The following is a 144,179-nucleotide window of genomic DNA, read 5'->3' on the forward strand; positions in this document are numbered from 1 at the left end:
AACCCTAACCCTCCTGCAGTCTAACCATAACCCTCTCCTATAGCCTAACCCAATCCCTTCCCCTAATTCCTAAGCCTAATCCCCCTGCCCACAGCCTAACTCTAATGTCGACATTCAGAACATGTCAACATTTCACATGTCAACATTCTGAGAAGGTCGACATGTTGCCAACATTTTAATAATGTTGACTTCATAACTGTCAACATAGTGATTTCAACATTATTAATTTAAACATTGTACATGTTGATTACATCCCATTTAAAAAAAATAAATATATATATATATATATATATATATATATTAACTATATATTAGTTTCAACTTTCCTCTAAGTAAACTTTATGCAGTAAATCATCTATCTGATGCAGCTATAGTCTTCTCTGAAATATTTAATATTTAATTGGCCTTGGTGGAATTATCTCCAGATATTCCACTGAGTATTCCCAACCATAAAACATAAGGTATAAATAGATTCTAGAAAATATTACAGTGTATACAAGCTGTATTAGCACGTCTTTGCATTTGAATCTTCGGATGCTATTGGAATATTATGTGCTCTTTTGTACATACATACAGTACAGGGATGCAGATTTTCAACATAAAAATGTCACCATCAAGAAATCTTAGTTGAAGCAATTGATGATGATTCATTTAAGGATTGCATCTGAATTATAACCAGCAGCACCTGCTGCAATTCAAAAAACAATTGTTACACTCAAATATTGTCTGTACAGGCAAATCGTGAGTTCTATGGATAATACTTTTTTTGTATAATTTAATGTACCTAGTGTTATCGAAACAAAATTGTAAACAGTTACTAGATGTTACAATTATCCAAATTATAGTCAGTGTAGTGAGTTGTAATGTTAAGCATGAGCAAGAAGACAACATAAAATTGGGAAGTACAGTACATGTACTAGTACTGTACTGTTACAGCCTTGCATATAAGTGTCCGGATTGAGGAATTATCTACCATCTCTAATACAATTCTTTATTAGCACAGTTTCATAATCGTGGTTCTATATTTTATATGTCTACGGTGAGTGTCCACAAGCTCAAAATAAGATACTGCTGCTGAATGATATTACATTTTAAATATATATGAGGTATTGGGTGGTTACACTCCCATTATTTGCGCTGGAGGTTGGTAGTTCTTGTAATGTGATTTTTATATTAGCAAACTACATAGCTGGCTGCAGCTTTGGCCTATATTGGTGAACATATTGACAATTGCCAGTTGGTTTTAAGAAAATTGACTGACTGCAAATACATGTTTATGATATATATATATATATATATATATATATATATATGTACGTGTGTATATATATATATATATATATATATATATATATGTACACTAATACAAGAACAAAAAAATGCTAATTATGTGGTTTTACCTATTTTTTGACCATTTCTAACGAAATGATGATGGTTTTGCCAAAACTAAAAATAAAAACAGGAAAAGGGTGTTAAAAAAAAAAAGAAAATTTGTAGGTGAGAGAGTGTGAGCACAAATTTCTAATGATTTCTGGAATTTTAAGGGAAAAAGAAAATAAGAAGGAGATAATTACTGTAGTAGATTGAAGTAGATGTTTTCCTCTATTTTTTTAGATATCACTAAACTAAATAAGTGTGGATGAGGTATGTTTTTATTGTCCTATACAGGAAATCATTTGTTTCAAATTTTGTTTTGTGTGTCATGAGTTCCTCATCCTTCTAGTTACTAGAGGTTCAGTTTTCCTGCAAAACAAACACACTTGAACTTCTGAGTTTGGAGTTCCAAGTCAAATCGAGTCCTAGGGGTATGTTTACTAAAATGCAGGATTTTAGAAGTGGAGACATTGCCTATAGCAACCAATCTGATTCTGACTATTACCTTGTAGACGCTGCTAGATAGATGTTAAACAGAATTTGATTGGTTGCTATGGGCAACATCTCCACATTAAAAAACCAAAAGTTTAGTAAATATACCCCCTAGTTTAGAATCCTTTTTGGATTTCCGAGTGGGGCTTTTGATGCTTTAAGTTAAGAACTCCGATTTGAAAAACTAACTTAGTTTAGGATTGCATGTAAACAGGTCCAAATGACATGATTTTAGCTGTTTTTATAAAAAAAATATTGATTCTTATAGTTTTTAAGGAAATAAAAAAACAAAACAAAAACAAATGTAACCCAAAATACTTGAGGTTTGGTTTTTGGATATAGAGTTTTTAAATTATAAAATGTTTTTAAAACATCTAATATGTAATTTTTGCAATCCAAAACCTGAAATTTAGATCTAAAATCTGAATTCTGAACCGCAGGAAGATCAGACCCACAACTCAGCTCTTTCCGGATCTTCTCAGGAGATAAGAACCACAACTCAGATCTGTCCGGATTCACAAAATTCAGTTGGATTTGAAACAAACTGCACATTTCAACAAAACACAATGATGAATTAGATCAAAAACCAGAATATGGGGATCAGCGCACATCTCTACTATTTACATATTTTAGGAAATGGTCACCATCTTTTGTCTTTTCACAGCATCTGAAATAAAGCAATATCTTGGTCTATTGGGATTTACTGATACAAGTTTACTTAATAGTTTTGTAGCCTATCTAATTAAAACTTGTATGAAGAAGGAAATTATTAGTATTATTTTATGAATATTAATAATTTTACATACAGAATAAACGTAAATTTGATGTACATATAAAATATCCAGAGGAACAGTGTTCTGCTGGAAACTTTACATGGAATTACTGGTTGCTATGAGACCCGTTCTGGTGAGAGGCTCCTCAACCAGTTTTAGTTCACCTCAAAGATCTCAGATAAGATTTCTGAATATTTTACAAATGTACAGGCATTTTATATTGCCTGTAAAAATATATGGTTTATTCTAACAATACTATATATATATATATATATATATATATATATTTATTTTTTTTATTATTATTATTGAAACACAGCTTGTCATATATTCTTGTTCACCTGAAGTATATACAGTAAAATCATGAATTATCAAAACTATTCAATGGTTTTGTATCTTTATCTACAGCACATGAAGCATAATTCATCTGTACAATATGAAATGACCTTTAAATGCAATGTTACATAAACTAATACAAGTCTTATTTTAACAGACAATGTGTGGCCCAAATCAGACCATGGTGACAGAATTTATTCTAATGGGGTTTGGACATCTCCAAAGTTTTAAACATGTGATATTCATTTACTTCTTCATCGTTTTTTTTGTTATCTTATCTGGAAACTCACTGATTATAAGTTTAATAACAGCCAACACCAGGCTCCATTCTCCAATGTACTTTTTTCTTCGTAACCTTGCTTCGTGTGAAATCATCCCAACCATCCTTATCATACCCAACATCCTCTATGTTGTCTGGAGAGATGGAGGATTCATATCATTTTATGGCTGTATAACCCAGTTTTACCTTTATGCCTCATCTGGCAGTGCTGAGTGTCTTGTTCTTACTGTAATGGGTTTTGATAGGTATTTGGCAATTTGCAACCCTTTGAGATACTCTTCAGTGATGGACATCAGAACTTGCAATCACTTGGCAGCATGGTGCTGGATGTCTGGATTCGGAGTGATGTTCTTCTTAACCATTCATATTGGCCATTTACAGTTCTGTGACTCAAATGTGATTGACCATATATTTTGTGATTTAGCTCCTATATTAGCTACATCTTCTAGTGATACCCGGATAGTTAACTTGATAGCCCTGGTTACTGCTTTATTATTGACAATCACACCATTTGTATTTATTACTCTAAGCTACGTAGCCATATTTATCACTATCCTAAAAATACCCTCTGACTCTGGGAGACAGAAAACGTTCTCCACTTGCAGCTCCCATCTGACAACCGTCTGTATATACTTTGGGACACTATTTGTCATTTATCTGGTCCCTTCACAAAGGCGCTCCATAAAAGTGGACAAGATTCTCTCTCTATTGTATATTATAGTCACCCCACTATTGAACCCTTTTATATATAGTCTACGGAATCAGGAGATGAGGGAATCTTTCAGCAGCTCTGTTTACTTCCTTATTGTTTTATTAGACAAAAAGATGCCACTTTTTTCTGGAAAAAGAGCTATGGATTAACCTGTGATCTGTTCATAGGTGTGGTGATGATGCCCATTAAAATCATTTATTGTTTATTAACAGTTTCTTACAGTATATAGCGCAGCCTACTCCGTTGCACTTTAAAATTGGAAACAACATGAATAAAACAAAACTGGATAATAACAGACATACATTAAGGTAAGAGGGTCCAGCTCGCAAGCTTGCAATCTATAGGGAAATAGGCATTGATACACACAGATAGGTGCTACATATTGCATATTGGTCCATCAAGATTGCAGAGGTTCTTGGTGGGCTGTATGATCTAGTCACACAGGATTGTTGGCCTAAGATAAGGAGGATGTGAAAGTGAAGAATGAAAATGTGATGTTATGTGTCGACTGTATAGTGGGATGTAATTATATAGGGAAGCTATGAAGGTTATGTGGGTGGTTCTGGAATCTGATAAGCTTGTCTGAAGAGGTGATTTTTCAGGGAAAGCTTGAAGGTTTGGAGATCAGTGGAAAGTCTTACTGTGCATGGGAGGGCATTCCACAGATTGTGAATGGGAGCAAGTAATCCCTGTGGATGAGAGATATAGATCTTGTCTTGTGAGCGGAGAGCTCAAGTTGGGAGACATTTTTAAGATGAGTGAAGAGATGTATGTTGGTGTGGTTTGGTTAATAGCCTTATGTGTAAGTTAAAGTATTTTGTTTTGAATATGGTAGTAAACTGGCAACCAAAGGAGGGACTGACAAAGCGGATCAAAGGATAATGAACATTTGGTGAGAAACAGCAGCCTCGCAGCTGCATTCAATATGGATTGTAGAGGCAATAGTCTTTTTTTGGTGCAATTAATGGTGTCCATTTCTGTGAAGGCATAAAGTTCTGTGATTTTTCTTTAATTTTTTTTGAGGTATGAAAGGACAAGACAAGGGTGAGTCATCTAGAAGAAATTGGAAAAACTGCATCGACTGGTGTACAGGCTGGGCTGTAACGTAACATGGAGACCGACTGTACCCCTATAATGTGCACCAGCAATATACAATACAGTGAGACAGCTTTTGGCACAGAGCTTATTTTCCTTGAGGAATTATACTGAATAGTATTGTGCTCTTCTCAGCCCCATGGCCAGCTGGCACTGAGAAATAGGTAACAGTTAACAAAACATTGGAGCAGTGCATTGGACTACAAAAAATAGTAGCTAGTAGATCTCCAGGTGCCAGAACTTCTGTAGCTGCCAGTAACTGATGGAGCATGTTAGTGTTAGGAGAATTGCATTGCCTGGATGGAAACCAAGGCTGGCTGAAATCAGCAGATAGACACAAAATGATCTAGTGGTAATAAGCACACACATAACATTGTTAAAAGGACTTTTATTTAAACAACCCCTGACCCCCATATATAAACCAAAAGGAAACTAAAAATAACACACAAAACAACATAGAAGATGAAGGAAACCGGAGCACCACTCTATAAGTGAATGGTGTTACCTAAGAGTAATGTTGTTTTATGAAAATGCATTTTTGAGCTGGATGCAACCATATAAAGCATCTGCAATACTATGTGTTAAATAATATCTATTTAAGTACACTGTGATGCTATGCTATGTACAAATGCATTTGGACTGCAGTTTCTAAATTACATTAAACTAAATAGTGACACAGAAAAGCCTCAAGTGCCTACCAGATACCATGATGCACTTTTGCTAAAGGTGCAGCCATACATGAGAATGTGTAGTACAATAAATATCTAAACCAGAGAGTGTAGTGTTTTGTTACTGTATATGTTTATAAAACATATACTGTAATTATATAATATAAATAGGTAAATGTGCCCTTTTTTGCCTGTACCTGGAAACTAAGATATACTTGGCTGCTATGAAAGTGAAAATCTGCAAGTGGGGAAGACAATTCCAGGATTGGGATCAGCGGGATCCCAGGATTTAGTGTAAAAAATAGCAAGATTTAAATCCCAGAATCTTAGTGAATAAATGTGCGGCTTGGCACGGTTTATCTTCAGCCTGGGAGCAGTGCTGAGCACTAGTTCTGTCAGCTCAGATGCTGACCCCAGTCCTTCTACGGCACCACTAGGCCCCCCTCTTGTACAGCTGTTCACACCCACACTGGAGTCTGTATGCTGTAGGCATTGATGAACACTATTCTGAGAATCCCGGGATTTAAAAAATGAGCTGGGATTGGCCTCCTTATCTGATATATATATATTAGGGATGAGCGGGTTCGGATTTCTAAAATCCAAACCCCCCAAGCCACCCCGATCCAAGGCCGATCCGAGTCAGGATCGACTTTCCCGCCTGACTTGGATCTAAAATCGAGGCAAAACATCATCATCCCGCCTTCTGGGTCTTGCGGGTTTTGGATTCTTTATAAGGTACGCGCGTCAGCACCATTTTCTCACTCGGCTGTGGACAGTGAAGAGGGAGGGTGGCAGTTAGGGCTGGCTGGGCTGTGTAGTGTAGTGAAGTGCAGTGTAGTATTGTGCTGTGCTGCGCTGTGCTGCTGTTGTCCATAGGGGCTATGTCCACTCCTCCAAAGTCCATAGGGTCTGGCTGTGTTGTGCTGTGCTGCTGTTGTCCATAGGGACTTTGTCCACTCATCCAAGTCCATAGGGGTTGGCTGTGTTGTGCTGTGCTGCTGTTGTCCATAGGGGCTGTGTCCACTCCTCCAAAGTCCATAGGGGCTGGCTGGGCTGTGTTGTGCAATCAGTTGTCCATAGGGGCTGTGTCCACTCCAAAGTCCTGTGCAGTGTCCCAGTCCTAAAGGGGTGCTGTAGTGTTGTCCAGGGGGTGCTCTGTCCATCAGGGGTGCTCCCCCCAAGTGCAAAAAAAAAAATTTCTGAGTTTGAGAATTGTGTGCGCAGTAGCCACATGTGCATCAACAAAGTAGCGCCAAGCATGCGCATGTGTCATAAATAAAGGGCCGGCTGGCTCGTCCGTTAAAGGGTGCTGTAACCCCCAAAGTGCACTCCATATAATATATTTTTTTCTGTGTTTGTGAATTGTGTGCGCAGTAGCCGCACGTGCATCAACAAAGTAGCGCCAAGTGTGCGCCTGTGTCATAAGTAAAGGGCCGATTGGCTCATCCGTTAAAGGGTGCTGTAACCCTCAAAGTGCACTCCAAAAAATATAATTTTTTTTCTGTGTTTGTATTTGAATTGTGTGCACTGTACGTGCATCTTCAAAGCAGCAGCGCTAAGCGTGTGTCTGTCTGTTAAAGGGTGGTGTAACCCCCAAAGTGCGCTCCAACAAAAATAAAATAATCTTTTTTTCTGTGTTTGTGTGTGAAATGTATGCGCAGTAGCCGCACCTGCATCTTCAAAGCAGCAGAAACAAGCTGTCTGTTAAAGAGTGGTGTAATCCCCAAAGTGCGCTCCACAAAAAATAAAAATTCTTCTTTTTATTCTGTTTTTGTGAATTGTGTGGGCTGTAGCTGCACCTGCATCCTCAAAGCAGCAGCAGCAAGCTTGCATCTGTCTATTAAAGGGTGGTGTAACCCCCAAAGTGCACTCCAACAAAAATAAAATAATCTTCATTTTTTCTGTGTTTGTGTGTGAAATGTATGCACAGTAGCCGCACCTGCATCCTCAAAGCAGCAGCGCCAAGCATGCGTCTGTCTGTTAAAGGGTGGTGTAACCCCCAAAGTACACTCCAAAAAATATAATTTTTTTTCTGTGTTTGTATTTGAATTGTGTGCACTGTATGTGCATCCTCAAAGCAGCAGCGCTAAGTGTGTGTCTGTCTGTTAAAGCGCAGTAGCCACACCTGCATCTTCAAAGCAGCAGAAACAAGCTGTCTGTTAAAGAGTGGTGTAATCCCCAAAGTGCGCTCCACAAAAAATAAAAATTCTTCTTTTTATTCTGTCTTTGTGATTTGTGTGGGCTGTAGCCGCACCTGCATCCTCAAAGCAGCAGCAGCAAGCTTGCATCTGTCTTTTAAAGGGTGGTGTAACCCCCAAAGTGCACTCCAACAAAAATAAAATAATCTTCATTTTTTCTGTGTTTGTGTGTGAAATGTATGCACAGTAGCTGCACCTGCATCCTTAAAGCAGCAGCAACAAGCGTGCGTCTGTCTGTTAAAGGGTGGTGTAACCCTCAAAGTGTTCTCCACAAACAATAAAAAAAATTTTCTTTTTTTTTCTGTCTTTGTGAACTGTGTGGGCTGTAGCCGCACCTGCATCCTCAAAGCAGCAGCGCCAAGCGTGCGTCTGTCTGTTAAAGGGTGGTGTAACCCCAAAAGTGCGCTCCATAAAAATTAAAAAATTCTTCTTTTTTTTCTGTCTTTGTGAACTGTGTGGGCTGTAGCTGCACCTGCATCCTCAAAGCAGCAGCGCTAAGAATGTGTCTGTCTGTTAAAGGGTGGTGTAACCCTCAAAGTGCGCTCCACAAAAATATATATATATTTTTTTCTGTCTTTGTGAATTGTGTGCACTGTAGCTGCAAATGCATCGACAAAGGAGCAGCGCCAAGCATGCGCCTGTGTCCCATAAGTTTGTTAAAGGGTGGTGTAACCCCCAAATTGCTCCAAAAAATAAAAAAATATATTCTTTCTGTGTTTGTGACTTGTATGCGATGTAGTCGCACGTGCATCAACACATTAGCAGCGCCATGCGTGCGCCTGTGTCATAAGTCAAGTGCCGGTTTGGTCCGGACTGAAGAATGTGCCAACAATTTCTGACATGTCTACTGTCACTGCATATGATACTGTCCTCAAAGCAGCAGCGACAAGCGTGCATCTGTCAGTTAAAGGTGGTGTAACCCCCAAAGTGTGCTCCACTAAAAATTATTATTTTTTTTTTTCTGTATTTGTGAATTGTGTGGGCTGAAGCCGCACCTGCATCCTCAAAGCAGCAGCAACAAGCGTGTGTCTGTCTGTTAAAGGGTGGTGTAACCCCCAAAGTGCGCTCCACAAAAATAAAATAATCTTATTTTCTGTGTTTGTGTGTGAAATGTATGCACAGGAGCTGCACCTGCATCCTCAAAGCAGCAGCGACAAGCGTGCATCTGTCTGTTAAAGGGTGGTGTAACCCCCAAAGTGCGCTCCACAAAAAATTAAAAAATTCTTCTTTTTTCTCTTAGTGAATTGTGTCGGCTGTAGCCACACCTGCATCCTCAAAGCTGCAGCACCAAGCGTGCATCTGTCTGTTAATTGTGGTGTAACCCCCAAAGTGCGCTCCACAAAAAATTATTATTTTTTTTTTCAGTCTTTGTGAATTGTGTGGGCTGTAGCGCACCTGCATCCTCAAAGCAGCTGCAACAAGCGTGCGTCTGTCTGTTAAAGGGTGGTGTAACCCCCAAAGTGCGCTCCACAAAAAATAAAAAAATCTTCTTTTTTTCTGTCTTTGTGAATTGTGTTCACTGTAGCTGCACGTGCATCAACAAAGGAGCAGCGCCAAGTGTGCGCCTGTGTCCCATAAGTAAAGAGGTGGTGTAACCCACAAAGTGCACTAGTCTCCAACGATAATAAAAAAAAAAATTCTGTGTTTGTGTGTGCCTTAGCTGCACGTATATATCAATATAACATAAATGGAGGACCAAACTTTCTCAGATAAAAATAAAATAGGGAAAGATCAAGAACCACTTCCTCCTAGTGCTGAAGCTGCTGCCACTAGTCATGACATAGATGATAACATGCCATCAACGTCGCATGCCAAGGCCAATGCCCAATGTCATAGTAGAGGGCATATACAATCCGAAATGACAAAGTTCAGGAAAATGACCTTAAAATAACATTTAAATCATCTGAGGAGAAATGTAAACTTGCCAATATGCCATTTACGACATGGAGTGGCAAAGAATGGCTAAGGTCTTTCCCTATGTTCATGACTAGTGGTTCAGCTTCACATGACGATGGAAGCCCTCATCCCGCTAAAAAAAATCAATCGAGTTAAGCTGGCAAAAGCACAGCGAAGAACTGTGCATTCTAAGAAGATATCACAAATCTCCAAGGAGAGTCCAAGTGTGGTGGCAATGCCTGACCTTCCCAGCACTGGACGGGAAGAGGTGGCTCTTTCCACCATTTGCACGCCCTTTGCAAGTGCTGAAAGGAGCACCCACAGTCCACTTGTTGATATGCAAATTGAAGATGTCACTGTTGAAGTACAACAGGATGAGGATATTGGTGTAGCTGGCGCTGAGGAGGAAGTTGGCGAGGAGGATTCTGATGGTGATGTGGTTTGTTTAAATCAGGCTCCGGGGGAGACAGTTGTTGTCCATGGGATGAAAAAGCCCATCACGGTCATGCCTAGGCAGAAGACCAAACATTCCACCTCTTTGGTCTGGCAATATTTCTATCCAAATCCGGACAACAACTGTCTTGCCATATGTACCATATGTAAAGGTGAAATAAGTAGGGGTAGGGACATTAACCACCTAGGAACATTATCCCTTAAATGTCACCTGCAGTGCATTCATAAAAAGTTACTGTCAAGTTCAGAAACTTTGGCTCAGACCGTAGGCAGTCCAGGGACACCTAAATCCCTTCGTCCTGTTGTATCCAAGCACCTGCAAACCACACCGTCAACTCCCTCCTCGTCAATTTCCTCCTTAGTCAGGATCAGAAGTAGTCCTGCAGGCCATGACACTGGCATGACTGACTCTCCTATCCGGATTCCTCCGGAGGATCCTGCATTGCTACGCCTACTGCTGCCACTGCTGCTGTTGCTGCTGGGAGTTGTTCATCATCCCAGAGAGGAAGAAGGAACACCACTATTTTTACTAAACAATTGACCCTCCAACAGTCCTTAGCGAGGAGGATGAAGTACGACAGCAGTCATCCTGAAGCAAATATGTTGGTGTTAGACGTGCATCCGGTATCCACCATTAGTGCTGTGGGATTTAGACAATTGGCAGGCGAAACTGAGACTGTACAGAAACATCAGAAAAAGTGTCCTCAGTGTCCTGAAAAATGCAGTTGTACCCAATGTCCACTTAACCACGGACATGTGGACAAGAGGAACAGGGCAGACTAAGGACTATATGACTGTGACAGCCCACTGGGTAGATGTATCACCTTATGCAGCAACAACAGCAGCATCACCAGTAGCAGCATCTCAGAAACGCCAGCTCGTTCCAAGGCTGGCTGCACTGTGTATCACCGGTTTCAGTAAGAGGCACACCGCCGACAACCTCTTAGAGAAACTGAGGGAAATCATCGCCCAGTGGCTTACCCCACTTAGACTCTCCTGGGGATTTGTGATATCTGACAACACCACCAATATTGTGCGGGCATTACATCTCGGCAAATTCCAGCACGTCCATTGTTTTGCTCACACAATAAACTTGGTGGTGCAGAATTTTCTGAAAAGTGACAGGGGAGTGCAGGAGACACTTTGGGTGGCCCAAAAAATTTCTGGCCACTATCGCCATTCAGCGACTGCGTGCCGAAGACTGGAGCACCAGCAAACACTCTTGAACCTGCCCCGCCATCATCTGAAGCAAGAGGTTGTGACGTGGTGGAACTTAACCCTCTACATTCTTCAGAGGATTGAGGAGCAGCAAAAGGCCATTCAAGCCTATACATCAACCTATGACATAGGCAAAGGAGGGGGTATGCACCTGACTCAAGCAGAGTGGAGAATGATTTTCGTGTTGTGCAAGGTTCTCCAGCCCTTCGAACTTACCACACATGAAGTCAGTTCAGACACTGCCAGCTTGAGTCAGGTCATTCCCCTCATCAGGTTTTTGCAGAAGCTGCTGGAGAAAGTGAAGGAGGAGCTAAGATGGAGCGTTTCCGCTCGGCATGTGGGACTTGTGGATGAAGCCCTTCATACGCTTTGCCAGGATTCCAGGGTGGTCAATCTGTTGAAATCAGACCACTACATTTTGGCCACCGTGCTCGATCCCAGGTTTAAAGCCTATGTGGTGTCGCTCTGTTTCCGGCCGCCACAAGCCTGCAGAGGTGCAAAGACCTGCTGGTGAAACACTGTCAGCTAAAGTGGAACGTGAGATGTCAACAGCTCCTTCTTCATTTTCTCTGCCAGGAAAAAACTTAGGTATCCTAAGCAACCCGCTGGCAGTGAGGAAGGGCAGGCAGGACTAAGCTTGGACATCTGGTCCAGAGTGAAGGACCTGGCAACAATTTCTGACATGTCTACTGTCACTGCATTTGATACTGTCACCATTGACAGAATGGTGGAGGATTACATCGGTGACAGCATCAAAGTGGGCATGTTAGACAGTCCGTACCTGTACTGGCAGGAAAAAGAGGCAATTTGGAGGCCCCTGTACAAACTGGCTCTATTTTACCTGAGTTGCCCCCCCTCCAGTGTGTACTCCGAAAGAGTGTTTAGTGCTGCCGGGAACCTTGTCAGCGAAAGGCGTAGGAGGTTGCTTAAACAAAATGTGGAGAAGATGATGTTCATAAAAATGAATTATCATCTCTTCCAGGGAGACCAGCCTCCAGAACGTACAGAGGGACCTGTGGTGCTGGATTCCAGCATGGATGAATTAATACTCTGTGAGGATGAGGATGTAATCAACACTGAAGAGGGTGAGGAATCAGTGGATGAGGACGACATCTTGCCTCCGTAGAGCCAGTTTGTGCAGGGAAAGATTAATTGCCTGCTTGTTTTGTGGGGGCCCAAACGAACCAATCATTTCAGCCTCAGTCGTGTGGCAGACCCTGGCGCTGAAATGATTGGTTTGTTAAAGTGTGCATGTCCTGTTTATACAACATAAGAGTGGGTGGGAGGGCCCAAGGACAATTTCATCTTGCACCTCTTTTTTTTCTTTCCATTATGTACTGTTTGGGGCCTAGTTTTTCAAACTGCCATCCTGTCTGCCACTGCAGTGTCACTCCTAGATGGGCCACGTGTTTGTGTCGCCCACTCGTGTCGCTTAGAATAGTCATCCAGTTACCTCGGTGCAACCTTTTGGACATAAAAACACTATTGTGAGGTGTGAGGTGTACAGAATAGACTGGAAATGAGTGGAAATTAAGGTTATTGAGGTTAATAATAGCATAGGAGCAGAAAAACCCACAAATTCTGTGATTTTAGCTGTTTTTATGCTTTTTTAAAAAAAAATACAGATCCAAAACACAAAACCCAGAACCCAAAACACGGAAGGGTGTTTTTGGCAAAACCAATCCAGATCCAAAACACGAAGAAAGATCCAGATCCAAAACCAAAACACAAAACACGAAAAGGGGCCGGTGAATACCCCTAATATATATATATATATATATATATATATATATATATGTATATATATACAAAAAAATTAGGTGCACTCACCAGACTTGTATTAGCAAGTCTGGTGAGTGCACCTCATTCTTTTGTTTATGCACTTGGAGCCGCTTTGCTCACTAAGGTTATCACCCTATTTAAAGTGGATTCATTAAGACGTGAGTGTGGATCAGTTAAATGTATATATATATATAAATATATATATATACATATATATATATATATATATATATATATATATATGAAGAATAAAGGTGAATATTAGTGCACAAATTTCAAATTCCTTGTGTAAACAAGGTCATAAAAAATGATTATACGTCATGAAGAACACTTCTGGTGGCTGCAGTTTTTCAAATATTCCATATGGCAATCGGAGGACAAAGTACTGAAAATTAATAATGAAACGTGCGCCTAATAGTGTAGTATTTTAAAATACAATGAACTTGTCCTCAAATAAGTAATGTGCGTACCAAAACTTAAATAATAAAGAGCTTATCTGGTGTCCAGGTAGTACTTCAATTGACAGATATCATGAAACGACAACACTTTCAGGATTTTCCAAGGGGTGCTATTTCTGTATTAACCTTAAAATTTGGGCTTAGAATTTTTTTGCCCATGGAAAAATAATATAGTGTAGTAATTTTTATGCAAAGTAGTAACAACAATGGACATACATATATCTGCATACCAGATAATGCATACATTTATGCATATAAAGGCGTCACTCCTCTGTGCTCCAGGTCATAAACAATAACTGTCCGGCTTTATACACCACCAAGTGGTAAACCTCAGACCAGAAATGGAGAAAGTCTCCGTAAATAATTGTTTTATTTAGACCATACACGAAACACAAATACACAGAGTAAAACAAAAAAAAAAACCTTTTTAAAAAAAAAATAATATATATATATATATATATATATATATAGTAATGCTTATCTTAATAGTGGTATAGCAGATAAAAGTCCACTTTGGGAGGTTAGGGAGAACCAGACCCAATGCGTTTCGTCCCTCTGGACCCCTGATGAAGTTTAAATAAAACAATTATTTACAGAGACTTTCTCCATTTCTGGTCTGAGGTTTACCACTTTGTGGTATATAAAGCCGGACGTTTTTTGTTTATGACCCAGAGCACAGAGGAGTGATACCTTTATATGCATAAATTTATGCATTACCTGGTAAGCAGATATATGTCTGTCCATAGTTGTTACTACTTTGCATAAAAATTACTAGACTATATTATTTTACTATGGGCAAAAAATTCTAAGCCCCAATTTTAAGGTTACTACAGAAAGAGTATTCCTTGGAAAACTCTGAAAATGTTGCCGTTTCGTGATATCTGACCATTGAAGTACTATTTGGACACCAGATAAGTCCTTTATTATTTAATTTTCGGTACGCACATTACGTATTTGAGCACAAGTTCAATTAATTTTAAATACTACACTATTAGGTGCACGTTTCATTATTATTTTTCATATATATATATAGGTTAGCCAGGGAATAATGATAGGAGGAAGCCAAATACCAATTCCGGTGTTTGAAACGCTCTTCCGGGAAACTTCCTGGTTATTAAAACGCAAGCTATGGAGCCTTTTGGCGGTACACACGCCTACCAATTGGGCTAATTGTTTAGGGTATTTATAGACTACTGGCACTATGACTAGTTATCCTCCTGATGAAGTCCAGATAATTTTGAACGGACGAAATGCATTGTGGTTGTGCACGCTCTGACAAATGATATCCTCTACCAGTGGGAGATATGATGACACATATCTACAGATAAGCTTTTATGTTTTTTAATGATGTACAGGCATTTTACATTGTTCTAAGTGTTTAAATAAATTTGTGTGTATAGTATTGCACTATAGTTCTCTCTTTTTCCTTCTCATGCATTTATACCATGCTTGGTGACATAGGATGTAAGATACCTAGTTGAATCCAGAAAGTGGAAACTGAAGACCTGTTTGGTTGTTCAAGATGATATATAAGTGGTGTATTTCACTTTATAAGGTACACCTCCATCACACAGAGGGTGATTACAGCTGGTGAAGGCTAATTATTCTAATGATACTGCACTAGGAGGCACTCTCTCTCCACTTTATGTTTATTTAGGATTTATATACACTGTCAGAAAAACAGCTGATGGGAGATGGAGCTGCCACCCTTAAAGCCTGGGGAGTGCTTTATTTGATGAGAATTATCATTAGAAGACTTGATTGAAGGACTTAGCACCATATACCACGTTTTTAACAATATATATATATATATATATATATATATATATATTGTTTGGTTGCTTGTTTGCTTGTTGGTAAATATCTTCCACAGCTCTCCAGGTAAAGCTGCCATATCATACATAGTTAGTTAGTATAAAAAAAGTCAGCTATTAGAAAACATAGCGACATCGCAACAATATGACAGAGCAACAAATCTTATATATAAAATGAGTTGCTCTGTTTGTTTCTCTGCCTTTGCATTTGGGCACCACTGCACCGATTGGGATGAAACCAATGTGAGGTGGTCCAGTTGGATAATGGCAGAACTTTGACCCAGGCAGTCTGCTCTGCACTTTCCACTGGATAGATTTGGATGACATCACATAATAAAACTGATTAACTTGAAGATTTAAGCATGGGCAACACCGGGTATTTCAGCTAGTATTCTAATAAAATAGATTTTTTTGCTGAATAGTACAGTGGATGGATTAGATCCTGCAAACATACTAGAGGAAATAATGCAGTCGTCAGGTATGCAATCTAGTGTGGGTGAGATGAGAGGGGTGACAGAACAGGCAGTACCAGAACTGGTCACACCTGAATTTAACTGCCAAAATGGTTTACAGTACATTACAGTATGTCAGTCCTGTACAGGGGAGACCATAAATGGTTATTACTACAGATTCACTCATATGGCAGCTCACCACAGTGGAGTGAAGAATGTGTTTAGAAAGAGGGATTTCAGATCACTGTTAATAATTTTATTTTTAAAAAGACTAAAAACACAGATCGAGACCAGGTCATAATTCTCATTCCATCATGGAAGCTGAAAACATTTGACAAGGTCTTATAGATAGCTAACATTGGGACAGTGCTACAGTGGGGGAAAGTGCAAATGAGAAAAGACTGAATCACAAAACAAATAAATATAACTCCTGTAATAAATGTGATCTGCTCACAGATAGACAAGGGCGCCGAGAGGGGGGGGCGGGTACAAATTACCCGGGCCCGGGCTTCTTGAGGGGCCCAGGGTCCGACACCGCCCCCCCTCCCTCACAGCAGCCCAGCACATAGCGTGTGCTGAGCTGCAGTGGGACTGCTTGTGGCTACTGAGCAGCTGCCACAGCAGTCTCCTATGCCTGTGGGGGGAGTGATCACACTGATCGCGCCCCCCTGGCTTTGCGCCGGGCTGAGGGAGCTTCTTGGTGCTGCAAAACTTTTTTTTAAGGGGGCGTGGCCGTGGTTCCCATGACTAGGCCATGCCCCCTGTTACCCGGGCTCACCACGGCTCTTGGCGGGCCTGCAGATAGAACAGACAGAAGTTGGGCATGTTTCAACTGTGATGAAACCAGTCTATACTCTCTAGACTGCAATAAGCCTAGGCATCTCAGACAGAAACTCTCTGAACACAAATATTAACAGGAAACTAAGAGGGAAGAGGCTGCTGCCTCCACCCTTCAAGAGAGGCACAGAGTACTCCTATGCTCCCAATTAAATCATGTGACTGAACAGACCCCACTATTCAGCTTGATATGGAAGGAACTCAGAATCTTTTCCTAATTGACACTATTGAAACATAAACCTCCTATTGTACTAAATTGTACTGTTTTTATATATTACTGATGGTGCATTTCTCACACATATGTAAGTATGTCACACACGTCATCATCATGGGTCTTTCCCATGTTTTTCTAAGTTCCATCTCATACTGACAGTTAATGAATGTTTGCTTTAACAAGTACAGTTGCAGAGGTCAGTTTCAGAAAGAATTAAACTGAAGCATCAAAAGCTCCTCTGATTAATGTGTTCAGTAGGTGTCATAAAAATTTTTGAGATAATTTAAATTAGCATTACGCTAATAGTAAAAGTTTTAACTTACACAAGAAAGAATAGGACTCAAGGGTAACTGTAACTCAATGAAACTAGATAATGAAAATAAACTCTGTCTGAAGCAACAGCCGCTTTTTGGTAGAGTCCGAGAAGTTTATTAGGATCTATTCAAAAATAAAAGTTAGTCAGTTCTAACTGCCCTATTGTGAAAGGTAGTTTAAATTAAGATAAAAGATTGGCACACAATGGGATTATGTCTGTGTCTGACTGTTAAAGCCCATACTGTGCATTATACTTTGGCAATGTACAGTACTGTAGTAGATGCCCTTTTTTCTTCCAAGGTACAGTATGTTGTTAGTGATTTGCATACATTTAATGACTTTGTTGCACTTTTAAAAATGGAATGAGCAACTGGTTTTGAAAGAACTGAGAATTTAGTGAAACACAGGGATACAAATGGTAAATGAATTATAGAAAAGAGAGGGATAGGTTTTTGGGGGTCGGGTACGGTATCCTTGCGGTGACCATCCCGATGGTGAAAATCCAGGCAGCGGAACCTCGACGATCAAAATCAGATTTAATTTGGTGAGTATTCTAACCCTTACCATAGCCCTTACATTAACCATAACTCACACCTCCTGCAGCCAATTCTAATGATCTCCTTTAGCAGCCTAACCCTAACTGCCCCCTTCGGCAGCCTAACCCTAACTGCCCCCTTCAGCAGCCTATTCCAACCAATCCCCTACTGCAGTCTAACCCTAACCCTCCCCCTAGTGCCTAACTCTAACCCTAATACTAATTGTTGGGATCTGTTGGTGCTGTATTTTGAACATCGGAACCCTGCTGCCTGTATTGTGACCATCTGGATGGTCAAAGCCAGGATCCAATTTTATCAAACAGTTTGTGATAACATAGGTATGTTTTCTTAGCATACAGGTTGTAATTCCCATTAAAGGTTCTGTATTGAACAGAAAAGAAACACAGTTGGAGTTTGCCATTAAATTATTAGTCTTCAAATTATCATAAGTTACATACTGAATAAGAGGTTTTCTAAAGGTCAATTTTGTAGTTGATTTAAACATCAATTTAAATCCACTGTAAATGACTGAATCAGATTTTTATGTTAAGCAGGTTTGACAGGTGGAAATGCATTCAGGGCCTGATTCAGACCCGCTCGCAAGCGCTATGCGCTCGCAAGCAGGTCAATGGTGGCCCAGTGCGCATGCGCACGATGGAGCTGGCTCCGTCGTGCGCATGCGCGAGACCCGGATAGCCACGGGCAAACCGTCGCTCTGGGTCTCGCTACAAAGGGGGCATGCTGTTGATGTTGAGTGACAGCACGCCCCCTTTGGTGGATGGGCCAGGGGAGTGGCTGCCCAAATGGAGGCATTCCCATGTGAACGCCTCCATTTGGGGGTGGCCCCACTGACATCACAAGTGATGTCAGTGGGAGAGATATCGGCTCTGTTAGAGCTGAAATCTCTCTGGGGCTTGCGGCCACGAGACCCTACCACAAGGGTCTCATCACAACCCGATGGTTGCGATGGTCTTGACCATTGCGACCATCTTCCTGGCCACACGCTATAGCTGTGGGTGGTTACCCACAGCTATGCGAGCGGCCAGGGGGCCGCTCTAAAAACAAGAAGGCCGGCCCTTATTCAGAACGAGAGTTCTGTCAGAGCGTCCGGCTCTGAATCAGGCCCTCAGTTCAAAACCAAATACAAATAGAACCTAAAACACGAATACCTAAAAATAAAGCACTGCACAGATCACTAAGATCTGTGCAGACTTTTAAGGTTTAAAAGCAATTTAATATTTGCAAAGTCATAATCAGCCCGGGACATCTGGGCCCATTCTGATACAGGAAAATTGGGGTGGAAAACTGGTTTGGGGTTTCCCCCATTTTCCTATAACCAGCACCAGGCTGAACAAGCCAGGGTCATAATGCCACAGCAGGAATGCACACAATGGTAGGTTCCCCTGCAAAGGCATTCATCAGCCCCAAATTAGTCAGCAGAGGGCTGGCAATCTTTGGAAAGTGTGAACCCCAAAAATAAAATGGGGTCCCCACTCCCAAGGATCAATCAGCCCCCCACATCCCTGGTGGCTGTGGGTGCAGTTGTAATGATTTAAAGAAAAATATAATATTGTTATTTACAGTGGGACTACAGATCCCAGAAAGCCTGACCTGCTGTACTTGTATCAGGCCACTAGCACTTGTACCTGTGAAGAAAATATAAAAAAAGGCAAGACACACACCGTATGACTTATGCTTCTATTAAAGATGTGTGTGTGTGTATGTGTGTGTGTGTGTGTTTGCTTGTGTGTTTGTGTAGCAGAGCATTTAAACTGTACACTCCAATGGTGCAAGGAATACTGTAAAAGTTTAAGCATTCTATGGAAAGCTGTGCACAGTAATACTCTGTGTAAACAAAGGATATAATAATGATATCCAATATTTAGTGGTGTAACTAAGAGGGGTCGAGCAGGGCGTGTGCCCTGGGTGCTGTAGGACCGGTGGCGTGGGGGGGGGCGACGCTGGCCACGGTACCGACCCGCCCTAGATAGGCAGCGCTGGTCCTTTGCTGCACAGCCGAGACCTTCCCTCCCCCTGAGCGCTTACCCAATAGTGCCAGGAGGCGGGTTGAGGCTGGTGTTCTCAGGCTTTGCAGTAACACACACATCGCTGCCAGTGCGGCAGCATTGTGTGTGTTAACCAGCAGCCAATGAGAGTCAGACACACTCTCATTGACTGCTGAGCTCCCACTACAAGAGCCGGCTCCCTTCCAGCTCCTGCAGTGGGTAATGGGAGAGACGTCATGATGTCATGACGTCTCTCCCATAATGCAGAGCACACCAGCCTGGGTGGACTGACGTGCGGCGCCGGGAGCAGTGGCTGGAGCCGGAGCGTGGATTCAGGTAAGTGTATTTTTTTTATTTTTTTTTTACTTGTGTTGTGTGTCTCCACATTGGGGGGGGCACCATTACAGGGGGGGAGCACTACTGGGGGCACCATTACTGGGGGGCACCATTACTGGGGGGACCACTACTGGGGGCAACCACTGCTGGGGGTGGGGCACTACTAGGGACTACCACTGGAGGGACTACTATTGGGGGCACGGCATCAGGAGGGGGGGGACTACTACTGGGGGCACTATATAAGGGGCTTACTACTAGGGAACTACTCCTGGGGGCACTAAATATGGTGGAAAACTACAGGGAGCACTGTATAAGGGGCACTGGATAGGGGGGATCACTGCTGGGGGTCTGTATAAGGGGGACCACTATTGGGGGCACTAAATATGGAGGAAAACTACAGGGAGCACTGTATAAGGGGCACTGGATAGGGGGGATCACTGCTGGGGGTCTGCATAAGGGGGACCACTACTGGGGGCACTGCATAAAGGGGGGGACTACTGCTGGGTGCACTATATAAGGGGCTTACTACTAGGGGCACTGCATTGGGGGTACCACTAGGGGCACTAAATAGGGAGGAAAACTACAGGGGGCACTGTATAAGGGGCACTGGATAGGGGGATCACTGCTGGGGTTCTGCAGAAGGGGGACCACTACTGGGGGCACTGCCTAAGGGGGGGTGACAACTGCTGGGTGCACTACATAAAGGAGCACTGCATAAGAGGGACCACTACTGGGGGCACTTCATAGGGGGGCAATGCATTAGGGAGACCACTACTGGGGTACTGAGTAGGGGGAACTAATGAGTGGCTGCATAAGGGGACCACTACTGGGGGGTACTGTATAAGGGGCACTACTATGGCCCTGCATAAGAGGGACCACAACTGGGGACATTGCATACTGGGGGTACTGTATAAGGGACACTACTGGGGTTAAGGTGCATATGGAAAGGAATGTTCAGAGTGACAAAAAAGGGGTGTCATGTTGACACGCCCCATTTTTAAGTAGCCACGCCCATTTTTTTGCAGCACGTGCCTAAGGCGCACGCACATGCGGTGAGTGTTGAGCAACATGTTTACATTTGCCCTGGGCTCCAAATACCCTAGTTACACTGCCAATATAAAATAAATGGTACCTTTGTCTATTAGACAAAATATAGAATTGAGAACACTGCAAATAAAATATGCTCAATAGCCAAGTTATTTCTACATCCACAAATATCTGCTTTACTTGAGAGCAGCACCTTTTATAGTGAGAACGATTATTCAGCAATAAATCATAGGCCTGTGGTTCAGTTCCAGTATGGCCTAGCGGTTCCAGTGTGAGCTACCAGTACCAGAATGAACTGCTAGTGCCGGTATAAGCTGCCAGTGCCAGTAGGAACTGTGAGTGTTGGTATGAGCTGCTAGTACCAGTATGAACTGCTAGTACCAGTATGAGCTGCTAGTGACAGTATGAGCCGCTAGTGACAGTATGAGCTGCTAGTACCAGTATGAGCTGCTAGTACCAGTAGGAGCTGCTAGTGACAGAATGAACTGCTAGTACCAGTATGAGCTGCTAGTGACAGTATGAGCTGCTAGTGACAGTATGAGCTGCTAGTGACAGTATGAGCTGCTAGTACCAGTATGAGCTGCTAGTGACAGCATGAGTCGCTAGTGACAGTATGAGCTGCTAGTGACAGTATGAGCTGCTAGTACCAGTATGAGCTGCTAGTACCAGTATGAGCTGCTAGTGACAGTAGGAGCTGCTAGTACCAGTATGAGCTGCTAGTACCAGTATGAGCTGCTAGTGACAGTATGAGCTGTTTGTACCAGTATGAGCTGCTAGTGACAGTATGAGCTTCCAGTACCAGTATGAGCTTCAAGTGACAGTATGAGCTTCCAGTACCAGTATGAGCTTCTAGTGACAGTATTAGCTGCCCATGTTAGTATGAGCTGCTAGTGACAGTATGAGCTGCTAGTACCAGTATGAGCTGCTAGTGACAGTATGAGCTACTAGTACCAGTATGAGCAGCTAGTACCAGTGTGAGCTGCTAGTATCAGTATGAGCTTCTAGTTACAGTATGAGCTGCTAGTATCAGTATGAGCTGCTAGTGACAGTATGAGCTGCTAGTGACAGTATGAGCTGCTAGTACCAGTGTGAGCTGCTAGTGACTGTATGAGCTGCTAGTGACAGTATGAGCTTCCAGTACCAGTATGAGCTGCTAGTGACAGTATGAGCTTCCAGTACCAGTATGAGCTGCTATTGACAGTATGAGCTGCTAGTACCAGTATGAGCTGCTAGCGACAGTATGAGCTGCTAGTGACAGTATGAGCTGCTAGTACCAGTATGAGCTGCTAGTGACAGTATGAGCTGCTAGTAACAGTATGAGCTGCTAGTACCAGTATGAGCTGCTAGTGACAGTATGAGCTGCTAGTACCAGTATGAGCTGCTAGTGACAGTATGAGCTGCTAGTACCAGTATGAGCTGCTAGTGACAGTATGAGCTGCTAGTACCAGTGTGAGCTGCATTTACCAGTATGAGCTGCTAGTACTAGTATGAGCTGCTAGTGACAGTATGAGCTGCTAGTGACAGAATGAGCTGCTTGTACCAGTATGAGCTGCTAGTGACAGTATGAGCTGCTAGTACCAGTATGAGCTGCTAGTACCAGTATGAGCTGCTAGTGACAGTATGAGCTGCTAGTACCAGTATGAGCTTCTAGGATCAGTATGAGCTGCTAGTTCCTGTACGAGCTTCTAGTGACAGTATGAGCTTCTAGTGACAGTATGAGCTTCTAGTGACAGTATGAGCTGCCCATGTTAGTATGAGCTGCTAGTGACAGTATGAGCTGCTGGTGACAGTATGAGCTGCTAGTTACAGTATGAGCTGCTAGTATCTGTATGAGCTGCTAGTATCAGTATGAGCTGCTAGTGACAGTATGAGCTGCTAGTGACAGTATGAGCTGCTAGTACCAGTGTTAGCTGCTAGTGACAGTATGAGCTGCTAGTACCAGTATAAACTTCCAGTACTAGTATGAGCTGCTAGTGACAGTATGAGCTGCTAGTACCAGTATGAGCTGGGTGTGACAGTATGAGCTGCTAGTGACAGTATGAGCTGCTAGTACCAGTATGAGCTGCTAATACCAGTATGAGCTGCTAGTACCAGTATGAGCTGCTAGTACCAGTATGAGCTGCTAGTGACAGTATGAGCTGCTAGTGACAGTATGAGCTGCTAGTGACAGTATGAGCTGCTTGTACCAGTATGAGCTGCTAGTACATGTATGAGCCACTAGTGACAGTATGAGCTGCAAGTACCGATATGAGCTGCAAGTACCAGTGTGAGCTGCAAGTACCAGTATGAGCTGCTAGTGACAGTAAGAGCTGCTAGTGACAGTATGATCTGCTAATGACAGTATGATCTGCTAGTGACAGTATGAGCTGCTAGTACCAGTGTGAGCTGCATTTACCAGTATGAGCTGCTAGTACTAGTATGAGCTGCTAGTGAAAGTATGTGCTGCTAGTGACAGAATGAGCTGCTTGTACCAGTATGAGCTGCTAGTGACAGTATGAGCTGCTAGTACCAGTATGAGCTGCTAGTGACAGTATGAGCTGCTAGTGATAGTATGAGCTTCTAGGATCAGTATGAGCTGCTAGTTCCTGTATGAGCTTCTAGTGACAGTATGAGCTGCCCATGTTAGTATGAGCTGCTAGTGACAGTATGAGCTGCTGGTGACAGTATGAGCTGCTAGTACCAGTATGAGCTGCTAGTGACAGAATGAGCTTCTAGTTACAGTATGAGCTGCTAGTATCTGTATGAGCTGCTAGTATCAGTATGAGCTGCTAGTACCAGTGTGAGCTGCTAGTGACAGTATGAGCTGCTAGTACCAGTATAAACTTCCAGAACTAGTATGAGCTGCTAGTGACAGTATGAGCTGCTAGTACCAGTATGAGCTGGGTGTGACAGTATGAGCTGCTAGTACCAGTATGAGCTGCTAATACCAGTATGAGCTGCTAGTACCAGTATGAGCTGCTAGTGACAGTATGAGCAGCTAGTGACAGTATGAGCTGCTAGTACCAGTATGAGCTGCTAGTAACAGTATGAGCTGCTAGTGACAGTATGAGCTGCTAGTGACAGTATGTGCTGCTAATGACAGTATGAGCTGCTAGTACCAGTATGAGCTGCTAGTACCAGTATGAGCTGCTAGTGACAGTATGAGCTGCTAGTACCAGTATGAGCTTCTAGGATCAGTATGAGCTGCTAGTTCCTGTACGAGCTTCTAGTGACAGTATGAGCTTCTAGTGACAGTATGAGCTTCTAGTGACAGTATGAGCTGCCCATGTTAGTATGAGCTGCTAGTGACAGTATGAGCTGCTAGTACCAGTATGAGCTGCTGGTGACAGTATGAGCTGCTAGTTACAGTATGAGCTGCTAGTATCTGTATGAGCTGCTAGTATCAGTATGAGCTGCTAGTGACAGTATGAGCTGCTAGTGACAGTATGAGCTGCTAGTACCAGTGTTAGCTGCTAGTGACAGTATGAGCTGCTAGTACCAGTATAAACTTCCAGTACTAGTATGAGCTGCTAGTGACAGTATGAGCTGCTAGTACCAGTATGAGCTGGGTGTGACAGTATGAGCTGCTAGTGACAGTATGAGCTGCTAGTACCAGTATGAGCTGCTAATACCAGTATGAGCTGCTAGTACCAGTATGAGCTGCTAGTACCAGTATGAGCTGCTAGTGACAGTATGAGCTGCTAGTGACAGTATGAGCTGCTTGTACCAGTATGAGCTGCTAGTACATGTATGAGCCACTAGTGACAGTATGAGCTGCAAGTACCGATATGAGCTGCAAGTACCAGTGTGAGCTGCAAGTACCAGTATGAGCTGCTAGTGACAGTAAGAGCTGCTAGTGACAGTATGATCTGCTAATGACAGTATGATCTGCTAGTAACAGTATGAGCTGCTAGTACCAGTGTGAGCTGCATTTACCAGTATGAGCTGCTAGTACTAGTATGAGCTGCTAGTGAAAGTATGTGCTGCTAGTGACAGAATGAGCTGCTTGTACCAGTATGAGCTGCTAGTGACAGTATGAGCTGCTAGTACCAGTATGAGCTGCTAGTGACAGTATGAGCTGCTAGTGATAGTATGAGCTTCTAGGATCAGTATGAGCTGCTAGTTCCTGTATGAGCTTCTAGTGACAGTATGAGCTGCCCATGTTAGTATGAGCTGCTAGTGACAGTATGAGCTGCTGGTGACAGTATGAGCTGCTAGTACCAGTATGAGCTGCTAGTGACAGAATGAGCTTCTAGTTACAGTATGAGCTGCTAGTATCTGTATGAGCTGCTAGTATCAGTATGAGCTGCTAGTACCAGTGTGAGCTGCTAGTGACAGTATGAGCTGCTAGTACCAGTATAAACTTCCAGAACTAGTATGAGCTGCTAGTGACAGTATGAGCTGCTAGTACCAGTATGAGCTGGGTGTGACAGTATGAGCTGCTAGTACCAGTATGAGCTGCTAATACCAGTATGAGCTGCTAGTACCAGTATGAGCTGCTAGTGACAGTATGAGCAGCTAGTGACAGTATGAGCTGCTAGTACCAGTATGAGCTGCTAGTAACAGTATGAGCTGCTAGTGACAGTATGAGCTGCTAGTGACAGTATGTGCTGCTAATGACAGTATGAGCTGCTAGTACCAGTATGAGCTGCTAGTGACAGTATGAGCTGCTAGTACCAGTGTGAGCTGCAAGTACCAATATGAGCTGCAAGTACCAGTGTGAGCTGCAAGTACCAGTGTGAGCTGCTAGTGACAGTATGAGCTGCTAGTGACAGTATGATCTGCTAATGACAGTATGAGCTGCTAGTGACAGTATGATCTGCTAGTGACAGTATGAGCTGCTAGTGACAGTATGATCTACTAGTGACAGTATGAGCTTCTAGTACCAGTGTGAGCTGCTAGTGACAGTATGAGCTGCTAGTAACAGTATGAGCTGCTAGTGACAGTATGAGCTGCTAGTGACAGTATGAGCTGCTAGTAACAGTGTGAGCTGCAAGTACTAGTATGAGCTGCTAGTGACAGTATGAGCTGCTAGAGACAGTATGAGCTGGTTGTACCAGTATGAGCTGCTAGTATCAGTATGAGCTGCTAGTGACAGTATGAGCTGCTAGTGACAGTATGAGCAGCTAGTACCAGTATGAGCTGCTAGTGACAGAATGAGCTGCTAGTGACAGTATGAGCTGCTATTACCAGTATGAGCTGCTAGTGACAGTATGAGCTGCTAGTGACAGTATGAGCTGCTAGTACCAGTATGAGCTGCTAGTGACAGTATGAGCTGCTAGTGACAGTATGAGCTGCTAGTACCAGTGTGAGCTGCATTTACCAGTATGAGCTGCTAGTACCAGTATGAGCTGCTAGTGACAGTATGTGCTGCTAGTGACAGTATGAGCTGCTTGTACCAGTATGAGCTGCTAGTGGCAGTATGAGCTGCTAGTACCAGTATGAGCTGCTAGTGACAGTATGAGCTGCTAGTGACAGTATGAGCTTCTAGGATCAGTATGAGCTGCTAGTGGCAGTATGAGCTGCTAGTACCAGTATGAGCTTCCAGTACCAGTATGAGCTTCTAGTGACAGTATGAGCTGCTAGTACCAGTATGAGCTGCTGGTGACAGTATGAGCTGCTAGTACCAGTATGAGCAGCTAGTGACAGTATGAGCTTCTAGTGACAGTGTGAGCTGCTAGTATCTGTATGAGCTGCTAGTACCAGTATGAGCTGCTAGTGACAGTATGAGCTGCTAGTGACAGTATGAGCTGTTAGTGACTGTATGAGCTGCTAGTCACAGTATGAGCTGCTAGTACCAGTGTGAGCTGCTAGTGACAGTATGAGCTGCTAGTACCAGTATAAGCTTCCAGTACCAGTATGAGCTGCTAGTGACAGTATGAGCTGCTAGTACCAGTATGAGCAGGGTGTGACAGTATGAGCTGCTAGTACCAGTATGAGCTGCTAGTCACAGTATGAGCTGCTAGTACCAGTATGAGCTGCTAGTGACAGTATGAGCTGCTAGTACCAGTATGAGCTGCTAGTGACAGTATGAGCTGCTAGTACCAGTGTGAGCTGCAAGTACCAGTATGAGCTGCTAGTACCAGTGTGAGCTGCAAGTACCAGTATGAGCTGCTAGTGACAGTATGAGCTGCTAGTGACAGTATGATCTGCTAGTGACAGTATGAGCTGCTAGTGACAGTATGATCTGCTAATGACAGTATGAGCTGCTAGTGACAGTATGATCTACTAGTGACAGTATGAGCTGCTAGTACCAGTGTGAGCTGCTAGTGACAGTATGAGCTGCTAGTAACAGTATGAGCTGCTAGTGACAGTATGAGCTGCTAGTAACAGTGTGAGCTGCAAGTACTAGTATGAGCTGCTAGTGACAGTATGAGCTGCTAGAGACAGTATGAGCTGGTTGTACCAGTATGAGCTGCTAGTATCAGTATGAGCTGCTAGTGACAGTATGAGCTGCTTGTGACAGTATGAGCTGCTAGTACCAGTGTGAGCTCCAATTACCAGTGTGAGCTGCTAGTGACAGAATGAGCTGCTAGTGACAGTATGAGCTGCTATTACCAGTATGAGCTGCTAGTGACAGTATGAGCTGCTTGCACCAGGAAGAGCTGCTAGTACCAGTATGAGCTGCTAGTGACAGTATGAGCTGCTAGTATCTGTATGAGCTGCTAGTATCAGTATAAGCTGCTAGTGACAGTATGAGCTGCTAGTGACAGTATGAGCTATTAGTGACTGTATGAGCTGCTAGTGACAGTATGAGCTGCTAGTACCAGTGTGAGCTGCTAGTGACAGTATGAGCTGCTCGTACCAGTATAAGCTTCCAGTACCAGTATGAGCTGCTAGTGACAGTATGAGCTTCCAGTACCAGTATGAGCTGCTAGTGACAGTATGAGCTGCTAGTACCAGTATGAGCTGGGTGTGACAGTATGATCTGCTAGTACCAGTATGAGCTGCTAGTACCAGTTTTGAGCTGCTAGTCACAGTATGAGCTGCTAGTACCAGTATGAGCTGCTAGTGACAGTATGAGCTGCTAGTACCAGTATGATCTGCTAGTGACAGTATGAGCTGCTAGTGACAGTATGATCTGCTAGTGACAGTATGACCTGCTAGTGACAGTATGATCTACTAGTGACAGTATGAGCTGCTAGTACCAGTATGAGCTGCTAGTGACAGTATGAGCTTCTAGTATCAGTATGAGCTGCTAGTACCAGTGTGAGCTGCTAGTACCAGTATGAGCTTCTAGTTACAGTATGAGCTGCTAGTATCAGTATGAGCTTCTAGTTACAGTATGAGCTGCCCATGTTAGTATGAGCTGCTAGTGACAGTATGAGCTGCTAGTACCAGTATGAGCTGCTAGTGTCAGTATGAGCTACTAGTACCAGTATGAGCTGCTAGTACCAGAGTGAGCTGCTAGTACCAGTATGAGCTTCTAGTTACAGTATGAGCTGCTAGTATCAGTATGAGCTTCAAGTTACAGTATGAGCTTCTAGTATCAGTATGAGCTGCTAGTGACAGTATGAGCTGCTAGTGACAGTATGAGCTGCTAGTACCAGTGTGAGCTGCTAGTGACTGTATGAGCTGCTAGTGACAGTATGAGCTGCTAGTGACAGTATGAGCTGCTAGTGACAGTATGAACTGCTAGTACCAGTATGAGCTTCCAGTACCAGTATGAGCTGCTAGTGACAGTATGAGCTGCTAGTACCAGTATGAGCTGCTGGTAACAGTATGAGCTGCTAGTGACAGTATGAGCTGCTAGTACCAGTATGAGCTGCTAGTGACAGTATGAGCTGCCAGTACCAGTATGAGCTGCTAGTGACAGTATGAGCTGCTAGTACCAGTATGAGCTGCTAGTGACAGTATGAGCTGCTAGTGACAGTATGAGCTGCTAGTACCAGTATGAGCTGCTAGTGACAGTATGAGCTGCTAGTGACAGTATGAGCTGCTAGTACCAGTGTGAGCTGCATTTACCAGTATGAGCTGCTAGTACCAGTATGAGCTGCTAGTGACAGTATGTGCTGCTAGTGACAGTATGAGCTGCTTGTACCAGTATGAGCTGCTAGTGACAGTATGAGCTGCTAGTACCAGTATGAGCTGCTAGTACCAGTATGAGCTGCTAGTGACAGTATGAGCTGCTAGTGACAGTATGAGCTGCTAGTGACAGTATGAGCTTCTAGGATCAGTATGAGCTGTTGTACCAGTAAGAGCTGCTAGTATCTGTATGAGCTGCTAGTACCAGTATGAGCTGCTAGTGACAGAATGAGCTGCTAGTACCAGTATGAGCTGCTAGTACCAGTATGAGCTGCTAGTGACAGTATGTGCTGCTAGAGACAGTATGTGCTGCTAGTACCAGTATGTGCTGCCAGTACCAGTATGAGCTGCTAGTGACAGTATGAGCTGCTAGTACCAGTATGAGCTGCTAGTGACAGTATGAGCTGCTAGTGACAGTATGAGCTGCTAGTACCAGTATGAGCTGCTAGTGACAGTATGAGCTGCTAGTGACAGTAGGAGCTGCTAGTACCAGTGTGAGCTGCATTTACCAGTATGAGCTGCTAGTACCAGTATGAGCTGCTAGTGACAGTATGTGCTGCTAGTGACAGTATGAGCTGCTTGTACCAGTATGAGCTGCTAGTGACAGTATGAGCTGCTAGTACCAGTATGAGCTGCTAGTACCAGTATGAGCTGCTAGTGACAGTATGTGCTGCTAGTGACAGTATGAGCTGCTAGTGACAGTATGAGCTGGGTGTATGAGCTCCTTGTACCAGTATGAGCTGCTAGTGACAGTATGAGCTGCTAGTACCAGTATGAGCTGCTAGTACCAGTATGAGCTGCTAGTGACAGTATGTGCTGCTAGTACCAGTATCAGCTGCTAGTGACAGTATGAGCTGCTAGTGACAGTATGAGCTGCTAGTACCAGTATGAGCTGCTAGTGACAGTATGAGCTGCTAGTGACAGTATGAGCTGCTAGTACCAGTGTGAGCTGCATTTACCAGTATGAGCTGCTAGTACCAGTATGAGCTGCTAGTGACAGTATGTGCTGCTAGTGACAGTATGAGCTGCTTGTACCAGTATGAGCTGCTAGTGACAGTATGAGCTGCTAGTACCAGTATGAGCTGCTAGTACCAGTATGAGCTGCTAGTGACAGTATGTGCTGCTAGTGACAGTATGAGCTGCTTGTACCAGTATGAGCTGGGTGTGACAGTATGAGTTGCTAGTACCAGTATGAGCTGCTAGTGACAGTATGAGCTGCTAGTACCAGTATGAGCTGCTAGTGACAGTATGTGCTGCTAGTGACAGTATGAGCTGCTTGTACCAGTATGAGCTGGGTGTGACAGTATGAGTTGCTAGTACCAGTATGAGCTGCTAGTGACAGTATGAGCTGCTAGTACCAGTATGAGCTGCTAGTGACAGTATGAGCTGCTAGTACCAGTATGAGCTGCTAGTGACAGTATGAGCTGCTAGTGACAGTATGAGCTGCTAGTACCAGTGTGAGCTGCATTTACCAGTATGAGCTGCTAGTACCAGTATGAGCTGCTAGTGACAGTATGTGCTGCTAGTGACAGAATGAGCTGCTTGTACCAGTATGAGCTGCTAGTGACAGTATGAGCTGCTAGTACCAGTAGGAGCTGCTAGTGACAGTATGTGCTGCTAGTGACAGTATGAGCTGCTAGTGACAGTATGAGCTTCTAGGATCAGTATGAGCTGCTAGTTCCTGTATGAGCTTCTAGTGACAGCATGAGCTTCCTGTACCAGTATGAGCTTCTAGTGACAGTATGAGCTGCCCATGTTAGTATGAGCTGCTAGTGACAGTATGAGCTGCTAGTACCAGTATGAGCTGCTGGTGACAGTATGAGCTGCTAGTACCAGTATGAGCTGCTAGTGACATAATGAGCTTCTAGTTACAGTATAAGCTGCTAGTATCTGTATGAGCTGCTAGTATCAGTATGAGCTGCTAGTATCAGTGTGAGCTGCTAGTACCAGTATGAGCTTCTAGTTACAGTATGAGCTGCTAGTATCTGTATGAGCTGCTAGTATCAGTATGAGCTGCTAGTGACAGTATGAGCTGCTAGTGACAGTATGAGCTGTTAGTGACTGTATGAGCTGCTAGTGACAGTATGAGCTGCTAGTACCAGTGTGAGCTGCTAGTGACAGTATGAGCTGCTAGTACCAGTATAAACTTCCAGTACTAGTATGAGCTGCTAGTGACAGTATGAGCTGCTAGTGACAGTATGAGCTTCTAGGATCAGTATGAGCTGCTTGTACCAGTAAGAGCTGCTAGTATCTGTATGAGCTGCTAGTACCAGTATGAGCTGCTAGTGACAGTATGAGCTGCTAGTACCAGTATGAGCTGCTAGTACCAGTATGAGCTGCTAGTGACAGTATGTGCTGCTAGTGACAGTATGAGCTGGGTGTGACAGTATGAGCTGGGTGTGACAGTATGAGTTGCTAGTACCAGTATGAGCTGCTAGTGACAGTATGAGCTGCTAGTACCAGTATGAGCTGCTAGTGACAGTATGAGCTGCTAGTAAAAGTATGAGCTGCTAGTGACAGTATGAGCTGCTAGTGACAGTATGAGCTGCTAGTACCAGTGTGAGCTGCATTTACCAGTATGAGCTGCTAGTACCAGTATGAGCTGCTAGTGACAGTATGTGCTGCTAGTGACAGAATGAGCTGCTTGTACCAGTATTATCTGCTAGTGACAGTATGAGCTGCTAGTACCAGTATGAGCTGCTACTACCAGTAGGAGCTGCTAGTGACAGTATGTGCTGCTAGTGACAGTATGACCTGCTAGTGACAGTATGATCTACTAGTGACAGTATGAGCTGCTAGTACCAGTATGAGCTGCTAGTGACAGTATGAGCTTCTTGTATCAGTATGAGCTGCTAGTACCAGTGTGAGCTGCTAGTACCAGTATGAGCTTCTAGTTACAGTATGAGCTGCTAGTATCAGTATGAGCTTCTAGTTTCAGTATGAGCTGCCCATGTTAGTATGAGCTGCTAGTGACAGTATGAGCTGCTAGTACCAGTATGAGCTGCTAGTGTCAGTATGAGCTACTAGTACCAGTATGAGCTGCTAGTACCAGAGTGAGCTGCTAGTACCAGTATGAGCTTCTAGTTACAGTATGAGCTGCTAGTATCAGTATGAGCTTCAAGTTACAGTATGAGCTTCTAGTATCAGTATGAGCTGCTAGTGACAGTATGAGCTGCTAGTGACAGTATGAGCTGCTAGTACCAGTGTGAGCTGCTAGTGACTGTATGAGCTGCTAGTGACAGTATGAGCTGCTAGTGACAGTATGAGCTGCTAGTGACAGTATGAACTGCTAGTACCAGTATGAGCTTCCAGTACCAGTATGAGCTGCTAGTGACAGTATGAGCTTCCAGTACCAGTATGAACTGCTAGTGACAGTATGAGCTGCTAGTACCAGTATGAGCTGCTGGTGACAGTATGAGCTGCTAGTTACAGTATGAGCTGCTAGTACCAGTATGAGCTGCTAGTGACAGTATGAGCTGCTAGTGACAGTATGAGCTGCCAGTACCAGTATGAGCTGCTAGTGACAGTATGAGCTGCTAGTACCAGTATGAGCTGCTAGTGACAGTATGAGCTGCTAGTGACAGTATGAGCTGCTAGTACCAGTATGAGCTGCTAGTGACAGTATGAGCTGCTAGTGACAGTATGAGCTGCTAGTACCAGTGTGAGCTGCATTTACCAGTATGAGCTGCTAGTACCAGTATGAGCTGCTAGTGACAGTATGATCTGCTAGTGACAGTATGAGCTGCTAGAGACAGTATGATCTACTAGTGACAGTATGAGCTGCTAGTACCAGTGTGAGCTGCTAGTGACAGTATGAGCTGCTAGTAACAGTATGAGCTGCTAGTGACAGTATGAGTTGCTAGTAACAGTGTGAGCTGCAAGTACTAGTATGAGCTGCTAGTGACAGTATGAGCTGCTAGAGACAGTATGAGCTGGTTGTACCAGTATGAGCTGCTAGTATCAGTATGAGCTGCTAGTGACAGTATGAGCTGCTTGTGACAGTATGAGCTGCTAGTACCAGAGTGAGCTGCAATTACCAGTGTGAGCTGCTAGTGACAGAATGAGCTGCTAGTGACAGTATGAGCTGATATTACCAGTATGAGCTGCTAGTGACAGTATGAGCTGCTTGCACCAGGAAGAGCTGCTAGTATCTGTATGAGCTGCTAGTACCAGTATGAGCTGCTAGTGACAGTATGAGCTGCTAGTATCTGTATGAGCTGCTAGTATCAGTATAAGCTGCTAGTGACAGTATGAGCTGCTAGTGACAGTATGAGCTGTTAGTGACTGTATGAGCTGCTAGTGACAGTATGAGCTGCTAGTACCAGTGTGAGCTGCTAGTGACAGTATGAGCTGCTCGTACCAGTATAAGCTTCCTGTACCAGTATGAGCTGCTAGTGACAGTATGAGCTTCCAGTACCAGTATGAGCTGCTAGTGACAGTATGAGCTGCTAGTACCAGTATGAGCTGGGTGTGACAGTATGATCTGCTAGTCACAGTATGAGCTGCTAGTACCAGTATGAGCTGCTAGTGACAGTATGAGCTGCTAGTACCAGTATGAGCTGCTAGTGACAGTATGAGCTTCTAGTATCAGTATGAGCTGCTAGTACCAGTGTGAGCTGCTAGTACCAGTATGAGCTTCTAGTTACAGTATGAGCTGCTAGTATCAGTATGAGCTTCTAGTTACAGTATGAGCTGCCCATGTTAGTATGAGCTGCTAGTGACAGTATGAGCTGCTAGTACCAGTATGAGCTGCTAGTGACAGTATGAGCTACTAGTACCAGTATGAGCTGCTAGTACCAGAGTGAGCTGCTAGTACCAGTATGAGCTTCTAGTTACAGTATGAGCTGCTAGTATCAGTATGAGCTTCAAGTTACAGTATGAGCTTCTAGTATCAGTATGAGCTGCTAGTGACAGTATGAGCTGCTAGTGACAGTATGAGCTGCTAGTACCAGTGTGAGCTGCTAGTGACTGTATGAGCTGCTAGTGACAGTATGAGCTGCTAGTGACAGTATGAGCTGCTAGTGACAGTATGAGCTGCTAGTACCAGTGTGAGCTGCTAGTGACAGTATGAACTTCTAGTACCAGTATGAGCTTCCAGTACCAGTATGAGCTGCTAGTGACAGTATGAGCTTCCTGTACCAGTATGAACTGCTAGTGACAGTATGAGCTGCTAGTACCAGTATGAGCTGCTGGTGACAGTATGAGCTGCTAGTACCAGTATGAGCAGCTAGTGACAATATGAGCTGCTAGTGACAGTATGAGCTGCTAGTGACAATATGAGCTGCCAGTACCAGTATGAGCTGCTAGTGACAGTATGAGCTGCTAGTACCAGTATGAGCAGCTAGTGACAGTATGAGCTGCTAGTACCAGTATGAGCTGCTAGTGACAGTATGAGCTGCTATTGACAGTATGAGCTGCTAGTACCAGTGTGAGCTGCATTTACCAGTATGAGCTGCTAGTACCAGTATGAGCTGCTAGTGACAGTATGTGCTGCTAGTGACAGTATGAGCTGCTTGTACCAGTATGAGCTGCTAGTGACAGTATGAGCTGCTAGTACCAGTATGAGCTGCTAGTACCAGTATGAGCTGCTAGTGACAGTATGTGCTGCTAGTGACAGTATGAGCTGCTAGTGACAGTATGAGCTTCTAGGATCAGTATGAGCTGCTTGTACCAGTAAGAGCTGCTAGTAACTGTATGAGCTGCTAGTACCAGTATGAGCTGCTAGTGATAGTATGAGCTGCTAGTACCAGTATGAGCTGCTAGTACCAGTATGAGCTGCTAGTGACAGTATGTGCTGCTAGTGACAGTATGAGCTGCTTGTACCAGTATGAGCTGGGTGTGACAGTATGAGCTGCTAGTACCATTATGAGCTGCTAGTGACAGTATGAGCTGCTAGTGACAGTATGAGCTGCTAGTACCAGTATGAGATGCTAGTGACAGTATGAGCTGCTAGTGACAGTATGAGCTGCTAGTACCAGTATGAGCTGCTAGTACCAGTATGAGCTGCTAGTGACAGTATGAGCTGCTAGTACCAGTATGAGCGCTAGTGACAGTATGAGCTGCTAGTGACAGTATGAGCTGCTAGTACCAGTGTTTGCTGCATTTACCAGTATGAGCTGCTAGATACCAGTATGAGCTGCTAGTGACAGAATGAGCTGCTTGTACCAGTATGAGCTGGTAGTGACAGTATGAGCTGCTAGTACCAGTATGAGCTGCTAGTACCAGTATGAGCTGCTAGTGACAGTATGTGCTGCTAGTGACAGTATGAGCTGCTAGTGACAGTATGAGCTTCTAGGATCAGTATGAGCTGCTAGTTCCTGTATGAGCTTCTAGTGACAGTATGAGCTTCCAGTACCAGTATGAGCTTCTAGTGACAGTATGAGCTGCCCATGTTAGTATGAGCTGCTAATGACAGTATGAGCTGCTAGTACCAGTATGAGCTGCTGGTGACAGTATGAGCTGCTAGTACCAGTATGAGCTGCTAGAGACAGAATGAGCTTCTAGTTACAGTATGAGCTGCTAGTATCTGTATGAGCTGCTAGTATCAGTATGAGCTGCTAGTATCAGTGTGAGCTGCTAGTACCAAAATGAGCTTCTAGTTACAGTATGAGCTGCTAGTATCAGTATGAGCTGCTAGTGACAGTATGAGCTGCTAGTGACAGTATGAGCTGTTAGTGACAGTATGAGCTGCTAGTGACAGTATGAGCTGCTAGTACCAGTGTGAGCTGCTAGTGACAGTATGAGCTGCTAGTACCAGTATAAACTTCCAGTACTAGTATGAGCTGCTAGTGACAGTATGAGCTGCTAGTACCAGTATGAGCTGGGTGTGACGGTATGAGCTGCTAGTACCAGTATGAGCTACTAATACCAGTATGAGCTGCTAGTACCAGTATGAGCTGCTAGTGACAGTATGAGTTGCTAGTGACAGTATGAGCTGCTAGTGACAGTATGAGCTGCTAGTGACAGTATGTGCTGCTAATGACAGTATGAGCTGCTAGTACCAGTATGAGCTGCTAGTGACAGTATGAGCCGCTAGTACATGTATGAGCCGCTAGTGACAGTTTGAGCTGCTAGTGACAGTATGAGCTGCTAGTACCAGTGTGAGCTGCAAGTACCAGTATGAGCTGCTAGTGACAGTATGATCTACTAGTGACAGTATGAGCTGCTAGTGACAGTATGAGCTGCTAGTAACAGTATGAGCTGCTAGTACCAGTATGAGCTGCTAGTGACAGTATGTGCTGCTAGTGACAGTATGAGCTGCTAGTGACAGTATGAGCTTCTAGGATCAGTATGAGCTGCTAGTTCCTGTATGAGCTTCTAGTGACAGTATGAGCTTCCAGTACCAGTATGAGCTTCTAGTGACAGTATGAGCTGCCCATGTTAGTATGAGCTGCTAATGACAGTATGAGCTGCTAGTACCAGTATGAGCTGCTGGTGACAGTATGAGCTGCTAGTACCAGTATGAGCTGCTAGAGACAGAATGAGCTTCTAGTTACAGTATGAGCTGCTAGTATCTGTATGAGCTGCTAGTATCAGTATGAGCTGCTAGTATCAGTGTGAGCTGCTAGTACCAAAATGAGCTTCTAGTTACAGTATGAGCTGCTAGTATCAGTATGAGCTGCTAGTGACAGTATGAGCTGCTAGTGACAGTATGAGCTGTTAGTGACAGTATGAGCTGCTAGTGACAGTATGAGCTGCTAGTACCAGTGTGAGCTGCTAGTGACAGTATGAGCTGCTAGTACCAGTATAAACTTCCAGTACTAGTATGAGCTGCTAGTGACAGTATGAGCTGCTAGTACCAGTATGAGCTGGGTGTGACGGTATGAGCTGCTAGTACCAGTATGAGCTACTAATACCAGTATGAGCTGCTAGTACCAGTATGAGCTGCTAGTGACAGTATGAGTTGCTAGTGACAGTATGAGCTGCTAGTGACAGTATGAGCTGCTAGTGACAGTATGTGCTGCTAATGACAGTATGAGCTGCTAGTACCAGTATGAGCTGCTAGTGACAGTATGAGCTGCTAGTACATGTATGAGCCGCTAGTGACAGTTTGAGCTGCTAGTAACAGTATGAGCTGCTAGTACCAGTGTGAGCTGCAAGTACCAGTATGAGCTGCTAGTGACAGTATGATCTACTAGTGACAGTATGAGCTGCTAGTGACAGTATGAGCTGCTAGTAACAGTATGAGCTGCTAGTGACAGTATGAGCTGCTAGTGACAGTATGAGCTGCTAGTAACAGTGTGAGCTGCAAGTACTAGTATGAGCTGCTAGTGACATAATGAGCTGCTAGTGACAGTATGAGCTGCTTTTACCAGTATGAGCTGCTAGTGACAGTATGAGCTGCTAGTACCAGTATGAGCTGCTAGTGACAGTATGAGCTGCTAGTGACAGTATGAGCTGCTAGTACCAGTATGAGCTGCTAGTGACAGTATGAGCTGCTAGTGACAGTATGAGCTGCTAGTACCAGTATGAGCTGCTAGTGACAGTATGAGCTGCTAGTACCAGTATGAGCTGCTAGTCACAGTATGAGCTGCTAGTACCAGTATGAGCTGCTAGTGACAGTATGAGCTGCTAGTACCAGTATGAGCTGCTAGTGACCGTATGAGCTGCTAGTGACAGTATGAGCTGCTAGTACCAGTGTGAGCTGCATTTACCAGTATGAGCTGCTAGTACCAGTATGAGCTGCTAGTGACAGTAAGTGCTGCTAGTGACAGTATGAGCTGCTTGTACCAGTATGAGCTGCTAGTACCAGTATGAGCTGCTAGTGACAGTATGAGCTGCTAGTGACAGTATGAGCTGCTAGTACCAGTATGAGCTGCTAGTGACAGTATGAGCTGCTAGTACCAGTATGAGCTGCTAGTGACAGTATGAGCTGCTAGTGACAGTATTAGCTTCTAGGATCAGTATGAGCTGCTAGTTCCTGTATGAGCTTCTAGTGACAGTATGAGCTTCCAGTACCAGTATGAGCTTCTAGTGACAGTATGAGCTGCTAGTACCAATATGAGCTGCTGGTGACAGTATGAGCTGCTAGTACCAGTATGAGCAGCTAGTGACAGTATGAGCTTCTAGTGACAGTATGAGCTGCTAGTATCTGTAAGAGCTGCTAGTACCAGTATGAGCTGCTAGTGACAGTATGAGCTGCTAGTGACAGTATGTGATGCTAGTGACAGTATGAGCTGCTAGTGACAGTATGAGCTGCTAGTGACAGTATGTGATGCTAGTGACAGTATGAACTGCTAGTACCAGTATGAACTGCTAGTGACAGTATGAGCTGCTAGTACCAGTATGAGCTGCTAGTCACAGTATGAGCTGCTAGTACCAGTATGAGCTGCTAGTGACAGTATGAGCTGCTAGTGACAGTATGAGCTGCTAGTACCAGTATGAGCTGCTAGTACCAGTATGAGTTGATAGTCACAGTATGAGCTGCTTGTACCAGTATGAGCTGCTAGTGACAGTATGAGCTGCTAGTACCAGTATGAGCTGCTAGTGACAGTATGTGCTGCTAGTGACAGTATGAGCTGCTAGTACCAGTATGAGCTGCTAGTACCAGTATGAGCCGCTAGTATCAGTATGAGCTGCTAGTGACAGTAAGAGCTGCTAGTGACAGTAGGAGCTGCTAATACCAGTATGAGCTGCTGGTACCAGTATGAGCTGCTAGTATCAGTATGAGCTGCTGGTACCAGTATGAGCATCTAATGACAGTAAGAGCTGCTAGTGACAGTATGAGTTGCTAGTGACAGTATGAGCTGCTAGTACCAGTATGAGCTGCTAGTGACAGTATGAGCTGCTAGTATCAGTATGAGCTGCTAGTGACCGTATGAGCTGCTAGTGACCGTATGAGCTGCTAGTACCAGTATGAGATGCTAGTGACAGTATTAGCTGCTTTTACCAGTATGAGCTGCTAGTGACAGTATGAGCTGCTAGTGACAGTATGAGCTGCTAGTACCAGTATGAGCTGCTAGTATCAGTATGAGCTGCTAGTGACAGTAAGAGCTGCTAGTGACAGTATGATCTGCTGGTGACAGTATGAGCTGCTAGTACCAGTATGAGCTGCTAATGACAGTATGAGCTGCTAGTACCAGTATGAGCAGCTAGTACCAGTATGAGCTGCTAGTGACAGTATGAGCCGCTAGTATCAGTATGAGCTGCTAGTGACAGTAAGAGCTGCTAGTGACAGTAAGAGCTGCTAGTGACAGTATGAGCTGCTAGTGACAGTATGAGCTGCTAGTGACAGTATGAGCTGCTAGTGACAGTATGAGCTGCTAATGACAGTATGAGCTGCTAGTACCAGTATGAGCAGCTAGTACCAGTATGAGCTGCTAGTGACAGTATGAGCCGCTAGTATCAGTATGAGCTACTAGTGACAGTAAGAGCTGCTAGTGACAGTAGGAGCTGCTAGTACCAGTATGAGCTGCTGGTACCAGTATGAGCTGCTAGTATCAGTATGAGCTGCTGGTACCAGTATGAGCTGCTAATGACAGTAAGAGCTGCTAGTGACAGTATGAGCTGCTAATGACAGTAAGAGCTGCTAGTGACAGTATGAGCTGCTAGTGACAGTATGAGCTGCTAGTGACAGTATGAGCTGCTGGTACCAGTATGAGCTGCTAGTATCAGTATGAGCTGCTGGTACCAGTATGAGCTGCTAATGACAGTAAGAGCTGCTAGTGACAGTATGAGCTGCTAGTGACAGTATGAGCTGCTAGTGACAGTATGAGCTGCTAGTATCAGTATGAGCTGCTGGTACCAGTATGAGCTGCTAGTGACAGTATGAGCTGCTAGTGACAGTATGAGCTGCTAGTGACAGTATGAGCTGCTAGTACCAGTATGAGCTGCTAGTGACAGTATGAGCTGCTAGTACCAGTATGAGCTGCTAGTGACAGTATTAGCTGCTTTTACCAGTATGAGCTGCTAGTGACAGTATGAGCTGCTTGTACCAGTATGAGCTGCTAGTGACAGTATGAGCTGCTAGTAACAGTATGAGCTGCTAGTGACAGTATGAGCTGCTAGTGACAGTATGAGCTGCTAGTACCAGTATGAGCTGCTAGTACCAGTATGAGCCGCTAGTGATAGTATGAGCCGCTAGTAACAGTATGAGCTGCTAGTGACAGTATGAGCTGCTAGTGACAGTATGAGCTGCGAGTGACAGTATGAGCTGCTAGTACCAGTATGAGCTGCTAGTGACAGTATGAGCTGCTAGTGACAGTATGAGCTGCTAGTACCAGTATGAGCTGCTAGTACCAGTATGAGCTGCTAGTGACAGTATGAGCTGCTAGTGACAGTATGAGCTGCTAGTACCAGTATGAGCTGCTAGTACCAGTATGAGCTGCTAGTGATAGTATGAGCCGCTAGTAACAGTATGAGCTGCTAGTGACAGTATGAGCTGCTAGTGACAGTATGAGCTGCTTGTACCAGTATGAGCTGCTAGTACCAGTATGAGCTGCTAGTGACAGTATGTGCTGCTAATGACAGTATGAGCTGCTAGTACCAGTATGAGCTGCTAGTACCAGTATGAGCTGCTAGTATCTGAAAGCTGCTAGTGACAGTATTAGCTGCTAGTGACAGTATGAGCTGCTAGTGACAGTAAGAGCTGCTAGTGACAGTATGATCTGCTGGTGACAGTAAGAGCTGCTAGTACCAGTATGAGCTGCTAATGACAGTATGAGCTGCTAGTACCAGTATGAGCAGCTAGTACCAGTATGAGCTGCTAGTGACAGTATGAGCCGCTATTATCAGTATGAGCTGCTAGTGACAGTAAGAGCTGCTAGTGACAGTATGAGCTGCTAATGACAGTATGAGCTGCTAGTACCAGTATGAGCAGCTAGTACCAGTATGAGCTGCTAGTGACAGTATGAGCCGCTAGTATCAGTATGAGCTGCTAGTGACAGTAAGAGCTGCTAGTGACAGTAAGAGCTGCTAGTGACAGTATGAGCTGCTAGTGACAGTATGAGCTGCTAGTACCAGTATGACCTGTAGTGACAGTATGAGCTGCTTGTACCAGTATGAGCTGCTTGTACCAGTATGAGCTGCTAGTGACAGTATGAGCTGCTAGTGACAGTATGAGCTGCTTGTACCAGTATGAGCTGCTAGTATCAGTATGAGCTGCTAGTACCAGTATGAGCTGCTAGTGACAGTATGTGCTGCTAGTGACAGTATGTGATGCTAGTTACAGTATGAGCTGCTAGTGACAGTGTGAGCTGCTAGTGACAGTATGAGCTGCTAGTCACAGTATGAGCTGCTAGTACCAGTATGAGCTGCTAGTGACAGTATGAGCTGCTAGTGACAGTATGAGCTGCTAGTACCAGTATGAGCTGCTAGTACCAGTATGAGTTGATAGTCACAGTATGAGGTGCTTGTACCAGTATGAGCTGCTAGTGACAGTATGAGCTGCTAGTACCAGTATGAGCTGCTAGTGACAGTATGAGCTGCTAGTGACAGTATGAGCTGCTAGTGACAGTATGTGCTGCTAGTGACAGTATGAGCTGCTAGTACCAGTATGAGCTGCTAGTACCAGTATGAGCTGCTAGTGACAGTATGAGCTGCTAGTATCAGTATGAGCTGCTAGTGACAGTAAGAGCTGCTAGTGACAGTAGGAGCTGCTAGTACCAGTATGAGCTGCTGGTACCAGTATGAGCTGCTAGTATCAGTATGAGCTGCTGGTACCAGTATGAGCATCTAATGACAGTAAGAGCTGCTATTGACAGTATGAGCTGCTAGTGACAGTATGAGCTGCTAGTACCAGTATGAGCTGCTAGTGACAGTATGAGCTGCTAGTGACAGTATGAGCTGCTAGTGACAGTATGAGCTGCTAGTACTAGTATGAGCTGCTAGTCACAGTATGAGCTGCTAGTACCAGTATGAGCTGCTAGTGACAGTATGATCTGCTAGTGACAGTATGAGCTGCTAGTGACAGTATGAGCTGCTAGTACTAGTATGAGCTGCTAGTCACAGTATGAGCTGCTAGTACCAGTATGAGCTGCTAGTGACAGTATGATCTGCTAGTGACAGTATGAGCTGCTAGTGACAGTATGAGCTGCTAGTGACAGTATGAGCTGCTAGTATCTGTATGAGCTTCTAGTACCAGTATGAGCTGCTAGTACCAGTGTGATCTGCTAGTGTCAGTATGAGCTGCTATTACCAGTATGATCTGCTAGTGACAGTATGAGCTGCTTGTACCAGTGTGATCTGCTAGTGACAGTATGAGCTGCTAGTACCAGAATGAGCTGCTAGTGACAGTGTGAGCTGCTAGTGACAGTATGAGCTTCTAGTGACAGTATGATCTGCTAGTGACAGTATGAGCTGCTAGTGACAGTATGAGCTGCTTGTACCAGTATGAGCTGCTAGTGATAGTATGAGCTGCTAGTACCAGTATGATCTGCTAGTGACAGTATGAGCTGCTAGTGACAGTATGAGCATCTAGTGACAGTATGAGCTGCTTGTACCAGTATGAGCTGCTAGTGACAGTATGAGCTGCTAGTACCAGTATGAGCTGCTAGTGACAGTATGAGCTGCTTGTACCAGTATGAGCTGCTAGTGACAGTATGAGCTGCTAGTGACAGTATGAGCTGCTAGTACCTGTATGAGCAGCTAGTGACAGTATGAGCTGCTAGTACCAGTATGAGCTGCTAGTGACAGTATGAGCTGCTAGTGACAGTATGAGCTGCTATTGACAGTATGAGCTGCTAGTGACAGTATGAGCTGCTATTGACAGTATGAGCTGCTAGTGACAGTATGAGCTGCTAGTGACAGTATGAGCTGCTAGTGACAGTATGAGCTGCTTGTACCAGTATGAGCTGCTATTGACAGTTTGAGTTGCTAGTGACAGTATGAGCTGCTAGTGACAGTATGAGCTGCTAGTACCAGTAAGAGCTGCTAGTGACAGTATGAGCTGCTAGTGACAGTATGAGCTGCTAGTACCAGTATGAGCAGCTAGTGACAGTATGAGCTGCTATTGACAGTTTGAGCTGCTAGAGACAGTATGAGCTGCTAGTGACAGTATGAGCTGCTAGTGCCAGTATGAGCTGCTAGTGACAGTATGAGCTGCTAATGACAGTATGAGCTACTAGTACCAGTATGAGCTGCTAGTGACAATATGAGCTGCTAGTGATAGTATGAGCCGCTAGTAACAGTATGAGCTGCTAGTGCCAGTATGAGCTGCTAGTGACAGTATGAGCTGCTAGTGACAGTATGAGCTGCTTGTACCAGTATGAGCTGCTAGTGACAGTATGAGCTGCTTGTACCAGTATTTGCTGCTAGTGATAGTATGAGCTGCTAGTGACAGTATGAGTTGCTAGTCACAGTATGAGCTGCTAGTGACAGTATGAGTTGCTATTCACAGTATGAGCTGCTTGTACCAGTATGAGTTGCTAGTCACAGTATGAGCTGCTTGTACCAGTAAGAGCTGCTAGTGACAGTATGAGCTGCTAGTGACAGTATGAGCTGCTAGTGACAGTATGAGCTTCTAGGATCAGTATGAGCTGCTAGTTCCTGTATGAGCTTCTAGTGACAGTATGAGCTTCCAGTACCAGTATGAGCTTCTAGTGACAGTATGAGCTGCCCATGTTAGTATGAGCTGCTAGTGACAGTATGAGCTGCTAGTACCAGTATGAGCTGCTGGTGACAGTATGAGCTGCTAGTACCAGTATGAGCTGCTAGAGACAGAATGAGCTTCTAGTTACAGTATGAGCTGCTAGTATCTGTATGAGCTGCTAGTATCAGTATGAGCTGCTAGTATCAGTGTGAGCTGCTAGTACCAAAATGAGCTTCTAGTTACAGTATGAGCTGCTAATATCAGTATGAGCTGCTAGTGACAGTATGAGCTGCTAGTGACAGTATGAGCTGTTAGTGACAGTATGAGCTGCTAGTGACAGTATGAGCTGCTAGTACCAGTGTGAGCTGCTAGTGACAGTATGAGCTGCTAGTACCAGTATAAACTTCCAGTACTAGTATGAGCTGCTAGTGACAGTATGAGCTGCTAGTACCAGTATGAGCAGGGTGTGACGGTATGAGCTGCTAATACCAGTATGAGCTACTAATACCAGTATGAGCTGCTAGTACCAGTATGAGCTGCTAGTGACAGTATGAGTTGCTAGTGACAGTATGAGCTGCTAGTGACAGTATGAGCTGCTAGTGACAGTATGTGCTGCTAATGACAGTATGAGCTGCTAGTACCAGTATGAGCTGCTAGTGACAGTATGAGCTGCTAGTACATGTATGAGCCGCTAGTGACAGTTTGAGCTGCTAGTGACAGTATGAGCTGCTAGTACCAGTGTGAGCTGCAAGTACCAGTATGAGCTGCTAGTGACAGTATGATCTACTAGTGACAGTATGAGCTGCTAGTAACAGTATGAGCTGCTAGTGACAGTATGAGCTGCTAGTGACAGTATGAGCTGCTAGTAACAGTGTGAGCTGCAAGTACTAGTATGAGCTGCTAGTGACATAATGAGCTGCTAGTGACAGTATGAGCTGCTTTTACCAGTATGAGCTGCTAGTGACAGTATGAGCTGCTAGTACCAGTATGAGCTGCTAGTGACAGTATGAGCTGCTAGTGACAGTATGAGCTGCTAGTACCAGTATGAGCTGCTAGTGACAGTATGAGCTGCTAGTGACAGTATGAGCTGCTAGTGACAGTATGAGCTGCTAGTACCAGTATGAGCTGCTAGTGACAGTATGAGCTGCTAGTACCAGTATGAGCTGCTAGTCACAGTATGAGCTGCTAGTACCAGTATGAGCTGCTAGTGACAGTATGAGCTGCTAGTACCAGTATGAGCTGCTAGTGACCGTATGAGCTGCTAGTGACAGTATGAGCTGCTAGTACCAGTGTGAGCTGCATTTACCAGTATGAGCTGCTAGTACCAGTATGAGCTGCTAGTGACAGTAAGTGCTGCTAGTGACAGTATGAGCTGCTTGTACCAGTATGAGCTGCTAGTACCAGTATGAGCTGCTAGTGACAGTATGAGCTGCTAGTGACAGTATGAGCTGCTAGTACCAGTATGAGCTGCTAGTGACAGTATGAGCTGCTAGTACCAGTATGAGCTGCTAGTGACAGTATGAGCTGCTAGTGACAGTATTAGCTTCTAGGATCAGTATGAGCTGCTAGTTCCTGTATGAGCTTCTAGTGACAGTATGAGCTTCCAGTACCAGTATGAGCTTCTAGTGACAGTATGAGCTGCTAGTACCAATATGAGCTGCTGTTGACAGTATGAGCTGCTAGTACCAGTATGAGCAGCTAGTGACAGTATGAGCTTCTAGTGACAGTATGAGCTGCTAGTATCTGTAAGAGCTGCTAGTACCAGTATGAGCTGCTAGTGACAGTATGAGCTGCTAGTGACAGTATGAGCTGTTAGTGACTGTATGAGCTGCTAGTGACAGTATGAGCTGCTAGTACCAGTGTGAGCTGCTAGTGACAGTATGAGCTGCTAGTACCAGTATAAGCTTCCAGTACCAGTATGAGCTGCTAGTGACAGTATGAGCTTCCAGTACCAGTATGAGCTGCTAGTGACAGTATGAGCTGCTAGTACCAGTATGAGCAGGGTGTGACAGTATGAGCTGCTAGTACCAGTATGAGCTGCTAGTCACAGTATGAGCTGCTAGTACCAGTATGAGCTGCTAGTGACAGTATGAGCTGCTAGTACCAGTATGAGCTGCTAGTGACAGTATGAGCTGCTAGTACCAGTGTGAGCTGCAAGTACCAGTATGAGCTGCTAGTACCAGTGTGAGCTGCAAGTACCAGTATGAGCTGCTAGTGACAGTATGAGCTGCTAATGACAGTATGATCTGCTAGTGACAGTATGAGCTGCTAGTACCAGTGTGAGCTGCTAGTGACAGTATGAGCTGCTAGTGACAGTATGAGCTGCTAGTGACAGTATGAGCTGCTGGTAACAGTGTGAGCTGCAAGTACTAGTATGAGCTGCTAGTGACAGTATGAGCTGCTAGTGACAGTATGAGCTGCTGGTAACAGTGTGAGCTGCAAGTACTAGTATGAGCTGCTAGTGACAGTATGAGCTGCTAGAGACAGTATGAGCTGGTTGTACCAGTATGAGCTGCTAGTATCAGTATGAGCTGCTAGTGACAGTATGAGCTGCTTGTGACAGTATGAGCTGCTAGTACCAGTGTGAGCTGCAATTACCAGTGTGAGCTGCTAGTGACAGAATGAGCTGCTAGTGACAGTATGAGCTGCTATTACCAGTATGAGCTGCTAGTGACAGTATGAGCTGCTTGCACCAGTAAGAGCTGCTAGTATCTGTATGAGCTGCTAGTACCAGTATGAGTGCTACTGACAGTATGAGCTGCTAGTATCTGTATGAGCTGCTAGTATCAGTATAAGCTGCTAGTGACAGTATGAGCTGCTTGTGACAGTATGAGCTGTTAGTGACTGTATGAGCTGCTAGTGACAGTATGAGCTGCTAGTACCAGTATAAGCTTCCAGTACCAGTATGAGCTGTAGTGACAGTATGAGCTTCCAGTACCAGTATGAGCTGCTAGTGACAGTATGAGCTGCTAGTACCAGTATGAGCTGCTAGTACCAGTTTTGAGCTGCTAGTCACAGTATGAGCTGCTAGTACCAGTATGAGCTGCTAGTGACAGTATGAGCTGCTAGTACCAGTATGAGCTGCTAGTGACAGTATGAGCTGCTAGTATCAGTATGAGCTGCTAGTGACAGTATGATCTGCTAGTGACAGTATGATCTACTAGTGACAGTATGAGCTGCTAGTACCAGTATGAGCTGCTAGTGACAGTATGAGCTTCAAGTATCAGTATGAGCTGCTAGTACCAGTGTGAGCTGCTAGTACCAATATGAGCTTCTAGTTATAGTATGAGCTGCTAGTATCAGTATGAGCTTCTAGTTACAGTATGAGCTGCCCATGTTAGTATGAGCTGCTAGTGACAGTATGAGCTGCTAGTACCAGTATGAGCTGCTAGTGATAGTATGAGCTACTAGTACCAGTATGAGCTGCTAGTACCAGTGTGAGCTGCTAGTACCAGTATGAGCTTCTAGTTACAGTATGAGCTGCTAGTATCAGTATGAGCTTCAAGTTACAGTATGAGCTTCTAGTATCAGTATGAGCTGCTAGTGACAGTATGAGCTGCTAGTGACAGTATGAGCTCCTAGTACCAGTGTGAGCTGCTAGTGACTGTATGAGCTGCTAGTGAAAGTATGAGCTGCTAGTGACAGTATGAGCTGCTAGTACCAGTGTGAGCTGCTAGTGACAGTATGAACTGCTAGTACCAGTATGAGCTTCCAGTACCAGTATGAGCTGCTAGTGACTGTATGAGCTTCCAGTACCAGTATGAACTGCTAGTGACAGTATGAGCTGCTAGTACCAGTATGAGCTGCTGGTGACAGTATGAGCTGCTAGTACCAGTATGAGCAGCTAGTGACAATATGAGCTGCTAGTGACAGTATGAGCTGCCAGTACCAGTATGAGCTGCTAGTGACAGTATGAGCTGCTAGTACCAGTATGAGCAGCTAGTGACAGTATGAGCTGCTAGTACCAGTATGAGCTGCTAGTGACAGTATGAGCTGCTATTGACAGTATGAGCTGCTAGTACCAGTGTGAGCTGCATTTACCAGTATGAGCTGCTAGTACCAGTATGAGCTGCTAGTGACAGTATGTGCTGCTAGTGACAGTATGAGCTGCTTGTACCAGTATGAGCTGCTAGTGACAGTATGAGCTGCTAGTACCAGTATGAGCTGCTAGTACCAGTATGAGCTGCTAGTGACAGTATGAGCTGCTAGTGACAGTATGAGCTTCTAGGATCAGTATGAGCTGCTTGTACCAGTAAGAGATGCTAGTATCAGTATGAGCTGCTAGTACCAGTATGAGCTGCTAGTGATAGTATGAGCTGCTAGTACCAGTATGAGCTGCTAGTACCAGTATGAGCTGCTAGTGACAGTATGTGCTGCTAGTGACAGTATGAGCTGCTTGTACCAGTATGAGCTGGGTGTGACAGTATGAGCTGCTAGTACCATTATGAGCTGCTAGTGACAGTATGAGCTGCTAGTGACAGTATGAGCTGCTAGTACCAGTATGAGATGCTAGTGACAGTATGAGCTGCTAGTGACAGTATGAGCTGCTAGTACCAGTATGAGCTGCTAGTACCAGTATGAGCTGCTAGTGACAGTATGAGCTGCTAGTACCAGTATGAGCTGCTAGTGACAGTATGAGCTTCTAGTGACAGTATGAGCTGCTAGTACCATTGTTTGCTGCATTTACCAGTATGAGCTGCTAGATACCAGTATGAGCTGCTAGTGACAGAATGAGCTGCTTGTACCAGTATGAGCTGGTAGTGACAGTATGAGCTGCTAGTACCAGTATGAGCTGCTAGTACCAGTATGAGCTGCTAGTGACAGTATGTGCTGCTAGTGACAGTATGAGCTGCTAGTGACAGTATGAGCTGCTATTGACTTTATGAGCTGCAAGTACCAGTATGAGCTGCTAGTCACAGTATGAGCTGCTAATACCAGTATGAGCTGCTAGTGACAGTATGAGCTGCAAGTACCTGTATGAGCTGCTAGTACCAGTATGAGCTGTTAGTGACAGTATGTGCTGCTAATGACAGTATGAGCTGCTAGTACTAGTATGAGCTGCTAGTACCAGTATGAGCTGCTAGTGACAGTATGAGCCGCTAGTATCAGTATGAGCTGCTAGTGACAGTAAGAGCTGCTAGAGACAGTAGGAGCTGCTAGTACCAGTATGAGCTGCTAGTATCAGTATGAGCAGCTAGTGACAGTATGAGCTGCTAGTGACAGTATGAGCTGCTAGTGACAGTAAGAGCTGCTAGTGACAGTATGAGCTGCTAGTGACAGTATGAGCTGCTAGTGACAGTATGAGCTGCTAGTACCAGTATGAGCTGCTAGTGACAGTATGAGCTGCTAGTATCAGTATGAGCTGCTAGTGACAGTATGAGCTGCTAGTGACAGTATGAGCTGCTAGTGACAGTATGAGATGCTAGTGACAGTATTAGCTGCTTTTACCAGTATGAGCTGCTAGTGACAGTATGAGCTGCTAGTACCAGTATGAGCTGCTAGTGACAGTATGAGCTGCTAGTGACAGTAAGAGCTGCTAGTGACAGTATGAGCTGCTAGTACCAGTATGAGCTGCTAGTGACAGTATGAGCTGCTAGTACCAGTATGAGCTGCTAGTGACAGTATGAGCTGCTAGTACCAGTATAAGCTGCTAGTGACAGTATGAGCTGCTAGTGACAGTATGAGCTGCTAGTGACAGTATGAGCTGCTAGTACTAGTATGAGCTGCTAGTCACAGTATGAGCTACTAGTACCAGTATGAGCTGCTAGTCCAAGAATGAGCTACTAGTCACAGTATGAGCTGCTAGTACCAGCATGAGCTGCTATTGACAGTATGAGCTGCTAGTACCAGTATCAGCTGCTAGTGACAGTATGAGCTGCTAGTGACAGTATGAGCTTCTAGTACCAGTAAGAGCTGCTAGTGACAGTATGAGCTTCTTATACCAGTATGATCTGCTAGTGACAGTATGAGCTTCTAGAGACAGTATGAGCTGCTTGTACCAGTATGAGCTGCTAGTGACAGTATGAGCTGCTAGTGACAGTATGAGCTGCTAGTACCAGTATGAGCTTCTAGTGACAGTATGAGCTGCTAGTGACAGTATGAGCTGCTAGTACCAGTATGAGCTGCTAGTACCAGTATGAGCTGCTAGTGACAGTATGAGCTGATAGTACCAGTATGAGCTGCTAGTGACAGTATGAGCTGCTAGTACCAGTATGAGCTTCTAGTGACAGTATGAGCTGCTAGTGACAGTATGAGCTGCTAGTGACAGTATGAGCTGCTAGTACCAGTATGAGCTGCTAGTGACAGTATGAGCTTCTAGTGACAGTATGAGCTGCTTGTACCAGTATGAGCTGCTAGTGATAGTATAAGCTGCTAGTACCAGTATGATCTGCTAGTGACAGTATGAACTGCTAGTACCAGTATGATCTGCTAGTGACAGTATGAGCTTCTAGTGACAGTATGAGCTTCTAGTGACAGTATGAGCTGCTTGTACCAGTATGATCTGCTAGTGACAGTATGAGCTGCTAGTGATAGTATAAGCTGCTAGTACCAGTATGATCTGCTAGTACCAGTATGATCTTCTAGTGACAGTATGAGCTGCTAGTGACAGTATGAGCTGCTAGTGATAGTATAAGCTGCTAGTACCAGTATGATCTGCTAGTACCAGTATGATCTTCTAGTGACAGTATGAGCTGCTAGTGACAGTATGAGCTGCTTGTACCAGTATGACCTTCTAGTGACAGTATGAGCTGCTAGTACCAGTATGAGCTGCTAGTGACAGTATGAGCTGCTAGTACCAGTATGAGCTGCAAGTACCAGTATGAGCTGCTAGTGACAGTATGAGCTGCTTGTACCAGTATGACCTTCTAGTGACAGTATGAGCTGCTAGTACCAGTATGAGCTGCTAGTGACAGTATGAGCTGCTAGTACCAGTATGAGCTGCTAGTACCAGTATGAGCTGCTAGTGACAGTATGAGCTGCTAGTGACAGTATGAGCTGCTTGTACCAGTATGAGCTGCTAGTGATAGTATGAGCTGCTAGTGACAGTATGAGCTGCTAGTGACAGTATGAGCTGCTAGTATCAATATGAGCTGCTAGTGACAGTATGAGCTGCTAGTGACAGTATGAGCTGCTTGTACCAGAATGAGCCGCTAGTGATAGTATGAGCCGCTAGTAACAGTATGAGCCGCTAGCAACAGTATGAGCAGCTAGTGACAGTATGAGCTGCTAGTACCAGTATGAGCCGCTAGTAACAGTATGAGCAGTTAGTGACAGTATGAGCTGCTAGTACCAGTATGAGCTGCTAGTACCAGTATGAGCTGCTAGTGACAGTATGAGCTGCTAGTGACAGTATGAGCTGCTAGTGACAGTATGAGCCGCTAGAATCAGTATGAGCTGCTAGTGACAGTATGAGCTGCTAGTAACAGTATGAGCTGCTAGTGACAGTATGAGCTGCTAGTGACAGTATGAGCTGCTAGTACCAGTATGAGCTGCTAGTTACAGTATGAGCTGCTAGTGACAGTATGAGCTGCTAGTATCAGTATGAGCTGCTAGTGACAGTATGAGCTGCTAGTCACAGTATGAGCTGCTAGTATCAGTATGAGCTGCTAGTACCAGTATGAGCTGCTAGTGACAGTATGAGCTGCTAGTGACAGTATGAGCTGCTAGTGACAGTATTAGCTGCTAGTATCAGTATGAGCTGCTAGTGACAGTATGAGCTGCTAGTCACAGTATGAGCTGCTAGTACCAGTATGAGCTGCTAGTGATAGTATGAGCCGCTAGTAACAGTATGAGCTGCTAGTACCAGTATGAGCTGCTAGTGACAGTATGAGCCGCTAGTATCAGTATGAGCTGCTAGTGACAGTAAGAGCTGCTAGTGACAGTAAGAGCTGCTAGTGACAGTATGTGCTGCTAGTGACAGTATGAGCTGCTAGTGACAGTATGAGCTGCTAGTACCAGTATGAGCTGCTTGTACCAGTATGAGCTGCTAGTGACAGTATGAGCAGCTAGTGACAGTAAGAGCTGCTTGTACCAGTATGAGCTGCTAGTGACAGTATGAGCTGCTAGTGACAGTATGAGCTGCTAGTGACAGTATGAGCAGCTAGTACCAGTATGAGCTGCTAGTGACAGTATGAGCTGCTAGTGACAGTATTAGCTGCTAGTATCAGTATGAGCTGCTAGTGACAGTATGAGCTGCTAGTCACAGTATGAGCTGCTAGTACCAGTATGAGCTGCTAGTGATAGTATGAGCCGCTAGTAACAGTATGAGCTGCTAGTACCAGTATGAGCTGCTAGTGACAGTATGAGCCGCTAGTATCAGTATGAGCTGCTAGTGACAGTAAGAGCTGCTAGTGACAGTAAGAGCTGCTAGTGACAGTATGTGCTGCTAGTGACAGTATGAGCTGCTAGTGACAGTATGAGCTGCTAGTACCAGTATGAGCTGCTTGTACCAGTATGAGCTGCTAGTGACAGTATGAGCAGCTAGTGACAGTAAGAGCTGCTTGTACCAGTATGAGCTGCTAGTGACAGTATGAGCTGCTAGTGACAGTATGAGCTGCTAGTGACAGTATGAGCAGCTAGTACCAGTATGAGCTGCTATTACCAGTATGAGCTGCTAGTGACAGTATGAGCTGCTAGTGACAGTATGAGCTGCTTGTACCAATATGAGCTGCTAGTATCAGTATGAGCTGCTAGTACCAGTATGAGCTGCTAGTGACAGTATGAGCTGCTAGTGACAGTATGTGATGCTAGTGACAGTATGAGCAGCTAGTACCAGTATGAGCTGCTATTACCAGTATGAGCTGCTAGTGACAGTATGAGCTGCTAGTGACAGTATGAGCTGCTTGTACCAATATGAGCTGCTAGTATCAGTATGAGCTGCTAGTACCAGTATGAGCTGCTAGTGACAGTATGAGCTGCGAGTGACAGTATGAGCTGCTAGTGACAGTGTGAGCTGCTAGTATCAGTATGAGCTGCTAGTACCAGTATGAGCTGCTAGTGACAGTATGAGCTGCTAGTGACAGTATGTGATGCTAATGACAGTATGAGCTGCTAGTGACAGTGTGAGCTGCTAGTGACAGTGTGAGCTGCTAGTATCAGTATGAGCTGCTAGTACCAGTATGAGCTGCTAGTGACAGTATGAGCTGCTAGTGACAGTATGTGATGCTAGTGACAGTATGAGCTGCTAGTGACAGTATGAGCTGCTAGTGACAGTATGTGATGCTAGTGACAGTATGAACTGCTAGTACCAGTATGAACTGCTAGTGACAGTATGAGCTGCTAGTACCAGTATGAGCTGCTAGTCACAGTATGAGCTGCTAGTACCAGTATGAGCTGCTAGTGACAGTATGAGCTGCTAGTGACAGTATGAGCTGCTAGTACCAGTATGAGCTGCTAGTACCAGTATGAGTTGATAGTCACAGTATGAGCTGCTTGTACCAGTATGAGCTGCTAGTGACAGTATGAGCTGCTAGTACCAGTATGAGCTGCTAGTGACAGTATGTGCTGCTAGTGACAGTATGAGCTGCTAGTACCAGTATGAGCTGCTAGTACCAGTATGAGCCGCTAGTATCAGTATGAGCTGCTAGTGACAGTAAGAGCTGCTAGTGACAGTAGGAGCTGCTAGTACCAGTATGAGCTGCTGGTACCAGTATGAGCTGCTAGTATCAGTATGAGCTGCTGGTACCAGTATGAGCATCTAATGACAGTAAGAGCTGCTAGTGACAGTATGAGTTGCTAGTGACAGTATGAGCTGCTAGTACCAGTATGAGCTGCTAGTGACAGTATGAGCTGCTAGTATCAGTATGAGCTGCTAGTGACCGTATGAGCTGCTAGTGACCGTATGAGCTGCTAGTACCAGTATGAGATGCTAGTGACAGTATTAGCTGCTTTTACCAGTATGAGCTGCTAGTGACAGTATGAGCTGCTAGTGACAGTATGAGCTGCTAGTACCAGTATGAGCTGCTAGTATCAGTATGAGCTGCTAGTGACAGTAAGAGCTGCTAGTGACAGTATGATCTGCTGGTGACAGTATGAGCTGCTAGTACCAGTATGAGCTGCTAATGACAGTATGAGCTGCTAGTACCAGTATGAGCAGCTAGTACCAGTATGAGCTGCTAGTGACAGTATGAGCCGCTAGTATCAGTATGAGCTGCTAGTGACAGTAAGAGCTGCTAGTGACAGTAAGAGCTGCTAGTGACAGTATGAGCTGCTAGTGACAGTATGATCTGCTAGTGACAGTATGAGCTGCTAGTGACAGTATGAGCTGCTAATGACAGTATGAGCTGCTAGTACCAGTATGAGCAGCTAGTACCAGTATGAGCTGCTAGTGACAGTATGAGCCGCTAGTATCAGTATGAGCTACTAGTGACAGTAAGAGCTGCTAGTGACAGTAGGAGCTGCTAGTACCAGTATGAGCTGCTGGTACCAGTATGAGCTGCTAGTATCAGTATGAGCTGCTGGTACCAGTATGAGCTGCTAATGACAGTAAGAGCTGCTAGTGACAGTATGAGCTGCTAATGACAGTAAGAGCTGCTAGTGACAGTATGAGCTGCTAGTGACAGTATGAGCTGCTAGTGACAGTATGAGCTGCTGGTACCAGTATGAGCTGCTAGTATCAGTATGAGCTGCTGGTACCAGTATGAGCTGCTAATGACAGTAAGAGCTGCTAGTGACAGTATGAGCTGCTAGTGACAGTATGAGCTGCTAGTATCAGTATGAGCTGCTGGTACCAGTATGAGCTGCTAGTGACAGTATGAGCTGCTAGTGACAGTATGAGCTGCTAGTGACAGTATGAGCTGCTAGTACCAGTATGAGCTGCTAGTGACAGTATGAGCTGCTAGTACCAGTATGAGCTGCTAGTGACAGTATTAGCTGCTTTTACCAGTATGAGCTGCTAGTGACAGTATGAGCTGCTTGTACCAGTATGAGCTGCTAGTGACAGTATGAGCTGCTAGTAACAGTATGAGCTGCTAGTGACAGTATGAGCTGCTAGTGACAGTATGAGCTGCTAGTACCAGTATGAGCTGCTAGTACCAGTATGAGCTGCTAGTGATAGTATGAGCCGCTAGTAACAGTATGAGCTGCTAGTGACAGTATGAGCTGCTAGTGACAGTATGAGCTGCGAGTGACAGTATGAGCTGCTAGTACCAGTATGAGCTGCTAGTGACAGTATGAGCTGCTAGTGACAGTATGAGCTGCTAGTACCAGTATGAGCTGCTAGTACCAGTATGAGCTGCTAGTGACAGTATGAGCTGCTAGTGACAGTATGAGCTGCTAGTACCAGTATGAGCTGCTAGTACCAGTATGAGCTGCTAGTGATAGTATGAGCCGCTAGTAACAGTATGAGCTGCTAGTGACAGTATGAGCTGCTAGTGACAGTATGAGCTGCTTGTACCAGTATGAGCTGCTAGTACCAGTATGAGCTGCTAGTGACAGTATGTGCTGCTAATGACAGTATGAGCTGCTAGTACCAGTATGAGCTGCTAGTACCAGTATGAGCTGCTAGTATCTGAAAGCTGCTAGTGACAGTATTAGCTGCTAGTGACAGTATGAGCTGCTAGTGACAGTAAGAGCTGCTAGTGATAGTATGAGCTGCTAGTGACAGTATGAGCTGCTTGTACCAGTATGACCTTCTAGTGACAGTATGAGCTGCTAGTACCAGTATGAGCTGCTAGTGACAGTATGAGCTGCTAGTACCAGTATGAGCTGCAAGTACCAGTATGAGCTGCTAGTGACAGTATGAGCTGCTTGTACCAGTATGACCTTCTAGTGACAGTATGAGCTGCTAGTACCAGTATGAGCTGCTAGTGACAGTATGAGCTGCTAGTACCAGTATGAGCTGCTAGTACCAGTATGAGCTGCTAGTGACAGTATGAGCTGCTAGTGACAGTATGAGCTGCTTGTACCAGTATGAGCTGCTAGTGATAGTATGAGCTGCTAGTGACAGTATGAGCTGCTAGTGACAGTATGAGCTGCTAGTATCAATATGAGCTGCTAGTGACAGTATGAGCTGCTAGTGACAGTATGAGCTGCTTGTACCAGAATGAGCCGCTAGTGATAGTATGAGCCGCTAGTAACAGTATGAGCCGCTAGCAACAGTATGAGCAGCTAGTGACAGTATGAGCTGCTAGTACCAGTATGAGCCGCTAGTAACAGTATGAGCAGTTAGTGACAGTATGAGCTGCTAGTACCAGTATGAGCTGCTAGTACCAGTATGAGCTGCTAGTGACAGTATGAGCTGCTAGTGACAGTATGAGCTGCTAGTGACAGTATGAGCCGCTAGAATCAGTATGAGCTGCTAGTGACAGTATGAGCTGCTAGTAACAGTATGAGCTGCTAGTGACAGTATGAGCTGCTAGTGACAGTATGAGCTGCTAGTACCAGTATGAGCTGCTAGTGACAGTATGAGCTGCTAGTGACAGTATGAGCTGCTAGTATCAGTATGAGCTGCTAGTGACAGTATGAGCTGCTAGTCACAGTATGAGCTGCTAGTATCAGTATGAGCTGCCAGTACCAGTATGAGCTGCTAGTGACAGTATGAGCTGCTAGTGACAGTATGAGCTGCTAGTGACAGTATTAGCTGCTAGTATCAGTATGAGCTGCTAGTGACAGTATGAGCTGCTAGTCACAGTATGAGCTGCTAGTACCAGTATGAGCTGCTAGTGATAGTATGAGCCGCTAGTAACAGTATGAGCTGCTAGTACCAGTATGAGCTGCTAGTGACAGTATGAGCCGCTAGTATCAGTATGAGCTGCTAGTGACAGTAAGAGCTGCTAGTGACAGTAAGAGCTGCTAGTGACAGTATGTGCTGCTAGTGACAGTATGAGCTGCTAGTGACAGTATGAGCTGCTAGTACCAGTATGAGCTGCTTGTACCAGTATGAGCTGCTAGTGACAGTATGAGCAGCTAGTGACAGTAAGAGCTGCTTGTACCAGTATGAGCTGCTAGTGACAGTATGAGCTGCTAGTGACAGTATGAGCTGCTAGTGACAGTATGAGCAGCTAGTACCAGTATGAGCTGCTAGTGACAGTATGAGCTGCTAGTGACAGTATTAGCTGCTAGTATCAGTATGAGCTGCTAGTGACAGTATGAGCTGCTAGTCACAGTATGAGCTGCTAGTACCAGTATGAGCTGCTAGTGATAGTATGAGCCGCTAGTAACAGTATGAGCTGCTAGTACCAGTATGAGCTGCTAGTGACAGTATGAGCCGCTAGTATCAGTATGAGCTGCTAGTGACAGTAAGAGCTGCTAGTGACAGTAAGAGCTGCTAGTGACAGTATGTGCTGCTAGTGACAGTATGAGCTGCTAGTGACAGTATGAGCTGCTAGTACCAGTATGAGCTGCTTGTACCAGTATGAGCTGCTAGTGACAGTATGAGCAGCTAGTGACAGTAAGAGCTGCTTGTACCAGTATGAGCTGCTAGTGACAGTATGAGCTGCTAGTGACAGTATGAGCTGCTAGTGACAGTATGAGCAGCTAGTACCAGTATGAGCTGCTATTACCAGTATGAGCTGCTAGTGACAGTATGAGCTGCTAGTGACAGTATGAGCTGCTTGTACCAATATGAGCTGCTAGTATCAGTATGAGCTGCTAGTACCAGTATGAGCTGCTAGTGACAGTATGAGCTGCTAGTGACAGTATGTGATGCTAGTGACAGTATGAGCAGCTAGTACCAGTATGAGCTGCTATTACCAGTATGAGCTGCTAGTGACAGTATGAGCTGCTAGTGACAGTATGAGCTGCTTGTACCAATATGAGCTGCTAGTATCAGTATGAGCTGCTAGTACCAGTATGAGCTGCTAGTGACAGTATGAGCTGCGAGTGACAGTATGAGCTGCTAGTGACAGTGTGAGCTGCTAGTATCAGTATGAGCTGCTAGTACCAGTATGAGCTGCTAGTGACAGTATGAGCTGCTAGTGACAGTATGTGATGCTAATGACAGTATGAGCTGCTAGTGACAGTGTGAGCTGCTAGTGACAGTGTGAGCTGCTAGTATCAGTATGAGCTGCTAGTACCAGTATGAGCTGCTAGTGACAGTATGAGCTGCTAGTGACAGTATGTGATGCTAGTGACAGTATGAGCTGCTAGTGACAGTATGAGCTGCTAGTGACAGTATGTGATGCTAGTGACAGTATGAACTGCTAGTACCAGTATGAACTGCTAGTGACAGTATGAGCTGCTAGTACCAGTATGAGCTGCTAGTCACAGTATGAGCTGCTAGTACCAGTATGAGCTGCTAGTGACAGTATGAGCTGCTAGTGACAGTATGAGCTGCTAGTACCAGTATGAGCTGCTAGTACCAGTATGAGTTGATAGTCACAGTATGAGCTGCTTGTACCAGTATGAGCTGCTAGTGACAGTATGAGCTGCTAGTACCAGTATGAGCTGCTAGTGACAGTATGTGCTGCTAGTGACAGTATGAGCTGCTAGTACCAGTATGAGCTGCTAGTACCAGTATGAGCCGCTAGTATCAGTATGAGCTGCTAGTGACAGTAAGAGCTGCTAGTGACAGTAGGAGCTGCTAGTACCAGTATGAGCTGCTGGTACCAGTATGAGCTGCTAGTATCAGTATGAGCTGCTGGTACCAGTATGAGCATCTAATGACAGTAAGAGCTGCTAGTGACAGTATGAGTTGCTAGTGACAGTATGAGCTGCTAGTACCAGTATGAGCTGCTAGTGACAGTATGAGCTGCTAGTATCAGTATGAGCTGCTAGTGACCGTATGAGCTGCTAGTGACCGTATGAGCTGCTAGTACCAGTATGAGATGCTAGTGACAGTATTAGCTGCTTTTACCAGTATGAGCTGCTAGTGACAGTATGAGCTGCTAGTGACAGTATGAGCTGCTAGTACCAGTATGAGCTGCTAGTACCAGTATGAGCTGCTAGTGATAGTATGAGCCGCTAGTAACAGTATGAGCTGCTAGTGACAGTATGAGCTGCTAGTGACAGTATGAGCTGCTTGTACCAGTATGAGCTGCTAGTACCAGTATGAGCTGCTAGTGACAGTATGTGCTGCTAATGACAGTATGAGCTGCTAGTACCAGTATGAGCTGCTAGTACCAGTATGAGCTGCTAGTATCTGAAAGCTGCTAGTGACAGTATTAGCTGCTAGTGACAGTATGAGCTGCTAGTGACAGTAAGAGCTGCTAGTGATAGTATGAGCTGCTAGTGACAGTATGAGCTGCTTGTACCAGTATGACCTTCTAGTGACAGTATGAGCTGCTAGTACCAGTATGAGCTGCTAGTGACAGTATGAGCTGCTAGTACCAGTATGAGCTGCAAGTACCAGTATGAGCTGCTAGTGACAGTATGAGCTGCTTGTACCAGTATGACCTTCTAGTGACAGTATGAGCTGCTAGTACCAGTATGAGCTGCTAGTGACAGTATGAGCTGCTAGTACCAGTATGAGCTGCTAGTACCAGTATGAGCTGCTAGTGACAGTATGAGCTGCTAGTGACAGTATGAGCTGCTTGTACCAGTATGAGCTGCTAGTGATAGTATGAGCTGCTAGTGACAGTATGAGCTGCTAGTGACAGTATGAGCTGCTAGTATCAATATGAGCTGCTAGTGACAGTATGAGCTGCTAGTGACAGTATGAGCTGCTTGTACCAGAATGAGCCGCTAGTGATAGTATGAGCCGCTAGTAACAGTATGAGCCGCTAGCAACAGTATGAGCAGCTAGTGACAGTATGAGCTGCTAGTACCAGTATGAGCCGCTAGTAACAGTATGAGCAGTTAGTGACAGTATGAGCTGCTAGTACCAGTATGAGCTGCTAGTACCAGTATGAGCTGCTAGTGACAGTATGAGCTGCTAGTGACAGTATGAGCTGCTAGTGACAGTATGAGCCGCTAGAATCAGTATGAGCTGCTAGTGACAGTATGAGCTGCTAGTAACAGTATGAGCTGCTAGTGACAGTATGAGCTGCTAGTGACAGTATGAGCTGCTAGTACCAGTATGAGCTGCTAGTGACAGTATGAGCTGCTAGTGACAGTATGAGCTGCTAGTATCAGTATGAGCTGCTAGTGACAGTATGAGCTGCTAGTCACAGTATGAGCTGCTAGTATCAGTATGAGCTGCCAGTACCAGTATGAGCTGCTAGTGACAGTATGAGCTGCTAGTGACAGTATGAGCTGCTAGTGACAGTATTAGCTGCTAGTATCAGTATGAGCTGCTAGTGACAGTATGAGCTGCTAGTCACAGTATGAGCTGCTAGTACCAGTATGAGCTGCTAGTGATAGTATGAGCCGCTAGTAACAGTATGAGCTGCTAGTACCAGTATGAGCTGCTAGTGACAGTATGAGCCGCTAGTATCAGTATGAGCTGCTAGTGACAGTAAGAGCTGCTAGTGACAGTAAGAGCTGCTAGTGACAGTATGTGCTGCTAGTGACAGTATGAGCTGCTAGTGACAGTATGAGCTGCTAGTACCAGTATGAGCTGCTTGTACCAGTATGAGCTGCTAGTGACAGTATGAGCAGCTAGTGACAGTAAGAGCTGCTTGTACCAGTATGAGCTGCTAGTGACAGTATGAGCTGCTAGTGACAGTATGAGCTGCTAGTGACAGTATGAGCAGCTAGTACCAGTATGAGCTGCTAGTGACAGTATGAGCTGCTAGTGACAGTATTAGCTGCTAGTATCAGTATGAGCTGCTAGTGACAGTATGAGCTGCTAGTCACAGTATGAGCTGCTAGTACCAGTATGAGCTGCTAGTGATAGTATGAGCCGCTAGTAACAGTATGAGCTGCTAGTACCAGTATGAGCTGCTAGTGACAGTATGAGCCGCTAGTATCAGTATGAGCTGCTAGTGACAGTAAGAGCTGCTAGTGACAGTAAGAGCTGCTAGTGACAGTATGTGCTGCTAGTGACAGTATGAGCTGCTAGTGACAGTATGAGCTGCTAGTACCAGTATGAGCTGCTTGTACCAGTATGAGCTGCTAGTGACAGTATGAGCAGCTAGTGACAGTAAGAGCTGCTTGTACCAGTATGAGCTGCTAGTGACAGTATGAGCTGCTAGTGACAGTATGAGCTGCTAGTGACAGTATGAGCAGCTAGTACCAGTATGAGCTGCTAGTGACAGTATGTGCTGCTAGTGACAGAATGAGCTGCTTGTACCAGTATGAGCTGCTAGTGACAGTATGAGCTGCTAGTACCAGTAGGAGCTGCTAGTGACAGTATGTGCTGCTAGTGACAGTATGAGCTGCTAGTGACAGTATGAGCTTCTAGGATCAGTATGAGCTGCTAGTTCCTGTATGAGCTTCTAGTGACAGCATGAGCTTCCTGTACCAGTATGAGCTTCTAGTGACAGTATGAGCTGCCCATGTTAGTATGAGCTGCTAGTGACAGTATGAGCTGCTAGTACCAGTATGAGCTGCTGGTGACAGTATGAGCTGCTAGTACCAGTATGAGCTGCTAGTGACATAATGAGCTTCTAGTTACAGTATAAGCTGCTAGTATCTGTATGAGCTGCTAGTATCAGTATGAGCTGCTAGTATCAGTGTGAGCTGCTAGTACCAGTATGAGCTTCTAGTTACAGTATGAGCTGCTAGTATCTGTATGAGCTGCTAGTATCAGTATGAGCTGCTAGTGACAGTATGAGCTGCTAGTGACAGTATGAGCTGTTAGTGACTGTATGAGCTGCTAGTGACAGTATGAGCTGCTAGTACCAGTGTGAGCTGCTAGTGACAGTATGAGCTGCTAGTACCAGTATAAACTTCCAGTACTAGTATGAGCTGCTAGTGACAGTATGAGCTGCTAGTGACAGTATGAGCTTCTAGGATCAGTATGAGCTGCTTGTACCAGTAAGAGCTGCTAGTATCTGTATGAGCTGCTAGTACCAGTATGAGCTGCTAGTGACAGTATGAGCTGCTAGTACCAGTATGAGCTGCTAGTACCAGTATGAGCTGCTAGTGACAGTATGTGCTGCTAGTGACAGTATGAGCTGGGTGTGACAGTATGAGCTGGGTGTGACAGTATGAGTTGCTAGTACCAGTATGAGCTGCTAGTGACAGTATGAGCTGCTAGTACCAGTATGAGCTGCTAGTGACAGTATGAGCTGCTAGTAAAAGTATGAGCTGCTAGTGACAGTATGAGCTGCTAGTGACAGTATGAGCTGCTAGTACCAGTGTGAGCTGCATTTACCAGTATGAGCTGCTAGTACCAGTATGAGCTGCTAGTGACAGTATGTGCTGCTAGTGACAGAATGAGCTGCTTGTACCAGTATTATCTGCTAGTGACAGTATGAGCTGCTAGTACCAGTATGAGCTGCTACTACCAGTAGGAGCTGCTAGTGACAGTATGTGCTGCTAGTGACAGTATGACCTGCTAGTGACAGTATGATCTACTAGTGACAGTATGAGCTGCTAGTACCAGTATGAGCTGCTAGTGACAGTATGAGCTTCTTGTATCAGTATGAGCTGCTAGTACCAGTGTGAGCTGCTAGTACCAGTATGAGCTTCTAGTTACAGTATGAGCTGCTAGTATCAGTATGAGCTTCTAGTTTCAGTATGAGCTGCCCATGTTAGTATGAGCTGCTAGTGACAGTATGAGCTGCTAGTACCAGTATGAGCTGCTAGTGTCAGTATGAGCTACTAGTACCAGTATGAGCTGCTAGTACCAGAGTGAGCTGCTAGTACCAGTATGAGCTTCTAGTTACAGTATGAGCTGCTAGTATCAGTATGAGCTTCAAGTTACAGTATGAGCTTCTAGTATCAGTATGAGCTGCTAGTGACAGTATGAGCTGCTAGTGACAGTATGAGCTGCTAGTACCAGTGTGAGCTGCTAGTGACTGTATGAGCTGCTAGTGACAGTATGAGCTGCTAGTGACAGTATGAGCTGCTAGTGACAGTATGAACTGCTAGTACCAGTATGAGCTTCCAGTACCAGTATGAGCTGCTAGTGACAGTATGAGCTTCCAGTACCAGTATGAACTGCTAGTGACAGTATGAGCTGCTAGTACCAGTATGAGCTGCTGGTGACAGTATGAGCTGCTAGTTACAGTATGAGCTGCTAGTACCAGTATGAGCTGCTAGTGACAGTATGAGCTGCTAGTGACAGTATGAGCTGCCAGTACCAGTATGAGCTGCTAGTGACAGTATGAGCTGCTAGTACCAGTATGAGCTGCTAGTGACAGTATGAGCTGCTAGTGACAGTATGAGCTGCTAGTACCAGTATGAGCTGCTAGTGACAGTATGAGCTGCTAGTGACAGTATGAGCTGCTAGTACCAGTGTGAGCTGCATTTACCAGTATGAGCTGCTAGTACCAGTATGAGCTGCTAGTGACAGTATGATCTGCTAGTGACAGTATGAGCTGCTAGAGACAGTATGATCTACTAGTGACAGTATGAGCTGCTAGTACCAGTGTGAGCTGCTAGTGACAGTATGAGCTGCTAGTAACAGTATGAGCTGCTAGTGACAGTATGAGTTGCTAGTAACAGTGTGAGCTGCAAGTACTAGTATGAGCTGCTAGTGACAGTATGAGCTGCTAGAGACAGTATGAGCTGGTTGTACCAGTATGAGCTGCTAGTATCAGTATGAGCTGCTAGTGACAGTATGAGCTGCTTGTGACAGTATGAGCTGCTAGTACCAGAGTGAGCTGCAATTACCAGTGTGAGCTGCTAGTGACAGAATGAGCTGCTAGTGACAGTATGAGCTGATATTACCAGTATGAGCTGCTAGTGACAGTATGAGCTGCTTGCACCAGGAAGAGCTGCTAGTATCTGTATGAGCTGCTAGTACCAGTATGAGCTGCTAGTGACAGTATGAGCTGCTAGTATCTGTATGAGCTGCTAGTATCAGTATAAGCTGCTAGTGACAGTATGAGCTGCTAGTGACAGTATGAGCTGTTAGTGACTGTATGAGCTGCTAGTGACAGTATGAGCTGCTAGTACCAGTGTGAGCTGCTAGTGACAGTATGAGCTGCTCGTACCAGTATAAGCTTCCTGTACCAGTATGAGCTGCTAGTGACAGTATGAGCTTCCAGTACCAGTATGAGCTGCTAGTGACAGTATGAGCTGCTAGTACCAGTATGAGCTGGGTGTGACAGTATGATCTGCTAGTCACAGTATGAGCTGCTAGTACCAGTATGAGCTGCTAGTGACAGTATGAGCTGCTAGTACCAGTATGAGCTGCTAGTGACAGTATGAGCTTCTAGTATCAGTATGAGCTGCTAGTACCAGTGTGAGCTGCTAGTACCAGTATGAGCTTCTAGTTACAGTATGAGCTGCTAGTATCAGTATGAGCTTCTAGTTACAGTATGAGCTGCCCATGTTAGTATGAGCTGCTAGTGACAGTATGAGCTGCTAGTACCAGTATGAGCTGCTAGTGACAGTATGAGCTACTAGTACCAGTATGAGCTGCTAGTACCAGAGTGAGCTGCTAGTACCAGTATGAGCTTCTAGTTACAGTATGAGCTGCTAGTATCAGTATGAGCTTCAAGTTACAGTATGAGCTTCTAGTATCAGTATGAGCTGCTAGTGACAGTATGAGCTGCTAGTGACAGTATGAGCTGCTAGTACCAGTGTGAGCTGCTAGTGACTGTATGAGCTGCTAGTGACAGTATGAGCTGCTAGTGACAGTATGAGCTGCTAGTGACAGTATGAGCTGCTAGTACCAGTGTGAGCTGCTAGTGACAGTATGAACTTCTAGTACCAGTATGAGCTTCCAGTACCAGTATGAGCTGCTAGTGACAGTATGAGCTTCCTGTACCAGTATGAACTGCTAGTGACAGTATGAGCTGCTAGTACCAGTATGAGCTGCTGGTGACAGTATGAGCTGCTAGTACCAGTATGAGCAGCTAGTGACAATATGAGCTGCTAGTGACAGTATGAGCTGCTAGTGACAATATGAGCTGCCAGTACCAGTATGAGCTGCTAGTGACAGTATGAGCTGCTAGTACCAGTATGAGCAGCTAGTGACAGTATGAGCTGCTAGTACCAGTATGAGCTGCTAGTGACAGTATGAGCTGCTATTGACAGTATGAGCTGCTAGTACCAGTGTGAGCTGCATTTACCAGTATGAGCTGCTAGTACCAGTATGAGCTGCTAGTGACAGTATGTGCTGCTAGTGACAGTATGAGCTGCTTGTACCAGTATGAGCTGCTAGTGACAGTATGAGCTGCTAGTACCAGTATGAGCTGCTAGTACCAGTATGAGCTGCTAGTGACAGTATGTGCTGCTAGTGACAGTATGAGCTGCTAGTGACAGTATGAGCTTCTAGGATCAGTATGAGCTGCTTGTACCAGTAAGAGCTGCTAGTAACTGTATGAGCTGCTAGTACCAGTATGAGCTGCTAGTGATAGTATGAGCTGCTAGTACCAGTATGAGCTGCTAGTACCAGTATGAGCTGCTAGTGACAGTATGTGCTGCTAGTGACAGTATGAGCTGCTTGTACCAGTATGAGCTGGGTGTGACAGTATGAGCTGCTAGTACCATTATGAGCTGCTAGTGACAGTATGAGCTGCTAGTGACAGTATGAGCTGCTAGTACCAGTATGAGATGCTAGTGACAGTATGAGCTGCTAGTGACAGTATGAGCTGCTAGTACCAGTATGAGCTGCTAGTACCAGTATGAGCTGCTAGTGACAGTATGAGCTGCTAGTACCAGTATGAGCGCTAGTGACAGTATGAGCTGCTAGTGACAGTATGAGCTGCTAGTACCAGTGTTTGCTGCATTTACCAGTATGAGCTGCTAGATACCAGTATGAGCTGCTAGTGACAGAATGAGCTGCTTGTACCAGTATGAGCTGGTAGTGACAGTATGAGCTGCTAGTACCAGTATGAGCTGCTAGTACCAGTATGAGCTGCTAGTGACAGTATGTGCTGCTAGTGACAGTATGAGCTGCTAGTGACAGTATGAGCTTCTAGGATCAGTATGAGCTGCTAGTTCCTGTATGAGCTTCTAGTGACAGTATGAGCTTCCAGTACCAGTATGAGCTTCTAGTGACAGTATGAGCTGCCCATGTTAGTATGAGCTGCTAATGACAGTATGAGCTGCTAGTACCAGTATGAGCTGCTGGTGACAGTATGAGCTGCTAGTACCAGTATGAGCTGCTAGAGACAGAATGAGCTTCTAGTTACAGTATGAGCTGCTAGTATCTGTATGAGCTGCTAGTATCAGTATGAGCTGCTAGTATCAGTGTGAGCTGCTAGTACCAAAATGAGCTTCTAGTTACAGTATGAGCTGCTAGTATCAGTATGAGCTGCTAGTGACAGTATGAGCTGCTAGTGACAGTATGAGCTGTTAGTGACAGTATGAGCTGCTAGTGACAGTATGAGCTGCTAGTACCAGTGTGAGCTGCTAGTGACAGTATGAGCTGCTAGTACCAGTATAAACTTCCAGTACTAGTATGAGCTGCTAGTGACAGTATGAGCTGCTAGTACCAGTATGAGCTGGGTGTGACGGTATGAGCTGCTAGTACCAGTATGAGCTACTAATACCAGTATGAGCTGCTAGTACCAGTATGAGCTGCTAGTGACAGTATGAGTTGCTAGTGACAGTATGAGCTGCTAGTGACAGTATGAGCTGCTAGTGACAGTATGTGCTGCTAATGACAGTATGAGCTGCTAGTACCAGTATGAGCTGCTAGTGACAGTATGAGCCGCTAGTACATGTATGAGCCGCTAGTGACAGTTTGAGCTGCTAGTGACAGTATGAGCTGCTAGTACCAGTGTGAGCTGCAAGTACCAGTATGAGCTGCTAGTGACAGTATGATCTACTAGTGACAGTATGAGCTGCTAGTGACAGTATGAGCTGCTAGTAACAGTATGAGCTGCTAGTACCAGTATGAGCTGCTAGTGACAGTATGTGCTGCTAGTGACAGTATGAGCTGCTAGTGACAGTATGAGCTTCTAGGATCAGTATGAGCTGCTAGTTCCTGTATGAGCTTCTAGTGACAGTATGAGCTTCCAGTACCAGTATGAGCTTCTAGTGACAGTATGAGCTGCCCATGTTAGTATGAGCTGCTAATGACAGTATGAGCTGCTAGTACCAGTATGAGCTGCTGGTGACAGTATGAGCTGCTAGTACCAGTATGAGCTGCTAGAGACAGAATGAGCTTCTAGTTACAGTATGAGCTGCTAGTATCTGTATGAGCTGCTAGTATCAGTATGAGCTGCTAGTATCAGTGTGAGCTGCTAGTACCAAAATGAGCTTCTAGTTACAGTATGAGCTGCTAGTATCAGTATGAGCTGCTAGTGACAGTATGAGCTGCTAGTGACAGTATGAGCTGTTAGTGACAGTATGAGCTGCTAGTGACAGTATGAGCTGCTAGTACCAGTGTGAGCTGCTAGTGACAGTATGAGCTGCTAGTACCAGTATAAACTTCCAGTACTAGTATGAGCTGCTAGTGACAGTATGAGCTGCTAGTACCAGTATGAGCTGGGTGTGACGGTATGAGCTGCTAGTACCAGTATGAGCTACTAATACCAGTATGAGCTGCTAGTACCAGTATGAGCTGCTAGTGACAGTATGAGTTGCTAGTGACAGTATGAGCTGCTAGTGACAGTATGAGCTGCTAGTGACAGTATGTGCTGCTAATGACAGTATGAGCTGCTAGTACCAGTATGAGCTGCTAGTGACAGTATGAGCTGCTAGTACATGTATGAGCCGCTAGTGACAGTTTGAGCTGCTAGTAACAGTATGAGCTGCTAGTACCAGTGTGAGCTGCAAGTACCAGTATGAGCTGCTAGTGACAGTATGATCTACTAGTGACAGTATGAGCTGCTAGTGACAGTATGAGCTGCTAGTAACAGTATGAGCTGCTAGTGACAGTATGAGCTGCTAGTGACAGTATGAGCTGCTAGTAACAGTGTGAGCTGCAAGTACTAGTATGAGCTGCTAGTGACATAATGAGCTGCTAGTGACAGTATGAGCTGCTTTTACCAGTATGAGCTGCTAGTGACAGTATGAGCTGCTAGTACCAGTATGAGCTGCTAGTGACAGTATGAGCTGCTAGTGACAGTATGAGCTGCTAGTACCAGTATGAGCTGCTAGTGACAGTATGAGCTGCTAGTGACAGTATGAGCTGCTAGTACCAGTATGAGCTGCTAGTGACAGTATGAGCTGCTAGTACCAGTATGAGCTGCTAGTCACAGTATGAGCTGCTAGTACCAGTATGAGCTGCTAGTGACAGTATGAGCTGCTAGTACCAGTATGAGCTGCTAGTGACCGTATGAGCTGCTAGTGACAGTATGAGCTGCTAGTACCAGTGTGAGCTGCATTTACCAGTATGAGCTGCTAGTACCAGTATGAGCTGCTAGTGACAGTAAGTGCTGCTAGTGACAGTATGAGCTGCTTGTACCAGTATGAGCTGCTAGTACCAGTATGAGCTGCTAGTGACAGTATGAGCTGCTAGTGACAGTATGAGCTGCTAGTACCAGTATGAGCTGCTAGTGACAGTATGAGCTGCTAGTACCAGTATGAGCTGCTAGTGACAGTATGAGCTGCTAGTGACAGTATTAGCTTCTAGGATCAGTATGAGCTGCTAGTTCCTGTATGAGCTTCTAGTGACAGTATGAGCTTCCAGTACCAGTATGAGCTTCTAGTGACAGTATGAGCTGCTAGTACCAATATGAGCTGCTGGTGACAGTATGAGCTGCTAGTACCAGTATGAGCAGCTAGTGACAGTATGAGCTTCTAGTGACAGTATGAGCTGCTAGTATCTGTAAGAGCTGCTAGTACCAGTATGAGCTGCTAGTGACAGTATGAGCTGCTAGTGACAGTATGTGATGCTAGTGACAGTATGAGCTGCTAGTGACAGTATGAGCTGCTAGTGACAGTATGTGATGCTAGTGACAGTATGAACTGCTAGTACCAGTATGAACTGCTAGTGACAGTATGAGCTGCTAGTACCAGTATGAGCTGCTAGTCACAGTATGAGCTGCTAGTACCAGTATGAGCTGCTAGTGACAGTATGAGCTGCTAGTGACAGTATGAGCTGCTAGTACCAGTATGAGCTGCTAGTACCAGTATGAGTTGATAGTCACAGTATGAGCTGCTTGTACCAGTATGAGCTGCTAGTGACAGTATGAGCTGCTAGTACCAGTATGAGCTGCTAGTGACAGTATGTGCTGCTAGTGACAGTATGAGCTGCTAGTACCAGTATGAGCTGCTAGTACCAGTATGAGCCGCTAGTATCAGTATGAGCTGCTAGTGACAGTAAGAGCTGCTAGTGACAGTAGGAGCTGCTAATACCAGTATGAGCTGCTGGTACCAGTATGAGCTGCTAGTATCAGTATGAGCTGCTGGTACCAGTATGAGCATCTAATGACAGTAAGAGCTGCTAGTGACAGTATGAGTTGCTAGTGACAGTATGAGCTGCTAGTACCAGTATGAGCTGCTAGTGACAGTATGAGCTGCTAGTATCAGTATGAGCTGCTAGTGACCGTATGAGCTGCTAGTGACCGTATGAGCTGCTAGTACCAGTATGAGATGCTAGTGACAGTATTAGCTGCTTTTACCAGTATGAGCTGCTAGTGACAGTATGAGCTGCTAGTGACAGTTTGAGCTGCTAGTACCAGTATGAGCTGCTAGTATCAGTATGAGCTGCTAGTGACAGTAAGAGCTGCTAGTGACAGTATGATCTGCTGGTGACAGTATGAGCTGCTAGTACCAGTATGAGCTGCTAATGACAGTATGAGCTGCTAGTACCAGTATGAGCAGCTAGTACCAGTATGAGCTGCTAGTGACAGTATGAGCCGCTAGTATCAGTATGAGCTGCTAGTGACAGTAAGAGCTGCTAGTGACAGTAAGAGCTGCTAGTGACAGTATGAGCTGCTAGTGACAGTATGAGCTGCTAGTGACAGTATGAGCTGCTAGTGACAGTATGAGCTGCTAATGACAGTATGAGCTGCTAGTACCAGTATGAGCAGCTAGTACCAGTATGAGCTGCTAGTGACAGTATGAGCCGCTAGTATCAGTATGAGCTACTAGTGACAGTAAGAGCTGCTAGTGACAGTAGGAGCTGCTAGTACCAGTATGAGCTGCTGGTACCAGTATGAGCTGCTAGTATCAGTATGAGCTGCTGGTACCAGTATGAGCTGCTAATGACAGTAAGAGCTGCTAGTGACAGTATGAGCTGCTAATGACAGTAAGAGCTGCTAGTGACAGTATGAGCTGCTAGTGACAGTATGAGCTGCTAGTGACAGTATGAGCTGCTGGTACCAGTATGAGCTGCTAGTATCAGTATGAGCTGCTGGTACCAGTATGAGCTGCTAATGACAGTAAGAGCTGCTAGTGACAGTATGAGCTGCTAGTGACAGTATGAGCTGCTAGTGACAGTATGAGCTGCTAGTATCAGTATGAGCTGCTGGTACCAGTATGAGCTGCTAGTGACAGTATGAGCTGCTAGTGACAGTATGAGCTGCTAGTGACAGTATGAGCTGCTAGTACCAGTATGAGCTGCTAGTGACAGTATGAGCTGCTAGTACCAGTATGAGCTGCTAGTGACAGTATTAGCTGCTTTTACCAGTATGAGCTGCTAGTGACAGTATGAGCTGCTTGTACCAGTATGAGCTGCTAGTGACAGTATGAGCTGCTAGTAACAGTATGAGCTGCTAGTGACAGTATGAGCTGCTAGTGACAGTATGAGCTGCTAGTACCAGTATGAGCTGCTAGTACCAGTATGAGCCGCTAGTGATAGTATGAGCCGCTAGTAACAGTATGAGCTGCTAGTGACAGTATGAGCTGCTAGTGACAGTATGAGCTGCGAGTGACAGTATGAGCTGCTAGTACCAGTATGAGCTGCTAGTGACAGTATGAGCTGCTAGTGACAGTATGAGCTGCTAGTACCAGTATGAGCTGCTAGTACCAGTATGAGCTGCTAGTGACAGTATGAGCTGCTAGTGACAGTATGAGCTGCTAGTACCAGTATGAGCTGCTAGTACCAGTATGAGCTGCTAGTGATAGTATGAGCCGCTAGTAACAGTATGAGCTGCTAGTGACAGTATGAGCTGCTAGTGACAGTATGAGCTGCTTGTACCAGTATGAGCTGCTAGTACCAGTATGAGCTGCTAGTGACAGTATGTGCTGCTAATGACAGTATGAGCTGCTAGTACCAGTATGAGCTGCTAGTACCAGTATGAGCTGCTAGTATCTGAAAGCTGCTAGTGACAGTATTAGCTGCTAGTGACAGTATGAGCTGCTAGTGACAGTAAGAGCTGCTAGTGACAGTATGATCTGCTGGTGACAGTAAGAGCTGCTAGTACCAGTATGAGCTGCTAATGACAGTATGAGCTGCTAGTACCAGTATGAGCAGCTAGTACCAGTATGAGCTGCTAGTGACAGTATGAGCCGCTATTATCAGTATGAGCTGCTAGTGACAGTAAGAGCTGCTAGTGACAGTATGAGCTGCTAATGACAGTATGAGCTGCTAGTACCAGTATGAGCAGCTAGTACCAGTATGAGCTGCTAGTGACAGTATGAGCCGCTAGTATCAGTATGAGCTGCTAGTGACAGTAAGAGCTGCTAGTGACAGTAAGAGCTGCTAGTGACAGTATGAGCTGCTAGTGACAGTATGAGCTGCTAGTACCAGTATGACCTGTAGTGACAGTATGAGCTGCTTGTACCAGTATGAGCTGCTTGTACCAGTATGAGCTGCTAGTGACAGTATGAGCTGCTAGTGACAGTATGAGCTGCTTGTACCAGTATGAGCTGCTAGTATCAGTATGAGCTGCTAGTACCAGTATGAGCTGCTAGTGACAGTATGTGCTGCTAGTGACAGTATGTGATGCTAGTTACAGTATGAGCTGCTAGTGACAGTGTGAGCTGCTAGTGACAGTATGAGCTGCTAGTCACAGTATGAGCTGCTAGTACCAGTATGAGCTGCTAGTGACAGTATGAGCTGCTAGTGACAGTATGAGCTGCTAGTACCAGTATGAGCTGCTAGTACCAGTATGAGTTGATAGTCACAGTATGAGGTGCTTGTACCAGTATGAGCTGCTAGTGACAGTATGAGCTGCTAGTACCAGTATGAGCTGCTAGTGACAGTATGAGCTGCTAGTGACAGTATGAGCTGCTAGTGACAGTATGTGCTGCTAGTGACAGTATGAGCTGCTAGTACCAGTATGAGCTGCTAGTACCAGTATGAGCTGCTAGTGACAGTATGAGCTGCTAGTATCAGTATGAGCTGCTAGTGACAGTAAGAGCTGCTAGTGACAGTAGGAGCTGCTAGTACCAGTATGAGCTGCTGGTACCAGTATGAGCTGCTAGTATCAGTATGAGCTGCTGGTACCAGTATGAGCATCTAATGACAGTAAGAGCTGCTATTGACAGTATGAGCTGCTAGTGACAGTATGAGCTGCTAGTACCAGTATGAGCTGCTAGTGACAGTATGAGCTGCTAGTGACAGTATGAGCTGCTAGTGACAGTATGAGCTGCTAGTACTAGTATGAGCTGCTAGTCACAGTATGAGCTGCTAGTACCAGTATGAGCTGCTAGTGACAGTATGATCTGCTAGTGACAGTATGAGCTGCTAGTGACAGTATGAGCTGCTAGTACTAGTATGAGCTGCTAGTCACAGTATGAGCTGCTAGTACCAGTATGAGCTGCTAGTGACAGTATGATCTGCTAGTGACAGTATGAGCTGCTAGTGACAGTATGAGCTGCTAGTGACAGTATGAGCTGCTAGTATCTGTATGAGCTTCTAGTACCAGTATGAGCTGCTAGTACCAGTGTGATCTGCTAGTGTCAGTATGAGCTGCTATTACCAGTATGATCTGCTAGTGACAGTATGAGCTGCTTGTACCAGTGTGATCTGCTAGTGACAGTATGAGCTGCTAGTACCAGAATGAGCTGCTAGTGACAGTGTGAGCTGCTAGTGACAGTATGAGCTTCTAGTGACAGTATGATCTGCTAGTGACAGTATGAGCTGCTAGTGACAGTATGAGCTGCTTGTACCAGTATGAGCTGCTAGTGATAGTATGAGCTGCTAGTACCAGTATGATCTGCTAGTGACAGTATGAGCTGCTAGTGACAGTATGAGCATCTAGTGACAGTATGAGCTGCTTGTACCAGTATGAGCTGCTAGTGACAGTATGAGCTGCTAGTACCAGTATGAGCTGCTAGTGACAGTATGAGCTGCTTGTACCAGTATGAGCTGCTAGTGACAGTATGAGCTGCTAGTGACAGTATGAGCTGCTAGTACCTGTATGAGCAGCTAGTGACAGTATGAGCTGCTAGTACCAGTATGAGCTGCTAGTGACAGTATGAGCTGCTAGTGACAGTATGAGCTGCTATTGACAGTATGAGCTGCTAGTGACAGTATGAGCTGCTATTGACAGTATGAGCTGCTAGTGACAGTATGAGCTGCTAGTGACAGTATGAGCTGCTAGTGACAGTATGAGCTGCTTGTACCAGTATGAGCTGCTATTGACAGTTTGAGTTGCTAGTGACAGTATGAGCTGCTAGTGACAGTATGAGCTGCTAGTACCAGTAAGAGCTGCTAGTGACAGTATGAGCTGCTAGTGACAGTATGAGCTGCTAGTACCAGTATGAGCAGCTAGTGACAGTATGAGCTGCTATTGACAGTTTGAGCTGCTAGAGACAGTATGAGCTGCTAGTGACAGTATGAGCTGCTAGTGCCAGTATGAGCTGCTAGTGACAGTATGAGCTGCTAATGACAGTATGAGCTACTAGTACCAGTATGAGCTGCTAGTGACAATATGAGCTGCTAGTGATAGTATGAGCCGCTAGTAACAGTATGAGCTGCTAGTGCCAGTATGAGCTGCTAGTGACAGTATGAGCTGCTAGTGACAGTATGAGCTGCTTGTACCAGTATGAGCTGCTAGTGACAGTATGAGCTGCTTGTACCAGTATTTGCTGCTAGTGATAGTATGAGCTGCTAGTGACAGTATGAGTTGCTAGTCACAGTATGAGCTGCTAGTGACAGTATGAGTTGCTATTCACAGTATGAGCTGCTTGTACCAGTATGAGTTGCTAGTCACAGTATGAGCTGCTTGTACCAGTAAGAGCTGCTAGTGACAGTATGAGCTGCTAGTGACAGTATGAGCTGCTAGTGACAGTATGAGCTTCTAGGATCAGTATGAGCTGCTAGTTCCTGTATGAGCTTCTAGTGACAGTATGAGCTTCCAGTACCAGTATGAGCTTCTAGTGACAGTATGAGCTGCCCATGTTAGTATGAGCTGCTAGTGACAGTATGAGCTGCTAGTACCAGTATGAGCTGCTGGTGACAGTATGAGCTGCTAGTACCAGTATGAGCTGCTAGAGACAGAATGAGCTTCTAGTTACAGTATGAGCTGCTAGTATCTGTATGAGCTGCTAGTATCAGTATGAGCTGCTAGTATCAGTGTGAGCTGCTAGTACCAAAATGAGCTTCTAGTTACAGTATGAGCTGCTAATATCAGTATGAGCTGCTAGTGACAGTATGAGCTGCTAGTGACAGTATGAGCTGTTAGTGACAGTATGAGCTGCTAGTGACAGTATGAGCTGCTAGTACCAGTGTGAGCTGCTAGTGACAGTATGAGCTGCTAGTACCAGTATAAACTTCCAGTACTAGTATGAGCTGCTAGTGACAGTATGAGCTGCTAGTACCAGTATGAGCAGGGTGTGACGGTATGAGCTGCTAATACCAGTATGAGCTACTAATACCAGTATGAGCTGCTAGTACCAGTATGAGCTGCTAGTGACAGTATGAGTTGCTAGTGACAGTATGAGCTGCTAGTGACAGTATGAGCTGCTAGTGACAGTATGTGCTGCTAATGACAGTATGAGCTGCTAGTACCAGTATGAGCTGCTAGTGACAGTATGAGCTGCTAGTACATGTATGAGCCGCTAGTGACAGTTTGAGCTGCTAGTGACAGTATGAGCTGCTAGTACCAGTGTGAGCTGCAAGTACCAGTATGAGCTGCTAGTGACAGTATGATCTACTAGTGACAGTATGAGCTGCTAGTAACAGTATGAGCTGCTAGTGACAGTATGAGCTGCTAGTGACAGTATGAGCTGCTAGTAACAGTGTGAGCTGCAAGTACTAGTATGAGCTGCTAGTGACATAATGAGCTGCTAGTGACAGTATGAGCTGCTTTTACCAGTATGAGCTGCTAGTGACAGTATGAGCTGCTAGTACCAGTATGAGCTGCTAGTGACAGTATGAGCTGCTAGTGACAGTATGAGCTGCTAGTACCAGTATGAGCTGCTAGTGACAGTATGAGCTGCTAGTGACAGTATGAGCTGCTAGTGACAGTATGAGCTGCTAGTACCAGTATGAGCTGCTAGTGACAGTATGAGCTGCTAGTACCAGTATGAGCTGCTAGTCACAGTATGAGCTGCTAGTACCAGTATGAGCTGCTAGTGACAGTATGAGCTGCTAGTACCAGTATGAGCTGCTAGTGACCGTATGAGCTGCTAGTGACAGTATGAGCTGCTAGTACCAGTGTGAGCTGCATTTACCAGTATGAGCTGCTAGTACCAGTATGAGCTGCTAGTGACAGTAAGTGCTGCTAGTGACAGTATGAGCTGCTTGTACCAGTATGAGCTGCTAGTACCAGTATGAGCTGCTAGTGACAGTATGAGCTGCTAGTGACAGTATGAGCTGCTAGTACCAGTATGAGCTGCTAGTGACAGTATGAGCTGCTAGTACCAGTATGAGCTGCTAGTGACAGTATGAGCTGCTAGTGACAGTATTAGCTTCTAGGATCAGTATGAGCTGCTAGTTCCTGTATGAGCTTCTAGTGACAGTATGAGCTTCCAGTACCAGTATGAGCTTCTAGTGACAGTATGAGCTGCTAGTACCAATATGAGCTGCTGTTGACAGTATGAGCTGCTAGTACCAGTATGAGCAGCTAGTGACAGTATGAGCTTCTAGTGACAGTATGAGCTGCTAGTATCTGTAAGAGCTGCTAGTACCAGTATGAGCTGCTAGTGACAGTATGAGCTGCTAGTGACAGTATGAGCTGTTAGTGACTGTATGAGCTGCTAGTGACAGTATGAGCTGCTAGTACCAGTGTGAGCTGCTAGTGACAGTATGAGCTGCTAGTACCAGTATAAGCTTCCAGTACCAGTATGAGCTGCTAGTGACAGTATGAGCTTCCAGTACCAGTATGAGCTGCTAGTGACAGTATGAGCTGCTAGTACCAGTATGAGCAGGGTGTGACAGTATGAGCTGCTAGTACCAGTATGAGCTGCTAGTCACAGTATGAGCTGCTAGTACCAGTATGAGCTGCTAGTGACAGTATGAGCTGCTAGTACCAGTATGAGCTGCTAGTGACAGTATGAGCTGCTAGTACCAGTGTGAGCTGCAAGTACCAGTATGAGCTGCTAGTACCAGTGTGAGCTGCAAGTACCAGTATGAGCTGCTAGTGACAGTATGAGCTGCTAATGACAGTATGATCTGCTAGTGACAGTATGAGCTGCTAGTACCAGTGTGAGCTGCTAGTGACAGTATGAGCTGCTAGTGACAGTATGAGCTGCTAGTGACAGTATGAGCTGCTGGTAACAGTGTGAGCTGCAAGTACTAGTATGAGCTGCTAGTGACAGTATGAGCTGCTAGTGACAGTATGAGCTGCTGGTAACAGTGTGAGCTGCAAGTACTAGTATGAGCTGCTAGTGACAGTATGAGCTGCTAGAGACAGTATGAGCTGGTTGTACTAGTATGAGCTGCTAGTATCAGTATGAGCTGCTAGTGACAGTATGAGCTGCTTGTGACAGTATGAGCTGCTAGTACCAGTGTGAGCTGCAATTACCAGTGTGAGCTGCTAGTGACAGAATGAGCTGCTAGTGACAGTATGAGCTGCTATTACCAGTATGAGCTGCTAGTGACAGTATGAGCTGCTTGCACCAGTAAGAGCTGCTAGTATCTGTATGAGCTGCTAGTACCAGTATGAGTGCTACTGACAGTATGAGCTGCTAGTATCTGTATGAGCTGCTAGTATCAGTATAAGCTGCTAGTGACAGTATGAGCTGCTTGTGACAGTATGAGCTGTTAGTGACTGTATGAGCTGCTAGTGACAGTATGAGCTGCTAGTACCAGTATAAGCTTCCAGTACCAGTATGAGCTGTAGTGACAGTATGAGCTTCCAGTACCAGTATGAGCTGCTAGTGACAGTATGAGCTGCTAGTACCAGTATGAGCTGCTAGTACCAGTTTTGAGCTGCTAGTCACAGTATGAGCTGCTAGTACCAGTATGAGCTGCTAGTGACAGTATGAGCTGCTAGTACCAGTATGAGCTGCTAGTGACAGTATGAGCTGCTAGTATCAGTATGAGCTGCTAGTGACAGTATGATCTGCTAGTGACAGTATGATCTACTAGTGACAGTATGAGCTGCTAGTACCAGTATGAGCTGCTAGTGACAGTATGAGCTTCAAGTATCAGTATGAGCTGCTAGTACCAGTGTGAGCTGCTAGTACCAATATGAGCTTCTAGTTATAGTATGAGCTGCTAGTATCAGTATGAGCTTCTAGTTACAGTATGAGCTGCCCATGTTAGTATGAGCTGCTAGTGACAGTATGAGCTGCTAGTACCAGTATGAGCTGCTAGTGATAGTATGAGCTACTAGTACCAGTATGAGCTGCTAGTACCAGTGTGAGCTGCTAGTACCAGTATGAGCTTCTAGTTACAGTATGAGCTGCTAGTATCAGTATGAGCTTCAAGTTACAGTATGAGCTTCTAGTATCAGTATGAGCTGCTAGTGACAGTATGAGCTGCTAGTGACAGTATGAGCTCCTAGTACCAGTGTGAGCTGCTAGTGACTGTATGAGCTGCTAGTGAAAGTATGAGCTGCTAGTGACAGTATGAGCTGCTAGTACCAGTGTGAGCTGCTAGTGACAGTATGAACTGCTAGTACCAGTATGAGCTTCCAGTACCAGTATGAGCTGCTAGTGACTGTATGAGCTTCCAGTACCAGTATGAACTGCTAGTGACAGTATGAGCTGCTAGTACCAGTATGAGCTGCTGGTGACAGTATGAGCTGCTAGTACCAGTATGAGCAGCTAGTGACAATATGAGCTGCTAGTGACAGTATGAGCTGCCAGTACCAGTATGAGCTGCTAGTGACAGTATGAGCTGCTAGTACCAGTATGAGCAGCTAGTGACAGTATGAGCTGCTAGTACCAGTATGAGCTGCTAGTGACAGTATGAGCTGCTATTGACAGTATGAGCTGCTAGTACCAGTGTGAGCTGCATTTACCAGTATGAGCTGCTAGTACCAGTATGAGCTGCTAGTGACAGTATGTGCTGCTAGTGACAGTATGAGCTGCTTGTACCAGTATGAGCTGCTAGTGACAGTATGAGCTGCTAGTACCAGTATGAGCTGCTAGTACCAGTATGAGCTGCTAGTGACAGTATGAGCTGCTAGTGACAGTATGAGCTTCTAGGATCAGTATGAGCTGCTTGTACCAGTAAGAGATGCTAGTATCAGTATGAGCTGCTAGTACCAGTATGAGCTGCTAGTGATAGTATGAGCTGCTAGTACCAGTATGAGCTGCTAGTACCAGTATGAGCTGCTAGTGACAGTATGTGCTGCTAGTGACAGTATGAGCTGCTTGTACCAGTATGAGCTGGGTGTGACAGTATGAGCTGCTAGTACCATTATGAGCTGCTAGTGACAGTATGAGCTGCTAGTGACAGTATGAGCTGCTAGTACCAGTATGAGATGCTAGTGACAGTATGAGCTGCTAGTGACAGTATGAGCTGCTAGTACCAGTATGAGCTGCTAGTACCAGTATGAGCTGCTAGTGACAGTATGAGCTGCTAGTACCAGTATGAGCTGCTAGTGACAGTATGAGCTTCTAGTGACAGTATGAGCTGCTAGTACCATTGTTTGCTGCATTTACCAGTATGAGCTGCTAGATACCAGTATGAGCTGCTAGTGACAGAATGAGCTGCTTGTACCAGTATGAGCTGGTAGTGACAGTATGAGCTGCTAGTACCAGTATGAGCTGCTAGTACCAGTATGAGCTGCTAGTGACAGTATGTGCTGCTAGTGACAGTATGAGCTGCTAGTGACAGTATGAGCTGCTATTGACTTTATGAGCTGCAAGTACCAGTATGAGCTGCTAGTCACAGTATGAGCTGCTAATACCAGTATGAGCTGCTAGTGACAGTATGAGCTGCAAGTACCTGTATGAGCTGCTAGTACCAGTATGAGCTGTTAGTGACAGTATGTGCTGCTAATGACAGTATGAGCTGCTAGTACTAGTATGAGCTGCTAGTACCAGTATGAGCTGCTAGTGACAGTATGAGCCGCTAGTATCAGTATGAGCTGCTAGTGACAGTAAGAGCTGCTAGAGACAGTAGGAGCTGCTAGTACCAGTATGAGCTGCTAGTATCAGTATGAGCAGCTAGTGACAGTATGAGCTGCTAGTGACAGTATGAGCTGCTAGTGACAGTAAGAGCTGCTAGTGACAGTATGAGCTGCTAGTGACAGTATGAGCTGCTAGTGACAGTATGAGCTGCTAGTACCAGTATGAGCTGCTAGTGACAGTATGAGCTGCTAGTATCAGTATGAGCTGCTAGTGACAGTATGAGCTGCTAGTGACAGTATGAGCTGCTAGTGACAGTATGAGATGCTAGTGACAGTATTAGCTGCTTTTACCAGTATGAGCTGCTAGTGACAGTATGAGCTGCTAGTACCAGTATGAGCTGCTAGTGACAGTATGAGCTGCTAGTGACAGTAAGAGCTGCTAGTGACAGTATGAGCTGCTAGTACCAGTATGAGCTGCTAGTGACAGTATGAGCTGCTAGTACCAGTATGAGCTGCTAGTGACAGTATGAGCTGCTAGTACCAGTATAAGCTGCTAGTGACAGTATGAGCTGCTAGTGACAGTATGAGCTGCTAGTGACAGTATGAGCTGCTAGTACTAGTATGAGCTGCTAGTCACAGTATGAGCTACTAGTACCAGTATGAGCTGCTAGTCCAAGAATGAGCTACTAGTCACAGTATGAGCTGCTAGTACCAGCATGAGCTGCTATTGACAGTATGAGCTGCTAGTACCAGTATCAGCTGCTAGTGACAGTATGAGCTGCTAGTGACAGTATGAGCTTCTAGTACCAGTAAGAGCTGCTAGTGACAGTATGAGCTTCTTATACCAGTATGATCTGCTAGTGACAGTATGAGCTTCTAGAGACAGTATGAGCTGCTTGTACCAGTATGAGCTGCTAGTGACAGTATGAGCTGCTAGTGACAGTATGAGCTGCTAGTACCAGTATGAGCTTCTAGTGACAGTATGAGCTGCTAGTGACAGTATGAGCTGCTAGTACCAGTATGAGCTGCTAGTACCAGTATGAGCTGCTAGTGACAGTATGAGCTGATAGTACCAGTATGAGCTGCTAGTGACAGTATGAGCTGCTAGTACCAGTATGAGCTTCTAGTGACAGTATGAGCTGCTAGTGACAGTATGAGCTGCTAGTGACAGTATGAGCTGCTAGTACCAGTATGAGCTGCTAGTGACAGTATGAGCTTCTAGTGACAGTATGAGCTGCTTGTACCAGTATGAGCTGCTAGTGATAGTATAAGCTGCTAGTACCAGTATGATCTGCTAGTGACAGTATGAACTGCTAGTACCAGTATGATCTGCTAGTGACAGTATGAGCTTCTAGTGACAGTATGAGCTTCTAGTGACAGTATGAGCTGCTTGTACCAGTATGATCTGCTAGTGACAGTATGAGCTGCTAGTGATAGTATAAGCTGCTAGTACCAGTATGATCTGCTAGTACCAGTATGATCTTCTAGTGACAGTATGAGCTGCTAGTGACAGTATGAGCTGCTAGTGATAGTATAAGCTGCTAGTACCAGTATGATCTGCTAGTACCAGTATGATCTTCTAGTGACAGTATGAGCTGCTAGTGACAGTATGAGCTGCTTGTACCAGTATGACCTTCTAGTGACAGTATGAGCTGCTAGTACCAGTATGAGCTGCTAGTGACAGTATGAGCTGCTAGTACCAGTATGAGCTGCAAGTACCAGTATGAGCTGCTAGTGACAGTATGAGCTGCTTGTACCAGTATGACCTTCTAGTGACAGTATGAGCTGCTAGTACCAGTATGAGCTGCTAGTGACAGTATGAGCTGCTAGTACCAGTATGAGCTGCTAGTACCAGTATGAGCTGCTAGTGACAGTATGAGCTGCTAGTGACAGTATGAGCTGCTTGTACCAGTATGAGCTGCTAGTGATAGTATGAGCTGCTAGTGACAGTATGAGCTGCTAGTGACAGTATGAGCTGCTAGTATCAATATGAGCTGCTAGTGACAGTATGAGCTGCTAGTGACAGTATGAGCTGCTTGTACCAGAATGAGCCGCTAGTGATAGTATGAGCCGCTAGTAACAGTATGAGCCGCTAGCAACAGTATGAGCAGCTAGTGACAGTATGAGCTGCTAGTACCAGTATGAGCCGCTAGTAACAGTATGAGCAGTTAGTGACAGTATGAGCTGCTAGTACCAGTATGAGCTGCTAGTACCAGTATGAGCTGCTAGTGACAGTATGAGCTGCTAGTGACAGTATGAGCTGCTAGTGACAGTATGAGCCGCTAGAATCAGTATGAGCTGCTAGTGACAGTATGAGCTGCTAGTAACAGTATGAGCTGCTAGTGACAGTATGAGCTGCTAGTGACAGTATGAGCTGCTAGTACCAGTATGAGCTGCTAGTTACAGTATGAGCTGCTAGTGACAGTATGAGCTGCTAGTATCAGTATGAGCTGCTAGTGACAGTATGAGCTGCTAGTCACAGTATGAGCTGCTAGTATCAGTATGAGCTGCTAGTACCAGTATGAGCTGCTAGTGACAGTATGAGCTGCTAGTGACAGTATGAGCTGCTAGTGACAGTATTAGCTGCTAGTATCAGTATGAGCTGCTAGTGACAGTATGAGCTGCTAGTCACAGTATGAGCTGCTAGTACCAGTATGAGCTGCTAGTGATAGTATGAGCCGCTAGTAACAGTATGAGCTGCTAGTACCAGTATGAGCTGCTAGTGACAGTATGAGCCGCTAGTATCAGTATGAGCTGCTAGTGACAGTAAGAGCTGCTAGTGACAGTAAGAGCTGCTAGTGACAGTATGTGCTGCTAGTGACAGTATGAGCTGCTAGTGACAGTATGAGCTGCTAGTACCAGTATGAGCTGCTTGTACCAGTATGAGCTGCTAGTGACAGTATGAGCAGCTAGTGACAGTAAGAGCTGCTTGTACCAGTATGAGCTGCTAGTGACAGTATGAGCTGCTAGTGACAGTATGAGCTGCTAGTGACAGTATGAGCAGCTAGTACCAGTATGAGCTGCTAGTGACAGTATGAGCTGCTAGTGACAGTATTAGCTGCTAGTATCAGTATGAGCTGCTAGTGACAGTATGAGCTGCTAGTCACAGTATGAGCTGCTAGTACCAGTATGAGCTGCTAGTGATAGTATGAGCCGCTAGTAACAGTATGAGCTGCTAGTACCAGTATGAGCTGCTAGTGACAGTATGAGCCGCTAGTATCAGTATGAGCTGCTAGTGACAGTAAGAGCTGCTAGTGACAGTAAGAGCTGCTAGTGACAGTATGTGCTGCTAGTGACAGTATGAGCTGCTAGTGACAGTATGAGCTGCTAGTACCAGTATGAGCTGCTTGTACCAGTATGAGCTGCTAGTGACAGTATGAGCAGCTAGTGACAGTAAGAGCTGCTTGTACCAGTATGAGCTGCTAGTGACAGTATGAGCTGCTAGTGACAGTATGAGCTGCTAGTGACAGTATGAGCAGCTAGTACCAGTATGAGCTGCTATTACCAGTATGAGCTGCTAGTGACAGTATGAGCTGCTAGTGACAGTATGAGCTGCTTGTACCAATATGAGCTGCTAGTATCAGTATGAGCTGCTAGTACCAGTATGAGCTGCTAGTGACAGTATGAGCTGCTAGTGACAGTATGTGATGCTAGTGACAGTATGAGCAGCTAGTACCAGTATGAGCTGCTATTACCAGTATGAGCTGCTAGTGACAGTATGAGCTGCTAGTGACAGTATGAGCTGCTTGTACCAATATGAGCTGCTAGTATCAGTATGAGCTGCTAGTACCAGTATGAGCTGCTAGTGACAGTATGAGCTGCGAGTGACAGTATGAGCTGCTAGTGACAGTGTGAGCTGCTAGTATCAGTATGAGCTGCTAGTACCAGTATGAGCTGCTAGTGACAGTATGAGCTGCTAGTGACAGTATGTGATGCTAATGACAGTATGAGCTGCTAGTGACAGTGTGAGCTGCTAGTGACAGTGTGAGCTGCTAGTATCAGTATGAGCTGCTAGTACCAGTATGAGCTGCTAGTGACAGTATGAGCTGCTAGTGACAGTATGTGATGCTAGTGACAGTATGAGCTGCTAGTGACAGTATGAGCTGCTAGTGACAGTATGTGATGCTAGTGACAGTATGAACTGCTAGTACCAGTATGAACTGCTAGTGACAGTATGAGCTGCTAGTACCAGTATGAGCTGCTAGTCACAGTATGAGCTGCTAGTACCAGTATGAGCTGCTAGTGACAGTATGAGCTGCTAGTGACAGTATGAGCTGCTAGTACCAGTATGAGCTGCTAGTACCAGTATGAGTTGATAGTCACAGTATGAGCTGCTTGTACCAGTATGAGCTGCTAGTGACAGTATGAGCTGCTAGTACCAGTATGAGCTGCTAGTGACAGTATGTGCTGCTAGTGACAGTATGAGCTGCTAGTACCAGTATGAGCTGCTAGTACCAGTATGAGCCGCTAGTATCAGTATGAGCTGCTAGTGACAGTAAGAGCTGCTAGTGACAGTAGGAGCTGCTAGTACCAGTATGAGCTGCTGGTACCAGTATGAGCTGCTAGTATCAGTATGAGCTGCTGGTACCAGTATGAGCATCTAATGACAGTAAGAGCTGCTAGTGACAGTATGAGTTGCTAGTGACAGTATGAGCTGCTAGTACCAGTATGAGCTGCTAGTGACAGTATGAGCTGCTAGTATCAGTATGAGCTGCTAGTGACCGTATGAGCTGCTAGTGACCGTATGAGCTGCTAGTACCAGTATGAGATGCTAGTGACAGTATTAGCTGCTTTTACCAGTATGAGCTGCTAGTGACAGTATGAGCTGCTAGTGACAGTATGAGCTGCTAGTACCAGTATGAGCTGCTAGTATCAGTATGAGCTGCTAGTGACAGTAAGAGCTGCTAGTGACAGTATGATCTGCTGGTGACAGTATGAGCTGCTAGTACCAGTATGAGCTGCTAATGACAGTATGAGCTGCTAGTACCAGTATGAGCAGCTAGTACCAGTATGAGCTGCTAGTGACAGTATGAGCCGCTAGTATCAGTATGAGCTGCTAGTGACAGTAAGAGCTGCTAGTGACAGTAAGAGCTGCTAGTGACAGTATGAGCTGCTAGTGACAGTATGATCTGCTAGTGACAGTATGAGCTGCTAGTGACAGTATGAGCTGCTAATGACAGTATGAGCTGCTAGTACCAGTATGAGCAGCTAGTACCAGTATGAGCTGCTAGTGACAGTATGAGCCGCTAGTATCAGTATGAGCTACTAGTGACAGTAAGAGCTGCTAGTGACAGTAGGAGCTGCTAGTACCAGTATGAGCTGCTGGTACCAGTATGAGCTGCTAGTATCAGTATGAGCTGCTGGTACCAGTATGAGCTGCTAATGACAGTAAGAGCTGCTAGTGACAGTATGAGCTGCTAATGACAGTAAGAGCTGCTAGTGACAGTATGAGCTGCTAGTGACAGTATGAGCTGCTAGTGACAGTATGAGCTGCTGGTACCAGTATGAGCTGCTAGTATCAGTATGAGCTGCTGGTACCAGTATGAGCTGCTAATGACAGTAAGAGCTGCTAGTGACAGTATGAGCTGCTAGTGACAGTATGAGCTGCTAGTATCAGTATGAGCTGCTGGTACCAGTATGAGCTGCTAGTGACAGTATGAGCTGCTAGTGACAGTATGAGCTGCTAGTGACAGTATGAGCTGCTAGTACCAGTATGAGCTGCTAGTGACAGTATGAGCTGCTAGTACCAGTATGAGCTGCTAGTGACAGTATTAGCTGCTTTTACCAGTATGAGCTGCTAGTGACAGTATGAGCTGCTTGTACCAGTATGAGCTGCTAGTGACAGTATGAGCTGCTAGTAACAGTATGAGCTGCTAGTGACAGTATGAGCTGCTAGTGACAGTATGAGCTGCTAGTACCAGTATGAGCTGCTAGTACCAGTATGAGCTGCTAGTGATAGTATGAGCCGCTAGTAACAGTATGAGCTGCTAGTGACAGTATGAGCTGCTAGTGACAGTATGAGCTGCGAGTGACAGTATGAGCTGCTAGTACCAGTATGAGCTGCTAGTGACAGTATGAGCTGCTAGTGACAGTATGAGCTGCTAGTACCAGTATGAGCTGCTAGTACCAGTATGAGCTGCTAGTGACAGTATGAGCTGCTAGTGACAGTATGAGCTGCTAGTACCAGTATGAGCTGCTAGTACCAGTATGAGCTGCTAGTGATAGTATGAGCCGCTAGTAACAGTATGAGCTGCTAGTGACAGTATGAGCTGCTAGTGACAGTATGAGCTGCTTGTACCAGTATGAGCTGCTAGTACCAGTATGAGCTGCTAGTGACAGTATGTGCTGCTAATGACAGTATGAGCTGCTAGTACCAGTATGAGCTGCTAGTACCAGTATGAGCTGCTAGTATCTGAAAGCTGCTAGTGACAGTATTAGCTGCTAGTGACAGTATGAGCTGCTAGTGACAGTAAGAGCTGCTAGTGATAGTATGAGCTGCTAGTGACAGTATGAGCTGCTTGTACCAGTATGACCTTCTAGTGACAGTATGAGCTGCTAGTACCAGTATGAGCTGCTAGTGACAGTATGAGCTGCTAGTACCAGTATGAGCTGCAAGTACCAGTATGAGCTGCTAGTGACAGTATGAGCTGCTTGTACCAGTATGACCTTCTAGTGACAGTATGAGCTGCTAGTACCAGTATGAGCTGCTAGTGACAGTATGAGCTGCTAGTACCAGTATGAGCTGCTAGTACCAGTATGAGCTGCTAGTGACAGTATGAGCTGCTAGTGACAGTATGAGCTGCTTGTACCAGTATGAGCTGCTAGTGATAGTATGAGCTGCTAGTGACAGTATGAGCTGCTAGTGACAGTATGAGCTGCTAGTATCAATATGAGCTGCTAGTGACAGTATGAGCTGCTAGTGACAGTATGAGCTGCTTGTACCAGAATGAGCCGCTAGTGATAGTATGAGCCGCTAGTAACAGTATGAGCCGCTAGCAACAGTATGAGCAGCTAGTGACAGTATGAGCTGCTAGTACCAGTATGAGCCGCTAGTAACAGTATGAGCAGTTAGTGACAGTATGAGCTGCTAGTACCAGTATGAGCTGCTAGTACCAGTATGAGCTGCTAGTGACAGTATGAGCTGCTAGTGACAGTATGAGCTGCTAGTGACAGTATGAGCCGCTAGAATCAGTATGAGCTGCTAGTGACAGTATGAGCTGCTAGTAACAGTATGAGCTGCTAGTGACAGTATGAGCTGCTAGTGACAGTATGAGCTGCTAGTACCAGTATGAGCTGCTAGTGACAGTATGAGCTGCTAGTGACAGTATGAGCTGCTAGTATCAGTATGAGCTGCTAGTGACAGTATGAGCTGCTAGTCACAGTATGAGCTGCTAGTATCAGTATGAGCTGCCAGTACCAGTATGAGCTGCTAGTGACAGTATGAGCTGCTAGTGACAGTATGAGCTGCTAGTGACAGTATTAGCTGCTAGTATCAGTATGAGCTGCTAGTGACAGTATGAGCTGCTAGTCACAGTATGAGCTGCTAGTACCAGTATGAGCTGCTAGTGATAGTATGAGCCGCTAGTAACAGTATGAGCTGCTAGTACCAGTATGAGCTGCTAGTGACAGTATGAGCCGCTAGTATCAGTATGAGCTGCTAGTGACAGTAAGAGCTGCTAGTGACAGTAAGAGCTGCTAGTGACAGTATGTGCTGCTAGTGACAGTATGAGCTGCTAGTGACAGTATGAGCTGCTAGTACCAGTATGAGCTGCTTGTACCAGTATGAGCTGCTAGTGACAGTATGAGCAGCTAGTGACAGTAAGAGCTGCTTGTACCAGTATGAGCTGCTAGTGACAGTATGAGCTGCTAGTGACAGTATGAGCTGCTAGTGACAGTATGAGCAGCTAGTACCAGTATGAGCTGCTAGTGACAGTATGAGCTGCTAGTGACAGTATTAGCTGCTAGTATCAGTATGAGCTGCTAGTGACAGTATGAGCTGCTAGTCACAGTATGAGCTGCTAGTACCAGTATGAGCTGCTAGTGATAGTATGAGCCGCTAGTAACAGTATGAGCTGCTAGTACCAGTATGAGCTGCTAGTGACAGTATGAGCCGCTAGTATCAGTATGAGCTGCTAGTGACAGTAAGAGCTGCTAGTGACAGTAAGAGCTGCTAGTGACAGTATGTGCTGCTAGTGACAGTATGAGCTGCTAGTGACAGTATGAGCTGCTAGTACCAGTATGAGCTGCTTGTACCAGTATGAGCTGCTAGTGACAGTATGAGCAGCTAGTGACAGTAAGAGCTGCTTGTACCAGTATGAGCTGCTAGTGACAGTATGAGCTGCTAGTGACAGTATGAGCTGCTAGTGACAGTATGAGCAGCTAGTACCAGTATGAGCTGCTATTACCAGTATGAGCTGCTAGTGACAGTATGAGCTGCTAGTGACAGTATGAGCTGCTTGTACCAATATGAGCTGCTAGTATCAGTATGAGCTGCTAGTACCAGTATGAGCTGCTAGTGACAGTATGAGCTGCTAGTGACAGTATGTGATGCTAGTGACAGTATGAGCAGCTAGTACCAGTATGAGCTGCTATTACCAGTATGAGCTGCTAGTGACAGTATGAGCTGCTAGTGACAGTATGAGCTGCTTGTACCAATATGAGCTGCTAGTATCAGTATGAGCTGCTAGTACCAGTATGAGCTGCTAGTGACAGTATGAGCTGCGAGTGACAGTATGAGCTGCTAGTGACAGTGTGAGCTGCTAGTATCAGTATGAGCTGCTAGTACCAGTATGAGCTGCTAGTGACAGTATGAGCTGCTAGTGACAGTATGTGATGCTAATGACAGTATGAGCTGCTAGTGACAGTGTGAGCTGCTAGTGACAGTGTGAGCTGCTAGTATCAGTATGAGCTGCTAGTACCAGTATGAGCTGCTAGTGACAGTATGAGCTGCTAGTGACAGTATGTGATGCTAGTGACAGTATGAGCTGCTAGTGACAGTATGAGCTGCTAGTGACAGTATGTGATGCTAGTGACAGTATGAACTGCTAGTACCAGTATGAACTGCTAGTGACAGTATGAGCTGCTAGTACCAGTATGAGCTGCTAGTCACAGTATGAGCTGCTAGTACCAGTATGAGCTGCTAGTGACAGTATGAGCTGCTAGTGACAGTATGAGCTGCTAGTACCAGTATGAGCTGCTAGTACCAGTATGAGTTGATAGTCACAGTATGAGCTGCTTGTACCAGTATGAGCTGCTAGTGACAGTATGAGCTGCTAGTACCAGTATGAGCTGCTAGTGACAGTATGTGCTGCTAGTGACAGTATGAGCTGCTAGTACCAGTATGAGCTGCTAGTACCAGTATGAGCCGCTAGTATCAGTATGAGCTGCTAGTGACAGTAAGAGCTGCTAGTGACAGTAGGAGCTGCTAGTACCAGTATGAGCTGCTGGTACCAGTATGAGCTGCTAGTATCAGTATGAGCTGCTGGTACCAGTATGAGCATCTAATGACAGTAAGAGCTGCTAGTGACAGTATGAGTTGCTAGTGACAGTATGAGCTGCTAGTACCAGTATGAGCTGCTAGTGACAGTATGAGCTGCTAGTATCAGTATGAGCTGCTAGTGACCGTATGAGCTGCTAGTGACCGTATGAGCTGCTAGTACCAGTATGAGATGCTAGTGACAGTATTAGCTGCTTTTACCAGTATGAGCTGCTAGTGACAGTATGAGCTGCTAGTGACAGTATGAGCTGCTAGTACCAGTATGAGCTGCTAGTACCAGTATGAGCTGCTAGTGATAGTATGAGCCGCTAGTAACAGTATGAGCTGCTAGTGACAGTATGAGCTGCTAGTGACAGTATGAGCTGCTTGTACCAGTATGAGCTGCTAGTACCAGTATGAGCTGCTAGTGACAGTATGTGCTGCTAATGACAGTATGAGCTGCTAGTACCAGTATGAGCTGCTAGTACCAGTATGAGCTGCTAGTATCTGAAAGCTGCTAGTGACAGTATTAGCTGCTAGTGACAGTATGAGCTGCTAGTGACAGTAAGAGCTGCTAGTGATAGTATGAGCTGCTAGTGACAGTATGAGCTGCTTGTACCAGTATGACCTTCTAGTGACAGTATGAGCTGCTAGTACCAGTATGAGCTGCTAGTGACAGTATGAGCTGCTAGTACCAGTATGAGCTGCAAGTACCAGTATGAGCTGCTAGTGACAGTATGAGCTGCTTGTACCAGTATGACCTTCTAGTGACAGTATGAGCTGCTAGTACCAGTATGAGCTGCTAGTGACAGTATGAGCTGCTAGTACCAGTATGAGCTGCTAGTACCAGTATGAGCTGCTAGTGACAGTATGAGCTGCTAGTGACAGTATGAGCTGCTTGTACCAGTATGAGCTGCTAGTGATAGTATGAGCTGCTAGTGACAGTATGAGCTGCTAGTGACAGTATGAGCTGCTAGTATCAATATGAGCTGCTAGTGACAGTATGAGCTGCTAGTGACAGTATGAGCTGCTTGTACCAGAATGAGCCGCTAGTGATAGTATGAGCCGCTAGTAACAGTATGAGCCGCTAGCAACAGTATGAGCAGCTAGTGACAGTATGAGCTGCTAGTACCAGTATGAGCCGCTAGTAACAGTATGAGCAGTTAGTGACAGTATGAGCTGCTAGTACCAGTATGAGCTGCTAGTACCAGTATGAGCTGCTAGTGACAGTATGAGCTGCTAGTGACAGTATGAGCTGCTAGTGACAGTATGAGCCGCTAGAATCAGTATGAGCTGCTAGTGACAGTATGAGCTGCTAGTAACAGTATGAGCTGCTAGTGACAGTATGAGCTGCTAGTGACAGTATGAGCTGCTAGTACCAGTATGAGCTGCTAGTGACAGTATGAGCTGCTAGTGACAGTATGAGCTGCTAGTATCAGTATGAGCTGCTAGTGACAGTATGAGCTGCTAGTCACAGTATGAGCTGCTAGTATCAGTATGAGCTGCCAGTACCAGTATGAGCTGCTAGTGACAGTATGAGCTGCTAGTGACAGTATGAGCTGCTAGTGACAGTATTAGCTGCTAGTATCAGTATGAGCTGCTAGTGACAGTATGAGCTGCTAGTCACAGTATGAGCTGCTAGTACCAGTATGAGCTGCTAGTGATAGTATGAGCCGCTAGTAACAGTATGAGCTGCTAGTACCAGTATGAGCTGCTAGTGACAGTATGAGCCGCTAGTATCAGTATGAGCTGCTAGTGACAGTAAGAGCTGCTAGTGACAGTAAGAGCTGCTAGTGACAGTATGTGCTGCTAGTGACAGTATGAGCTGCTAGTGACAGTATGAGCTGCTAGTACCAGTATGAGCTGCTTGTACCAGTATGAGCTGCTAGTGACAGTATGAGCAGCTAGTGACAGTAAGAGCTGCTTGTACCAGTATGAGCTGCTAGTGACAGTATGAGCTGCTAGTGACAGTATGAGCTGCTAGTGACAGTATGAGCAGCTAGTACCAGTATGAGCTGCTAGTGACAGTATGAGCTGCTAGTGACAGTATTAGCTGCTAGTATCAGTATGAGCTGCTAGTGACAGTATGAGCTGCTAGTCACAGTATGAGCTGCTAGTACCAGTATGAGCTGCTAGTGATAGTATGAGCCGCTAGTAACAGTATGAGCTGCTAGTACCAGTATGAGCTGCTAGTGACAGTATGAGCCGCTAGTATCAGTATGAGCTGCTAGTGACAGTAAGAGCTGCTAGTGACAGTAAGAGCTGCTAGTGACAGTATGTGCTGCTAGTGACAGTATGAGCTGCTAGTGACAGTATGAGCTGCTAGTACCAGTATGAGCTGCTTGTACCAGTATGAGCTGCTAGTGACAGTATGAGCAGCTAGTGACAGTAAGAGCTGCTTGTACCAGTATGAGCTGCTAGTGACAGTATGAGCTGCTAGTGACAGTATGAGCTGCTAGTGACAGTATGAGCAGCTAGTACCAGTATGAGCTGCTATTACCAGTATGAGCTGCTAGTGACAGTATGAGCTGCTAGTGACAGTATGAGCTGCTTGTACCAATATGAGCTGCTAGTATCAGTATGAGCTGCTAGTACCAGTATGAGCTGCTAGTGACAGTATGAGCTGCTAGTGACAGTATGTGATGCTAGTGACAGTATGAGCAGCTAGTACCAGTATGAGCTGCTATTACCAGTATGAGCTGCTAGTGACAGTATGAGCTGCTAGTGACAGTATGAGCTGCTTGTACCAATATGAGCTGCTAGTATCAGTATGAGCTGCTAGTACCAGTATGAGCTGCTAGTGACAGTATGAGCTGCGAGTGACAGTATGAGCTGCTAGTGACAGTGTGAGCTGCTAGTATCAGTATGAGCTGCTAGTACCAGTATGAGCTGCTAGTGACAGTATGAGCTGCTAGTGACAGTATGTGATGCTAATGACAGTATGAGCTGCTAGTGACAGTGTGAGCTGCTAGTGACAGTGTGAGCTGCTAGTATCAGTATGAGCTGCTAGTACCAGTATGAGCTGCTAGTGACAGTATGAGCTGCTAGTGACAGTATGTGATGCTAGTGACAGTATGAGCTGCTAGTGACAGTATGAGCTGCTAGTGACAGTATGTGATGCTAGTGACAGTATGAACTGCTAGTACCAGTATGAACTGCTAGTGACAGTATGAGCTGCTAGTACCAGTATGAGCTGCTAGTCACAGTATGAGCTGCTAGTACCAGTATGAGCTGCTAGTGACAGTATGAGCTGCTAGTGACAGTATGAGCTGCTAGTACCAGTATGAGCTGCTAGTACCAGTATGAGTTGATAGTCACAGTATGAGCTGCTTGTACCAGTATGAGCTGCTAGTGACAGTATGAGCTGCTAGTACCAGTATGAGCTGCTAGTGACAGTATGTGCTGCTAGTGACAGTATGAGCTGCTAGTACCAGTATGAGCTGCTAGTACCAGTATGAGCCGCTAGTATCAGTATGAGCTGCTAGTGACAGTAAGAGCTGCTAGTGACAGTAGGAGCTGCTAGTACCAGTATGAGCTGCTGGTACCAGTATGAGCTGCTAGTATCAGTATGAGCTGCTGGTACCAGTATGAGCATCTAATGACAGTAAGAGCTGCTAGTGACAGTATGAGTTGCTAGTGACAGTATGAGCTGCTAGTACCAGTATGAGCTGCTAGTGACAGTATGAGCTGCTAGTATCAGTATGAGCTGCTAGTGACCGTATGAGCTGCTAGTGACCGTATGAGCTGCTAGTACCAGTATGAGATGCTAGTGACAGTATTAGCTGCTTTTACCAGTATGAGCTGCTAGTGACAGTATGAGCTGCTAGTGACAGTATGAGCTGCTAGTACCAGTATGAGCTGCTAGTATCAGTATGAGCTGCTAGTGACAGTAAGAGCTGCTAGTGACAGTATGATCTGCTGGTGACAGTATGAGCTGCTAGTACCAGTATGAGCTGCTAATGACAGTATGAGCTGCTAGTACCAGTATGAGCAGCTAGTACCAGTATGAGCTGCTAGTGACAGTATGAGCCGCTAGTATCAGTATGAGCTGCTAGTGACAGTAAGAGCTGCTAGTGACAGTAAGAGCTGCTAGTGACAGTATGAGCTGCTAGTGACAGTATGATCTGCTAGTGACAGTATGAGCTGCTAGTGACAGTATGAGCTGCTAATGACAGTATGAGCTGCTAGTACCAGTATGAGCAGCTAGTACCAGTATGAGCTGCTAGTGACAGTATGAGCCGCTAGTATCAGTATGAGCTACTAGTGACAGTAAGAGCTGCTAGTGACAGTAGGAGCTGCTAGTACCAGTATGAGCTGCTGGTACCAGTATGAGCTGCTAGTATCAGTATGAGCTGCTGGTACCAGTATGAGCTGCTAATGACAGTAAGAGCTGCTAGTGACAGTATGAGCTGCTAATGACAGTAAGAGCTGCTAGTGACAGTATGAGCTGCTAGTGACAGTATGAGCTGCTAGTGACAGTATGAGCTGCTGGTACCAGTATGAGCTGCTAGTATCAGTATGAGCTGCTGGTACCAGTATGAGCTGCTAATGACAGTAAGAGCTGCTAGTGACAGTATGAGCTGCTAGTGACAGTATGAGCTGCTAGTATCAGTATGAGCTGCTGGTACCAGTATGAGCTGCTAGTGACAGTATGAGCTGCTAGTGACAGTATGAGCTGCTAGTGACAGTATGAGCTGCTAGTACCAGTATGAGCTGCTAGTGACAGTATGAGCTGCTAGTACCAGTATGAGCTGCTAGTGACAGTATTAGCTGCTTTTACCAGTATGAGCTGCTAGTGACAGTATGAGCTGCTTGTACCAGTATGAGCTGCTAGTGACAGTATGAGCTGCTAGTAACAGTATGAGCTGCTAGTGACAGTATGAGCTGCTAGTGACAGTATGAGCTGCTAGTACCAGTATGAGCTGCTAGTACCAGTATGAGCTGCTAGTGATAGTATGAGCCGCTAGTAACAGTATGAGCTGCTAGTGACAGTATGAGCTGCTAGTGACAGTATGAGCTGCGAGTGACAGTATGAGCTGCTAGTACCAGTATGAGCTGCTAGTGACAGTATGAGCTGCTAGTGACAGTATGAGCTGCTAGTGACAGTATGAGCTGCTAGTACCAGTATGAGCTGCTAGTACCAGTATGAGCTGCTAGTGACAGTATGAGCTGCTAGTGACAGTATGAGCTGCTAGTACCAGTATGAGCTGCTAGTACCAGTATGAGCTGCTAGTGATAGTATGAGCCGCTAGTAACAGTATGAGCTGCTAGTGACAGTATGAGCTGCTAGTGACAGTATGAGCTGCTTGTACCAGTATGAGCTGCTAGTACCAGTATGAGCTGCTAGTGACAGTATGTGCTGCTAATGACAGTATGAGCTGCTAGTACCAGTATGAGCTGCTAGTACCAGTATGAGCTGCTAGTATCTGAAAGCTGCTAGTGACAGTATTAGCTGCTAGTGACAGTATGAGCTGCTAGTGACAGTAAGAGCTGCTAGTGACAGTATGATCTGCTGGTGACAGTAAGAGCTGCTAGTACCAGTATGAGCTGCTAATGACAGTATGAGCTGCTAGTACCAGTATGAGCAGCTAGTACCAGTATGAGCTGCTAGTGACAGTATGAGCCGCTATTATCAGTATGAGCTGCTAGTGACAGTAAGAGCTGCTAGTGACAGTATGAGCTGCTAATGACAGTATGAGCTGCTAGTACCAGTATGAGCAGCTAGTACCAGTATGAGCTGCTAGTGACAGTATGAGCCGCTAGTATCAGTATGAGCTGCTAGTGACAGTAAGAGCTGCTAGTGACAGTAAGAGCTGCTAGTGACAGTATGAGCTGCTAGTGACAGTATGAGCTGCTAGTACCAGTATGACCTGTAGTGACAGTATGAGCTGCTTGTACCAGTATGAGCTGCTTGTACCTGTATGAGCTGCTAGTGACAGTATGAGCTGCTAGTGACAGTATGAGCTGCTTGTACCAGTATGAGCTGCTAGTATCAGTATGAGCTGCTAGTACCAGTATGAGCTGCTAGTGACAGTATGTGCTGCTAGTGACAGTATGTGATGCTAGTTACAGTATGAGCTGCTAGTGACAGTGTGAGCTGCTAGTGACAGTATGAGCTGCTAGTCACAGTATGAGCTGCTAGTACCAGTATGAGCTGCTAGTGACAGTATGAGTTGATAGTCACAGTATGAGGTGCTTGTACCAGTATGAGCTGCTAGTGACAGTATGAGCTGCTAGTACCAGTATGAGCTGCTAGTGACAGTATGAGCTGCTAGTGACAGTATGAGCTGCTAGTGACAGTATGTGCTGCTAGTGACAGTATGAGCTGCTAGTACCAGTATGAGCTGCTAATACCAGTATGAGCTGCTAGTGACAGTATGAGCTGCTAGTATCAGTATGAGCTGCTAGTGACAGTAAGAGCTGCTAGTGACAGTAGGAGCTGCTAGTACCAGTATGAGCTGCTGGTACCAGTATGAGCTGCTAGTATCAGTATGAGCTGCTGGTACCAGTATGAGCATCTAATGACAGTAAGAGCTGCTATTGACAGTATGAGCTGCTAGTGACAGTATGAGCTGCTAGTACCAGTATGAGCTGCTAGTGACAGTATGAGCTGCTAGTGACAGTATGAGCTGCTAGTGACAGTATGAGCTGCTAGTACTAGTATGAGCTGCTAGTCACAGTATGAGCTGCTAGTACCAGTATGAGCTGCTAGTGACAGTATGATCTGCTAGTGACAGTATGAGCTGCTAGTGACAGTATGAGCTGCTAGTGACAGTATGAGCTGCTAGTATCAGTATGAGCTGCTAGTGACAGTATGAGCTGCTAGTATCTGTATGAGCTTCTAGTACCAGTATGAGCTGCTAGTACCAGTGTGATCTGCTAGTGTCAGTATGAGCTGCTATTACCAGTATGATCTGCTAGTGACAGTATGAGCTGCTTGTACCAGTGTGATCTGCTAGTGACAGTATGAGCTGCTAGTACCAGAATGAGCTGCTAGTGACAGTGTGAGCTGCTAGTGACAGTATGAGCTGCTAGTGACAGTATGATCTGCTAGTGACAGTATGAGCTGCTAGTGACAGTATGAGCTGCTTGTACCAGTATGAGCTGCTAGTGATAGTATGAGCTGCTAGTACCAGTATGATCTGCTAGTGACAGTATGAGCTGCTAGTGACAGTATGAGCATCTAGTGACAGTATGAGCTGCTTGTACCAGTATGAGCTGCTAGTGACAGTATGAGCTGCTAGTACCAGTATGAGCTGCTAGTGACAGTATGAGCTGCTTGTACCAGTATGAGCTGCTAGTGACAGTATGAGCTGCTAGTGACAGTATGAGCTGCTAGTACCTGTATGAGCAGCTAGTGACAGTATGAGCTGCTAGTACCAGTATGAGCTGCTAGTGACAGTATGAGCTGCTAGTGACAGTATGAGCTGCTATTGACAGTATGAGCTGCTAGTGACAGTATGAGCTGCTATTGACAGTATGAGCTGCTAGTGACAGTATGAGCTGCTAGTGACAGTATGAGCTGCTTGTACCAGTATGAGCTGCTATTGACAGTTTGAGTTGCTAGTGACAGTATGAGCTGCTAGTGACAGTATGAGCTGCTAGTACCAGTAAGAGCTGCTAGTGACAGTATGAGCTGCTAGTGACAGTATGAGCTGCTAGTACCAGTATGAGCAGCTAGTGACAGTATGAGCTGCTATTGACAGTTTGAGCTGCTAGAGACAGTATGAGCTGCTAGTGACTGTATGAGCTGCTAGTGCCAGTATGAGCTGCTAGTGACAGTATGAGCTGCTAATGACAGTATGAGCTACTAGTACCAGTATGAGCTGCTAGTGACAATATGAGCTGCTAGTGATAGTATGAGCCGCTAGTAACAGTATGAGCTGCTAGTGCCAGTATGAGCTGCTAGTGACAGTATGAGCTGCTAGTGACAGTATGAGCTGCTTGTACCAGTATGAGCTGCTAGTGACAGTATGAGCTGCTTGTACCAGTATTTGCTGCTAGTGATAGTATGAGCTGCTAGTGACAGTATGAGTTGCTAGTCACAGTATGAGCTGCTAGTGACAGTATGAGTTGCTATTCACAGTATGAGCTGCTTGTACCAGTATGAGTTGCTAGTCACAGTATGAGCTGCTTGTACCAGTAAGAGCTGCTAGTGACAGTATGAGCTGCTAGTGACAGTATGAGCTGCTAGTACCAGTATGAGCAGCTAGTGACAGTATGAGCTGCTATTGACAGTTTGAGCTGCTAGAGACAGTATGAGCTGCTAGTGACAGTATGAGCTGCTAGTGCCAGTATGAGCTTCTAGTGACAGTATGAGCTGCTAATGACAGTATGAGCTACTAGTACCAGTATGAGCTGCTAGTGACAGTATGAGCTGCTAGTGATAGTATGAGCCGCTAGTAACAGTATGAGCTGCTAGTGCCAGTATGAGCTGCTAGTGACAGTATGAGCTGCTAGTGACAGTATGAGCTGCTTGTACCAGTATGAGCTGCTAGTGACAGTATGAGCTGCTTGTACCAGTATGAGCTGCTAGTGATAGTATGAGCTGCTAGTGACAGTATGAGTTGCTAGTCACAGTATGAGCTGCTAGTGACAGTATGAGTTGCTATTCACAGTATGAGCTGCTTGTACCAGTATGAGTTGCTAGTCACAGTATGAGCTGCTTGTACCAGTATGAGCTGCTAGTGACAGTATGAGCCGATAGTATCAGTATGAGCTGCTAGTGACAGTATGAGCTGCTAGTGACAGTAGGAGCTGCTAGTATCAGTATGAGCTGCTAGTGACATTATGAGCTGCTAGTGACAGTATGAGCTGCTAGTGACAGTATGAGCTGCTAGTATCAGTATGAGCTGCTAGTGACAGTATGAGCTGCTAGAGACAGTATGAGCTGCTAGTGACAGTATGAGCTGCTAGTGACAGTATGAGCTGCTAGTGACAGTATGAGCTGCTAGTGACAGTATGAGCTGCTAGTGACAGTATGAGCTGCTTGTACCAGTATGAGCTGCTAGTGACAGTATGAGCTGCTAGTGACAGTATGAGCTGCTTGTACCAGTATGAGCTGCTAGTGACAGTATGAGCTGCTAGTGACAGTATGAGCTGCTAGTGACAGTGAGAGCTGCTAGTGACAGTATGAGCTGCTAGTGACAGTATGAGCTGCTAGTACTAGTACGAGCTGCTAGTCACAGTATGAGCTGCTAGTGACAGTATGAGCTGCTTGTACCAGTATGAGCTGCTAGTGACAGTATGAGCCGATAGTATCAGTATGAGCCGCTAGTGACAGTATGAGCTGCTAGTGACAGTAAGAGCTGCTAGTGACAGTATGAGCCGCTAGTATCAGTATGAGCCGCTAGTGACAGTATGAGCTGCTAGTGACAGTATGAGCTTCTAGTGACAGTATGAGCTGCTAGTGACAGTATGAGCTGCTAGTGACAGTATGAGCGGCTTGTACCAATATGAGCTGCTAGTATCAGTATGAGCTGCTTGTACCAGTATGAGCTGCTAGTGACAGTATGAGCTGCTAGTACTAGTACGAGCTGCTAGTCACAGTATGAGCTGCTAGTACCAGTATGAGCTGCTAGTGACAGTATGAGCTGCTAGTGACAGTATGAGCTGCTAGTGACAGTATGAGCGGCTTGTACCAATATGAGCTGCTAGTATCAGTATGAGCTGCTTGTACCAGTATAAGCTGCTAGTGACAGTATGAGCTGCTTGTACCAGTATGAGCTGCTAGTGACAGTATGAGCTGCTAGTACCAGTATGAACTTCCAGTACCATTATAAGCTGTTAGTATCAATATGAGCTGCTAGTACCATTATAAGCTGTTAGTATCAATATGAGCTGCTAGTACCAGTATGAGCTGCTAGTGACAGTATGAGCTGCTAGTACCAGTATGAGCTGCTAGTACCAGTATGAGCTGCTAGTGACAGTATGAGCTGCTAGTAACAGTATGAGCTGCTAGTACCAGTATGAGCTGCTAGTACCAGTATGAGCTGCTAGTACCAGTATGAGCTGCTAGTGACAGTATGAGCTGCTAGTACCAGTATGAGCTGCTAGTGACAGTATGAGCTGCTAGTACCAGTATGAGCTGCTAGTGACAGTATGAGCTGCTAGTGACAGTATGAGCTGCTAGTGACAGTATGAGCTGCTAGTACCAGTATGAGCTGCTTGTACCAGTATGAGCTGCTAGTGACAGTATGATCTGCAAGTGACAGTGTGAGCTGCTAGTGACAGTATGAGCTGCTAGTACCAGTATGAGCTGCTTGTACCTGTATGATCTGCTAGTACCAGTATGAGCTGCTAGTGACAGTATGAGCTGCTAGTGACAGTATGAGCTGCTAGTACCAGGATGAGCTGCTAGTGACAGTATGAGCCGCTAATGTCAAGATCCTTCTTTAGTTTAATCTTGTATTCATGTCCTTATCACTGTAAATGTGTCTCTCTGCTGAATCTGCTGCTTACATACAGTAAAAGTGGCAAATACAATGGCGTAAACATAGTTAAGCAGGAAAACTAATGGCAGCCACAATTTGTGAGTAGATTGTAATGTTTTGCTGAATAATGAAATGTGAATTTCTGCATTCAAATAACTTTAATAGAAAATCTGATGACAGGAGTCCGTCTAGAAGAGATTTTTCTGTAGTGTTTCTTTTTTACAAGAAAATTATATTTATAACCATATTACTGGTTAAACTACAACTATGCCCTCAAAATGTAAAGAAAATACACATTGTGAGCGAACTTTCTTGTTGGGATGAGTTAATGGTTTGTGCAGATTATACAATGTCATAGGGATACCAACAGCATTGCAGAGTCCCCAGTGAGCATGGGCCTCAATCAGCGATGTACACTTTTCTGAAGTTGAGCATTTATCATCCATTTGAGCAATCACCTTAAGTGCACTGCACATGCGTCAAGGTATTTTACCATGGTCGCTTGCAATGAGTATTATCTGCCATTTGATTGACAGTCAGACAGCAATTGTTGTTGGTATCGGTGAGTGTCGGATAAAAACTCAGACATGTCACGACTGGTTTGTGGGCATTTCATATCCTGCATCTGTCATCCCGTATGCAGTAATGGCTCCAGCGTCTCAGTTCTTGCTGCCATTCTTTGTGACCATTGAGACCAAAGTTCACCAGCACCTGTATAGGGAAACTTAACCTGAGGGCCGTGACCTGTGTGTTGGATGCAGCCAAGTCCATACCTTCTTGCGAGGGTCCCTGGTGAATACCGCCAGCACATTAGACTCTGCGCCTCAGGAATAGGTCTAACCAATTCCCTGCATATGGATTGCATCCTCAATCCATCCGAGAGTTGTGACAGCTCTCTTGCTATTTTAGCATGATGGGCAATTCCTATACAGACAAAAGCTTGGAGCTAGATTTTTTCTGTGACTTATTGCACTAAAATTGTGACTGCTTGGCTCATTTTGTCACACGGACATACAGTACACCTAAACCTTCCTCTACCAATGCTGTATAGAATAGTGATAATTATCCATCAAGTGGTTCAAGAGATCAGCCCAAATAGACAGGCCCCTTAAATCAGGAACATTATATATATATATATATATATATATATATATATATATATACAGTATATATATATACTCTTATTCTTATATTTGTATGCATATTTATATATGATGTGGAGTAGTGTAATTCACCATTCGGTTTATATCCCACATTTAGTATCAACATGTACTGTATCAGCACTTCAAATACAAATAAATGGTCTCCAATATATGTTATACGTTGTCGTATTCTATGGTGTTTTACGTATACCGGTATCAGATTATAGTCTAGTATTTAGATTGAAACACCCTCCTAGACTAGGTTTTAGTATCTAATATCCATATGTAATTGTAATATATAATTTTTTATACATAATACATACAAAATATTTTTTATAATTGTGTATGTTATTCACTAAACAAAGAAGCCTTTAAAGGTCTGGTGACAAGTCCTGGGAGTTTGTCCACTTTTGTTTACCAATATTTAGTACTTACAGTATACAGCGAAGGTGGATCCCTGCTCTCCCTAGCAGTTGCACATAGTCCAGTGATAAGGACAGCCCAATATACCCCTATTTTATTTGATATGCAAGTTTCAGACAGCTACTGTCCAGTGATGTGTGGTAGGTTATGAAACCAAACTTGCTGGAATTCCAGCATGTTTCCAGATCAGATTGGCCAGCTAGGGCTAGTGGATCCATAGAGTGGACACCACTAGTTCCAAGCCAGTTAGCACCAGGTTTGGGGATGGGCAGTATGGATGGTGTAATGGTTAGCATCAGTACCTCACAGCACTAAGGATGTGGGTTTGATTCCCATCATGGCCCTAACTATGTGAAGTTTCTGTATTCTCCCCATTCTTGCATGAGTTTCTTCCAAGTACTACATTTTTCTCCTACAATCCATACTGGTTGGTTAATTGGCCAACAAGAAAAACAAACCCTATTGTGTCTGTGTGCATGTACATGTGATGGAGTATATAGATTGAAAGCTCCACAATCAACCCTATTGTGTATGTGTGTACATGTGTTAGGGTATATAGATTGTCAGCTTCACTGGGGCAGAAACTATTATAAATTTCCAAATATTCTATGTAAAGTGATGCAGAATACGTGAGCTCTATATCAATAACTAGTAATAATAATAAATAAATAATAAAAAACATGTGGGCACCATCCTGGGTACAATCAGCCCTAGTGCCAATAGCAACAAAGCTCTTCTCATTAACCCCTGATCTTTTGGTACAGAGGTTATGGGTAATATTAGACATAATATTGTTTTTTACAGGTGGACTGTTGGAAAATTTAAGGGTGCCAAAGGATGATGGAACTTGGAGAACCACAAATGCCATCATGCCTAGGCATCAAGGGCCTACAAGCAGCTGTATACCAATAATAATAGAAACAGGACACAAACTGAAAAAAAATGTACACACATCCCAATGGCTCATCTATTGTGAGTTATTAAGGAGCGATTTTGGAGAGTTTACAATTCACTTACTACAGTATTATACCTTTAGAGTTGTATGTTTAATGTTAGAAACACCTGGAGGGCAATTTGTGTCATGCTGAAAATGGTTTTTGCATGATTATGGTGAATCGGCATGTAATTGCATTCTCTAAAATACAGTGACTTTTAAGTTGCTTGAAACTTGCCGGAAAGTTACTAGTTTTTCCAATTAGGTGGCTATGACATTGTCCCCATGGACTCTATTTCAATATGACCCTCTCCATATGGGCTCCCCTCTTGCAAAAATACATGGATGCAGCAACCCCTATCATTTTTGAGCTCTCCTCAAAGGGCTGTGGAGTTCCCTCCCCTTGTTACAATGGAGCACTCTCCCTGTCACAATCTGTGTATCCTCTTTACTGTGTCCATGCTGTAACAGCCAGTGATGCTATTGCATGGGCCTGTTACTCCACTGCAGACATGGTTGACTACCCTTCATAGTACAAGGTGATCAATTGCTTGTCTCTGCAGAACCCTTCCTCAGTTATTATGGCATTTTCAGCCGTACATAATCACTCTACAATAATGTTGGTTTGCATTAAATGCCATATCCTTTCTTATGAACCAGGGAGCCCAGGACTGCCCTCCACTCACCCTTGGATAAGTTGGCTGCCTCCTCAAAAAAACAAAGTTTGTATAGATTCAGGTCCTCATGTGATCTTTCATTAGTTGACTTTAGACACATTCTCACCATGCCAGGTACGCTCCACTTTCTATGATGGCCCAGATGAGACATACACCTCTTCATCCTATCTGCCCTCCCATTTCCTCATGGCCTATGTCACTGGGGTGGAGTGTTGGCCATAACACCACAACTTATTATAAACAACCTTTTAAATTCTTAAAACTCATTATTAAATAACTTGTTTTGGTTCAATCAACGTAGATTTGTGAACCAATATTTCCAATATAGAATTATGTATTTCATATTCTACATCAATCTACAATATAATAATAATAATAATAATAATAATAATAATAATAATAATAATAATAATAATAATAATAATAATAATAATAATCACCATCATCATCATAGTAGGAACAGCACTCATAGTAATATTTAGATACTTTATCAAAACCCTATGAAAATGTTCATTCACACTTTGATGATTGCTGAAATTGGTAGGAACTCTAAAAAGTTATTAACATTTTAAGGATCATATTTCAACTTGTTTACCAAAACATTTCATATTCATCATTAGAGTCTAATTTGGAAGCCCACATTTTGATTCATCTCCCTGTGGCTTTTGTCATCTGAGGTTCTGCCCCTTATTCCCTCCAGCTTGATATCTGTCGTGAGACTTCTTACATTATAAAACCAGATGACTTCTAGCTTTGGCCTCACTCAGGATGAAAACAGAAGCAGTAACATATGACTGTATTGCTGTGTGCTGTGTTACTCTGTTACTTTATTGCATACGGAATGTGAAACTCAGGTGTCAGAGGTGGATTCCTCATATGATTAAAAACCTTAATATCATGGTACGTTTTATATATATCCAAATATAAAAATATTTAAATTACATTTTCAGATCTAGAAATATTTCTTACAAAATATGTTTAAGTATATATACACCTTGTACACTAAGCTACTTATTATATTGGGAAGCACAGTGTTACTGTTATGAGCTTTCTCATCAGTGTTTTTCTGTTCTCCCTGCACATGCTTGAGTTTTCAAAATATGTTTGGTAGGTTCAATGAGTTTGTAAAAAAAAATGTACTAAATTGTCAACAGTATATATTAATGACATGGCTGTCATAATTAATACTGTAAAAAACTTGTGCTGTTCTGATAAATATTTAAAAAAATATCTGCATTAAAAAAATATTGTTGTCATAAATAATGTTTGGAAAGGACATCACACCCTACTATTAAACATAATAAGAGTAACTACCATGCTGAGACTTGTAGTGCCATGCAAGAAAAAGAAGATGCAGATGCACACTCTAAAAATTAAGAATACTGATAGTCAAAATTAATAATGTTTGGTAAATTAATTGTGCAGCTTTTCCAGTTTCATAGTTACAGTACCAAGAGAATTGCTTAGTCCCTTGTGTGTATGTGGTTACTGTGGTTACTGATTCTACTTGTAGCAGACTCAGCTCTTGTATTGTGTCACTGTTATAGAACATATAATATTAAACACAGTACGGTGATTTATTTCACACCTCAGCCTGTGATGACTTGTTACAGTACCGATATCTAGTGCCTGACTGGAGATGTCTTTTATTTTTCTGTCTGGAAGGAATATTGCACACGATTCAGAGATGTATGTAAAGTATGTAAAGCACTTGTGGCTGCTTTATGTGTTCTTAAATAACTGCAGATCTCCATCTGTATTCAGAGGTGGCCACATCTATGCGATCACGCTGCTACCATCTATCTGATGGGGATAGTAGCCCTTATCACCAACAACATACATTTCCACCATAAATAATGGAGTAGATTTACTAAGATGGGGTTTATCAAAGCTGCCATTGATCGGCAGCTTTGACTGCTGGATATAAAATGACAACTGTAATAGATAGAAAACAAGCCTGTTCTAGCATTTACAGTATTACAGTCGCTGTTTTAATTGGTCAAAGTTGCATTGAATAAACAATGTCTTGGTAAATTTGACAGGTAAGTCTCACTTTGAACAAGACTGAACCTATCCAGATTTCAGATGACAAGCAAGAATAGGCAGAATTAATAAAAAAAAATTGAAGTTCAATGTAGATATCTATTTCCAAAATAAATATTTCTCATCCTTAAGGAGGTGTGTAAATATCCTATAAATCCTTATCAACCACAACTACAGAATTTGCAAATAGTTTTCCCAGATCTGATTATGAGCTTTTGCCCATTATCATCCTATATCTAGACATGAGCTTTTGCCCATTGCCATCCTAGATCTAATCATGATCTTTTGCCAATTGCCATCCTATACGTAGTCATGAGCTTCCACCCATTGCCATCCTATATCTAGTCATGAGCTTTTTCCCAATGCCATCCTATATCTAGTCATGAGCTTTTGCCTATTGCCATCCTATATCTAGTCTTAAGCCTTTGCCCATTGTCATCCCAGATCTAGTTATGAGCTTTTGTCCATTGTCATCCCAGATCTAGTCATGAGCTTCCACCTATTGTCATCCTAGATCTAATCATAAACCTTTGCCCATTGTCATCCCGGATCTAATAATAAACTTTTGCCCATTATCATCCTATAGCTAGACATGAGTTTTTGCCCATGGTTATCCTAGATCTAGTCATGAGCTATTGCCCATTGCCATCCTATACCTAGTCATGAGATTTTGCCCATTGCCATCTTATATCTAGTAATGAGATTTTGCCTATTGTCATCCTATATCTGGTCATGAGAATTTGCCCATTGTCTTCCTAGATCTAATCATGAACTTTTGCCAATTGCCATCCTATATCTAGTCATGAGCCTTTTCCCATTGCCATCCCAGATCTAGTCATGTTTCACCAAAAAAACTAAAATGTTTGTCACTTAGCCCAGCCAGCCACTTGTAAATATTGACATAGGGTTGATTCTGAGTCAAATGGATTTTCACAAATGCAAATGGGGATTTTAAAATAAAACACATGCAGAAGTGAATTTATGTATTTTTGCACATGTCCATCATATTCTGAGTCGGACATATCTTGGCCTAATCTGTCTTTCCATGAATTTGGTTGTTTTGGGGCAGTAACTTTGGCAAGGCATTTGTACGTAACCACCCTGACATGTGGGATAGTTATGGGAGTGTTATGGGGGTGTGTCTAAAGCGCTCTGCGATTCTGTATCATGTGCAAGGGACAGGGAAGACTGTTTATGATAGATCTCTTGCACCTAGCATAGGGATTGTGCAAGTGCGGATACTAATAAGGACCATTGCAGCTGCTCAGAACTAGTTTCTGCTCACACAAGCATAAAACCGCGCATTATTTGAATCAAGTCTCACATTAGCATAAAGTAGTCTTGCAGGCTTCTGCAGCTGCCCACAACTGCAGCCACTTTGCCTGAGACCCAGAATCATACAGTTGGCTGATAAACTAATTTCACAACTTCAAAATCTATGTAGTTACCAGCATTGCAAGGCCATTCTGAATAACAACACACTACAGTTGTCATTACCAATTACCACAGGTTGATTCTGTAAGGCCATAGCTGGACACATTTACAAATGAGCTCAAGACAGGTACAATTATGGATTTAAAAAAGATTTATGATTGCTTTTATTATTATTATTGCTAAATTTACATTTGCAGTTAATACAGTCTGTCTTGAAAAGTACAACACCTACAGGTGCCAGAAACACAAACATGATAATCTAACAAATTCCCAAAACTGTTTCTTTGTATTAGTGGGCAATGAAGCCTTCGAGCTGTAGCTATCACAGACACCTGCCATGTTTCCACAACAATAATATAAATTGTGTACAGTAACAATATATTTAGATGATCAACAGATGTTTTTTTTCTATTGTTCAACTCAATGTCCAGACCAAATTTGCTATGCAAGAATATAGCTATCAAATTACATTTCCATTAAGCAAAACTCATTCAACGGATTATCAGTGGACATAAAAAAAAATGTTGTTTCTCTAGACTCCATGATTAATTGAATATCACTATAATTTGAATGTGTAAAATATTTAGTTTTAGATTACTCAAGCAAATGTGACCTTAAGATGCTGAAAACCATTGCTGTAGAGCCACTTAACATTGTTAAAATATTAGAATTTCTATTTTAGTTTGAGACAAAGCTACAACAAAAGACAGTTAAAATGAACACAGAGATAACACTCCACTACATTAAATTAGTACAATATTGTGACTTATAGTATAAATCATGTATACTTGGTTACAGTATTACCTGATTCTTTAAGATTTTAAACTCTACTTACCATGCACAGAATTAGCCTACTCTCTGCCAGCCATGTATGTTTTTGTTATGTTGCTGTGTATTTTTATTACTATTTTGTATGATGTACCAAATATTCTGCCCTGCAAAGTTTTGTGGCACCTTATACCTATACAATGATGATGATTACTTTCTCAACTTTTTTTGTTAAAGATCTACAATATGTCAGATCTCCGATATTTTTTTAAGAAAAAATCAAAAACTTTTTTTGTTTGCATACTTCATTAAATATGTATTAAAAATGAAACTTATTTTTTAAAGGTTTAAGAAATGTAAAATTTCAAAAAATTATTACAGTATATTCACATATCACAATTTATTGGTGACGACACATGCTGTGATATTGGTCCAGTTCCCAATATTGGTTGGACAATTAATTCATATGAAAAGATAAATTAAATTAAGATGGGTTATATGTGGAAAGGAGGTAAAATGAGGATGGATTAACAAATGGCTGCATAATGTGGCCAAAATGGAACACCTAACCATACATGAATTCACATCATAATAAAACCAAGTAGGCAGGTTAAGATTACCAAAATATTTTTTTAAATTTTTAGCAGTTTCCTTTGCAGTACATGTCCTCATCTGTGTATGATTTAAAAGCTATTTAAAGTCCAACAACAGGACAAAATAATGATACATTCGCATTTACCAGGCTCCATGTGGACAGAACAAGACAGAAGTGCTGGAGGTAGTTATTATCGGGTTTGGCAATTTGCAAAAAATGAAGAATTTGATTTTTGCTCTAATTCTTATAGCTTATATTTTCACAGCAATTGGAAACATGCTTATTATTAGTTTGATCGCTACTTGTCCAAAGCTCCATTCTCCAATGTACTTTTTCATTTGTAATTTGTCTGCCAGTGAAATGATTTTCAACTCAATTTGTATACCAAACATGCTTTATTTTGTTTGGTCGGATAAAGGAACTATGTCATTGTACTGCTGTTTTATTCAGGTATACTTGGGTGGCTCAACCGGGAATGTTGAGTGCCTTCTCCTCACAGTTATGGCCTTTGACAGATATCTGGCCATCTGCAACCCTTTGAGATATCCCTCAATCATGAACATCAGGACGCGTAACCATCTTGCAGTGTGGGCTTGGCTCTCTTGCTTTATAGTGATGAGCAGCATATTAATTGCAATGAGCAACTTACGTTTCTGTGATTTAAACACTATTGATTATTTGTTTTGTGATATAGTTCCACTGCTACAGTTGTCTTCTTCAGATACCTCCCTGGCAGAAATGGAAACTCTACTGATATCCACTTTTATGGTCCTCTTCCCATTTGTGTTGATCATTCTTAGTTACGTGTCCATATGTTGGACCATCCTTCAAATTTCTGTCAAAACTGTTAGACAGAAAACGTTCTCCACTTGCAGCTCACATCTCGCATCTGTCTGCATGTACTTTGGGACAATATTCATCATTTATTTGGTTCCTTCTCAACAGAACTCATTAAAAATAAACAAAATCCTCTCTCTATTATACACAATTGTGACTCCACTACTTAATCCTATAATCTACAGCCTGAGAAACAAGGAAATGAAGGCCTGCTTTATGTATTATTTTTCATCAGTACAAAGAAAGCAATAGGTACAATCATTAATGTAACAGTACCAATCAGTATTTGAGGATGTGAAAGTACAAAGAACACCTTATGTGCATAGATCAGGGTGCAGTTATTTCACAAAAAGTTTACCACCAACCCAATAAATATATAAACAATATAAAGAGATGTGATGGACTGCTCCCAAATTAGGAAAAAATCTGTAACATTCCATCGAGTCTCTCATATAATATGTTTCATATACCAGTTCAGCAAATCCTAAATAGAGAACTATTCCATATCCAAATATGCTTTAAGACCCAACAATATTCCACAGCAATACTTCAGTCACTTTGATAAACTTGTGTCGATGGACCTCAAAGAAATCATAAATATATACTTCTCATAGTGTTAAAAAAATGTTAAAATATACTTCCATTTCTTAAAGTGATAATAAAAAATAATGATGAAAATGGCTGCGTACTAATTCTGGCCTTAACCAAGGGACTAAGACATCATGTAACAAAAGTCCTGGGACAATTCACATCCATGCTGTGGATGTACCACCTTCATGGGTCCCAAGAAAGGATAGCAGCTCTTGTACTTCACTCTTTATAGTCTTTATAATTTTTTAAAAAAATTTCAAAGAGTGATTGTATCAGTCATCAACTTTTATAGAAGTTATTACATTTTATTGTAACGGTTGCATGTTTTCGTTATAGTGTTTATGTCCAGTGCATAATCTTAATATGTACTGCAATTATCTAATGAATACTGCATAGAAAACCTAATATTGATTCCTCCTTGACACTAGCTTATTAAAGTCAATAATACCATTTAAATTTCTTTTTTAAATGTTTTTGTCTATGTTTAAGGATTGAGTATTTTCAATCTCCAAGAATTTCCTATCAGGATTCCATTGTAACTACTGGTACCTTGTCTCTGTAAATACAGTATTTCAAGGCTGGATTTTGATAGTATTATATATTCTGTAAGATGTCAACGACTCAGGTATATACTGTATTTGTGGTTGTAATGGTGCAGTCTTTATCCTTTTGCAGTGCCATATCAGGGCTTTATGCCCTGTGCTGCCCCTGCCCCCTAAACCTGTGATGTCATGATGTCACCCCTAGGCAGCAGGGCTGTTGGCTTCGCTGCTGGTTCTGGTAAGTACATAAATGTCTGGTGCATTTGGTGGACACTCCTGGAAGCTCCCTAGTCTGTAGGGTGCCTGGCCAAAACATCCTTTGGCCATTCCAGGCACACTGCAAACCACACACAGGTGCCAGTGGGAAGTTACAGTGCCACCAACAGTGCCCTTTGGTCTTTACAGCAGCACCACTCACTCACCCCTAGTTACGGCCCAGTGCTGAATGTTTAGATTCATTTTTAGAGAACATAATATCACCAAATATGCTTTCAGTCTGGTGCATCCATTTAATGCATTCGTTTTTGCATCAAAAAGCTTTTTGTTAAAACTCTAGGAAAGTGTTTGCTCATTAACTTTCCCTGTCACCAGATCTTAGTACTAACTAATATCTACTTCTACACAGCAGGAGAATGTGCTTATATAAATAAGCATGTGCCAGCCATCCTGTGCCACAATATTTACACCTTATTTCCCAAATCACACCTTGAAGAATTCAGATATTATCTTGAAACCCAACACAGAGCTGTTACTGCATAGCATTGCCTATGTGTCCCAATAATGTAATGTCCATCAATTTATACCTTCAGAACCCAATTCATAGATCTTAATTCACTTAAAAAAGCTCTCTCCCAATTCTCTCCCATTTACATCTCTGACCTGATCTCCTTTCACACACCCATCTGCCCACTACTCTCAATAAAAGCATGCCTCCTGTCCAGCCAACTGATTACTTTCCCCCACTCCCACCTCTATGCTGCTATTTACCTTGGGAACTCTCTCCCTCTCGCTATCAGTCTCTCCCCCTTTTTACAAATCTTCAAATGAGCTCTCAAGAACCTCTACTTTATCAGAATCTTCCAGCTCTCATCCAGCCCCACTGCTACATGCTCCTTCATCCCTGTCTACCCCATCTGTGTCATGCCTGTTTGTCTGCCTCCCCTTTAGAATGTAAGCTTTCATGAACAGGGTCCTCTAGCTTCATGTGCTTCTCCACAAGGGCACATAACATTTGGTGGCTTATGCTCTGCTGATTATTTTGAGTGTTATGATTGCTTGACGGCAACGTTTATGAACCATGTCCATGTTCTGCACTGTATTGTACTATAAGTCACTGATTTCTTGTTCACTTATTTATTTCTGTACTTTGTAAGGTGCTGTGGAACACTTGCCGTGCCATATAAATATAGGAAAATAATAATATACCATCTACATTCACACATGTCCTCATCTCTTCTAATCTTGAAAAAAAATAATTTGCACTGACACTCTCTCAACTTAATACCCTATCTCTCATCTCCCCCTTCTTTCCAAGCTCCTGAAGTGGATTGTCTGCAAGTGCCTTTCCACCTACTGTACATTTACTCCAACCTGCTTGACCCACTTCAGTCTGGCTTTCATCCTATATGGATTTCGGCGTTGGAGAACTTTGGGTGATTAACATCTTAAATCTAAATATCTGCACAGTGGATGCTACAGGAATTTTCTAAGAACTCACTCCAGAGACTGGTAACTCATTGCTGCTCAATTTAATCCTTTGGACACAAAGGAGGGAGTCCTAACTCCAGCATAAGTAATTCAGGAGCCAAATTGCATACATATATTTGTATTTGCACTTTCAATCTTATTTGTTTGTTCTTTTATTTAAGATGAACTTTTATGACTCTGGTTTGCACTGTGTGCATTATTTTTAGTATGAACTTTTAGATAATGGAATAAATGCTTGTTATACTTTAAAACTGTCCATCATAGTTATATTTTCTTAGTGCTGGTTTTGTATTATTTTATCTTGTGATTATTGTAAGGATTGACTATGTTTTTTCCAGCTGCTTGATTGACAATCCCCCTGGATTGCCTTTGTTGATCTGTTTCAGGGCACCGCATTATAACACATTTTTCTTTTATAACACATTTTAACCCTTCACTGTATGTTTATTATATATGTACCTCACTTTTTATTTTCATTCTTTATATGCAGCAGCAGCTGCTCCTAACTATCTCTTTCACACTGCACTTTTCTTATTATGGTGGTGCCCTGGGGTGGCTTAGCTGGGCTAGTTTGGGGGTGTCCTGTGCTCTGGATTTGAATCATAGTATGTTAGGGACTTACCCTGAAGAGGTTACCTGGATATGGTGGGTAGGCCCATAACCTTGGCCAAGATTATGCTGAAAACCTCTATTGATTGCAAAATTTTATTGCATTTATATATTATTAATAATTTGGAGTTGTGCACCTGAGATTTGTCTGTTTTTGTGCCTACAATTAGTCTCATCAGGTAGCACCTCCCATTATATGTATTTATATATATATATATATATATATATATATATATTCAAGGTGTGCAGTCCAGAAATCTTTCCCATATACTTCATTTAATGTGCTTTATTGCACACCTGAGGGAAAGGAGATGCCCTCAGACTGGATTAGCACCCTTGCTTATTGGTTTAAAAGCATGGGGTCTAGTAATGAATATGCACACTTGTATTAGGCGCAATTCTAGGTAAGTCCTACAAGTTTTATATACTGTAGTGCAATTTTGGTTTATTTTTGGGGTGTGGGTCCCCTTGGATTGCCTTTGTTGATCTGTTTCAGGGCACCGCATTATAACACATTTTTCTTTTATAACACATTTTAACCCTTCACTGTATGATTATTATATATGTACCTCACTTTTTATTTTCATAATTTATATGCAGCAGTAGCTGCTCCTAACTATCTCTTTCACACTGTACTTTTCTTACTATGGCGGTGCCCTGGGGTGGCTTAGCTGGGCTAGTTTGGGGGTGTCCTGTGCTCTGGATTTGAATCAAAGTATGTTAAGAACCTACCCGAAAGAGGATAGGCCAATAACCTTGGCCAAGATTATGGTAAAAACCTCTATTGATTGCAAAATTTTATTGCATTTATATATTATTAATAATTTTGAGTTGTGCACCTGAGATTTGTCTGTTTTTGTGTTGACAGTGCATTAGTATTATTTAGTTTTTAGTATTTCATCCTGTTCACGCTACTGAAATTGCCCTCACTCAAGTAAGAAATGTCCTTTTTGATGCCAAATTCAAGGGCCACTACTCTCTGATAATTCTCCTTGACTTCTCTACTGCTTTTGACACTGTGGACCACCCTCTCCTCCAATAAATCCTTTACTCCCTTGGTCTTCATGACATTACCTTCTCCTTGTTGTCCTCCTACCTCTCTGAATTTTCTTTCTCAGTGTCTTCTCATGACTCCTCACCATTTTCTACTAGCATGTAGTGTCCCAAAAGTACTATTCTCTTTTTGTAATTCCTTTTTAGATTACTTTTTCAGCATTTTTGGCCTCATCTCTATGCTGGTCATACTCATATATATCTCTCCTAACCTGATCTCTCCCTCTTTCACTTCACTCATGTCTTTCTATGCTATTAACTTCCGATTGTCTCATTACTTTCTTAAACTTAACATGTCTAAAACTGAGATGATTATCTGGACACCCTCCTGAATCTTCTCACCTCCATTTCACTACTCATTGACAACTTCACCATTTCTTCTATCTCACAAGTCCACTGACTTACTTAAAACAGCACATTGAGTATTTTTTCCAGTCTAGCAACTTCCACTTCCAAAATATTTACAAGATCAGTCCCTTTCTCACCTTGAAGCAGCAAATACACTCATCCACCCACTGATCATCTCTAGACTCAATTACTGTAAAATACTCTAATCTGGCCTTCATGACTCCTGGATTACTCCAATCTAATGTGTCCTTATTGCTGCTGCTCAGCTCATCTTTATCCCCAAACTAATTACTTCTGCCTGCCCTCTCCACAGACCCTACACTAGTTTATTTTTCCCTTTAGAAGCTAAACTTCTGAATGTTCCAGTGAGCATTGTTGGGACCATATTATGGAAGTGGAAAGAACATCATTTCACAATAAACCGGCAACAACCAGGTGCTCCTCACAAGATTTCTGACAGAGGAGTGATAAGAATTATCAGAAGAGTTGTCCTAAAAGCCAAGGATCACTTGTGGAGAGCTTCAGAAAGACCTGGAATTAGCACTCAACTGCCATGGCCTTTATGCACGCTCACCACGCAAGACTCCATTGCTGAAAAAATACATGTTGAAGCTTGTTTAAAGATTGCTGTATAGCATTTGGACAAGCCTGTGAAATACTGGGAGAATATAGTCTGGTCAGATTGAACTCTTTAGATGCCATAATACACACCATATTTGGAGAACTGGCACTGCACAACACCCCAAAAGCACCATACCAACAATGAAGTTTGGAGGTGGGAACATCATGGTGTGGGGCTGTTTTTCAGCATATGGTACTGGCATGCTTCATATCATTGAAGGAAGGATGAATGGAAAAAAGTACAGAGACATTCTTGATAAAAATCTGCTGCCATCTACCAGGATGCTGAAACGAGGGTGGACATTTCAGCAAGATATCACAAACACCAGCCAAGGACACTCTCAATTGGTTTCAGAGAAAGAAAATAAAGCTGCTAGCATGGCCCAGCCAATCACCTGACTTAAATCCAGTTGAAAATCTATGGAAATAGCTAAAGATTATAGTTCATAGAAGATTTCAAGACTGTTTGTGTTGAAGAATGGGCCAAAATCACACCGCAATGCATGCGACTAGTTTCTCCATAAGGAGTCATCTTAAAGCTGTCATTACCAACAAAGGCTTTTGTACAAAATATTAAATAAATATCAGTATAATCTATTTAATACTTCTTCCCTGTGTCATTTCACATTATTACACATAACTTATTATGGACATTTATGGTTTGATTTCTTTGCATGTGTGGATTGCATGGGTTGTTGCTGACATTTGTTGAAAATGTCATTACAATAGCCCCATTACAAATATATTTGCTGAGAACAATGTTAATGTGTTCAATACTTATTTTACCCTCTGTATATATATATATATATATATATACAGTCAGAAAACTCAGCACTCACCATGTGTAAATACTCACAATAATGTATAAATAAACAATGGGGTTTTGGTTCATGGATTGATAAATGCATTTATAAGCCTGCAGCCCACATCACAGGACCCCACTTCTCTGCAGGTCCTACACTATCTGTCACACTGATGGAAACCTGGTAGCTGCTATCACATAGTTTAAACTGAAAAAATGTTACCTGGTTTAAAGCTCACCTACCAACTAATGGCTTTTAAAGGCAAGGCAGTCACCAAACATAGCTTCTATCATACTACCAAAAAGTTTTTCCACAGGAAAAAAGGTGTCAGTCTGCTTACACACTGCTTGTTATCAGTTGTCGTCTTACCCAATGTACCTGAATCCAACCAGGAACATATTTCTAAAAAACTTAATTAAGTGGGTGCCACAAATTTATAATAAAAGTATAAATTTTTTATTTTAGCAATCACATTAGGCACTGAAAAATAGCATGCATACCAACAATGCTGGTTAGTCCACCGCAGGTTAACAAGTATAATGGATTTCTCAAGCAAAGCACTCAAAGTAGGAAGCCTTTAGTTTTCCCTTCATAACTCCAATTAGACCTTATGGGCAAAATTTACTAAGCAGAAGGTTCTAAATCCCAGTGGTTTGGCAGCAGTTTTTGGACAGTTTTACTATTTGCCATTTTACAACGCCCAAAATTGCCTCAAAACCACTAAGAAAGCACACATTAGAACATAATTGAATATCAAAATCATTATTTTAGTCTATAGAAAGATTGGAATAGAAAATAAGACTGATTTATCAAGATGGGGGTTTGGAATCCACTGCAAAACTGCCTGCAAAGCTGCTTAAACAATAAATCTGCCTGTGGCAGATGAGTTTGGGGAGGCACTGCACAGATCACTATGATCCATACAGGATTTGTTCTGTTTAAAAGGATAGAAAAAGTTAATAAATTATAAAAAAAGTATGTTGGCCCCCTCTTCAAATTCATAACCAGCCGTGTACCTTTGAGTCTGCTCTGGTATTGGAAAATAGGGGGGTAAATGGCATGGGGTTACCTTTTTTTCCAATAATGAGAACCTGGCTTTACCTACCAGTATATACTGTTATAGCAGGGAGACACACATAGCATGGGGTCCCCCTGCCATAATGTTAAACAACCCCAAACTGGTGAGCCCAGGACAGGAATCCCTTGAAAAGGGGGATCTTTGAAAAATGGTGTCCTCTGAGGTTCAACCACCCCATGGCTCTTGTATGCACCCTCTAGACTTTGGATACTAGGGTAACAGTGATTAAATAGTTAATAATAGTGTTCTTCACAGGTAGACTACAAGTCGCAGTAAGTCTGCCTTTGCACAATGGCATTTGTATTACCACAAGTGCCAGCATACCCAGACATTAAGACCCTGCAGGGGCTTGTAATCCGCCTGTAAAAAAATGGCAAAATAAGCTTGATATTTTTTTTTTTAATTTTTATTGTTTCAAAGTTTTAGACAATAAGTAAATATATTGGTCTCATCTTAGTTATCTTTAGATTTTGGAAGTGTCCAGGCAAGAGAAGCCTACAGATGTGTCCTGTTACATCTTTGCCGATCACGCTACAAACATGTGCACACATCGCACCTGATGTGATTACCTGCAGCAGTGTAGGCTATGGTACTCTATGGCATGTACTGCAATTGCACCATGCAATGCTTTGGAGTCGCGAGTGCGAACACAGTGCGCATATCAGGTCACGAGTGCATGCCTATCGACATGCATGGCATGATTTGCCACATACATAGCAAAGATGCAAGAGTGCATACGCATTGGAATACAGATATGTCATCATTAGCATATCTTCGCAGTGAGACTATGTAATTGCTATTGCGATCGCAATAGTGATCCTTGCTGAATCAGGCCCTTGGTCTGCAGCAATCGTTAGGTACAGTAGGTGGTACAAGCCAAAGTCACATCCACTTGAATGCCAGAACCCAAGGTTTCCCAGCAGAACATTGCCCAGGGCATCACACTTCATCACCAGATTGGCTTCTTCCCATAGTGCATCCTGGTGCCATCTCTTCCCCACGTGAATGATGCATATCTGCCCATCCATCTACATGATGTCAAAGAAAAGGTGATTAATCAGAACAAGTCACCTCCTTCTATTCCTCCAGGATCCAGTACTGATGTTACCACAATATTTTTTTTTTTATTTTTTTTTTATTTATATTTGTATGAATATTTATATGTGATGTGGAGTAGTGTCATTCCCCATTGTGGATATATGCAACATTTAATATCACCATGGATCAGCACTTCAAATAAATGTAAAAGGACTCCAATATTTGTTATATGTTGTCGTCTTCTATGGTGTTTTACATATACCGGTATTAGATTATAGTCTAGTATTTAGATTGTGACACCCTCCTAGACTAGGTTTTAGTTTCTAATATACATATGTAATATATATTTATTATATTATTTACAATTGCAATATATAATTTTGTATACATAATAAATACTAAATTGTTTATACAATTGTGAATGTTATTCAGTAAATAAAGAATCCTTAAAGGTCTGGTGACAAGTGCTGGGAGTTTGTCCACTTTTGTTTACCAATATTTAGTACTTACAGTATAGAACGAAGGTGGATCCCTGCTCTCCCTAGCAGTTATACATAGTCCAGTGATAACTGCAGACCATCATACCCCTATTTTATTTGATATGCAAGTTTGAGTTTGACTCAGCAACTGTCTAGTGATGTGTGGTAAGTTATGAAACCAAACTTGCTGGAATTCCAGAATTTTTCCAGATCAGATTGGCCATCTAGGGCTAGTAGAACCATAGAGTGGACACCACTTGTTACAAGCCAGTTAGCACCAGGGTTGGGGATGGGCAGTATGGATGGTGTAATGGTTAGCATCATTACCTCACAGCACTAAGGATGTGGGTTTGACTCCCACATGGATATAAATATGTGAAGATTGTGTATTCTCCCCATTATTGCATGAGTTTCTTCCAAGTACAACATTTTTCTCCTACACTCCAAAAATTTACTGTTAGGTTAATTGGCCCACAAGAAAAAACTAACCCTATTGTGTCTGTGTGCATGTATATGTGATAGGCTATATAGATTAAAAGCTCCACAATTAACCCTATTGTGTATGTGTGTACATGTGGTAGGGTATATAGATTGTCAGCTCCACTGGGGCAAGGACTAAGGGGAATTGCCAAATATTCTATGTAAAGTGATGCGGAATATGTGAGTTCTATATAAATAACTAGTAATAATAATAAAAATATAATATAAAAAATCATGTGGGCACCATCCTGGGTACAACCAACCCTAGTGCCAATAGCAACAAAGCTCTTCTCATTGCCCCCTGATCTTTGGGTATAGAGGTAATGGGTAATATTATGAATAATATTGTTTTTTTTTACAAGTGGACTATTAGCCAATGTAAGGGTGCCAAAGGATGATGGCATTTGAAGAACCACAAATGCCAGCATGCCTAGGCATGAAGGGCTATAAGCAGCTGTAGGCCAATACAAATAAAGACAGGACACACACTGAAGAAAAAAGTTCATACCTACCTCTGGCTCATCTATTGTGAGTTGTAAAGGAGTGATTGTGGAGAGTTTACAATTCACTTATTACAGTATTACACCTGGAGTGTTGTATGTTTAATGTTAGAAACATCTGGAAGGCATTTTGTGTCATGCTGAAAATGTGTTTTGCGTGATTATGGCGAATCGACATGTATTCACATTCTCTTATATACAGCGACTTTAAAGTTGCTGGAAATTTGATGGAAAATTACTAGTTTTTCCAAATAGGTGGATATGACATTGCCCCCATGGACTTTATTTCAATATGACCCTTTTCATATGGGCTCACCTCTAGCAACAATGCATGGATGCAGCAAACCCCCTTCATTTTTGAGCTCTCCTCAAGGAGCTATGGAGTTCTCTCCCCGTGTTACAATGGAGCACTTTCCCTGTCACAATCTGTGTGTCCTCTTTACTGTGTCCAGTGATGCTCTTACATGGGCCTGTTACTCCACTGCAGACATGGTGGACTTCCCTTCATAGTACAAGGTAATCAATTGCTTGTCTCCGCAGATCCCTTCCTCAGTTATTAGGGCTTCTTCAGGGGAACATAAACACTCATACACAATAATGTTGGCTTGCAGCAATGCCATATCCTTTCTTGTGAACAAGGGAACCCAAGAATGCCCTCCTCCCACCCTGGGTCCTTGGATAAGATGGATACCTCCCCAAAAAAACAAAGTCTGTATAGATTCAGGTCCTCACTTGATCTTTCATTAGTTGACTTTAGACAAAGACAAATTATCACCATGCCAGGTATTCTCCACTTTCTATGATGGCACAAATGTCTGCATCACTGGAACACTGCTCCCATGAGGCATACACCTCTTCATCCTATCTTCCCTTGGATGGCTATAACACTACAACTTATTATAAACAACATTTTAAATTCCTAAAACTCATTTTTAAATAACTTGTTTTGGTTCACAAAACTTAGATATGTGAACCAATATTTCCCATAGAGAATAATTTATTCCATATTCTACTGTACATAATAATAATAATTATTTATATATATATATATAAATATATATATATATATATATATATATATATATATTATAAAAGCAAACATTTGTCCTTCTGTCTTTCTATACAATTCCACAGTTTACAAGACAAGATCCTGAAATTTAACATACAAGTGTATTAAAACAAATATATTAAATAAAATTCATTTTTAATTAAATAAAAACCACAATTTTTGTTGGATGCTCAGTGTGGGGCCTTGCATTCAGTACTGCTGTCTACTGCCTCTATTGGTGATATTTAATAATAATCCTTCTGTCTTTCTATACAAATCCACAGTTTACAAGCCAATATCATGACATTTTACATACAAGTGTATTAAAACATGCCCGAAGCAACTAAAAAAATTTGAAATCAAAATTAACTACCATTATTTTTTAATTAATTAAAAAACACAATTTTTGCTGGATGCTCATTGTGGGGACTTGCACTCAGTACTACTGTCTGTCCAGAGGTGATATTTAAGAACTTTCTTATCCCTACTATTTAAATTTTTTATGTCCTTCTCTCTTTCTATACAAATCCACAGTTTACAAGCCAAGATCAGGAAAATTTACATACGAACGTAATAAAACATGCTCGAAGCAACTAAAAAGTTGTGAAACTGAATTTAATTACTGTTCATTTTTAAGTAATTAAAAAATACAATTTTGGCTGTATGCTCATTGTGGGGCCATACGGCATATCGGTAGGGCCTCGAAGCGAGCGTTTTTTGTTGTCATGTTTTGTCATGATTTTAATGATTATTATCGAAGAGAGCTTTAGCAGGCTTTCCCAGCAGCAACATTGACTTCTTTCCTCAAACTGTATCAAAATGATGACTTTGCAAGGACCCTGCTATACTGTAAGCTACCAAAATATTACACATGGAATGCTTATGGAAAAGTTTTTATGTGCAGAAAACAGGGAGTCGCTGTAGATGGTCATCCTGGTATTAGAGCAACAGAAGCTCGTGGCCGTGTTTGCACTGTACATCCAACACATTTTGAATGCTTCTATCTCCGAAGTTTGCATTACACCGTTACAGGTCCTACTTTCTTTGATGACCTTTGGCCTGTTGATGGGGAAGTTTGTCACTTTTTGTGAGGCTTGCCTAAGGCCAGGTTTGTTGGAGGATGATGTGTAAGCAAACATTCTTAAAATCCCGGGCAATGCCGGATACTTCAGCTATTATACTGTATATATATATATATATATATATATAAATATATATTAAATAATGTTGAATGTCCGGCACTCAATAAATCATAACCAGCAAAAACAACTCCGGTGCCCTTCCCAAAGGAATGTAAATATAGACTACAGTATATAGACTATATAAATGATTAAACTGCTACAAGCTGGTAGTCAACATCTCGGAGTGACATTTATGCAGTCTACCTGAGTGCCTTCCATCATTTATATACTGTAAATATTTATATATATATATATATATATATATATATATATTCATCATCATAATAGTAGGAAAGTATTCAGAGTGGTATTTAGACACTTTATCAAAACCCTATGAAAATGTTAATTCACACTTTGATGATTGCTGGAATTGGTAGGAACTCCTAGAAATTATTAACATTTTAAGGGTCATATTTCAACTTGTTTAACAGAACATTTCATACTCATCATTAGAGTCTAATTTGGAAGCCCACATTTTGATTCATCTCCCTGTGGCTTTTGTCATCTGAGGTTCTGCCCGTTATTCCCTCCAGCTTGATAGCTGTCATGAGACTTCTTACATTATAAAACCTGATGACTTCTACCTTTGGCCTCACTTAGGATGAAAACTGAAGCAGTAACATATGACTGTATTGCTGTGTGCTGTGTTACTCTGTTACTTTATTGCATACAGAATGTGAAACTCAGGTGTCAGAGGTGGATTCCTCATATGAATAAAAACCTTAATATAATGGTAAGTTTTATATATATCCAAATATAAAAATATTTAAGTTACATTCTCAGAGCAAGAAATATTTCTTACATAATATGTTTATGTATATATACACCTTGTACACTAAGCTACTTATTATATTGGGAAGCACATTGTTACTATTTAGAGTTTTCTAATCAGTGTTTGTATGTTCTCCCTGCACATACTTGAGTTTTCAAAACATATTTGGTAGGTTCATTGGGTTTGTAAAAAAAAAATACTACATAACATACAGTATATATTTTTATTATCAATATTTTTATTAAAGTTTTGTTCCAATAACATGGAAGGGGATGGATACAGAAAAAAGAAAACATAGGGAAGGGGAAAAGGAATCACACATACAGTATATATTAATGACATGGCTGTCATAATATATACTGTAAAAATCATGTGCTGTTCTGATAAATATTGAAAAAATTAATATCTGCATTAAAAAAATATTGTTTTCATGAATAATGTTTGGAAAGGAGGGGGGCTGGACATCACACCCTACTATTAAACATAATAAGAGTTGCTACCTTGCTGAGACTTGTAGTGCCATACAAGAAAAAGCAGATGCACACTCTAAAATTGTAGAATACTGATAGTCAAAATTAATAATGTTTGATAATTTAATTGTGCTGCTTTTCCAGTTTCATAGTTACAGTACCAAGAGAATTGCTTAGTCCCTTGTGTGTATGTGGTTACTGTGGTTACTGATTCTACTTGTAGCAGACTCAGCTCTGGTATTGTGTCAGTGTTATAGAACATATAATATTATACACAGTACAGTGATTTATTTTACACCCTGTGATGACTTGTTACAGTACCAATATCTAATTCCTGACTGGAGATGTCTTTAATTTTTCTGTCTGGAAGGAATATTGCACATGATTCAGAGATGTATGTAAAGCACTTGTGGCTGCTTTATGTGTTCAGAAATAACTGCAGATCTCTGTCTGTATTCAGATGCAGCCACATCTATGCGATCACACTGCTACCATCTATCTGATGGGGATAGTAGTCCTTATCACCATCAACATACATTTGTACCATAAACAATGGAGTAGATTTACTAAGATGGGGGTTATCAAAGCTACATTGATCATCGACTTTGACTGATGGATTTAAAATGACAACTGTAATATGTAGAAAACAAGCCTGTTCTAGCATTTACAGTATTACAGTCGCTGTTTTAATTGGTCCAAGTTGCATTTAAAAACAATGTCTTGGTAAATTTACAGGTAAGTCTCACTTTGAACAAGACTGAATCTATCCAGATATCAGATGAGAAGCAAGAATAGGCAGAATTAATAAAAAAAATTGAAGTCAAATGTAGATATCTATTTCCAAAATAAATATTTCTCATCCTTAAGTAGGTGTGTAAATATTTTATAAATCCTTATCAACCACAAACACAGAACTACTGTATCTGTAAATTGTTTTCCCAGATCTGATCATGAGCTTTTGCCCATTGCCATATTATATCTAGTCATGAGCTTCCATCCATTGTCATCCTATATCTAGTCATGAGCTTTTCCCCATTGCCATCCTATATCTAGTCATGAGCTTCCATCCATTACCATCCTATATATAGTCATCAGCTTCCATCCATTGCCATCCCAGATCTAGTCATGAGCTTCCATCCATTACCATCCTATATCTAGTCATGAGCTTCAATCCATTGCCATCCTATATCTAGTCATGAGCTTCCATCCATTGCCATCCTATATCTAGTCAAGAGCTTCCATCCATTGCCATCCCAGATCTAGTCATGAGCTTCCATCCATTGACATCCCATATCTAGTCATGAGCTTCCATCAATTGCCATCCTATATCTAGACAAGACCTTCCATCCATTGCCATCCCAGATCTAGTCATCAGCTTCCATCCATTGCTATCCTATATCTAGTCATAAGCTTCCATCCATTGCCATTCCAGATCTAGTCATCAGCTTCCATCCATTGCCATCCTATATCTAGTCAAGAGCTTCCACCCATTGCCATCCTATATCTAGTCATCAGCTTCCATCAATTGCCATCCTATATCTAGTCTTGAGCTTCCAAGCATTGTCATCCCAGATCTAATCATGAGATTTTGCCCATTGCCATCCTATATCTAGTCATGAGCTTTTGCCCATTGTCATCCTATATCTGGTCATGAGCTTTTGTCCATTGTCATCCCTGATCTAGTCATGAGCTTCCACCAATTGTCATCACATATCTAATCATGAGCTTTTGCCCACTGTCATCCTATATCTAGTCTTGAGCTTTTGCCTATTGTCATCCCAGATCTAGTCATGAGCTTCCACCAATTGTCATCACATATCTAATCATGAGCTTTTGCCCATTGTCATCCTATATCTAGTCTTGAGCTTTTGCCCATTGTCATCCCAGATCTAGTCATGAGATTTTGCCCATTGTCATCCTATATCTAGTCATAAGTTTTTGCCTGTTGTCATCCCAGATCTAGTCATGAGATTCCACCTTTTGTCATCCCAGATCTAGTAATGAGCTTCTGCCCATTGTCATCCCAGATCTAGTAATGAGCTTTTGCCCATTGTCATCCCAGATATAGTAATGAGCTTTGCCCATTGTCATCCTATATCTAGTCATGAATTTTTGCCTATTGTCATCCCAGATCTAGACATGAGATTCCACCCATTGTCATCACAGATCTAGTCATGAGCTTCCATCCATTGTCATCCCAGATCTAGTCATGAGCTTTTGCACATTGTCATCCCAGATCTAGTCATGAGCTTTCGCCCATTGTCATCCCAGATCTAATCATGAGCTTTTTTAATTCTCTAAATTTTGTGGGATGTAATTTGGTGACTGACAAATATGGAACCTCATGTTTCACCAAAAAACTAAAATGTTTGTCACTTAGTCCAGCCAGCCACTTTATAAATATAGACATAGTGTTTATTCTGAGTAAAGTGGCTCTTCACAAATGCAAATGGGGAGTTTAAAAAAAATGCACATGCAGATTTGAAGTTATGTATTTTTGCACATTTCCGTCATATTCTGAGTCGAACACATCTTGGCTGAATCTGTTTTTCTATTAATTTGGTTGTTTTGGGGCAGTAACTTTGGCAAAGCAATTGTATGTAATCACCCTAACTTGTGGGTGAGTTATTGGAGTATTGTGGGAGGATGTCTAAAGCTCTGTGTGATTCAGAATCAGGTGCAAGGGACAGGAGAGTCTGTGATCTGATAGGTCTCTTGCACCTAGCATGGGAATTGTGCAAGTGCAGATACTAATAAGGACCATTGCAGCTGCTCAGCACTAGTTTCTGCTCACACAAGCATAAAACCGCGCATTATTTGAACCAAATCTCACATTAGCATAAAGTAGTCATGCAAACATCTGAAGCTGCCCACAACTTCAGCCACTTTGCCTGAGACCCAGAATAAGCCCCCATACAGTTGGCTGATAAACTGATTTCACAACTTCAAAGTCTATGTAGCTACCAGCATGTCATGATGTCAAGGCCATTCTGAATAACAACACTCTACAGTTATCATTACCAATTACCACAGGTTGATTATAGAAGGCCATAGCTGGATACATTTACAAATTAGCTCAAGACAGATACAATAATGGATTTAAAAAATATTTATGATTGCTTTTATTATTATTTTTGTTAAATTTGCATTTGCACAGTTAATAGAGTCTGTCTTGAAAAGTACAACACCTACAGGTGCCATAAACACAAAAATGATAATCTCTTTCTTTAACAAATTCCCAAAACTGTTTATTTGGATTAGTGGACAATGAAGCCTTCGAACTGTAGCTATCACAGGCACCTGCCATGTTTCCACAACAATAATATAAATTGTGTACAGTAACAAAATATTGAGATAATCAACAGATACTTTTGTTATATTGTATTCTCCACTTCAAATGTATGCACTCATCCTATAGTGCTGCCCTTTCCCTCTCAGCAGTCCTATATAAAAACCTCATCTCCTCCCAGTCCTCAAATCCCCAGTGTCTCTTCACCACCTTCAACTCCCTCCTCTGTCCACCCCCTCCCCGCCTCCCCTCCTCATTCACTGCCCTTGACTTTGCTACCTACTTAACATCTAAAATTGATTCCATACATCAGGACATCATATCCCACCAGTTCCCCTACTCTACACCTCCTCCTTTCCCTGATCACCCATCTCCATCCATTTCACCGACTTTGACATCCTTCTCCCCTGTATCTGGAGAGGAAGTTATGGCTCTCATTCGGTCCTCCTCCCCTTCCACCTCCCCCCTTGACCCTATCCCTTCATGTCTCCTCTGCTACCTCTCTCTTTGTGCCATCTTGCCCACCTCCTCAATCCCGCTCTATCATCTGGCACTGTCCCTTCTTCATTCCAACATGCCCTTGTCTCCCTCATTCTTAAAAAACCTACCCTTGATCCTAACACTCTCTCCAACTACCGACCCATCTCTCTCCTTCCTTTTGCCTCCAAGCACTTTGAGCATATTGTCTACAACCACCGTACCACCTTTCTTTCCTCCCACTCCCTCCTTGATCCATTTTAGTCTGGCTTCCATTCTCTCCACTCCACTGAATCTGCCCCCACAAAATTCAGCAATGACCTTATTGCTGCTAAATCCAAGGGCCACTACTCACTGTCTATTCTCTTTGAGCTCTCTGCTGCCTTTGACACTGTTGACCACCCTATCCTGCTGCAAATCCTTCACTCCCTTGGTCTACATGACAATGTTATCTCCTGGCTGTCCTCCTACCTCTCAGACCGATCCTTCTCTGTCTCTTCTCATGACTCCTCTTCCCCACCACAGCCTCTTACAGTAGGTGTACCCCAAGGTTCTGTTCTTGGACCTCTACTATTTTCCCTCTTTACGTCCTCTCTAAGTGAACTCATCAGCTCTTTTGACCTCATTATCTTCTCTATGTTGATGATACTCAGATCTACCTTACTCCTCTGACCTCTCCCCCTCTCTCCTCACTTGTATCTCCAACTGACTCTCTACTATTTCTTCCTGGATGTCCCAGCAATTTCTTAAACTTAAGATGTCTAAGACTGAGCTGATCATTTTCCCACCCTCCAACATAACCTCACTTCCCACTATTTCTTTAACAATAGATGGCACAACTATCTCTTCTAGCCCCAAAGTGTGCTTTCTTGGAGTTATTCTGGACTCCTCCCTCTCCTACAAACCACATATCCAGAGACTCTCACTGTCCTGTCATTTCCATCTCAAAAATATTTCCAAGATTAGACCCTTTCTCACCCTCATACACTCACTGGTCATATCCAGATTGGACTACTGTAACCTCCTCCTATCTGGCCTCCCCAGCTCCCATCTCTCTTCTTTCCGGTCTGTCCTCAATGCTGTTGCTTGACTCATCTTCCTCTCCAAATGGTCTACATCTGCCTCCCCTCTCTGACAACCCCTCAACCACTCCTTGGCTCCCCTTCCCTTTTAGAACCAAATTCAAGGTTCTCACACTTGCTTACAAAGCCCTTAACCACTCCTCTCCAATTTACATCTCTGACCTCATCTCCCTCCACTCTCCTGTCCACCCCCTTTGCTCAACTAATGCACACTGCCTCTCATGCCAACTGATTACTTCCTTCCACTCCCACCTCCAGGATTTTGCCCGTGCTTCTCCTGACCTTTGGAACTCTATCCCTCTCCCTATCTGACTCTCCACCTCTTTACAATCCTTCAAATGGGATCTCAAGACCCACTGCTTCATCAAAGCCTTCCAGCTCCCATCCTAACTTGCTGCAACATGCTCCTTCCTCCCTTTTTACCCCATCTGTGTCACACCTGTTTGTCTGCCCCTCCCCTTTAGAATGTAATCTCTTATTAGCAGGGCCTTTACCATCTTGTGCTTCTCCTTACTTTACTTTCATCTACTTCTTATCCCCCACCAGGGCACCTAACAATTGGTTGCTTAAGCTCTGTTTCAACTCTAGGTGTTATGGTCACTAATGTAGCAATGTATATTACCATGTCCTTGTCCTGTATTGTACTATAAGTCACTTGTCAAACTATTTGTTTAAGTACTTTGTAAGGTGCTGGGGAACAATTGTGGTGCCATATGAAAAAAAGTATAACAATAATAATAATAATAATAATAATAATAATAATAATTGTTCAACTCAATGTCCAGACAAAATTTGCTGTGCAAGAATATATAGCCATCAAATTACATTTCCATGAAGCAAAACTCATTCAACAGATTATCAGTAGACAGAAAAAAAAATTTTGTTTCTCTAGGCTACATGATTAATGGAATATCACTATAATATGAATGTGTAAAATATTTAGTTTTAGATTACTCTAGCAAATGTGACCTTAAGATGCTGAAAACCATTGCTGTAGAGCCACTTAATATTGTTAAAAAATAAGAATTTCTATTTGAGTTTGAGATAGATTGAGACAAAACTACAACAAAAGACAGTTAAAATGAACACACTCCACTACCTTAAATTATTACAATATTGTTACTTATTATAGTATAAATCATGCATACTTGGTTACAGTATTACCTGATTCTTTGAGATTTTAAACTCTCCTTACCATGCATAGAATTAGCCTACTCTCTGCCAACCGTGTATGTTTTTGTTATGTCGCTAAGTATTATTATTATTATTATTATTATTATTATTATTATTATTATTTTGTATGATGTACCAAATATCTTGACCTGCAAAGTTTTGTGGCACCTTATACCTATACAATGATGATGATTACTATCTCAACTTTTGTTTGTTAAAGATCTAAAATATGTCAGATCTTTGATATTTTTTAAGAAAAATTCAAAAACTTTTTTGTTTGCATATTCCATTAAATATGTATTAAAAATTAAACTTAATTTGTTAAATGTTTAAGAAATTGAATAATGTGAAAAAATTATTAAATTATATACACATATCACAATTTATTGGTGACAACACATGCTGTGATATTGGTTATGATATTGGTCCAGTTCCCAATATTAGTTGGACAATTAATTCATATGAAAAGATAAATTAAATTAAGAAGTGTTATATGTGGAATGGAGGTAAATGAGGATGGATTAACAAATTGGTGCATAATGTGGCAAAAATGGAAAACCCAACCCTACATGAATTCACCTCACAATAAAACCAAGTAGGCAGGTTAAGATTACCAAAATATTTTTTTATTATTTAGTGGTTTCCTTTGCATTACAAGTCCTCATCTGTATATGATTTAAAAGCTATTTAAAGTCCAACTAGAGAACAAAATAATGATACATTCTCATTTACCAGGCTCCATGTGGACAGAACAAGACAGAAGTGCTGGAGGTAGTTCTTCTCGGGTTTGGCAATTTGCAAAAAATGAAGAATTTGATTTTTGCTCTAATTCTTATAGCTTATATTTTCACAGTAATTGGAAACATGCTTATTATTATTTTGATAGCTGCTTGTCCAAAGCTCCATTCTCCAATGTACTTTTTCATTTGTAATTTGTCTGTCAGCGAAATGATGTTCAACTCTATAAGTATACCAAACATGCTCTATGTTGTTTGGTGGGATAAAGGACCTATGACATTGTACAGTTGTTTCACTCAGGTATACTTGGGTGGCTCAACTGGGAATGTCGAGTGCCTTCTCCTCACAGTTATGGCCTTTGACAGATATCTGGCCATCTGTAACCCTTTGAGATATCCCTCAATCATGAACATCAAGATGCGTAACCATCTGGCAGTGTGGGCTTGGCTCTCTTGCTTTATAGTGATGAGCAGCATATTAATTGCAATCTGCAATTTACGGTTCTGTGATTTAAACACTATTGATTACCTGTTCTGTGATATAGTTTCACTGCTACAGTTGTCTTCTTCAGATACCTCCCTGGCAGAAATGGAAACCCTACTGATAACCACTATTCTGATTCTATTCCCATTTGTGTTGATCATTCTTAGTTACGTGTCCATATTTTGGACCATCCTTCAAATTTCTATTAAAACTGTTAGACAGAAAACGTTCTCCACTTGCAGCTCACATCTCACATCTATCTGCTTGTACTTTGGGACAATATTCATTATTTATTTGGTTCCTTCTCAACAGAACTCAAAAATAAACAAGATCCTCTCACTTTTATACACAATTGTGACTCCACTACTTAATCCTATAATCTACAGCCTGAAAAACAAGGAAATGAAGGCCTGCTTTATATATTATGTTTTATCAGTACAAAGAAAAAAATAGGTACAATCATTAATGTAGCAGCATCAATCAGTATTTGAGGATGTGAAAATACAAAGAACACCTTATGTGCATAGATCAGGGTGCACTTATTTAACAAAAAGTTTACCACCAACCCAATAAATATACAAACAATATAAAGATGTGAAGGAGCACTCCAAAATTAGGAAAAATCTGTACCAGTCCAGTGAGTCTCTCATATAATATGTTTCATATACCAGTTAAGCAAATCCTTGATAGATACCAATTCCAGATCCAAATATGCTTTAGGACCCAACAATATTCCACAGCAATACTTCAGTCACTTTGATAAACTTGTGTCGTTGGACCTCACAGAAATCCTAAATATATACTTCTCATAGTGTAAAATACAATATATTCCATGTTATAAATAATTTTAAAATATACTTTCATTTCATATAGTGATAATAATGACAAAAATGGCTGCGTACCAACTTGGGCCTTAACCAAGTCCCAAAGACATCATGTAAGAGTCCAGGGGCAAATCACATCCATGCTGTATATAGTCCACCTACAGAGGTCCCAAGGTTCAGAGGTTTAGCAGCTCTTGTACTGCACTCTTCATAGTGTTTATAGTTTTTTTTCATTTTTTTCAAAGAGTGAAAGCCATTGTATCAGTCATCAACTTTTATAGAAGTTATTACATTTTATTGTAACAGTTGCATGTTTTTGATATAGTGTTAACATCCAGTGCATTATGTAAATATGTGTATTATGTAAATATGTTCTGCAATTATTTAATGAATACTGCATAGAAGAGCTAATATTGATTCCTCCTTGACACTAGCTTGTCAAAGTTAATAATACCATTTCGATTTTCTTTTTGAAATGTTTTTGTCTATGTTTAAGGAATGAGAATTTTCAAGCTCGAAGAACTGCCTGTCAGGATTCCTTTGTAACTACTGGTGCCTTGTATCTGTAAATACAGTACTTCAAGGCTGGATCTTGGCAGTTTCTAAATAGGCACCAGAGGTTAGACAGGCAATAGGTCGGCAGGGACACACTAAAGGTAGACATGTAAGAAGGTTGACACACTGAAGATAGACATGTAAGAAAGTTGACAGGTGCAAATGGTTGACAGGGTCAAAAGGACGACATGCAAATGGTCACCAAGTGATTTTTTTGTTTTTTTTATGGTTAGGGTTAGGTTTAGGGTTAGGCACTTATCGGAGGATTAAGGGATCTATCAATTACCCGACATTGTGAACAATCCGACCAAAACCAGGAGGTTTTGGTCACATTGTTCACAAAGTCAGGTAATGGATAGCCGGAAAGAACCAGCAATTCGCATGCACGCTGGTTCCTTGCCATCCCCGACTGTCTACTGAACATGTCCCTCAACCTGATGATGCTCATCAGGTTTGGCATGTTCAGGTATAGGTTGGGCTCCTTCACTGAACGCTGTTCAGTGAACACCGTTCAGTGCGGTGCCCGCACCTCAGTGACCTGAAGGTGTGAACGCTATACAGAGCCGGCCCTAGGCATAGGCATAATAAGCTTATGCCTAAGGGTGACTTGAATGCCTAGGGGCATTCAAGGCTCTGCCACTGCCGCGATCGGAGCTCCGCTCCGACCTTGCAGTGTACCTGTCAGCCGGTCAGAATGAGCTTCTGCACTGAAGCTCATTCTGACCCGGTCCCCATTATTTAAATAGTTGAAGTCGGAGCGGACCCACTTCGGCCGCTCCGGCTCCACCTACATAACAGCCACCCCCCGCCGCGGCCCGGCCCCTTGTTATGACATGGCGCGTGTGACATCATGCGCGCCGTGTCATAACAAGGGGCCAGGCTGCTGGAAGGAGAGGATCGAGAGGATCCATGGAAAAGAAGCAGCCAAGGTACTGTAAGTGGCGGCTCTGTGGCGGGGAGGCTGAGACACACTGGGGCTGGGAGGGGGAAGGCTGAGACACGCACTGGGGCTGGGGGGAGAAGGCTGAGACACGCACTGGGGCTGGGGGGAGAAGGCTGAGACACACACTGGGGATGGGGGGGAGGCTTAGACATGCACTGGGGCTGGGGGAGGAGGCTGAGACATGCACTGGGGCTGGGGGGGAAGGCTGGGACATGCACTTGGGCTGGGGGGAAGGCTGAAACATGCACTGGGGCTGGGGGGGAGGCTGAGACATGCAGAGGGGCTGGGGGAAGGGAAGGCTGAGACAAGCACTGGAGCTTGGGGGGGAAGGCTGAGACACACACTGGGGATGGGGGGAGGCTGAGACATGCACTGGGGCTGGGGGGGAAGGCTGAGACATGTACTGGGGCTGGGCTGAGACATGCACTGGGGCTGGGGGGAGGCTGAGACATGCACTGGGGCTGGGGGGAGTAGGCTGAGATACACTGGGGCTGGAGGGGGAAGGCAAGGCTGAGACATACTCTGGGGCTTGGGGGGAGAAAGAGGCAGACACACTGGGGGTGGGGGAAAGAGGCTGACACACTGGGGCTGGGAAACATGCTGGAGGGTAGAATGATGCTGACACACCCTGGGGCTGAGGGGAAAATGAGGCTGACACAGTGGGGAAATGGTGCCGAGGGACACACTGAGTCTAAGGGAATGGGGCCGAGACACACACTAGGTCTGGGGGAATGGGGCTGAGAAAATCACTAGGTCTGGGGGAATGGGGCTGGTGGCACTGCAAGGTGGGGTGCCAGCCTTTTATTACATGTGTGTATGTTTGTGTATATATATATATATATATATATATATATATATATATAAATGCTAGGGGGCATCAGCCAAAATTTTGCCTAGGGCACCGAATTGGCTAGGGCCTGCTCTGACGCTATACGTTCAGACTTTCAGGTCACCTAATGAATAGGCACCTTTAGGTATAGGCACTAGAAAGGAAGGTTAGGGTCAGGAACCTACCCCAATGGTTAGGGTTAGGCACCAGGATGAAGGGTTAGTGTTAGGCACCAAGGGGAGTTTTAGGGTTAGGGTTAAGATTAGGGTAAGATAACAAAAAAACATGTGTCGACGATTTTCATGGTGACCATATGCATGTCGACCTTTTGACCCTGTTGACCATTTTTTATCTGCCGACCTTCTTACATGTCTACCTTTAGTGTGTCAACCTATTGTCCCTGTCGACTTTTTGCCTGTCTAACATCTGGTGTCTATCTAAACATTGTCTACCTTTTTGCTGTAAATAAATGCATAACCAATCTTGACAATTCTATACATTCTGTAAGATGTCAACAACTCAGGTATATATTTGTGGTTACAATGGTGCAGTCTTTATCCTTTGGCAGTGCCATATCAGGGCTTTATGCTGCCCTGTGCTGTCCCTGTCCCCTAAACCTGTGATGTCATGATGTCACACCTAGGGAGCAGGGCTGTTGGCTTTGCTGCTGGTTCTGGTAAGTACAACACTGTCTGGAATGTCCTGGCTGGGGACATTCCTGACAGCTCCTTAGGCTGCAGGGTGCCTGGCCAAAGCATCATTTGGCTGTTCCAGGCACACTGCAAACCACATACAGGTGCCAGTGGGCAGGGACAGTGCCACCCACAATGATTTGGTACTGAATATTTAGAGTCATTTTTAGATAACATAATATAGCCAAATATGCTTTCAGTCTGGTGCATCCATTTATGCAATAGATTTTGCATCAAAAAACATTTTGTTAAATCTTTAGGAAAGTGTTTATCTATTGACTTTCCCTGTCAACAGATCTCTATCCTATCTAACATCTACATCTACACAACTGGAGAATTTGCATATATAAATAAATATGTGCCAGACATACTTTACACCTTTTTTCCCAAATCACACCTTGAATAATTCAGATATTATCTTGAAACCCAACACAGAGCTGTTACTGCATAGCATTGCCTGTGTGTCCCAATAATGTAATGTCCATCAATTTATACCTTCAGAACCCAATTCAAGGATCTTAATTCACTTAAAAAAGCCTTTACCCAATCCTCTCCCATTTATATCTCTGACCTGATCTCCTTTCACACTCCGATCTGCCCACTACTTTCAATAAAAGCATGCCACCTCTCCCACCAAGTGATTACTTTCTCCCACTCCCACCTCCATGCTGCTACTTACCTCGGGAACTCTCTCCCTCTCGCTATCAGTCTCTCCCCCGTTTTACAAATCTTCAAATGAGTTCTCAAGAACCTCTACTTTATCAGAATCTTCCAGCTCTCATCCTAGCCCACTGGTACATGCTCCTTCATCCCTGTCTACTCTCTGTGTCACGCCTGTTTGTCTGCCTCTCCTTTAGAATATAAGCTTTCATGAACAAGGTTCTTGGTTCTCATCCTACCTATCTAATCATTCTTTCACTGTTCGCTTTTCTGATTCTGCCTCCTCTTCGCATCTTCTATCAATTGGAGTACATCAAGGCTCAGTCTTAGGTGCTCCGCTTTTCTCAATCTATATCACCTCACTTGACGAACTAATCAGCTCTTTTGGTTTTCAGTATCATCTGTATATGGACGATACTCAAATCTGTGCTGGTCCATGTCACTGAATGTCTATCTGCCATTTCATCTTGGCTGGCATCGTACTACCTCAAACTTAATATATCCAAGACAGAATTAATTATATTTCCACCGGCCAATAATAGTTACTAACCTGATATCTATATCACTGTTGAAAACTCGACAATCAACCCCACCCCACATGCTCGCTGCCTAGGTGTCATCCTAGATTCTGAACTGTCATTTCTTCCCCACATTCAATCTGACTCAAAATCATGGTACAAAGTTTTAAAAAACATAGCCAAAAGTTGACCTTATCTTACACAAGACACAGCAAAAACTGTAATCCATGCACTCATTATTTCCAGCATTAACTATTGCAATAGTCTCCTTACTGGTCTTCCCAAAAACAGACTCTTGAGACTGCAATCCATTTTGAATGCAGCTGTGAGGCTGGTCTTCCTCATCAAATGTTCATAGTCTGCTAATCCACTCAGTCAGTCCCTCCCTTGGTTACCAGTTTTCTACTGTATTCAATATAAAATACGTACACTCACACATAAAGCTATTAACAAAACCACACCATCATACATCTCTTCACTTATCTCAAAATATCTTCCAACCCAACATTTCTACTCTGCACAAAATCTGCGTCCACCCACTGGTCATCTCCAGACATAGTTTACTGTAAAGTCCTCTAATCTGGCATTCCTGACTCATGGTTCACATATAATACTATTTATGGCTGGAATCATACTCAGACTTAGGCCAGAAAATACAGGTACATACAGAAAATAAGTAAATAAACATAAAAGGTCCAAACATTCCTCGTGCTTAGCAATCAATCTGCTGCAGTGGCCTGCAGCGACAATCGGCCATGCTCTCTCAGCATAACCCTTGGTCCCTGGCACTATAGTCACTTTCCCTACTAACTGGCCTCTAGAAGACATCAGTGCCTGGAAAACTAGGTGAATGAGAATTTTAAACTCTACCTCAACTGCTGATTTCCTGCTGTCTCTGGGTGACCTGGAAAATCCCGAATTCCATACTTCCACTTTGAGCTGTGCAGCCCACAAAACCTGGAGCTACAAACTTCTACTACAGCTGCAGATTGTGCCCGTCTTGTTTTCCTCTCCCTTAGGGGGAGCTGATCCCAACAGATTGTGGGCAATTCAGGTGAGACTCTCTCTCTCTCTCTCTCTCTCTCTCTCTCTCTCTCTGAGTATGTGTGTTTTAAAATGACCAGATGTGTCAAAATTAAGTTCATTGTTCATCTACCTCTATAACAAAAAATCCTTTTTATTTGTGTGTTATTCACATTATAAATGTATAAAATAAAGTTGTTGGACTTTCATTTTAGTCTGTTCCATTATATCATCTAAATACATACAGCTAAAAATGCAGCTTTTATGGGACTGTCCAGCCATCCTAATAGTGAATACTTTTGTCCCAGCTGCTGGGAGCTATGCCATTCTCCACTGAGTGGGTACTACTCACATGTTAGACACCCTCCCCAAATAGATGTAGTCATGCCCAACATACTGTGGCCACACCCCCTTCAGGGGGGAGCCTTGGGAAGTTGCTGTACCAGGTTCCAGGATTTCTTTAGGCAGCTTTGGATGTGAAAGGTAGAGATAGGAGGGAGTGGGGCTGAGTGATGAGGTAGCAATGTCATGGAGGGAGGTGGTTGACAGTGGAGAAACAGAAAAGGTGGGGGAGAAGCACAGGGTTGGAAGGGAGACTGAGGAGAGAAAAAATGGGGAAAATCAAGTGGAGGAAAGGATAGGATAGGGGTGGAAAATGTAGGTAAAGTAAAGGATTATGGAGACACTGAATAAGGGGAGTAGTTGAAGTAAAGCTGTTTAAGGTGTGGATGAGCGAATAAGTGGAATGAAAACAGGAGTGGTGGCTGTGTGTTATATAGACAGTGTACTGTAGTTAAATGTTCAAAAATACAGGTAAAAGAACAGTGCTTCTAAATATACTGTAGCAATGCTACAATAGTGTAATATTAAGAGAAGTGTTTGAGAAATAGTGGGTGCAGGAATTAGTTACTAAAATAAATAATGTTTAAGTGGATAGATGTGAATCAATGGAAAAAGGCAATACAAACAGGATTTTCAGCATTATGAAGGCAAAATTACATTGTACAGAACTGAGTTAGTCAGAGTTGTTTTGAATAACAAAAGCAATCAATATGCCAATGGTTCCAAAACTGTATGCCACCTGGGGTGCTGCAGTGCTGTCACAGGGTTGCCACAGCAGCATGTGGCCTAAAGAGGTCGGCCAGTGTTTTTTTTTTGTGAAAAATATTATTTTTGGGGGTGGGAGAGGGGTTGGTGGGGCTGAGGAGAGCTGTCTCTGTAAAGCAACAGGCAGTGAATCCTGAGGCTACCTGTTGCTGAATGGATCCTACAATGCAGTGTGTTCTGGGAGAGGAAGTATCTGATCTGAAGAGCGATGTTCAGAAAAAAAAAAGATTCCCTTCAGCACACTGCAGCAATACTTAAATCCTACATGATAATAGAGATTCAGAGGTATTAGTTACATACATTTGCAAATATATGAATAAGCGCCATGCCATCGTCAAGGCTCCTCTATACTGGCGTCCCTAACATTAAGGGGTTCACGTCCGAGAAGCAAGGTACCCCAAAAAAATTCCAGCCAGGGACCATCCCCAGGGCATCACACGAAAAGGGGAAAAAAGGTGATAGTGAAGTGTAAAGAACTAATTTGCAATGCACTGCAGTGTGGGACAACAAAGCAGGACATACTGTACAAGGTAGACAAATTAAATCCAAACATAAAAACATTAGATAGAAAGCACCTTGCTAATGGGAGTGCTTACACACAGTACTAATTGGAAGATGACAAAGCTGAAACAAGACAATATTGAAGACATACTAGTCTGGGTAATATAACTTTTTAATATAATTATAGTAGGCTCTAATAAAGAGATGGGTTTTCAGAGAATATTTACAGATGTGAAGGTTGCAGATGAGGTCCTTGCAGGAGCTACTCATTCAAAGTAGGAAGCCTTTAGGTTTCCCTTCACAACTACAGGTAGATCCTATGGATAAAATTTACTAATCAGTGGGTTCTAAATCCCAGTGGTTTGGCAGCAGTTTTGGGACAGTTTTGCTATTTGCCACTTTACAAAGGCCAAAACTGCATCAAAAACACCAAGATAGCATACTTTAGAACATACAGTAGTTGAATATCAAAATCATTCTTTTAGACTATAGAAAGATTAGAACAGAAAATAAACTCTGCATTTATCAAGATGGGGGTTTGTACTCCACTGCAAAACTGCCTGCAAACCTGCTTAAACAATTAACCTGCCTGTGACAGATGAGGTTGGGTGAAGAACTGCACTGATCACTATGATCTGTACAGGATTTGTCCTGTTTAAAGGGATAGAAATACTTAAAAATATATAGAAAGCATGTATGGTGGTCCCCCCTTCAAATTCATAACCAGCCCCTGTACCTATAAGTCTGGCCTGGTATTGAAAAATAGGGGGGAAATGGCATGGTGTTACCCCTATTTTCCAATAACAAGCACCTGGCTGAACCTACCAGGACATACTGCTATAGCAAGGAGACACATAGCATGGGGTCCCCCTGCTATAATGTTAAAGAACCCTAAACTGGTGAACCCAGGACAGGAATCCCATGAAAAGTGGGAGGTTCAACCAGTCAAGGGTTCTTGCATGCACCCCCTAGGCTTTTGATACTTGGGTAATAGTGATTAAATAGTTAATAATACTATTTGTCACAGAAGGACGACAAGTCCCAGAAAGTCTGCCTCAGCATTATGGCATTTAAAGAACCACAAGTACCAGCATGTCCAGACATTAATTACTAAATTACCTATGTTGTAAAATTATATATAATTATTATTATTATTATTATTATTATTATTATTATTATTATTATTATTATTATTATCTGGTCTTTAGATCTATATCTATTGTTTACTAATGGTATTGGATACTAAGAGATTGAAGAATTTGGGGAGATAGAGAAATATATAAACATATGCTTTTATGTATATTTTTATGTATATTATTATTTTTAATTTCACTTTATCTTCTTATTTATGAATTTATTGTATATATTTTGTATAAGCAGTTATTATTATTATTATTATTATTATTATTATTATTATTTTAATTTATTTAATCAGTTCTTATTTTTAATTTGGACTTGTTTGCTGCATTACATTTCCGATATATGTGTTTGAAATATAGATTGTTGCTGAATAGGCCTATTCATGTGATTGTACACTGATTTAGCATTCACATATTTTTTTATACAAGCCTCTTGTGTGCCTTAATAGGAAGCAGAGTACAATTGATGTCTTATCATTCCAATATATATATATATATATATATATATATATATATATATATATATATATATATATATATATATATATATATATATGAATCCAGCGCAGTAATCTTTGGTTTACATGTGTTTTTTTTTTTTGTTCTATGACAATAACAACAGGCAGTGAATATTGATAATACTGTCTGATGACTGAAATAGGCACAGACAGTAAAAAGGTTATCAGTCACTTATAAATAGTGTCACATATTTTATTGGCATTTAAGAGGTTAAGACACCATCTTGGATTTTTGCTTATAAAAACTTATGGTGCTTATCTGATATAATTGATGTTATATGTGAAACCATTTATGCTACAAGATTTATGGATTAATTGTTGAATGTTTTAAGGTTGTATTTATTGAGTGTATTAAGGTTATAATTGGTTAGTTCCTTTTTGAAGTGGAAACTTATTCTGACCAGTGGGTCAGCAATTTACTAGGAAATACTACTGCAAGGATGTTACATTTTGTGTTAAATCAACCTGTCATATGATATATGCATCAGAAATATGATACTACTGAGAATATAATATTTTATGACTATATGGCAAATTAATCTTTCTTCATTGTTACTGCATAGAATGGCATACACACTCCTAAAAATTAGTTTAGAGGTTTTTTTTCTCATCCAGAAATTTTGCATATATTTGTTTCATAATTTTCATGTTAGGATTTTGTTAATACCAGGTGAATAACAACTATCATTTACCAGCAGAAACTGTATAACTAAATATAATCAATAAATAGACAACACATTTTTTTGGAATAATTACATATTAGTCAAAAATTAAATATAGACCAATTTGGCTATTAAAAACCCTCAGATGAGATAATTATACATCTGATTGCTTGATTTTATGTCTGTTATTTACTTATTAACTGTATTTAATAAAAGTTATGTTTTAATATATACACAAATTTTCCTCAAGTGTGCCCCAGTAACAGTTTCTCTGGCCTTTCTTTGTTTCCTTATAATGTTAGACAACTCCAAACTGGTAAGCCCAGAACAAGAATCCCTTAAAAAGTAGGGACCTCCAAAAAATGGGGTCCCACTGAGGTTCAACCAGCCCCTAGGCTTTGGATACTTGCATAATAGTGATTCAGCAGTTAGTAATCATGTTCTTCAAAGGTGGACTTCAATTACAAACAAGTCTGCCTTGGCTTAATGACACTTGTAGAACAACAACTGCTGGCATGCCCAGATATTAAGTGACTGGAGGGGCTTGCAGTGTGCCTGTAAAAAATATAAACATAACCTCTACAAATTTTCTTTATTTAATTGTTTCAAATTAAATATGTTGTTTTTATCTTAGTGTTTTTTAGATGTTGGAAGTGTCCAGGCAAGAGAAGCATATTTTAAACATTTTAATAATATAACTTACATGTAAACCAGTGCATTCTAAAGCATTTTTATACTAACTTTTTGAGACAAATTAAAAAGAAATCTCAATCAACTGTTGACCTTCTGATTCTTTGAAATATTATTTGGGGTACCAGGAACTAGTATGTCAAACTCAATATTCTTAGCTCTGCTTATAGAATAGGTATGTCATTCACAGCCAAAACAGCCCCTGATTACTATTAGCACCTAGTGCATACTTGCCTACATTTACATTTCTGTTCCCAGGAGATGCCCGGGTAACCAAGCAGGAGGGTGGGGATGGGGACGGGGCCTGATGATTTGCATAATTAAGCCCCGCCCCCTCATGACAAAGTGCTGCGATTGGATCAAATTTAAATAAGGGCGGGACAAGATGACGCAATTCATGAAGAATCACATCATTGAGTCCCACCCCCTGCATGGAGACCCGCGATCACTGCAGAAATTCTCCTAATTCTGCCCACTTCGCTAGGATGTAAGCAGAATGCGGGAGAAGTGCCTACCCTTCCGGAGGTGCGGGGAGTTACCCGAAAAATCGGGAGCCTAGTGTAGTGGACAAATATGGACTACTCATGTGTAGTTCAAAGTCAAATAAGGTTGAACACCTGAACAATCATTTTATAAACACTATTTTTTTTTCCAAATCATTTATTGGAAGCAGAATTGTTACAGATATGGTTATTTCAACTTGATCCTGTTTATTTCTTTGAGTAGATATATAAAATAACCTAATCTCCATAATTCATCTGCACATTTCTCATAATGATTTATTACCGATTGCACCTGCGATTATGCACGCAATCGGCCGACTGTTGTGAATGAAGTGCCATTTGTGAGAGGTGACGGGGGAGGTCGGCAAAACGCAGGCATGCTAGTGCATTTGAACACTGTGCATGGGCGTGCATAAATTATCCACTGCAATTCCTTACGCAGCCTGAGTACTCATAGCATGCAACGAGGTTAGAAATTCCAGAGTAAGGTCAGAGCTGGTGCAAGCATGCATTAGGCTGTAATTGTACTCTATGTTACCGATGGTTTCGCAATCTTGCTAAGTATTATGGATGTGTGTAAGGTAAAGTGGGCATACTTATGTTGTACTTTGACGGCATAGTGATCGCAGTGGATCAGCATACTATTGCAGTGATACTGTATGTATAATCGCTATTGCAATTGCAGTTGTGATCCGTAATTAATCAGGCCCAATGTTTGCAACAGAAATACATTTGTAGCTTTCACTTCATAAAAGCACCAAGAATTTTGAAACACAAGTTTCAAATCCTGACCACGGCATCCCAGCAGCAGTAAAAATCCCGATCATCAAAAGGTAAGTACTCACTAACCTATTCTACCCCCTAACGCAGGGGTCAGGGAGCTTTTTTAACTTTTTCCCCAAAATATATTTAGATACGCCGACATTACCCCCTTGATTTGAAAGGAAGGAAATCATATAGTAGTGCCCCCATATAATGCCCCTGTAGTAGTGTCCCCATAGTTATGCCCCTGTAGTAGTACCCCCATATAATGCCCCTGTAGTAGTGCCCCCATATAATGCCCCTGTAGTAGTGCCCCCAAATAATGCCCCTGTAGTAGTGCCCCCATATAATGCCCCTGTAGTAGTGCCCCCATATAGTGCCCCTGTAGTAGTGCCCCCATATAATGCCTCTGTAGTAGTGCCCCCATATAATGCCCCTGTAGTGCCGCTTGTACTAAAAAAACAAAAAAAACACTTACCTTAATCCCCGCTCCTGCATCTGCCACCATCCTGTCCACCCTGCTGCTCCTCAGAACTATGGGAGAGACATCGTGACGTCTCTTCCATATTGCACATGGAGAGAGGCGGAAGCTGGAGTTCACAAGAGAACTCCAGCCTCCAGCTAATGTGGCGCTGCAGGGAAGGAGCCGGGCACCCGCTGATAATAACATCTCAGCGGGCGTCCTGCTTAGAGCCTCCCTGCGGCACAGCTGGGCATGCATATGAATCATTGTAAAATGATTAATATGCATGCCCGGCTGTCTGTCCATTACCCCCAGGAATTCATTTTTACCCCATGTAGGGTAATTTAATCCTGTTCCCTGACCACTGCCCTAACCCTAACCCTGCCTTAGGGGTGCCTAATCCTAAACTCCCACCCAGGAGTGCCTAACCCTAACCCTCTCTTCCCCTAGCCTAACCTTAACCCTCCCAGGGGGGTGCCTAACCCTAAGTCCCCCCCAGGAACCCTAAACCTAACCCTCCTCCCCGGCGGCTGTCCATGCCCATGCCCGGCTTACCTTAGATCGGGATTTTGATGCCTGACATTTAACCCTTGCCGGGATTATACAGTCGGGAAGCCGGAGGTCAGGATTCTATCCATTTGCTTCGAAACTGCTTCCCGTTTCAAAGCAATAGATTGCGAATATCCATTATTGCTGGATGCAGTAGTTTCACAGTATATCAATTTATACAGATACAGACATACAGGGGATTCTAAACCCAAAGTTCTCACATCTCTATTAATTTGTGGCACCATTTCTTCCAATCAGAAACTTTTCTCTGAAGGTGTCCTTTGATATATGCACCAAGATGTTGGCAGCAGATTCTGTAAGTTGCAAAGCGGGGCCTCCATGGCTGGGAGTTGTATTTCCAGGTTATCCCACAAATGCTCGATCTGATTGAGATCTGGGGAATTTAGAGATCAAGTCAACACCTTGAATTCTTTGTCATGTTCATCAAACCATTCCTAACTAAACTGCTGCAGTGTGTCAGGGCACAATATCCTGCTAAAAGAGGCCACTGTCATCAGGAAATTATCTTGCCATGAAGGTTTGTACTTGGTCTGCAGCAATGTATAGGTAGGTTGTACATGTCAAAGTAACATCCACATGAATGCTAGGACCCAAGGTTTCCCAGCAGAATATTTCTCAGAGCATCACACTTCATTGCCAGATTGCCTTCTCCCCATAGTGCATCCTGGTGCCATCTCTTCCCCAGGTAAACATGATGTCAAAGAAAATGTGAATCATCAGATCTGGTCACCTTTTTCATCGATGGTCCAGTTCTGATGTTACCACAGTGAAACTTGGTGTGCAAAATAGTCACAAATGCTGCACCATATCACATCCTATACAGATTCAGACTCAGCTGTACACAAATATACAATTACCACATATCAAATTAACCAGTGAAGTCTCATGAAGTGGTTTTGTTGCATCACATTGTGACTATGACACGTTTCTAGGTGTAAAAGGCATAAACAGTTGGCGCGAGTTGCAGAGGACCTGGCACACTGAGAAGGGCCGTTTGTTGTCACTGCATCAGTAGTGTATTAGGACACTTCTATACATCCAGCAAGTTGCATATTTAATATTAGAAACATCTGGAGGATGTCTTGTGTCATGCTGAAAATAGTTTTTGTGTGATTGTGGCAAGTTTGCAGGGTTATCACATTTTATTTTGTATGGCAACATGAAAGTTGCTGGAACTAGAAAGAAAATAGATTGTTTTTTAAAATCAATGGATATGACATTCCCACCCTAGACTGTATTATGATATTACACTCTTCTTCTGGGCCACCCACTAGCCACACTGCCTCAATGCAGCAAACCTCCTCAATATTAAGCCCTCCTCAGGGAGCTACAGTAATCACCAAAAATGTTAGCTTTACTGTTCTATTGAGTCCCCTTCCCTAGAGCACTCACCCTGACACATTCCATGTGGCCTGTCTACAGTGTCCATGCTTAAAAAGCCAGCAATCCCCTTCTTTAATTCTGCAATGGTCTATTACTTCACTGCACACTTGGTGGACTCCCCTGTATTGTATAAGACTTCCAAGTGCTGGCCTCTGCAGAACCCTTGTCATGGGGGTCTTAATCACTGTACAGTAATGTGGGCTTCCAACAGCTGCCATGTTCTCTCTCAAGCACCAAGGGAACCCATGACTGCCCTCCTCCCATCTTGGCTAAGGTGGCTGCTTCCACAAGATATCTAAAAACTGTTGACATTCAGATCCCCATGTGGTTTTTCATTAGACAGAATTAGACACCTCACCATGTCAAGTACTGTATGCTCCACTTCCTATGATGACATTGCTGTCTTCATCACTGGAACACTGCTCACACTATGCCAGCAACTAATCATCCTCTCTGCTCCCCAATGTGCTCATGTCGTATATAACTGTGATGGGGGATTTCTACCATGGAACACCACCAGGTGCTACACAACCTATTATAAGCAGTATCTCCAGCACTGAAGAGGATATTTTGTACAGTATATCAAAACATGGGTAGCACAGATAGAGTAATGGTTAGCATTACTGCCTCACAGCACTGAGGTCATGTGTTCGATTCCCGCTACGGCCCTAACTGTGTGGAGTTTGTATATTCTCCCTGTGCTTGCGTGGGTTTCCTCCGGGTACTCTGGTTTCCTCCCACACTCCAAAAAATATACTGGTAGGTTAATTAGCTAACAAAAAAATTGACCATAGTGTGTATGTTTGTGAGCATGTGGTAGGGAATATAGATTGTAAGCTCCACTGGGGCAGGGACTGATGTGAATGGTAAGATATTCTCTGTAAAGCACTGCAGAATATGTGTGCGCTATATAAATAACTGGTAATAATAATAATAATAATAATAATAATAATAATAATAACATCATTGCAACACTTCTGCTATGTAACACTGGGATGGGTAAAGGATGCTGGTGCTCTCGATCTTGGCAGTCAGAATCCCAACACCAGCATCCTGACATATCTATAATACCGACACTTGTCAGTATTCTAACCCTCCCCTTCTCCCTACCCTAACTGTAACCTTCCATCCTTGGTGAGACTCTAACCTCCCCCTAGTGCCTAAACCTAATCTTCCCCTCCCTGCACCCATAACCTAGCCCTTCCCTCCTAGTACTAACCCTCCCCCCAACCCCACTTTTTACCTTCAGGATTACATCAGTCGAGATGCTGATGCCGGGATTCTGAGCATAGGAATCCCCATGATCAGGATATTGTCCTCACCTATAAAACGAGTCACTTACTCTATATACTGGACCGGCACTAGACTTTGCTGCACCCGGCTTCATCCTGTGTTGCTGCCACTTCCCTCCTCTGCTCCCTCCCCCTGAGCTTACAAATTCGCTATAGCACTGGGAGAGAGGGTGGGCGTTTCTTGCGCCCACCGGATACAGTGGCACTCCGGGT

General features: G+C 43.2%; 4 protein-coding genes across 4 annotated transcripts in view; all 4 read left to right on the plus strand.

Moving 5' to 3' along the window:
- The first annotated feature begins 3,135 nt into the window (after positions 1-3,135).
- LOC148513890 (olfactory receptor 5V1-like) lies at positions 3,136-4,116 on the plus strand. The gene has a single exon (XM_088481311.1). It carries the CDS (start codon positions 3,136-3,138, stop codon positions 4,114-4,116), a length of 981 nt encoding a protein of 326 aa, XP_088337437.1.
- A 118-nt stretch (positions 4,117-4,234) lies between these two features.
- LOC148513891 (olfactory receptor 11A1-like) lies at positions 4,235-108,022 on the plus strand. The gene is made up of 3 exons (XM_088481312.1): positions 4,235-4,275; positions 15,972-16,131; positions 107,081-108,022. Exons 1-3 carry the CDS (start codon positions 4,235-4,237, stop codon positions 108,020-108,022), a joined length of 1,143 nt encoding a protein of 380 aa, XP_088337438.1.
- A 19,589-nt stretch (positions 108,023-127,611) lies between these two features.
- Positions 127,612-128,785, plus strand: LOC148513892 (olfactory receptor 10A3-like). Its single transcript, XM_088481313.1, has 2 exons — positions 127,612-127,617; positions 127,847-128,785. The coding sequence occupies exons 1-2, from the start codon at positions 127,612-127,614 to the stop codon at positions 128,783-128,785; spliced, it is 945 nt and encodes a 314-aa protein (XP_088337439.1).
- A 7,313-nt stretch (positions 128,786-136,098) lies between these two features.
- LOC148513893 (olfactory receptor 10AG1-like) overlaps positions 136,099-144,179 on the plus strand; it is a 21,362-nt gene continuing 13,281 nt past the window's right edge. The window contains exon 1 of the mRNA XM_088481314.1: positions 136,099-136,143. Within this exon, the coding sequence (XP_088337440.1) occupies positions 136,099-136,143 (45 nt within the window). The remainder of the gene's footprint in view (positions 136,144-144,179) is intronic.

The sequence above is a fragment of the Taudactylus pleione genome, unplaced genomic scaffold (assembly GCF_031769625.1).
Source record: "Taudactylus pleione unplaced genomic scaffold, aTauple2 ptg000268l, whole genome shotgun sequence".
NCBI classification, from domain to species: domain Eukaryota; kingdom Metazoa; phylum Chordata; class Amphibia; order Anura; family Myobatrachidae; genus Taudactylus; species Taudactylus pleione.

What these genes read in the sequence shown, in the direction of transcription:
- LOC148513891 (XM_088481312.1), top strand. Translation starts at nt 4,235, where the DNA reads ATGAATAAAACAAAACTGGATAATAACAGACATACATTAAG. An exon ending in AATAACAGACATACATTAAG is followed by an intron (nt 4,276 to 15,971) that starts GTAAGAGGGTCC and finishes TTTGCTGAATAG; the next exon opens with TACAGTGGATGGATTAGATC. An exon ending in ATGGTTTACAGTACATTACA is followed by an intron (nt 16,132 to 107,080) that starts GTATGTCAGTCC and finishes CGCATTTACCAG; the next exon opens with GCTCCATGTGGACAGAACAA.
- LOC148513890 (XM_088481311.1), top strand. Translation starts at nt 3,136, where the DNA reads ATGTGTGGCCCAAATCAGACCATGGTGACAGAATTTATTCTAATGGGG.